This window comes from Atractosteus spatula, chromosome 17 (assembly GCF_055471065.1).
Source record: "Atractosteus spatula isolate fAtrSpa1 chromosome 17, fAtrSpa1.hap1, whole genome shotgun sequence".
In the NCBI taxonomy this organism is placed as follows: domain Eukaryota; kingdom Metazoa; phylum Chordata; class Actinopteri; order Semionotiformes; family Lepisosteidae; genus Atractosteus; species Atractosteus spatula.
In genome coordinates, this window is record NC_142722.1 from 17,942,048 (window position 1) to 18,083,784 (window position 141,737).

At 43.3% G+C, this 141,737-nt stretch overlaps 3 protein-coding genes across 11 annotated transcripts; 2 read left to right on the forward strand and 1 right to left on the reverse strand.

Annotated features, from left to right (window-relative positions):
• The first annotated feature begins 5,013 nt into the window (after positions 1-5,013).
• Positions 5,014-111,159, forward strand: emid1 (EMI domain containing 1). 6 transcript variants are annotated; one of them, XR_016094350.1, is made up of 17 exons: positions 5,407-6,019; positions 24,180-24,293; positions 26,994-27,097; positions 80,153-80,242; positions 81,094-81,155; positions 81,615-81,747; positions 85,543-85,587; positions 86,120-86,227; positions 89,847-89,996; positions 93,399-93,497; positions 93,611-93,672; positions 96,630-96,692; positions 97,632-97,676; positions 98,025-98,069; positions 107,095-107,179; positions 108,061-108,151; positions 109,663-111,159. XR_016094350.1 is itself a non-coding variant. In XM_088935837.1 (16 exons), exons 1-16 carry the CDS (start codon positions 5,829-5,831, stop codon positions 109,794-109,796), a joined length of 1,530 nt encoding a protein of 509 aa, XP_088791963.1. In that variant the 5' UTR covers positions 5,014-5,828; the 3' UTR covers positions 109,797-111,159. The 6 variants fall into 6 exon arrangements, 5 of the variants coding, with proteins under 5 accessions (XP_088791963.1, XP_088791966.1, XP_088791961.1 ...); XM_088935837.1 differs by lacking the exon at positions 108,061-108,151 and having other exon boundaries at positions 5,014-6,019; XM_088935840.1 differs by lacking the exon at positions 107,095-107,179 and having other exon boundaries at positions 109,663-111,153.
• Positions 111,160-112,284: 1,125 nt separating this feature from the next.
• Positions 112,285-116,857, reverse strand: rhbdd3 (rhomboid domain containing 3). Its single transcript, XM_088935797.1, has 5 exons — positions 116,349-116,857; positions 115,625-116,014; positions 115,093-115,216; positions 114,528-114,791; positions 112,285-112,905 (listed from the first exon to the last, which is right to left on the reverse strand). Exons 1-5 carry the CDS (start codon positions 116,509-116,511, stop codon positions 112,737-112,739), a joined length of 1,110 nt encoding a protein of 369 aa, XP_088791923.1. The 5' UTR covers positions 116,512-116,857; the 3' UTR covers positions 112,285-112,736.
• A 1,862-nt stretch (positions 116,858-118,719) lies between these two features.
• Positions 118,720-135,412, forward strand: LOC148819279 (RNA-binding protein EWS-like). Of its 4 annotated transcripts, none has more exons than XM_088935488.1 (17): positions 118,720-118,749; positions 121,964-122,000; positions 122,304-122,355; positions 122,752-122,878; positions 124,256-124,454; positions 126,035-126,202; positions 126,785-127,077; positions 127,438-127,630; positions 131,218-131,255; positions 131,956-131,991; positions 132,221-132,336; positions 132,586-132,715; positions 133,055-133,153; positions 133,323-133,449; positions 134,081-134,178; positions 134,385-134,622; positions 135,189-135,412. In XM_088935488.1, the coding sequence occupies exons 1-17, from the start codon at positions 118,734-118,736 to the stop codon at positions 135,226-135,228; spliced, it is 2,007 nt and encodes a 668-aa protein (XP_088791614.1). In that variant the 5' UTR covers positions 118,720-118,733; the 3' UTR covers positions 135,229-135,412. The 4 variants fall into 4 exon arrangements, with proteins under 4 accessions (XP_088791614.1, XP_088791615.1, XP_088791616.1 ...); XM_088935489.1 differs by having other exon boundaries at positions 131,959-131,991; XM_088935490.1 differs by having other exon boundaries at positions 124,259-124,454.
• The last annotated feature ends 6,325 nt before the right edge of the window (positions 135,413-141,737 follow it).

The following is a 141,737-nucleotide window of genomic DNA, read 5'->3' on the forward strand; positions in this document are numbered from 1 at the left end:
CTTACTCCCATGTAGACACTAGGTGGCACTCTAAGAGCCTCAGTTCCTGGCCAAGGGCACACAGGCCCACTTGTTCCTGCCTTTGCTGCGTTTTGGAGACTTGCCAGGACATCAGAGCGGCGCTCCAGCCTCAGCCCCTGCTATTTTTATCTGCCAAGACAGATCTCTTTATTAAGCCTCTTCTTTATTTTCCGTGGAGTTATGAAGCTCCCACATCTGTGCGCTCTCACCACAGAGAGGGAGCAAAATCCGCCAGGATTGAGAGTGCTTCCACCAAAGCTCTTACCTCATTAATCCGGGTGCCTTGTTGTTCTATGCTTCAGGTAATAAATCAGAACTGCCCTTATCAGACTCGCAAAACGGCAGCTTACCTTCTTTTATTCTGAGACCCGTCTTGCGAGTGTAAAGCTAAGCTAATACAGAAAATACACTTTACAAAGCTTGTTCTTTGGCCTTACTTTCAAAAAGAAAGAAATAAAAACAGCAAATGTACAGTATTTCATTGCTACTTGCGCAGACTGGCTTCATGACAGAAAGGCCTGTATAGCATGAAGTGCCGGAAGAGGTTGACCAGTTAAGTGCATTTTATCATCCTCTCACTGACAGACTCAGCAAAGTATTGTAGATATATGGATCATGGCATAACTTCTGGAGCTTAGTGTCTGAACTTGCATGCATCCATTTTCTAACTGCTTCTGGGAAAATTCAGGATGGCGGGGGAGCAGAAGCCTAACCCAGCAAGCAAGAGGCGCAAGGCAGGGTACACCCTGGACAGGACACGCACACAGACACACTCTCACTCTTACACACTCTCACGCCAGGCCCTGTTTTCCCAGAAGCCAATTATGCTCCTATACCAGTCTGTCTTTGGGCTGTGAAATGTGTGAGAGCACCCAGAGGAAACCCATGTGAACACAGGGGAAACGTATAAACTTCACACAGATAGCAACCCAGGTCCAGACTTGAGCCCAGAGCCCCAGTGCTGTGAGGCAGCATTGCTGACCACTGCAACACGGTGTCTTCCTCTGATAGTACAGTTATTTGCTTTTGTTGTAAGAGTAATTATTACCGTTTCAAGAACTTTGGTAACTGGTCAGTGATACCCCTTCATCACTTGCTGAACACTCATTAAAAGTGTCAGTAAAGATATTCTGGTGCATTATCTAATAAAGTACAAAGGACTTCCATAGTGTTTCAGCTACAAAGTAGTATCTCACACGAGCCAATTCACTACAGCATACCTGTAAGTACCTCTTGCTATAGATGAGTGTGTAACAAACTTTGAAAAAGTTATATTGACAAGTACAGTATGTATTGTTAGAAGATGTCTGTTACACTCAGTCCAATTTACTGAATTCCGACAGAAGGAGCAAATGTCTTCTGTTGCAATTTTGCCTATTGTCACCAAGCTCTTGACTTGGTGCCTTTTGTTATCTGTGGACCACTTAGCCATGCCAATTTGAAAATGACATACCAATGCCACTAGTCCAGCCCAGCGTGGTTAGCTTATCAGTGTTTCTCAAATTCTTCTAAAACAAGCCACAAAACACCCCAATTCCTAAACTGCAGTATGGGCTTTCAATTTCATGCTACACTACTCCCAGAACATCATAAAAGACACATTCCTTCTCCTGGGAGTAAAAAGAAAGCGTTTTATGTGGGTGCTATAAACGGGCCAAAACTCTATACTGGAGCTCAACACAGGAAAAGTCTTGGGTTTTTAACAATGATTGCTGAGCAAATTACTCTCGAGAGTGCGTGCTGCAGAGTTTCAGCAGGACAATAGAAAAAGGAGCTCTTTATATTTGATTACGCAGGGGGAAAAAAGGTATACGAATACAAGACTCCTCATTGCAGTCAATCCCCAGGAGACAGAGATTATTTTCAGCTGCGCAAGACTGAGAGATTTAAGTTAACCCTAAACTCTGAGTTCCTGCTTGGCACCAGATATGTAGAAGCCCTTAACACAAAGTGCCCCCCCAAAAAATATTGACACATAACTAATCCCCCTCGCTCTCTTAAACCATTTCCGTTCCGTGTGATTGGTAACATGTGCTCTGTCGTGTGTTCTGGGCTCCTACTGTTGCACCAAACCACAGACTGTACACAGAAGACAAACAAAAGGCTGGATGATGTTTAAACAGACTAGAATCCCTTGAAAACATCTTCAGCCTCTTTCTTCTTTGGACATTTAGAGGATACACACATACAGCGGAACTAACTCACAAAAGAGCTACATTTTCAAACTAGTTTTCTGAAGATTTTCAAGAAAACCCTTCTTTGATATAAGAAAACCTTACTGGTTTGTCCATTATTTGCTTCTGCAGACTTGTTTGAGTAAACCTACGCTAAATCAGTGCCCTTGATTCCACCAGTCCTTATAAATCATGTTGAGTACAGTACAGCGAGAGTGCAGTACAATTACAAGAAAGAAGACTGATATTAAGACACAAAAAACAATGGTAAAACAGCACATCATGTTACTAATTTACCATGTTAATCTAGTATAAGGGATAGTGTTTTTCTAGAGGTGTGTACAGATATAAGCTTTATTTTATAAGCACTTTTCATAACAATCTAAACACTGTACAAAACAAAACGTTGGGAAATATAAACATAGGAATAAGGCAACACACATCAATTAAAAACAGAAACATCCATAGGAATTCCATTTTAAACATGTATTTGTAAGGTAGAAATTGACAAAAGACAGAAACTCAGAAGGAAGCATACTATACCTCACAGGGTATAGGCTTATAGCAAAAGACTCTGGTCAGAAAGGGACAAACTAGACACAGGTTCCAGGGCACTGAAGAGCACTGATAGAGGCTGTAGTATATGAAAAATATACCAGGGAGAGATTCCTTTCATTGCCTCAAATGTCAAGAGCCATATCATGAGGCAAAATTCAGCAGGAACCTAGTGCAGGGATTTGAAGACAGAAGTGAAAAACTGCAAAGAAAAATATGTAAATAATTATGGGATTTACAATTTCTTTCACAATGATACGCTTTATTAACCAAAACTTTTTTTTAATAACCACGATGGTTTATATTTACCAGTTCCGAATTTTTTTGAGATGCAATAATGAAATAGAAAACGAAGAATAATTAAAAATACACAGTACAACCATTTTATAACCACTTTATCCAGTACAGGATAGCAGGAAACAGAGCCTAATCCAGCAAGCAACAGGTACATGACAGGAAATTAAAAATCAGTGTATATGAAATAATAAGAGAACCCTTAGTTTTCTTAGCACAATTAAGGGGATAGTTAGAATCAGGTGTTTGTGAGCGGTCCTGTTCTACATAATGGTCAGAAACCTTACAAGTTTGATCAGCACTTAGTGGAAATATGTCGTGCCACAAACAATTTTGAGAGGGTTACAAAACCATTTTGGGCTCCATCTATTCTGTCAGACGATCTAAAAATGGAAACTATAGTGATCATAGTGACTCTACCCAGGATCAGATGTCCTGCCTGACATATTATGGCAAGACCTGAAGAGGGCTATTCATGAAAGGAAACCCTCCAATGTCACGGGCTTCAAGAAGTTCTGTAAGGAAGAATGAGCCAAAAATGCGAGAGACTGATAAACAGTTACAGGAAGCGTCACTGAAAGTCATTGATGCTTAAGGAGGTGCCACCAGTTGCTGAGACTATGGGATCAAGGGATTATTCAAACAAGGGTATTTACTCATGGATCATTTTGTTAAATAGCTGAAATATATCTTTGTGTTATGTGTTTAATCGGGTTATCTTCATCTTTTATTAATACTTTAACTAATTGCATTTTAGGTCTCTAGAATATACCCGAATATAAAGCAGCAGATTGGGCTGACATACTTTTTCTCTGCACTGTATCATTGCCAAAATAAAACCTTGTTTGAACTCTAGCTACCAAGTTGTGAACATATTGGCATTTTTGTAGGGTGTTCTCTGACAACCTGGCACATAGAGCATTGCAATACTCCCAACGCAATGCAAGCAGACCTAGTTTTTCTGCAGCAAGCACTGACAAAACAACACAACTCAGGAACACTTCCCAAGAGAAAGACATTTTCTGCACCTGTGCCCAAAAATTTGACTAGGGTCAGAAATACTCCCCAAATTTTGCCTTTCTTTTTGGCTGCTCCAGACGTCGGCTACAGTTGAACACACTGTGCTGAGATGTGCTGATTTCAGAGATCTTGATCTGGGGGCCCCTGTGAGCTCGATGAGACACTGACCTCCTTGACCTTAACAACACACTCACCCCTTCTGGAGAGCTCAGGTCAGGCTCTGTGGGGTTTAGTTTGGCAACATTCCTAGATGAGGAAAAACCTGCTGGGAAAATCTGAGAAAAGGCTAGCCTAGACCCCTCTCTGACGAACGTCAATAACGAATGAAGCTCCTGTGGTCTAAACGAGAGATGAGTTTGTCTAATGTGCTTTATTTCCAGCATGCAGTACAACACGTTACAACAGTGTGTGAGCCGTCGTGACACTGGGGACTGAATAAACCTCACACGGATCACGAGTCCATCTGAGATGAGTTTTAGAACGAGAGACAGGGGCTCCAGCAAACACTGCCCGAGCTTTGGTCACAAGCATTGAGGTGGCCATTTCTCCTTGAGAAAGAAAATTTGACTGACTGAAATTAATAAAAAAAAAGAAAGGAGAAATTCACTCTGAAATGAAATGGCTAATACAAAAAATATGTATACTTTCTGTATGGCTCTTGCCCAGAACCTTCCAAGAGAACAGAGGTCGAGCAGGACCTCAAAGCTGGGTGCTTGATCAGGTCACACCACATGGCATTGAAGACTCCCTGAGCACCTGATCTGTTCATAACGACTTCTAGCTGTGCAGTTGTGTAAAGATTAACAGCACGAGGGGGCACGAGAGAGGGGGCAGGGTTGCGTGGTTAAGGCATTAACTTCACTCTGCAGTTGGGAATGCAATATTAAATGAGCAGTTTCACACAAGCGCTCAAGAGTTGATCAGCTCTCTGTCAATAGTCTATAATGGACTGTGCGCTTCTTCACAGGCAGACAAACCGCTGAGAACTGAAAGAGGGAACGGCCAGCTTGTGATCCCGATGATCTTTGGGCAAAACTTCTCCTCTTTTTAATGATTTACACTCTCGGCCCGTGCCTCGCCGAGGCTCTTCCAGCGGTCCGAACCGCTGAAACGGCGCGATAACTGACCACTGCCGGCGCGACCTCGGCTTGGGGGCAGTCCGGCGCTAAGCAGGAGCCAGCGATTAAGCCCTGGGCAGTTCGTGTCCCCGGTGAAAGGGCGACAGAGAGGAAGGAGCAGGAACAAAGGCGATTCGGCGGGCAGTTCTTAAAGAGACTATATAAGAGTGTCTTCTCCATTGTGGCCTCCGCCTGGAAGACGCTTTCAGAAGTGAGAGAGGACCAATCTACCGAGCTGCTGCTCAGGGAGTAGGGAGGGATAAGTAACTCCCAAGTAGAGTTCAGTGCTACTTTTCAGTAGTGCTGCAAGACGGCTGGTCCTTTTTTTTTCCTCTCCCCCTTTTGAGTTCCCAATGTTTCTGCACTTGGTACAGAAAGGGGCTAGCCTGTGAATGCGGTCAGGAAGCGGACACTGTTTAAAGCGGTCTGGCCAACGGTGAGACGCTGTTGATCTGTATTTTTAATAGCGACTGTTTATTTTTTCAACGGGATGCGCTTCCTCTAAATGAAAGCCAAATTTGGAAGCTAATTTTTTTTATTTACGTCCCCCACCACCTCCTCCTCTTCCCTCGGAACGGTTTTTTTTTCTTTCTCCGAAGAGAAACAAGCTAAAAGACACCGCCGGACTGCCGTTGCCGCCGCGGAAATGAGGGGGTTTCGGCGGCTCTCGGCCCCCGGGCTGTGCCGCGGGTGGTGGCAGTGGATCCTCACGGTGCTGTCGCTCTGCTCCTCGGGGGCGCTGGCCACTTGGGGGGCCGGACTTTACAAGTACCCTTCTGGGGCTCAGCACGGCAAGGAGCAGCTGGGAGCTTCGCACAGCGCTGGGTACCACAGGAGGTAAATGCAGACCTTACCCACATTTTCGTCGTTCGCTAAATTCCTGGTGTTGGAAGTTACTAAGGCACAAAACAACTTGATATAACTTTCTTTGCTTTTTCCTCTTTCTGAAACCTGGCCATGCATTCGTTTTGTTTTGTTTTTTTGCTTTTATTTACTATGCTGTTAGCCGTAGTAGTTTATCAACATTATGTCACGTTTGGCATGCTTCTTATTCAGTACAACGTATTCGGTATAACTATTACCCGGTAGATTCATCATTATTATTAACAGCAACAATAACGGGTGGGTATACAGGTTTGCGCTGTATTTATCTAACGTTGTTAACAGTACCATACAGTGTGAGTAAATCCGGACGGTGCACTGTTTGCGCTAAGCGTCAGTGGGAACTCGCGGAGCGGGAGCCACAGGACGCTGTTCAGGCGCCCCGCACAGTGTGGATCTCGGTAGTTTTCAGTAGGTAAGTCTTCCTTACCTTCGCACTTGAAATCTGACCCTGCTAAGGAGGAAACCAGCCCTTGTAAGTTACACACTCGCTGCGTCTGACCCTGCTCGATAAAGGGCAAGGCTTCGCTGCTCGGTAAGGAGACATTTTAATCTTGAAAAAGGCCGCTACAAATGTCGCCTGAGACCGATTTCGGGTGTCCTGTGGTTTTGTACCGGTTTTTTACTGTATATGACTGAGTCGCTGTGCCACAGTGCTGAAGCCCCCAAATGAAACGCGTTTTGGTATTGAAGTTATCATGAAGTGTAGCCAGCCGGTAATGATCAGTGGGATCTATGTCCTAATAGAGTGCTACAATATGTCCAGCATGTCTTTGACCACCACCTAGTTTAAATCAAGAAATTAGGCGCCGCGGAATCAGTGGGCACGGTCTAGGAAGCGTTTAACACACGCTGAATACCTTTTCAAAAGATAGAAAATAAGTGTATGCGTTTTATTGAATATATCCTCTTAATGATTAAATTATTGAGTGTTCGTTCAGCGAGCACAACAGACGGCGAGCCCCGAGTTCACGGTAGCGGTTTGGGTGCAGAGACAGAGAGATGTATGAAGTGGCTTTAATTAATAATTTAACTTAATTAAACTCCTGAACGCACTTGGCTCGGACTTGTAGGAAGCCACAGCCAACGGGGGATCAAGGGTGATCACAGTATAGTTAGGAACAGGAGAGGGAATTTCCTCAGGTGATCTTCACAATAGGCTAGTTTAGCCTAGGCTAAAACTTAAAATTAAGGAAAACTAGAATATGTAGTATTTCATTAAATTGTACGCGCAACCTCTCAGTAAGCTCATTTGCTGAATTTCTCAGGATTGGCTTCGAAAAATGTTGACGAGGATGACTTTAATTTCCCCTCAAACTAATTAATATTACTTAAAACAAAAAACCATCCACATAACATCATTGAGACTTTTTCTCTGTAATCCATTTTTTATTTTCCAGAGAAATATCCTTGTTTTCGTTTTCACCGATTTTTCTTTAAACTTTGAAAGCACACTTAGTGCGATAGTCTCGATCTTAATTTAAATTCTAACTTATTTTCTTTTCGGTTCCGAGGGTCTGACATTACAGCTCCGCTCCCATGTCAGGAACGCGGTTGGGGCTCTAGACGTGTAGCTGAAAGGAGGTGGGTTTGAACCCTGGGTCGGGCCGTGCGGTGCTGCTGTGCCCTTGAGCGCCGCTCTCGGGCTGCTCCTGCACCTGAAGACGTGTGAACTCGACAGGCACTCAGGATGAATGAGAATCTGCCCTCGTTTGATTTATCTTCGGTTAAATAAAGGTTATTATAATAAAATAGTAGCGATAACAATAAACCTTTATTTAACGATTTGTTAAATAAGTAAATCAATTGGGAATAAATGGTCATAAAGTCTGCTATTTGTCCTGCTGCTGCTACTACTACTACTACTTATTATTATTATTATTATTATTATTAATAATTGTCGCTTTTCATTACAAAGAATCCTAATGCCCAAAGCGGTTTGATACTTTTATACTATTTCTCAGAATACTAGAAATAAAATGTGGTTACTTATGAATTTTCGAAAATCACTTGCCTTACGATGAAAAAATAATTGTACATTTGTTCTAATTCAGCCATGTTGAAATGGGTTCCGTCCTATGCAGAAAACGAATTTAGCGTTTCCTTTGAACTAGTGAAGAAAATGTTTTCTGCGTTGGAAGCAGACTTCCTCCCAGGCCGATAGGGGGCGCGCTGTCTCGTAAGCTGGGACTACAGCAGTTCCACTTTTCGGCAAGAGCTTGATGAATTTCTCAGCAGGAGGCATTCACGATGACCTGGGCAGGCTCGCTTCCCGTATTCCTAGGTAACTTAAAACGTCCAGTACTGTATCATTATATTATTTTACTGGCTTTCCTGGACACAAAAGTAGGTGCATCAATTAAAAAAAATGAACGTCTCGGTTAAATGCATCTAGCTTAAGACCTGGCAGTGAGCAAAGATTTAAAAGTGGGACGGGACACATTTATCAGCTCTGAATTATTGCTCAAGGTTTAGAGAGCTTGTATCCTTTTATCTCTTGCAGTCTGAAGCTTTCATCTAGCGAGTGAGTGAGGACCTGGTCTGTATCTGTCGATTATTCCCCCTAGACATACATAGGAATATCACTTTCTTTCTTTATGGGACCTTTGCTTTATTAAGCCAGACTTGTTCATTCATCCATCAGGACCAAGAGGGTCTTGAGAGTGAGCCAGCGATGACTGAGCTTCCTCTCTATTTTTCAGCGCTCAACTTTGACTGTTGCTTCCTCACCAAACAAAAGGGAACAGTGATACCAGGACATCCCGTTCCTACAGATTGCTTCCTTAAGCATGTCATTTTCACTGGCCGGAAAGGTCTTGGAACATAAGAGGTATACAATAACAAGTGCTGTTGTGTCTCTGCAGCCATAACAGCTTTACACGTGTTTACGTATTGTAGTGCACAGCGGCGCGGTGCTTAGCGTTGCGCACTCGCAGTGTTGAGGCCCTGGATTCTATGCTGGACATTGAGTGCGGTCTGTGTGGAGTTTGCATGTTCTTCCCGTGTTCGCGTGGGTTTCCTCCAGGTGCTCCGGTTTCCTCCCACACTCCAAAGACAGACTGGCAGGGTAACTGGCTTCTGGGAACCCTTGTCCTAGTGTCAGTGTGACGGAACAAGTGAAGGTTTATTCCATGCTGAAAAGAGAAGAAAGGAAACACAGTGTTTCGGCTGTGGAGCCTTCTTCGAGTGTCACCCGGGAATAAACCTAGTACTTGTTCCTCTGCAGCCTACGCGTGCTGACGCAGCTCCCCACCTCTGATGGACTGGTGTCCCGTCCAGGGTGTACCAGCAGTTGGAACATGGATGGATGTTTAAATATCTCCATACTTCTTTTCCAAGAGAAAAACCTAGCAGTCTGAACTGCAGACTAAAAATTCCCCCCATATTTGTCTGTCTGTACTCCCCTTTATGTCAAGAGTGAATTAGGATTCTCTTGGATTCTCAGTGTTTTCTAGTTAGATGTATGAGGATGAAATACTACACCTTTCAGAGTCATGTCTATAAATCCTGAATCCCAATGTAAATTAATAAATCCATTCAATAAATACCATGGCAGGTGTTGTTTTCAATCCCTTCTTAGGGACTGTAGCTATGTGACTGGGGGATTTTCTGGGAAAGTGAAAATTAACTGAGAATGTGTGGTTCAGACAGATACCTCATAAACATGCCACGCAAACTATCGCAAGCAAACATGAGGTCTGGAGGCTGATTCTGCTGTTCTCCGATTATTGTTGTGAGATGCTTAGGTGGAAGAGAGTAGCTGCTAAAGTTGCTAAAGTCTTCAATTAACTTGTATTTGTAATATACTGCTTAGATTCTCTTTTATCTTATACCTGCATGTCTTTTTCCATGCAACGAAAGTTTTCGTTGCGAAAATTTTTTGCAGCATTTAAAAATAAGATTTGGAAAAACGATGCTACTGGGAAGAAAAAAAAATCATCTTACTCCTTCTCTTGCTGCCTAATTATTGTTTGATTAAAAAATGCAGCTGCATCTGAACATCATGGGAAATACAGTGTTCCCATTGCGCCTTTGAATTCAAGCCGCAGTGCCCCTTGGACGACATATTTGTAAGAAAGCGTCAGTCTTCTTTCATCTCTATTTGCAGTGAAATATCGTTCCCCCAAACTTCTGCCGTTTTGACTTGATCTTTGTGACATCTTCTTTGTCGAAGGGGTCGTCCTGAAAGCTTTGGGCCAAAACATGCGTCAGAGATACAGAGACACAGCCCAAGACATTAGCGATGACTGCGGTTCCTTGAACACAAATGTTTATTATTGCCTAAAAATGTCATCTCCGAGTGAAAAGCACCCTCACTTGGCATTTTTCAGAGTTCACAGGTGTTACTGCCACCCAGTCATCTGTCACTGTCTTGTCTTACGCACAGACCCCTGCCTGCATGGTTTTCTAGCATGTTTATTAAATATGGGCAGCAGCTCCCATTTTGACAAGTTGTTGCAGGACATGTTTAGCTTATTACTGCAGATATCTGTGACGTTTGAGGTACTTTGTGTCTCAACTGGGGTGCATGTTTGTGATTCATGCCATCAGACATTATCACCCATTCTTTCTTCCTCTTACAAACGTTCCATGATGTTTTGTACAAGGGAAGAAATGCACTGTATCCCATTTGTCTTTAGTGCACCATTCCTTATGGTGTGTCTTTGGAATAGCGTGGGCCCACTGTTTGAGAGCACTCAACATGGTCTTTTAGTAGCTGCAACAGCAATGTTTTCCAGTGTTCCCTTTCATTGTCCTTTTTAAAAAAAAGCATCACTGCAATGTGATCCAAATGGCTGAACACTCAAACCCATAAAAACATTCCATAATGGCAGCGGTTGAAAATTCCTATTCCACTTTTTTTCAGAATCTAATTAATTAGCACATTGGCTGACATCCACCATAATGCTGCACTGGCAAATTCATGTTATTAAGATTGTTTTAACCTCTGTCACATTTACTGTTACAAAACCAAAGCAAACCAAACCAAATGCAGAAGCAAAACATTTTTTTAATAATTATTTTACATTTTGAAAAAAAAGATAAATATAGTGAAATACCTCAACATTTGTCTTCAATATTACAACAGAAAGAGAATTCTTCAGTTGACTGTGAGATGATGAGCTCCTCTTGCGCTTTTGGAGAGCTGTGGGATTTGATGTTTGAATTCATGGCTGAGCCATGGCTGAGTTCTAAATAGCAGAATTGTGTAGAACAGGCTGTGGACATTTTGGAATGTCTTGCTTTTCTATTGTGTTTCACTTGTGTAAAGTAGTAAGAGGTCTTGAATGTGCTGGGCTACAGCAGTGTGCTGGGCTACAATGTTATATGACCCATTGTGATAGTGTGTTGGGCTGCAGTGTTCAGTAGTTCAATGTTACATCTGGGGAGTGAAGTATATTCACTAGTTTAGTGTTAAGAGTTCTGGGCAGCAGTAGCTCAGTGTTAAACCTTTGGATTGAGTAGGTGTACAGGCTGATTTATGTTTTCTGTGTTTTGTTTACTCATGTGTCATGTGCTAGACCATCATACAATATAACCAACACTTAATGAGGGCTGCTTTTAATGGAGACATGTTTGGGATTAGGACTGAAGTTGTTTCCTTTTCTGCCTGGCTCTTTAGCCCCATAGGATTCAGCCAAACCAGGCTGCAGAAGGTCAGGGCAGTGTCATTAACCTCTGGCACCTGCATCACACTGCTCATTAGCAAACAGCCAGGAGTCACAGCCTCTCTCCACATTTCCTCTCACCTTGCTTGTCAGTGTGTGTAATTGAAATAGGGACATTCACTAATGACTGGTGAGCTTAACTCTGCCAGCCTGAATGGAAAAATGAGCCTCCAGTGAATAGCAGTCTTCTCCCTTCACTTATCTGTCTTCTACAGTGGAATGGACACTTGGCACAATGGCTCTTTGCCTTAGTTAGATGACTGGCAGAATTTTATGATCTACTGTATATTTCAGGATTGCTCACATACTGTAGTTTCTAGACATAATACCTGTGCTTTTATCCTAAGATGTCTAAATATATTTGGCTGCCCAGCTTGCTATCATCCATCAATCCATGTATTTCCCAACTGCTTATTCCAATTCAGGGTTGCAGGGGAGCCGGAGCCATGAAACAAGACGGGGTACACCCTGGACGGGACCCCAGTCCACTGCACGACAGACACAGACACACACACTCACACCAGGGCTAAGTTTTCCACAATTCAGTTAACCTTTGGATCTTCGGCCTGTGGGAGGAAACCCCCTGCAAGCACAGAGAGCACATATAAACTCCACACAGACAGCCCCCCAGGTCTGGAATTGAACCCAGGGCCCCAGACCTGCAAGACGGAAATGCTCATCCCTGCTCCCGAATAGCCTACACCACCTTCCTAAATTCTGATAGGATTAATCCAGGTCCGGAGCGAAGTTTATTAAATCGTCTTTCTTCAGAAATTTTATAATTAAGGTTAGCTGTTTTCTTTCCTATTGTGGGATAAATTAATGCTGCATCTATTTCAAAAATGAAAACAATGATAATGATGCACAGCAGTAAGCTTAATACTTAAGCATACAAAAATTCCAAAACTTAAAACATGTTCATTTAAAAATGAAGGCTTGTTAAACTGTATCATATGAAGAGAGAAACAATGGGCTGTGATCATTTTCCCAGTGGTGGATTAAAAGAAGTTGAATTATGAGTGATGAATAGGCTTGTTTATTTTCAACATTTAGATTTTTGCCATGCACACGACAAAGATAATTATTAGTTTCAGATGACTTTGACACCAGCTAATTGCTGTCTTACACTGACCAGAAGCTGGGTAGCTTTTCTGTTTAAAGTGGTAACCTTGCACTTTATTAGAGGTTTGTTTTTTTCTGTGTTAAGACAGTGAACGATGTGCTCCTAGTCTCCATTCCACCACCTCAAGGGCCCCTTCATTCTCATATCGATCTCTGTCCTCACCATGCTGGAATTTTAATCAGAACAGCAAAGCCACAGATCACCACCTCTTCAGGATTCATATGTTTAGACAGTGCCTGTAATTTCTCTTACCCTCCCATACTGTTACCACACACCAGTCTGCACTCCTCTCCGTGACATTCCTTCCTTGCTGTATTCTATACCTGCTCTTTGTTTCCTGCTTGTGATGTAGTGAGCGATGGCTTTGTGAGAGAACCTTCATCTTGGCTCGAAACATAGGATCCAGTGGCGTGGCCTTGAGCCAAGATGGCAGTCTGTTAATTGGAAAAACCTTCTAAATGAGACACAGATGGTCTGAATGAGTAAATAGCACTTAGAGGTAGTGGAATTCAATGCAAGGTAAGGTAGTCATCGTGATGGAGTTTGCAGGGAATTAACTGCTCCTCCGGGCTAATTAAGAAACTTATAAGAGCAGTTGGGTAGAAAATGGTTTCAGTTTGCATTTAGGCTGCAGCCTGGAAGAAGGCAGAGTGAGAGCTCTAGTGGGGGTTTCTCACTAGTAACAGGCTGGGCTGACTTGTGAAGGCCTGTGACACTCCGTGAGCTAGGGAGGTGCTGAGGGATCTCCAGGTGCTTCACCAGAAGGCTGCGTGACAGTTTGTTTGCCAGGCTCAATGGGATTGAAATGCTTTGCTGAGGAGCGGCGTCAGCTAGCAGGGCCAGGGCTGACTGGAGGTGTTGTTATTTGGAGGAGCTGGGGCATCGCCTGGCAAAGTAGCAGTGTATCTCCTCCCCAGCTGAGAGAGAGAGAGAGAGAGAGGAGTCTAGATGGCACAGTTTAAATCCTGAGCACTTCCTGCACTCTCAACATCAGCAGACAGATGGCTGGTCTCAAAGAGTGTGACACGAGGGACCTCCAGGAGCTCCAGGCTGCTGCTGGGACAGGATGCAAGGCTTGTTTGTAGGAAAGTGTCCTTGACCACACAGGATCAGCTGTGAAGTCATTGCTGGTTAGTGAAGTTTTCATCCTCTGGTGAAGAATGAACGCACAGAGGATTTAAGTAATTGAATATTCCAGCGCCTTGTCGTGTTTAACTGATTTGTGTAGATTGTGAAGGGGTGACGGTTAATTGAGTTGACTGCTCCAGGGCCTGATTTATGAAGACTGGTGAGTGAAGAGTTCATGAAGATCTTGTGGCTTGTGTGAGTAGAGCCTAGTGAAGAGCCCACCTGGAGGAAGAGAAGCCTGCAGTCTTCCCCAAGAGGGGAGCTCTGTGGACTCCAGAAGGACTAGAAGAATAGACAAACCACGATGTTTGTGAAACATTAAGGTGACATGCTTGCGGTGTTGGAAATAGGGTGGTGTGTCAGCTGTTGTCACACTGCTCGATGGACATGGTTTTCATTCCATCCTGTACTGCACAGGAATTGCACCTCTAGTACAGTATGTGGCTGCCTCATGGCTTTGTTCCTCTCTGTTGTATTTTTATTTATTACTTTATTTATTATTTGCTTAAAAATAAAGAAATTAATCCTGCAATAAATTCTGGAATCACCTATTTTAGTCACAGTGGGAGCAACATGCATTTTCAGGGCTTGGTGGTGCTCTCGAAACACACAGACCTTTTTTGATAACATTTCATTTGCGGGTCTTGGTGCATTGCGACTGTGTGCACCACCTTATAGTTGAAGAGGTCACAGGAGTGATCTGAAAGGAGCTCTCAGCTGAATGCGCGTGTTTCATGAGAGGTAGGAGGGGAAGGAGCAAGCCTCGTTCTGTAAAATGAGATGGTTATGGTGACATCACACCATGCGCCTCTCAAGAACACCTGCCTGTGAAGTGCCTGTGGCAAGGTGCGGGCCTTTTGATGTAGTGGATTTAGCTCCTGTGTGCAGTTCCGTGGTGCTGTGATGTCTGTTTTGTTGCATCAGCAAGAATAAAAAGTAATGGACAGTAAAGAGGCATGTGTATTATGGAAAAATAAGCCATTTCTATTTTAATTTGGCTGTATTCAGTGCCATATGAGAATGATCTGCCAAAACTTTTTTTTCCCCACATATACCTACATTTGGTCTTGGTTAAAACTACATTATTTGGGATAGCAGTACTATTTTTGTATCTTAAGTGTGTTTTTTTTACAATAAAGAGTGGTTAAAAAGCCACAAAGTGGAGTCTTTATGTACATTCTCAGTACATTTCCTTATATCACAAACACACTGCTCTGACCTTTGTGTGCATTTGTTAAATATATAGCAAAGTTCTCTCTTACTGTTGCATTTTAAAGCACTTTGGAAGACGTACAGCTTCAGAGGAGGCCTTTGACAATGCTTCGGTGTCTTCTTTGAAAATCCCCCGGGCTTTCAATAGTCTTGTCAGGGGCTAAATTGAACCCAGCAGGAACCTTTCCTTTGGGTGAAAGGCTCATTGGCAGCCTCTGTTAAGGAGCGCCCCTCCCCTCACCCCATTACCACAATCCTTGACACGTCCTTTGAACCCCACTGAAAAGCCCCCTCACAATGGGCCACCCTTAATGTGTCCCATTAGCCTCCCCTTGAAAGGCAGTCCCTCTCCGTCAGCCTGTGAGAGGGTGTGCTGAGCACGGGGGCCCTTTTTAGAAATGGAAACAGGCGCTAGGCCCCTCCGTCCCCCTGCGGTGTCTCTCTCTTTCTCCTCGTCAGGTCAAAGCCCCCGGAGAAACCATCCTTTTATTTTCTGTTCCCTCCAACATCTTTTAACGATGCCCAGTTTGCCCTCTGAAGGTTTTGTACTTTTAGTTTTGTGCTACTAGCTGAGGGACTGTGATTTTCCTCTCTGTTTCTGCCCGTCCCTCCTACCTTAGGGAGGAAGTGAGCCTCACATTTGACTTCCAGAATGCCGAGCCAGACGTCCACCCAAGTCCTCCAATGTCGACCAGCTGCTTTAGAAAAAGACTCGGATATAGGAACTATCGAGCAGTGTCCCTCACAAAATTCTTTCGATTAACAGTTAAGCATAACAGTAAGCTGCAGCTGAAATCTTTATGCCTGCTGTTGCGGTAAATCTTGAGCTGTATAACTCTTTCAGAAGCAAAGGAATGGCATACAACAGCAGCAGCTTCAGATCTTTAATGTTTCAAATTCCTTCCACACAGTTAAGGACAGGTGGGTTCGTTGTTGGGCGGGAGGGGGCAGCGTGGAGGAATGGGTAAACCCAACTAGCCCTGTACCCACATCGCCTCTGTACTGGCCACGCGCCAGTCGTTTCTTTCTCTTTCGAGCCAACCTTTCCCACAGCTGAAGAATCTGGATTCGTTCCTGCACTGTAACTTTTCTTAATCAACTTTTTAATTCCTCCTACGTACAAGCAAGAGGAATGTAAAAACCCGCCTTGGGCAGAGTATTAATGAAAACAGGCTCAGTTGTACAGAAAACAGGCACTGAGAGCACCTGGGCTCCAGCTATTACTCAGTCTCTTTGCCCCGAGCTTGGAGAGCGCAGTATCTCAGGTTCTCTGCGGTCTATCACTCGTTCTTCAATTCACAGTCAATTGACTTTCTGGTAGTTGCGCCATGCTGGAGTGCAGATACTATACCATGCCATGCTTGTACTGCGGTTTGGTCTTTTGATTTCCTGAGTCCTGGTTTGTTTTAGAGTCAAAGCCAATTATTTTCCATATTTTCTCAGTGCTCTCTATTGATCACTTTTTATGTCTGCTGGCATTGCTCCGTGCCACTCAGCTCGCTGAGAGTGGAAGTGAAAACATGAAGATCTGTAGCTATTTTTACATCCCATTACAAACAATGGTTACCAATCACTCCCTGTGCTGCTGTGCTGTTGTGCAGTGAAAGTCATTTATTAATGGAGACGGTTTCACATCACATACAGTATCGGTCACTGAGCATCGTTCCTTTGTGTGTTAAGGGTATACAACACGCCTATATTGCCAAAATACTGTCTTAGGTTTAGTGTTCATTATGTACTTGCCAAATGTGTGATCACCAATCATGCTTTGATTTGTAATGCTGGCACTGAATTCACAACTTTCTTACAATCCTGGCAAAATGTTTTACAACTTTTCTATAAAGCATTTAGGGAGGAACTATACAGATGCTGGGGGAGAAGCTGGGTGCCAATTAAACTAATTTATGCTGCTAACGCGCAAAATGGCCACACAGCCTTTCCAAAATGGTATAGGAGACAGAAAATACAGACGTTATGTTATGGGAAAGAGCTTTGAATATTTTTAGATTTGACCGTTTGTCCTAAAAGTGATAATTAATTAATAACCTGATTTACCAGTCTGTGTTATTTTAGAACTTGAACGTTTCTGTTTCTGTTGGCTGTGTGTGGGTATTTACAATAGCACAAGCGCCAATTCACAGATCTGAAGACTGCTAAAAACATTGTTTTGCAAAATAAGCCTGTTATAACATATTACTGAACATATATTACGTGTGTGGTGTTGATCTGCAGTTGTGGTTCTGGAGAGTCTGTGTAGAGGGGCTGACATGATCCTAGTGCACACAATGCAGAAGGGTCTTGGTTAAAGACTATAGGTAGTCGTTTTGCACTTGGCTTTGCTCTCTTGAGTTGGCAGTAAGAGTTCATCGCCTTTCTGCCGCTGTATTCTCTCACTGCCCAAAGACATTAGGAACCCCACGTCAAGCAAGCAGTCTCATCTCCCAGCGACAGGGAGTGTGTGGCTCTCTTGCGGAGCGTGAGACTTACTTCCATCACTTTACCTGTCCAGACCGATCCCCAGATCTCCTGTTGACAAGCTGAGGAAGTTCAGTCTCCCGCAGTGTTATTTATCTGTGTTACAAGGCCACACTGCTGGAAGAAATGGGAAGGAACTGGACTGCAAATATTTCAGACCCTTGTGTGGCTCTGTACACAAAATTGGAGCTGCTCTTGATGTTCACAGGCCAAGCACCTTTTACAGTGGGGGTTCTGAATATTTGGGAGCATACTGTAGCAGGTAGGCCTTCCACAAGCAAACACTGACCCTTATATGCTCTGTTACACAGTCCAGATGACATGTTATTTGCAACAATCGGGAATTTTGAGCGTGTGTTTAAGATTTGGTGCCTATGCAAGTTTTATTATCGCATTCATTCTAACTTCCTTTAGTGTGGGTTTTTGAAACCCAGTGAATATTGACAAATATGTTTTTGATCAGTGCATTCCTATATTATTCCTATACAAAGAAACAATGAGTGAACAATAGGATATGCTCTTAATTCCGAGTCAAGCAAGCTAATTGAGAGGCTTTTCGAGGTGTATAGTCTCAAACTCTGTGCCTGGCATCACAGGTTCACTGACATGGCCCCGTGTAATGGCATGTTTGTCGCATGGCTTAGAGACGTTACTTTTAGCTGCTGAAATGACACCTGCCATTTGTATCCAGCATCTCAGGCCATCCTTCTCTGCCATCTGATTAGCCCATTTTCTACTGAAACAGAAGTCATAGGTATTAAAGTGCTGCACCCTCCAGATACAATCCCATAACCATTCCCTTAAAATGCAATGCCCCATTACAGCAAATAGACACTTCTGGGCCTTGTGAATACTGGTTTTGGTAGGGCTGAGGGCTCGTTTATCTAACTAAACTAATGATTCACATACCTGGAGCAATTATATTTCAAGAGTTCTCCAAACTAGTTGAGTATTCCACTCACAAATTTTCCACTCTTCCCTGTGGAAAAAATGTCTGAACATCTTTAAAACTTCAAATAAAAGAGTAAAATGTTATAAAGTGTACCCTGTGGCTGGACTCTAAATTTGAACCATGGACTGTGCAACCTAAATGAGTGTCAAATCTACTGCACCACAAGTGCCAGCTCTACGGAGGGCATTTCTGCAATTTCCCTCACGGGATCAATAAAGTATGTATCTATCTATCTCTGTTTTAAGTTTTCCCCTAACAGAATGCACACAGCTCAGCAACATCTGCAACCAATCACTGAGCGAGGAGTGTCAGCTCTCTGAACGGCAAACTCAATGCAATTCAAAAGACATGTGAAGACAATGCCAAGATCATGCCTCGTTTTTAAATGAATTTACATTCTACCTCTTTAATTTGAGCAACTCAAGCCTCTAACTGGACTAAGTTCTCAAATCTAAACATGTCTTTATTTCAAAGAAGGCTGTGTACTCAAAAGGAATAGTTTACAGGAAATTGGTTTGCAAAAGTACCGGCATTTCTGCCAATATGTCTGAGCCTTCAGTGATTTCCTTTAATTTCATTTTTTGACAGTAGGCAATGCCAGGGTGGGTCTCTGCAGCTTTAGGTGAAGCACCACTCCTTTGGTCCAAGTAAATGTTGGGGCCATGCTCCTCTTAACATTTAACACAAAAACTTTGGGAACCCTTGATTTATCTGTACAAGTCCAACAGTAATCCACACACTCCCACCTACACAAGACACTGCCAAACTTTTCCAGATGTGCTTGGGAGCGAATCATTCCATTATGTGTTCAAGCATAACAAATCATAATGGGGTCAGACACTGCCCTAAAGTAGTGGGATGCATTGTATCCAATTCTTCCAAGCACAAAGGCTGCAGGTTCTGTTTCCTTCTGTGATCACATGCGCACAGCTGATTTAGGGCTGTCCCGTTGCACCGCTCACCGGTGGACTTCCTCCCTTCGTGCAAAGAGACAGAGTGAATGACTGCAAAACTCATGTTTAAAAAGCCCTTGTGGAGCTCCCCGGCCGGCTCTATTGACCGACACCGAAGCCCGAATGGAGATTAGCACACGCTGGATTTGCAAGATCTTTATCTCTACATTCTGATGTGGGCAAAACACTCCCACCCTGTTCCCAGATTCCAGCCTGCCCACCGATCCCACAGGACGAGAGGACAAGCGAGGGATTGTTTACAGAGAGGAATAAATTAGCCAGGATCAGGGAGCCTGGCAAAAGAGGCTGTTTGTTGGGGCAATTAGACAACATGGGACCCACAGCCTGTGCCAAGCAGGGCCTTTATACTCACCAGCAAAGGCCGGGAAGAGATTGAAAGGATAATTGGCCAGGAATTCAGCCCTTTTTATGTCAGAGCCAACAGAGCAATGACACTGCTGCTCACTGCATGACACTGCTGCTCTGGGACACAGTATCACATAGGACTCGGGACCCCTCTAACCCTGTCCCAACCCCAGCTCGGGATTGCTGGGAAAACGGGCAGGAACAGTTTCCAAACAGAACCAAATCTCTGGGAAAAACTGATGCACATCATTTTTTGGCAAGTGAGTTAGTATGTCATTGCACTTTTGCCTGTGAATGACCGGAAATTGTTTTAAAGAAGATTTGTTGTAAATGTAGGTTGATCTTCTTTTCAATTCAACAGGCATGTTCAGTAAAAAGTCTGATGCCAATCAGTCCATGTCTGTATTAGGACATCTCAGTCCAGGATGTCCTTGTGTTCATGTTTTCATTGAAACTAAACTCTTAATTAATTTGTTGGACCCTTTCTGAACCAATAATTTCATTCATAAGTGCAGTTCTATTGTTTTCTTCTTATATTGCAAAAGATGTCCACAATTGGATTTTATAGGTAACATAAAACCTGCAGCTTTTATCAGATGAAAATATTGAGAAACATGTAATTAATCAAATTATTGGCAAAGTTAAGGTTTCATTTATATCACCAAGAGCTCAGCTGGTGGATTATAAAATGAAACAGCTGGCATTGCAGTTAAGAGGACCAGGTTTGTGGAGATCTGGTGTGTACACAATAAGAGACAATTAGATCTTTAATGGGAATCAGTTGCTGAGTAGAAGATGTGACTTCTTTTCATCTAAGGCACTGATGAAATCCTTTCACTGGACTGGGGCTCTCGTGGGCCAGGGTTAGAGACCCCAGATCAAAGGGCACATTAAGACAAAGTCTGCATGAACTGTGAAAGCAGACATGAAGGTGTAAGTGGCTTATTACTGTACGTTGTTACCCACTTTGTCTCCTTCCAGAAGTAAGGAGCCTGTTTATGAATAAGAAATAATCTCCTACTCGGAAATGGCTTGCATTTTTTGACCTCGCTGTAGCAGTTTAACCACACATCTCGGATTTATCCAGTCTTATTTCATGTGTGTTACAGACATATGGTAGTCATTAGCGGGGCAAGAAATCCAGCTCGGAGCATGTGCCAGGTCTGAAATGTCACCCACCCATCTACCCCAGACCCCCAACTGCAATGGCATCTTCAATGAAAGGGAAACTCGCAGACTTCTTTATTTTTCTTTTTTATAGGCCCTAAAATAAATGTTATTAATCCCAAACAAAACAGAGCATTTTTTACCCTCTTGTCACTGATAAGATGACACAGCGCCAGTATGTGTACATAATTATTATATACATACAGTTTGGTATTACACAAACTGCTAACACACGTGTGTTGCAATCATACCCTTACGTGCCCCAGACATTACACCTCTTTAATTAAGCCCCCTGTTTCCATTATTTATTTTTACAGACATGAGCATTAACATGCAGCAAAAATAATAACATTAAACTCCATAATATGAAGTGGAATGTGACTTCTTATATGACACATCTTAGGGGATTTGAAATAAATCTCATCTGTAATATCTGAAAAATGTGGTTTGGCCTTCTGAGCAGCTCAGTATGCTCATCAGAACTCTTTGTTGTTGTTTTTCCTCTTTCATGAACATCACCTCGGTTTAAATGAAATGCGTGCTGAACACAATATGGGACAAGTTAGAGAATTAAGAAGTTGATCGCTGCAAATAATTTTTGGTGTATCGTTTTGCAGTCCACACACACACACAAAGAAACACACAGAAACAATTTAAAGGCACGAATTAACCCAGACAGCATGTTTTTGAAAGGTGGTAAAAAAACCAAGAACACCTGGATAAAAACTACAGGAATTTGTCAAGAACATGCAAGCTCCACGCAGAAGGAGCCATCAGCCATTACAGCCTAAGACTTAAGAGCTGTGAGTCACCAGCATTATCCTCCAACCCCTCTGCTGTAATTTCTACAATCATTTGGAAAATAATTTTCTACTCTTTACTGTCCAAATTATGAAATGTGTTACTGGTATTTTCCAGAAATCTTCTTTCTGATACTTGAGAGGTAAAATTAGTTACCTATATGAGTTATTCTAACTTATCTTCAGTGGGAAGTGTTGATCTTAACAGTATACACTTAACAGCACATTATCAGTATCCTATACTTGTTTCTGAGTTTTCCTGTAGTCTCCTTTGTTCAGGACTGAGAAGGTTCAGTTCATTTAGTCTGTCTGCAAATACAAAACACCAGCCCTGCGCTTTGTTAAAATATAGTTTAGTGAAGAAACAGCAGGGGTCTTGGAACAGGCAGTTTTAAGGAGAATAGACATACTTTTATTAGTTAACTAAAGATTTTTTTCTACAGGAACATCCAGCAGGTCTATGACCAGAGCTGGCCCCTCCTTGCTTAATTGAACAAATTACTGATAATTGGCCAAAATTTAGCATGTTCTGAGTCATTACAGAAATTAATGGATTCAAGTTTGTCAAGAATTCTATTAAACTGTGAACCTCTAAGATCAGAGGTGCTCACACTAAACAAATCTGGAACCACACTGGAGTTTTACAGCACTTTCAGCTGAGTCCTGATGGACTCTCTCCACATTTAACCATATTTGGTCTCCTGCTTGTTTTTAACAAACAGAATTGAGGACCCATTTATTCCCATTTATACTGTCTCCCTGCAGGACCCTGGGTATTATATCTTGCTGAAGAGGATGGCAAGGTTGGGATTTGAATCCAGCTCTGACCACAACTCAAGACTACACCCCTGATTCTAGACTCAGATAGCATCTTCTGATCAGATTTCACTGGCTTGAAAGTCCCTTTGGCCAGGGAAATGTATAAAATATAGTGATCAAAAGTGATATACAGTTATCACAGCTGTATCCCACATAACATTACACATATACATTCATACATTTCACATGGGTTGCACTTCTTGGGATAAATCTAAAACAGATAATTTGATTGTAAGTTTGTGAGTTAGATCTAGGTTTTCTGAAAGGGTTTAACAAGGACAGTTCAGAGCTTACAGGTTTGTGAGTTTGATCACATAGGTTTTCAGGGTTCTAGGATGCTGAAAGAGTTTAACTCTGTATTACTCCTAACCAAAATACAGAGAACAGGACCAGACACAACACTATCTGCATCTTGCTCTGGGACTGTAAGACTCTTGTTACGCTAAGGGTTCTGGGTATGTGGAGCAAAAAAAACTGCTGAATGAGTTGTGGATGTTGAGTCATGTTGAGAGGTATGTAAGTAGACTTGCTGGGCTTTTGACAAGTTGTGGAACCAGACTGGAAAAAACCTTCTCAAATCTGATTCTTTTTATGTTCTTGTGAATTTTATTTTTCCCCAGCTCTTCTGGATTGCATTAAGTTAGATTTCTCAATTTAACCCTGAGATACAGTAGGTGTGTGCCCAGTCCTGCAGGGCTAATGTGTCTGCTGGTTTTCAAGATCTCTGTAAAACACTCAACGACCTGGGAGACGCTGTTAAAACGTCTGTCACGTTCAGTTCAGTAAACAACAGGCTGATATTCAGAAATTAGAGCTGATCTGGAAAGGTGACCACCCACAGACATGTCAGTACTCACCAGTGCCAGTGACAGGACATCCCTATTCTCAGAGGAAGCTGTCCACTGGGAATTTAGATCCATTTTCATTTCAGGCTGAACTACTCGCACAGTTCCTCACCCTCTGCTGTTTTGAGCGCTGTCAGGAATGCCATTGAACCCTGTGGGAGAGTGGGGCCTGACGCAAAACTAACACACGTCTGTATCGAGAAAACATGCAACGGGCGGATGTTTATTGATGGAAAACCCACAACATAAACATTTTGTAATGGGTCTCACGGCCGACTGAACCGACCGAGCTTGTCTATAATAGAAGGAAGTATAACCACAACAAGCCCAGAGCTGTCCAGATGAAGGAAGGGTAGGGATTAAAACCAAGTTCAAACACACTCAGGTATCATCATTCATTGCCTCGTCTTCATTGCAGGTGCAGTTTTTCTTTCATTTTTTTTTGGCAGAGACCAATTCCAGCTGCCTTATCACTAGGCTGAACTGTGACTCTCCTTCCCATTGGCTGCTAAGAGGCCTGCTCTGCTGCAGCACTCATGCTTTGCAGGGTTTTTAACAAGGGCTGGACCTTGTAGCACTCACTGTGTCCTTCTGTTTCTCTTCCAGGAACTGGTGCCCATACTCCGTGACCAGGACAGTCACGTGCCAGGTGCAGAATGGCACTGTTTTCCAGCGGGTCTACCAGAGCTGCCGCTGGCCACAAGGCTGCAGTGGGGGCAGGTGGGTAATGGTGGCCCTCTGGCATAGCCCTGTTTGTACTGGCAGGGTGGGAAATAGTTACCCTGTTGCTCACTACATCTGACATCCCCGTACAGGGTACTGCCACCCTCCACTGTGTGTGAGAACTGTAGAACATGACGTTTTGAGCCTCAGAACAACTGATAAAAAATGAAGTTTATGTTTTTTAGGGATTACTTGTTGTATTTTATACACGTTTAATGTTACTTGGAGATGGGTGGCACAGTTGCGCAGTGGTATGCATTGCTGTCTCACAACGCTGGGGTCCTGGGTTCAATTCCAGACGTAGGGCGCTATCTGCGTGGAGTTTGTATGTTCTCTCCGTGTTCGTGTGGTATTTCTCAGGGTGTTCCAGTTTCCTCCCATAGTCGTAAGACATGCTGGTAGGTTATTTGGCGCCCTGTTGCGTGCGCGTGCGCGTGCGTGTGTGTGCCCTGCGATGGACAGGTTTCCTGGTCAGGTAGCGCCCCTTGCTGGGATAGGCTCCAGCTCCCCCATGGCCCTGAACTGGTTAAAGCCCTCAGAAAACAGTCTGGTCGTCGGGTGGTTGTTTAATAATAATGAGAACAAGACGACACAAGGGCTTTAAGGAGATGCGTGTCTGATAAGGGAAGAGATCCAGACAATTCAAAGATTTATGTGGTTGCATGGGAGATAAGCTCCAAAAACAATGACTCTAGCTAACCATTGTGATTTGCAGACCTTAAAATAATAGCTGCTGATGTGCCCGTATTAACATGGTGCCTGCAATGTAGCATAATACTGTACCCCAGGGTGACACAATATACAATGAAGACTCTCAGCACTGTTGTGCATGCACTAAACTCAGCTGAAGGCATTCGTTTCTTGCCAGGGTGTCATTAAAGTTGTGATCAGTTATCATTAAATCAGCAGGTCTCATGTAATACTGTTGTCTGTTAATAGTGCAAGGAAATTAACTCTATTTATGGCACATCTGATCGTGATTTGTTTTAGCATGATATGTTTAGCGCCTCTGTGGCAAAAATTCAAAGCCGTGAACTGAACTGATTGAATAAAGCAAATAAACTACTTGCTGTTATGGGAAGTCAACTTTTTAACAGATGACCTGGCCATTGTTTCGAAGCTATGGAGCAAAAACAGTTATTCATTCTTGTCACAACTTCTTTGATTTCTCAGGTATTTGCACATTACCACATCATGATTATAACATTTTAACAGTCCAGAAAGATACATCGAATTAGTGCTTCAATTGTCCTTTGACTCTGGAAATCCAGTGTCATTTCCAGTGTGTGCAAACACATTCTGAAACATGCCAGCTGAAACTGAGTAACCAGTTCACTGCCATGCACTTCAGAAAAACTCTTTGAAACACATGTAGTACTATGTATCTTGCAGAAGTTGCCGGAATTTAGAAGTCTCGCAACTCTTTCCAAAAGCTACTTTTCAAGGTTTTTGAAAATAATCCTTGGTCCCATTCACAGTGAACACTTGCTTTCTCCACACTTGCCTTGACAAAGAGTTAACAAAAGCTAACTTAACAAAAGCTGCTTTGAGTATTAGGATACTGATACTGATGTTTTAAGATAAAATTTGTCATCTCTTCTTAAGATATTTTTATCAAAACTGTGCTTCTAACTTGACGTACTGTAAAAGGATGCTTGTGATACTTGGTTAAGTGAAAAGTCACCATGTGATTTGCCTCAGACTTTTAGATCAAGTAAAATAACTGAAATGCAGATTTCAGCTGCAGAACACAATAACAATATTGTATGTCTGCTCTGGAGATATGTCCACTGAGCAGCTCAAGGAGTTTGGAGGGTATCGGTTCTCATCTGGGATTTGTTCCTGTTGCGCTCGACATCAAGCTGCGTGCTTCTCAGTGTTCCATATCTTACTTGTGTACGAACATGTACACTGTGCTTACTTCTCCTTTCTTACTGTTCCTCAGGTTTTTGTTTTATTAAAGCCACTAACCACAAATATTAGAAATACAGAAGACAACCAGCTATTCAGCTGTTCATCCGAGGTGGCCCTGTCCTGCCCACCTATTGGTTTGACCACAGCATCCATCTGAATCTGGAAAGATCTCTCAGCACTTGGTTCAGCAAAACATCTTGACAAATGATTCCATCCATTTAAGCCCCACTGCATGAGTAAACACACACTGGTGTCTGTAGAATCTCCATTGTATGTTTCCACATGTCCTCAGATTTTGCTTTTCTGAAGTTCATTTGAAAAAAAACAACAACTGGAGTCAATTTTTAATTCACTTAATTAGAAATTAAACAAAACATCAATCAAACATGAAGGAGAACACATTTCTCCTATGTGGTGATTTTGCTCTCCCAAACTGACCTCACAACCCTAATCCCAGGAAAGCTGCATGAATGATCTGAATGCTTTTGAAATTTCTGAATGTTGTGAAAGTAAGTCAGCATTGCACAAGGCTCTCAGCCCCACGGATCAAAGCATGCTGCAGTGAAGTCGTGTATTCCTGGTATTCCAATCTGGTTTCCTCTTGCCGAGTCATTTGTGCTGTGAAAATGAACGAACCTGGCCATACAAGCTGGCTCGGCAGCAGGAGCCCACGTACGACCGACAGAGCAGTGCGTGGCGCAGGTTAGGAATGAAAGCTGGGGGCGGGAGCTTGTGTATGTGGTCAAGGCTGTGTATCTGACGGAACCCGTGTTGGTGTTGCAGTTACCGCACAGTGGTCAGACCCTCTTACAAGCTGGCGTACCGGACGGTGACGGCGCTGGAGTGGAGGTGCTGCCCGGGCTTCCAGGGCCCCCACTGCGAGGAAGGTAGGAACACGTGGAGCTGAGGAGCTGAGAATTTAATGAGGAAATACGAGAAATTAGAATATAATGGTGTCACTGTGGCACACTGGTTAGCATTGCTGTCTCTCAGAGTTGGGGCCCTGAGGTTCATTTTCTGGGAACTGTCTGTGTGGAGTTTCCATGTTCTCCCTGTGTTCATGTGGGCTTTCTGCAGGTGCTCCAGTTTCCTCCCACAGTCCAAAGACATGCCGGGAGGTTGATGGTCTTCTGGGAAAATTGGCCCTAGTGTGAGTGTGTGTGTTTGTGTCTGTCTGCCCTGCAGTCCTGTCCGGGGTGTACCCTGCCTTGCACCCGCTGCTTGCTGGGATAGGCTCCAGCTCCCCGGTGACCCCGAACTGGGAGAAGCTCTTGGAACGTGGATGCATGGGTGGACTTGGGTGGAGTTTGTTTCCATTCCCCTGACTGGCAGAATATTGAGGCGCCCCCTGCACCTAAAGAACGGCAGTGTCGTGATTCTCCTCTTGTGAATAGAGGGTTGTGGGAGCGAATCTCACACGAGGGCTTCGCTCTTCTTCTTGGGAGCTAGATGTCTTATCATGACATGCCGATCTAATTGTACACATGGGTTTCAAGCTTGGTATTTAAAAAACAGGGAAAGTGGAAGTCACTTTGGATATAAGTGTCAGCCAGATATCCCTAATGAAATACGGATGGGAGGTTAATGAGAGATCTGGTGCTCTTAGGTTACAGCACATTTGTGGTTAACCATCAGTTGTGATAAAAGCTGTATTATGTTCTTGATTAATTGCCTTTAAATTCTTGAGTATTTATTTAATACTAGTAGTAGGACACGTCTCTACTGGCTGCACTCAGTGCAAATAGGGTATGTTCTCATTTCATAACCACTTAACATACCTTTCATCTTTACATAGATAATGGATGGATGCAGTGATGTTTCACTGAAGTGAAAAATATGGGTTTTTGTTCTTTCTGGCCTTTAGGTGAATTGTTCCCACAATTATTTGGATGTTGCACTTTAAATGCTTAACAGCAGTAAGTTGAAGTATTTATGACAGGAATGACCTTTATGTGTATGAAATAAAAAAAAAACTCTGTCTCTTGAAGCAAATAGAAACTGAAGAAAGGATATTTGATGTCTCAGTCCAAGGTTTTAAACCGAGGGCCTAATGTTTTGCAGGTGTTCCAGGACATTTTGACCTTGCCTTGTCAGATCTCAAAATTATCTTTAAAAAAGTGCAAATCCGTGCTAACATCTTTGATTCCTTCTCTTTATCCTATTCTGTCTGTCCCGTTTTTTTGCCTTATACAGAGGTCAGTGCTTTTCCGTGAGCAGACTGAACTGGCGCTCAAAATATTTAGTCTTTCCTCAGGCTGTGTTTAGGTTAGTTTAGTCTTCTACAGATAAGCTTAAAGAGATTGTGTGTTTGTCATCCATACTAAACAATTGCGATGTGATTGTAATTCTTTTCCTTTAGCTTACTTGAGATTTTTTTTCTTCTAAGAGTAATCAGCTGAAGACAAACAGAGGCACAATAACAATGAATCTGACAGAGGAGTACAAAGGGCTCAGTGTATGTTTTGCTGCCTGTAAATTTTTACCTTTCACTGAGGCCTGGATTGGCAGCACCATAAAACGAGCACAGCGGTGCCAAAGTTATTGCGTTTAATGTTTCCCTTTGCGCACTGTGGGAAGGACAACGGATCTGTAGCAAAAACCACGCACTTTCAAGTCTCTCAAGGACAACGAGGAAAAATAAAGTGGTCCAAAACCAATGTCGTAAATTCAAAGCTCTTTTTTTCTTTCTTTCCACTGAAGCGGGAGCCCCTGCCAGGCCGGCTGTCAGCTGGAAAGAGTTATGCACGCCGTGTCGGGGCTGTGCAGGGGCGCTGCGGCGTGGCACCAGGGGCTCTCTGCTGTCTGGGGGTGGCGTGTGCTTTCTGTCTGGCCTGGGCACGTGCACTGAATGCCAGCTCCTTTTGTGGAATACAGGAGCTGGTTACAGTCTGTGCCCTTTCACCTCCAAGCCCTACCTGTGCTGGTGTTGGCCGTCTCCGATCCTCTGTGCCATTCCGAGTCTTCATTCCAGTTAACTGATCGGGGTCACGGGTGAAGTGCCGGATGGATCAAAGTCTGGCAAGGACATGAAATTATGGACACGGACAGCGACTGCTGCTTCCTGCTTCCTAAAACAGCCGTTTGAGCCAGCATTAGCACAACCAAGGTGTGCACTTCCTTGATTGTGAGGCAGGTTTGTGCAGTGCCTGTGTTCAGCAGGTTTTCTGGTTCAGAGGAAACAGAGTAGAAAGAAATGGTCCAGTTAAGCCAGTGTTTGGTACAGATTGGCAGTTCAGAGCTCTGCGGGAATGAAAATCAAAGGATCATGCAGTCTTTATTTGAGCTTTATTTTAACCTTTATTTTTAACATATCGGAGATTAACTGATGCAGCATATTATCTGAGTGATGCCACAGTAGCCTGTGATTGTAACCACTGCACTACTTTAAACAGGTTTTGATAGGAGCATTACAGCTAATTTCTTACTGAAGCATGTGACTTGGATCAATTATATAGTCATCTTTTGACATAAAAACACCCACTCCTAGCAGGTCTCTAGGACACATGGCCATTCCATTGGCCAGTTGTAATTGAACTGATCAGTTTGCTAAATTGATCAAAACGTACATGTTCCAAGTCTTATTGATGATTAAAGCTGACTTAGAAGCCCTGCTGGACTTTGGTTCCTTAGGACCGGAGTTGACCTCCACTGTTCTTACCTGACCTCATCAAATTTCAGAAGCTAAGCAAGACTGGGATGAGTCAGTAATGTTATAGTAGTGGTTTAGTTTTAAGTTGGTTTAGGAAGGAAAAAACTGTCCATAACTTTTTAACTTTTTTTTTCCGGCGATCAAAAATCCACTTTCACAAAAATTGAATAAATATTGTAGCATAAGTACATTTAAAGAAAGTATGAAAGTGTTATTTCTGGAAACTCCTAAATTCATAGTACCGCATTCTGGGTGTCATTTCTGAAGCCTCAGCTTTTATTTCATTGCTGACGTAATGCTGCCTCACTTGGCAAAAGTATGGCCTTTTCCCGATGGAGAGTTTAAAACTGAGAGATTATTCAGTTACGCTCCGGCTGGCAGTGTGATCCAGGAACACCTCACGATTTGGGGAGCCAGTCCTGGTGGGGGTGAAATCACAAACCACCAAGAGCGGAACCGACAGGGGTGGATCAGGGAGGGATGTGTGCCGCACGGGGCACGGTCGTCCTCCAGTTTTGAAGTTGAACTCTTTCTCTTGATATCGTTTTGTATTCTAAAAATAAAAGCCTGCCAAGAAAGAGCTGCCATCCCTCAGAGCAGAATACAGACGGGGACGGACTTTGTCCTTTCTCAAGTGGAAAGCATAAAACCTGCTTTTCTCATTCAAAGTCCTCCCAACCTTCTTGCTGGACAAGTACCTCTGAGAGGGGAAGCTTTAATCCATTGCTTTTGTGCAGCAGACCAGCACTGGGATACTTATAAACCCGTGTGTAACCCTACCACCACCACCTCCATTCGACCCCTTCTTGTCTGCCTCAGATAATGGTATCTGTGTATTGAGGGTAGGCTGGGGGTTTAGCAGTATGGCTTACACAGCCCTGCAGAGCAATGTCCCCAAGAATCTAAAGGGTGAAAATGTAGATCTCATACAGTCATTGTCATCTGATATGCATGTGCTGCAGTAGCTGCCTTCGGTGAGCTACAGTAGAACAAAGGCAGTAACATAATCATTGGGTATTAAGTAGCAGAGCAACACTTTAGCCTGTGAAGGTAATCGGTAAGCCTCCAGGTATGTCATGGTGCCAATTGTGTGACAGACTGGCGTTTTTGGAAGGTTTGTCATTTTTAATGATTTTTCTCCACATTTGGATATTATACATGTTCTTGCAGTGCACCTTATTTTTATAACCCAGCAGAAGACGGTAACATTGTAACAGGTACATGTTACAGTATGAGTACTGTTACAAACATCATGTGTTCGTAAAAGTCCTGTGTCTTGGAAAAGTCCTGAATTCTGCTTGTTCCAGCTCTGACTTGAGACTGCAAAATGTGACTTACAAATTGATGAAAATGTACGCATTCCAAGTTGTACAAGGATTGTTTTAACAATGTTATGAATGTATTACATTCATGAAGGTAAGCGTTCTTACGAGGCCATAAGAAATGTTACATCGGGCCATTTGGCCCAACTTTGGCTTGTTTGGTTGCTGGAATTTTAATGACTCAACAACTCCAGACAGCTATTTCTTCAAGCATCTTGCAGATTCAGAACTTTAGGTAGGGGTTGTGATTCAGTTTTCCCCTAGAAACAAGAAGTGCTTCCTGTTTTTCATCCTGTCGTTTGACAGTTGTTTGTATACACCAGTGCAGATAATGCAATGACGTCTTTGTAAAAGGAAATAGATTTGAGTTCTTTTCCTCTCTTCATAGCAACATTTTTAAGTGCTTAATCTCGTTTGTTACCTGCAAGGATTTTAAATTCAGTAGAAATCACATATAGAACTACAGAGCACAGGGTTGTCATTAAGCACAGTATATTAAATCTACAACAAATACAAAAGATTAGACACACAACAAAGGTTTTGCAGTTCAACACTCCCCAACAATGACAAATCTAAGGCATATTGAGATGAGCAGTCTGATGACTTGTGACATAAAACAGAGATGGTAAAAGTCTCACATGAAATTCTCCCAGCCTCGTGTCTCACGAGAAAAGACGTACAGTAAACCATTCTGCAGTCAAAAACAAACGATACTGGATTTGACTGACAGTGATCTCTAGAGCACCTCCAGTGAAAACTGGCCTGATATATAAAAGCATGCGTGTTTTTTTGTCCGAGTGAACGCATGCAAAGGGAAGTAACATCCTGCAGTATTTAAAATGCCATCTAATGACAAAACAGCTATCAGCTCAGATGTCCATAGACAACCTTGTTAGACCATGAAGCGATTAAAAAATGACAATGGTTTTATGCGATCTTTAAAGTTATCAAACGGTCGGCCAGGCATCATTAAATATGTACTTGACTCAAGGAGCCCCAATTAATTTTGCACGCATTGTGCTCTTTCGTGAACGGACATCGGGGACACATTCTCAAGTTGTGCATGTTCATTTGAAGAACACAACCGTGTGACAGAATATACAGCTGCAGAAAGATGTGCATCATCCATTTAAAATAAAAAAGATCAGAATAAAGATTTGCATAGCAAATTTCCTTGAGTGGTAATGATATGTACAGAAGACTAGCTATCTAGAACGGAACAGATAAAAAAACAACTACCAGTAGAATACAACAATAGATATTTAAATTGCTGGATGAGATCATCAAGTAGCTACTAATATCAGAATTAGCTAGATGGGCCAAGTATCTTCATTCGTAAGCGTTCTTCTGTTCTAATTTCTGTGTGTAGTATGCTCATTGCCTTCCAAAGAAAGGAAGAGCTCTGTGGCTTGTACGTCCAGTGATTCCCCAGGCTGCAATGCACAGCTGGCAGAGCTACACTGAGCTCAGGGCTAAGATCAGTCCGACACGGGTCTCTCGGCTCTCTGCCTCGTGGAAGCGATGTCTCCCGACACTTCTCCTGCGCCCGCAGTGAGAGATGCGCCACTGCCCGTGGTGCTAGCTCTCCCGTCAGGTGCTGTGGAGCACATCAGAGGATGAGCAACTCTGTGAGCCCCCGGCTCTTTTTCCAACTTTAGCCTCCCGGTGCTGAATTGGACCCACTGTTGGGAGCCAAGACATGTTGTAAAGAAACAGTTAGCCAAATCGGTTGTGTATTAAATTAAAACCAAAAAACTTTTTCGAAAAAGAGAAGCTTTTGGTGTCCTGTTTCTGTTATTGTTTTTTTTTTGCAGCAGCAGTCTTTGCTCGAACAGAAATTTTCCAGTTGGCGCCTTTATTATCAAATAGAAAAATGAGTTCGTCACCGCCTTCCTGATTTGCAGTGGTGGTAGCCAAGTCTGATCCCGGAGGCCAGGGGTGTAGTCCTGCAGGTTTTCTGAATCGTTCAAACTCTTGACTTTTTACAGTCAAACAGTTTTAAAGTTAAAAAAAAATCACAGAACCGTTTCAGCAAAGAAACTGTGAGATGAAAACCAGACACCACAGTGGCTCTTGAGGGCCGAGCAATCAGGACTCACTGAAGCTAATCTCATGCTGATCAGTTAGACCACCGATACTCTACAGCTGAAGATTGTTTCATCCTTTAAATGATTTAATGTGGTCTCTATTTTTAAATATTTGATCAACTTGCTGTTCCTCTTTGCAGGGTTGTAACAACAGAGGAGTTAAGGAGAACTAGGAAAGCTTGACTAATTTGAAGCAATTTAAAGTGAAAAATGATACAGAAATATTCTACGAGTTACTGTGTCTATATCCTACAGTGATAGATTGGCGATGTACAGAAACCTCATTTTCAGAGCTAGATGGCAGGCAGGTCTATTAAGGATTAAACGGGGGGATCTACTGTACAGTTTTGCTAAACCCCAGGGGGAGTGGGAAAAGCTCGAGTCTTTCAGTAGGCGAGGTCTAGGGGTAACAACATTCCAAATGTCCAGTTCTGTCAGCGCCTGCAGTTGTGACGCTGCCTTAAAAGAGATCTACTTGGGAAAAAAGAATGAACAAGGATACGCTTTTCCTCACTCATTCTTTTGAAGATTTGAGAAAAGTAATCACCTCCCCCAAAACAGAGCTCATTCGGATGTTACAGGTGGGTTGTCACACAGGAAATAGGAAATTGGCGGAGGAAATTGAACAGTTCTTTTATTTTCTCTTGTGGCACCTGGGCCTCGCTTCGCTGTTGAGCGGGAAATGGTTCCTAGATCAGAACATGATATTGGGGGTTCTGGAATACCTGAACAGACACATCTGTCTCTTCACTGTAATGTGACCTGGGCTCTGCCCTGGTTATCGACAGCTTATTCGTAATAGAATGCACCTACTGTAAGAAACAATACCAGAAAATTGTTTGCAATTGTCTGTAATAATCAACAAAATACAAGTAAGATCATAAGGACTGTTACAGAGGAGGTACCTACTGTAAGGTGATTTTGTTGCTGGTAGCTAATTGATGTGAGGACCTTAAACAGCTGTTTATTAAAACCATCTTCAAAAACATGGCTGGGTAGCTTGTTACATATTCCCACAAGCATGTACTGTATGTCAAATGTGGTTCCTCTTCTGCTTTTAAAATGCTCTTTCCTAGTTTCCATTTTCATGCTCTGGATTGTATTTCACTGTTAATGAAATCCCTGCTCTTAAAGACTAAAAAGATCTGAGCTCTTTTAGCCTGTAAGCGAAAGACATTCCTTTAAGCACGAGAACACATTTGTTTCATTTCTCCCGACTGATTCCAGAGCAGCAGTGTCTCTTTGTCATTTTTGATAGCAGTTTGTAAATTGAACGTAGGTATAAGAATCGTACCCCTTTCTATCAGATTTTTGGATTTTGAGATTTTATTTTCAGATTTTCACTGTTCTACATTTTGTCAAAATCTTTCTGAATTTCATTTCTGCTTCTACAGTGTGCATTTAGCACTTCTGAATCTGTAAAGAAATCCGTCAGTCCCTCCTAACGGAGGCATCCGAGGTATGAGAGCCGGGTCCAGTGAAAAATGTGCATAACTCTACTTGTGATCTAGAATGTTACTGTGTGTGAAACACAGTACATTTAACTTTAGAAAGCTTCTCATATTCCCTTGATTTTCCATAAAATAAAATCATTCAGCATTTTATTTAATTACAGACACATTATCTTTGCCACAATGTATCTGATTGTCTGCCTGGCTGCCTGCCTTACTGCTCGAACCCCTCTGAGCAGCACTCTCCCTCAGATTACCGCAGGACCTCATTTCCAGATGCACAGCTTCCAGATTCCCTCTCCATTGGCTCCACTCTAGAGACTCTTGGTTCCTTGATGTCTTGTGTTGATTTGCAGTGGCCTGAGGAACATGTCTGAAACAGGGTCTCTAGTTTCTGGAAATGGAATAATCCACACCCAGATCTCTGCCACAGATCAGGGGACCCCACGATCTTGAAAAGATGTCTTAATTTTATTTAGCCCATCAATGCAAAATCTGCAGGGAGTTTGGTAGTGCTTATGCACATCTGGGGGTTTTGCCGAGTCCTTTCATGAGGGTTTCATGAGCTGCGGGCTGTTGTGCGAATTGTAATGATCAAGCAGGAAAGCAGATCTTTCCAATAGCATTCTACCATTGCATGTCTCTCTGTAGAAATGCTCTCTAAACAAAGCCGCAAGTATGAAATATCCATATGAGTTGCATGGTGCTGGCTTATATACTAGATTTCACAGCTGGTTAGACTAAAATATAACAGGCTAGCCAGGTAATAGGAGGTTTATTTTTCACCCTGTGGAGTAGCCTGAAGGACAGCGGTTCTCTATCAGACTGAGGGCTGTGTGTCACAGCTGTACAAGGTGCCCACAGCTCCCCAAGAAGAGCATAACGTGTGCTCTGCAATGATGTTTTGTGTTTCTGTTTAAATTCATCATGGTCGCACAAATTCCATTGAAAAATAATTCTCATTGCTGAAAAGCGAGGGTGAAACCCAAGGAATTATGCCCACCGTGGTACCACAGTGCTCTATGATGATCCCTACCCTGCAGCAGGGTTCTTAGTGAAAGGCCAGAAATGGTTAGAAAAATTTGTTTCAAGACTCAGGGTTAATAGATATGAGCACACATGCTGTATGAGCACTTTTTAGCGGCAGCTGGGGTCTTTAAGAAGAAAGAGTGATGTTGAGATGGTATCACTTAGCTTGGTGAAAAAAGGCTGACAGCCTGAATGATCACAATCAGTGTAAGCACAAACAAAGCACATTTCCTGTGTTCTTATGAGGCTAGGGTTGTGTATTTTTCTGTTGTGGTTTGATTTGTTGGGTCAAGCCTATCAATCGCCTGGATCAAAACATTATCTCAGCCTGATGTGATAGCGGGACAACACTGTGTAGACTGTACCTTTTCTGTCAGACTCCCGTCCTGTCCAGGTACTGAAACAGGAGCTCCATCCCCCTCCAATTCCATTGCTGTTCTGTAATTACTGTTTCTAATCGTTTTCGATCACGTTTAGGATTGTCACGCCCAAACTCAGACGAGCTTTGCTCAACCACCTGGAACACAAAGAGCTTTATCTGTGATTGAGGTTACTTAAAAACATAAGCATTTGCAGATGTAGTGCTTTTATAGACTGCCAGAATAAAAAGACTCCACATACGCCTGGATTGATCTGTGTTCCGGCTAAGAACCCTTTTATGTGGACTGTTGTAGGTGGGCTGTTATTTTCATGCTCATTGAAAACGCACAGCCTAAAACTATGGCCTGCAAGTCATCCCAGTTTCTCATTGCAATACTTTGTTTTTTTTGTTCTAACATTCCCTATTGTTTGTTTTAGTGTACTGATAGTTTTCTATGAGGTAGTAATGTGAGACAGATGAAAGACTCAGTCCTCGGGGAACCTATTCTAAAGCATTTCCTATGATTTAATCTGAAGTATAAAGCCGTCTTTTCGAGTGCATATATTAGGATTTAAAACAGGGTTGTGTTGTCATAGCTTCCTTTAAAACTGAATGCGGAATGGGCAGCTCCTGTACTCCAGAGACGCCAGACTCGCAGGTTTTCATTTCAGCTTTGACCGGAATTACCTAATTCTAATTATTTGGACTAATTATTTGGATAAGAAGTCATATAATCTGTTTTTTAAGGAAAACAGCCTGTAAAATCTACAGGACTCTAGCATTTCAGAGTTTCAATCTCCTGTCCTAATTGTGAATATTTGTATTTGAGTTTTCCCCAAACAAGTTGACAGGTTTGAACCTTCAAAAAACTTTCCAGCTGCAGGATGGGATTTCTTGGCCTTTCTTATATTTTGGTCGGTTTGGTTATAATGAGAATGTGCTCTCTGATGGTCTGAATTAGGTCACTCCTTTACATCTTTGACTCTGAGTACTTTTATCTGCTGATAACAGCTCAAATTTATATTTTAGGATTCTTAGGAATACGGGCTTGAGGCATGGGTCAGGTTGTGTGCTTATTTCTCATGATCATAGCTGAACTAATATTTGTAGGTAGCTGCATCAGCATGCGTAGGCAAGTGAACAAGGAAATAAGAAGGAACAGTTGTCAGATGACACCCAAAGAAGGATCCACAGCCAAAACATTGTGTTACCTTTCTTCTCTTTTCAGCATGGAATAAACATGTACTTAATATTTATATTATATATATATTTGCCCCTTTACTCACATGAACTAGTAACCCCATGCACAGATTGACATCAAAACAGGGCTTCCCTTAGAACGCTAATTATATAAAATGTTCCGTTTTGAATCACTGTGCATGGGCTCATTGTAGAGACCTTTTCAAAATCATAAAATAAAAATCAAGGAATGGATGATGCAAAAAAGCCTTTGGCACTTTTCTTAGTCTTTTTAATCTAGGTTTCCCGGCATAAGCCAGAGATGTTCTCTTATCTGAAAAAAACACTGGAGGAAACCCGGAGCTAGTAATGTTTTATGAGAGGGTTTGTAAATTACCACAGCTGACTAGATAGCATCCCAGGCAGGTCTGATGGGGCCATTTAGCTCTTAAATGTAGGCTGTGGTTAGGCAGTAATTACTGTAAGGCTGTAAGGCACAGTCAGCATCATGAGCAAGCCACAGAAATGTAATCTGTGTTTTCACAGCTCAATACAGCTTATCAGTAGCCTACAAGTAAGCCCTTCAGTACTTTCCTCTATCCTCCCATTAGTAGTGAGAGAAGAGGAGTGTGTGTGTGGGAGGTGATCTGTGGGGGCAGGACTTGTAGGATTTACATAGAAAAGGATACAGCTGCTTTGTTTGATTAGGAATTTAAGACAGATGCCTTCACAGCAGCCTACAGACTCAGTGGGATCTAGCTTTCGCTTCTCAAGCCGTTTAAGCTTTGTTAAAGAACTGTACAGCTCGCGCTCAGTTAATTCAGACTTCCTGAGCTCTTCAGATGGAGATCTTTGTTTTCCAAAGTACTGCACATTTCTGTACAAACGAACCGATTACATTATCATCATCTCCAAATCAAGTATGCACTAGTGTAAGTTTTTATTCTGTGGTGTATGGTATTGCGGTGAGGTTTTTTTTACATTACTGGAAAAATGTTTGAAATATGATAACTAAGCTTCCGTTGTCATAATGTACATGACACGGTTTTTGCCTACGTTTGCATGTTGGAGTTACCGAATTCCCACTTCCGAATTGGAGGGAACAAATTAATCTTAGAATCTTTTATTATGGATAATCATGTGCACAGAGAATGACTGTTGATAGACTTTTTAAACCCAAAATTGATTCAATTCCAGAAACCCACTTTTGAAATGAGAAATAGGTAATGACCATTGTCAGAATTAAAAGGGAGTGGCCAGGTACTGAAATGAAAGCTGAATTTTATTTCAGCTGTTTTATAAGTCATTTGTCAAACAGACTGTCTGATACTTTCAAAGATGACATATCAAATTTAAAAGTCAGAACTGAAAATCCTTGTCTTATTCTCTTTATTAGCTTCACTTGTTGTTTTTGGTTCTGTTGAGTTGTGTGGCACAAGACTGTAAAGGGAATTTGCAGCCTTCCAACACCACAAGTTTCCACTGTGTGTCTGTACCAGCAGCTGGAACATTAACCAAATCGACTTTCTCTCCCTCCTTTCTTTCTGAAGCTGGGACATACTGCACAGGTCTTTGTGTAAAAGCAGACTTGCATATTTCTTACTTTTGCACCCCTTGGTTCTCTGTGTTTTAGCTGCAGTTATTTCCCTCTTGTCTTTAATGAACAACAAATTAAACAAAGGCATAGAATCCATTCCCGGCCCTACTGGTTCAGCTGAAAAGCCCAGCTGAATTGGAGGTTTCCTTTCTGCGCTCTCCAGGCTGCCTTCCTCTATAAACCTCCGGCATTTCCCTTGCCCAGGTTTTTAATGAGGTTGGTCTGAGTTTGAGCCTGGAGCCTTATAAAACTTTACTAAAATAAGGTTAATAAAGAGTAATAAAGCATGGTAAAAACAGTAATGGACAGCTATAGCAAGGGGAATCGGATAATGAACCATAAAGGAATATGGGCAAAGGTTTCAGGTGCAGTTAAAATAAAAAAAATAACTTCTGTTTTTCTTGCTTGAGTTCGTACTTCAGTTATTCTTCAAACTTCAAAGTTTGGGTTTGTTCTGCTGGGGCCAGCAGGGTCTGTAATGAAACAATTCAAAGTGAAAGGGAGTAAACATCAGGGCAGCGGTCTGGTAAAGAGAGAATACTTACCTGCTTGTCTACATTTCTCCCTTCTTTATCGATAATCAGAAGGAACTGACTGGCCGCTGCAAAGAAAAGCTGAGACGACTTACACTTCCGAAAAGCCTTCTAAGTAAAACAATTCTGTGTTTTGTTCAAGAAAACAGTTGGTTCTCAAATATCTGAAGTTTCTGGATGGTGTTTCGGGGCCTGATTTCTGGACATTTCTACATTAAGTTCTCTGCAGCGAAAACTGCACTTCACTAATTCCAAATAACGTGTGGTTACCTAGACAACCACGTCCAGCATGGCTGATGTGGCTGATAAGTTAGTTATGTGGTTCCTGGCTGCAGCTGGCTATCCACAACGAAGCCAGCAATGGCTTACGCTAGATATCAAAGTCTTACATCTCTGTGTACAAGACAAAACGTATACCTTTCACTGATTAGCCTTTAGAATTTTTTTTTCCATTTGGTAGCTGGTGAGATTGAGTCATAATTGTTTGGCAGTGGAGAATTTTATTTTTACATTTGAAATCACCAGGCAGTTCTCTTTATAATCCCTAGTATAGACTCACCAGGTGTCATTTAATGTGGCCCCCTGCTGGGAGCCTTGTGCCATCACAAAAATGATGGAGATGCTCGCCTTCCTCCAAAACATGCACTATCGGGCCATTCAGCTTTTCTCAAGCTGTGGATCCCACAGCGCTTACTGCAGCGAGAGCATGGTTGGAGGAGTGCTGCTGCGTCCTCTAATCGTGTGTCAAAGGTCACGGGTGTCAGATGTCACTGGTGCTTGGCACTCTGATACCCAAACCTGCTCAGCCCTGGAGATGCTCCACCAGTTTTGTGTGGAACCCCAGTCTCAGCTGGCTAACAGCATAAGCCCAGACGTGGAACAGCGAGCGATGCCTGGACTGTAAGGCTCTTTGTGCAACGTGAGGAAGTGCCTTTGCCATCTGAGTTTCCCAGGAGGCTTTTGTTGCCAAAATGTAAGTTCATTTATCTGCATTTTGTTGGTTTGTGAGTGGAAGCAAATGTATCCAAAACTTAGGGATTACCAAAGAAAGATTTCTTAAGCAGGCATTACACATTACTATCCATCTGACCTCTTTCTGAGGTGACCGTACTTTAGCCTTCAGCAAAAATTAAAAATATGAATCCTCTTTATGACTTCATTGTTTTTTACAGCACGTATCCCTCTGCTGTGTCCCTCTATTATAGCCCTAAGTAACAACCTCTCTGCACTTGCTTTATGGACCCCAGCAGGGAATTCTAATGAGCAGCTGTAGATGAACAGGCTGGTCTGAAATTCTATGTGCACAGGGTGAAGGATGGACTTCTGTAACATGCCCGGCTAGTTTTCCTTTCCCTCAGTGAGTGTTGAGCACAGTGAGTCAGCGCTGGCAGCTCGTCAAACCACAACACTGCGGGATTTTCCAGCTTATCCCTTTATTATTTTATTGGAGCCCCAGGCAGCTGCAGATATTAATCCCAGCAAAATCTAATTAAAACCTCACCCCGGGATGGCCAGATGGGGAAGGGAATACACTAATGAAAGCCAGGGCATGGCATCTATGTTAAAGTCAGCTGTGCACAGGCTCCTCACTGTTGGTGGGGGAGCTCAGAGTGTGGACCCAGCCAAGTTCTCCTGGAGGCATCATCACCATGTCCATGAAAATCCATCTGGATTAATCCTAAACAGGAATCAAATAACATGAAGCAAGCCTCTGGATTAACTTGTATGCCCTGCTACTACACCACTAGCAACCTGAGGGATTGTCCTTTGGCCTCTAAGTTTGTTATCTAATCAATCCCAGCAACCACGTTTGGTTACATGATTGTGCTGCGAAGAATGTGCTGTGGAGAATATGCCCAGCAAGGAGCTGGGATTTTATCACATGAGCAGCTCTGGAGACAGATGAGTTTCCAGAGAGTTTCTACAAAGGAGCTGTGAACTGTTGTGTGCTGATTCCAGATGAAAATGCTCTTTAGATTTCTTTTTGATGTAGGAGATGAGTCAATCGCTGATTTCACATTTTACTCATCTTCTGTAAAAACGTTAGAGCTGCCAAATGCTTTTCTTTTTCATCCTAAATGTAACTCATCTGGCTCCAGAGCTTTTGTAGCAGTGCCCATCCTCTAGAACAGAGGTCAGCATGCCCAGAGATAACTCGTAGTAATAACAAATGAATATTAAAATGTCTAAAATTAATACATTAATATGTACCATTTAGTGTGATCCTAGCTGAAAAATCCATGTCTCGGGTATCTAACCTGTCTGGTTTAGTAGGAAAAGAAATCCGGAGATCTGACGGACGTCTCATGACAGTTCTCACACGTGCGCTCCCAACACAGCAAGAGGGATTGCGCAGTGTTGTGAAAGTTCGTTGATATGTTGGAAAAAGAGGAAAGTTGAGGTGTGAATATACGGAGAAAAATGGTAGGTTTCACAAGAAATGTCTTCCAGGTTTTGAAAAGACTCGTTACAGTTTGATCTGCACCCTGCAGATGGAGGCTGAGCTCATCCGCATGCATGGTAATATCTGCTAGAAACATCAGTTTTTCAACCCATTTTTTGCTTTGCAGTTTGGAGCACAAACAGCACAGTCCTTATGTTGAACAAACCTACTGTATATCCATCTCTCCAAAAGGGCTGGAATGAGTGAACATCTGACTTTGCTTTCTTGGCAACTGCGATTTTTTTTCCAAAATGTTTGTCTTTGCTCTTAAGTATGAAAAATGTTATCAGCAGCACGAATTGCGTGCTTTCCTGTGAACACAATAGGCTAGCCCTGCTATAATGGATGCAGTGAATAAACCAAGTCAGTAGTGATGTGTGTGCTGCAGGTTGCCAACCCCTGGTCTAGAATATGAACGGTCAGCATTTGCTGTTTTCAAACCAGCAAAAAGTGTGGTGCTCCCCCCGGGCTCTGCAAGCACTCAAGCTCACAAGTTGTAGACCAGCCACAGGGGTTCCTAATGTGCAGCAGACCACAGTGACCTGGGCCGAATCTGAATCTGCCCCACCCTGGTCTCCACCAGCCTTGGCCCACCACAGAGGAAATCCCAGTCTTGTCTGATGAATGACATTATTTAGAAAGAAAAGAGCTATTAAACACAGAAAATAGTGAAGCTGATGAAATCATCATAGCAAATCATAGTTATTATCATGCTTAAATCAGCTGGCTGATCACCAATATTCAGGCAGTCCTCTCAGAGCTTCTTGATTCCTTTACACCTCGAGATCTATTTCCACTTCCCTGGAAAACACCCGATGTGTTTTTTCACATCCCGGCTCCGGAGGTTCATTCCAGTCCTGTCATGGCAGCAGCTCCCGAGCGGAGTGGAGTTTGATCTCACCGACAGTCCTGGGCCTCCTTGTAGGCATTCTGACAGATGCCTGAGCCTGAGGGCTGAGCCTTTTGTGCAAAGACAACCAATTTCTCCTACCTTTACACTTGCACTCCTTCACATACCATTCAGCGCAATGACAATTTCTGTTATTCATAATGTTGCTCCTATGCTGTGCATTAAAAATCCTTAACATATTAATTAATACATTTGTTGAAATTAGAGTTCAACAGGAGCTATCATATTCACACATTTCTCCAGACGAGACAGACAACAGCTCATCTCGGCAATGTCTCAGAAACTTTGTATCACAGTTTGTGCTCTTTCTTACAAAACAAAATAGCTGTATTTTTTGTCCAGCAAACGTTTACTTGGGTCTTATTAGATTGTGCATAAGCCGCCTTCAGACATTCTGTTAGGTATATTTGGAGGCTGTTAAAGTGCGAGGTGATTGATGGACTGTGACAGTGTGTTGGCAGTGCTGTCCTGGCTGTCAGACAGCGTGACAAAGCAGCTGAAAAGCTTTTCACAATTCCTTAAGGTGTCATAACTCTCACTACATTATTCAATACCATGAGCATTTGTTGTTCTGCAGTTCTGTGTCATCTGGATAGTTTCTTGTTTCTATTGCTCCCTGAGGATCCGGCTTAATTAAAGCTTTGTATCTGTCCCCTCATTCTGTATGAAATTAATAATTCTGCAGTTTTCATGGCCCCGGAACGAGGTGCATCAGCCCCAGGATTCCTAGATGGCCTTGGCAAACACTTGAGTGCATGCGCCTTTGGAAATGTCAGCCACAATCAAATCTGGGCCAAACCTAAAGCAATTAATTCCCAAATGTTTTTGTATGGATTAAGGACTTGCTTTCCCAGTTAAGGCTGTTCTGAATAAAAAGGATTGTATCAATGAGAATCACCCAGCCCCCCCAGTTAGTACTGTAACTATTACTCAGAAAAGAGCAGGCTGCGCTGACGTTGTATCTGTCATAGAAAATTATCAACATCATGATGATTATGAGGTGGAAGGTGGAATTTGCAGAAATCATGGAAACTTCACCAGCACCTGCAATGTAAGAAGACTCCAAGTCACATTTTAACAGCAATGTTTTAACAGCATTGGGATTTGAGAAGTTATTGGAAAGTTATTGGAAAGTTATGGTCTGAAAGTCCAACTTTGTAAAAGCTATTGCACACAAGATAAAAACACGGGGAGAGTACAGATAACACTGCAGATCTGCAATTAAACCCAGGACCCTTTTGCCACTGTGCTGCTAGAGCTGTCTGTAAATAACATAATTCGGATTTCTTACAGTTTAGGTAGTGATCATGACATTTTTATTAATTTAAAATTACTACAACTCTAGATGATCTCTTGAGCAAAATTGTATAGATGTTCAGTGGAGCTGTGATCAATGTTAATGTAGTTTGTTTTCTAACAGACGTATAGGTGTTACTTTACACACAGATTGTGTGGTCCGTGGTTCGTACTTTTGATGAAGCAGAATAATAAATAAATTTAGTTTGAGTCCAGCCTTTGATGGCCAGAATTGCATTGACTCAACATCACCAAACAGTCATGGTTCAGCACTGTTCCATACATAGCTTCCTGACCCCTGCATTCCTCAGGAATGCAAAACACATGTCATTGTGGGTCCCTGTTCATGGCCATGGAAGAAGAGAGTCTTTATTAGAGTTCAGGGCTTTGTAGGCTAAGGCATTCTGCTAGAGTCAGGGGTCCTCAGGGAGAAGCAGTGGCTTTCTGTCACAAGCTGCCCTGGCGACAGCTCTCTCGCCATATTGATTTAGTTTAGTAGCATCGTACCAGGCAGCCAGATCCAGAGATTTGTGCATTTGTTTCAGTCTCCTTGAGCCTAGTGCCTGAATGATACTGATGTCATATTGCAAAACATCTGAAGCCAAAACTCACACACAGATGCTGAAACTACAACTAAAGTGAGTTCTTTTTCTTTGGGAGATCGAGTGACTTACAGTGCAGATGCATCGCTGTGCTGTAGAAAGGAGGCTGGTCCAGTGGGCTTTCAATTAATGCAATAGGCAGTATTCATTACACTATAGGTGGAATTAGATAGAGGTTTACGTTTTGTTTATACAAATACAAAAGATTGGAAGTACAACCTTGCAGAAAATCGTAATTGTGTGGATTGATTTTGGTCTCCAAAAGGGTCTTAGCAGTAAACAGAACAGATTGGAGCTCTGCAACGTCAGATTTAGTTTGTCTTCACCAATGAAGTGTCCTTCAGAATTTCTCCATTGGCGTGGTGGAATGGCAGCTGGCACTGCCGCCTCTCTGCTCTGGGGTTCTGGACCTGGTTCCAGTCGGAAGCGCTTTCCGTGTGCGTGTTTTCCTCGTGTCTCCATGGGATTCCTGCAGGCGTTTTCGTTTCCTGCCACCTTCCACACGTAAGGTGGCTGACTGTTCACATTCAAGTACCAAACAGAACCAAGACAAGGCAGATTTCTGATCAGGAGTGAATGACCTCTGTCCCAATCATGGCAGTGCTTGCAATAGTGTAGTTCACAGGGGGTTTAACAGGTTTGACCAGTGCTATACTTACAAAGTGTTACCCATGAGTCACGTTTTAACAAAGACCTGTTAATTGGCAAGCTATTGATGGTCATGTATGGTGTATAGTATACACCTTTTTAGAAACATTGCATTATTGTAACTTTTAAAACATGACTTTGTTGCAGCAAACAATGTTCTACTGTGTGTTCAAAACAAAGTCTTATTAAGGCATTGCTGTAAGCAAAAGCACTAGAAACTAGTAAGAAATTAGTCCTGGTTTTCCTGTGTCTGTGCCAGAATGTGTATTAATTAACAAGCGTCAGTAGTTACATGTCAAGGCTCCTGGTACAGTCATTGTGGGTTTAGATGTTGGTAAGTCTAAGAATAATTTAGTACTTTAAATGATATCAGCAACCTGAAGTCATGAAGAATCATAACGGAATTCTTCATATTAGAGATGTCTTCAGAGGTTCTGTGTGATAAGGGTCTTCTTTTTCCGAAACAGTTTACACTGGAAGGAAAGGAAAGGAAACAAAATGGAATGACGATCTACATAAAACGGAAACTGTTGGGTTCTGAACTTCTCAAGGCTGACCTTGAGTTCAGACTTTCACACACTGTTAAAGCACTGAAGAACTTCACTGAAGACCAAGACACTGCTTACCAAAAACATTCCTCTCATCATCCTGTATTAATGTGTGGTTCTCAGGAGTTTTTCAAAACTGTACACTGTTATTTTCTTATTTTCTGTACACTTATTAACAGCTTGAGCTGTTAGGAAAAAAGCATAATATCAAAATGCTTTGCGTAACATTTTAAATACTGTCAAAAACTACTTTGTCTCTTTTCTATGTTAACACTGTTGTTTAATACAGTAATACAATATATGATGCATATTGTTGAGGCACTATACTGTATGTTGTCTTTGAGAAAAATGCATCTGTAAAGTTAAATTGACATTGATACACACACAGCACATGTGATATAGGACATGGCTATTTTAATAATAATAAGTATTATTATTATAATAATTCCTTACACTCATACAGCACTTTTATGGACACTCCACTCAAAGCGCTTTACAGGAAATGGGGATCCCCTCCACCTCCACCAGTATTTATTTTTTCTTACTCCACAACAGAATAGGCATCAAAAACATGACAGAAGCTACTCTCAAGAGGTGCTCAGACACCCTCAGTGGTCAATGTTGTTTGGCGACCCATTGATACCCTGGTCCATTCAAGCCCATTCATTCCCATGGGGAACACAGTTACTTAGCCTTCCCAATAACAAACGGATTCATGACTCAGATTCCAATGAGCCATATCTGACCCATCGGGTTCAACCTGTGTCCTTCCAGAGTGCCTTTACTGGAGGTGTTTTATTGCTCAATTACCTGTGCGTCACGGCTGTGTTTTCATATTCAGATTGGCCAAAAGCACAAAATGAGACCATGGCAAAAGGCAATCTTTAAATTGAATGAGATAACTATTTTGATTGGTATAGCGCTAAGAATCATTTTCGGACTAGCAACCATATTGCTTTTTTATTGTTGGATTTCTGAATGGAAGAAAAAAAGACGTCTCTATAGTTTAATAAAAACTATGATCTAATAAAAGAGCCTCAATATTTTGTACCCCCCTTAAGGTGTTTGCCTATTAGACAAAAAACTGATGACTGTTGAGAAAAAGATCGGGCAGTGAGCTGAGCGTCTTGGTATTACTACCCAGAGACGTTTATTTGACAAGTCTGTGAGCTACAGGACACGCTAGACTGGGGTTTTCAGCAATTCCTGTTCTGCCAGTTGATACACTGTTATTACAATGAATTCCCAGAAAGGATGTGCAGTCAATTACTTTTATGGGAGATGAGCCCAGAGTGAGCAAACAGAAATTGTCTTAGACAGAGAATGCTGCTTATTTGCCAAAGTACAAGAAGGTGCAAGCGGACGGGGTTTGTTTAGACTCCTGTGATTTTATTACAACTGGAAATAGTCTTGTCAGTGACACCTCTAGAATTTTAATTCTTTCCTTAAGGGAGATTGAAACTCTAATGCAAATGACAAAATCCTTTAGTTAAAATCTAAATTAATCAAGAATCAAGAACCAACCAAAGTGATATGTCTTTACTTCTTCCTTTTAAATAATACAAAGGCACCCATGTGAAGAATGTTCTTTGCCTGGTCACATGAGAAAAGAGATTTTATTGGTCTTTGTTGGTCTCAGGGTTGATGAAGATAATCTGGTATGTATGGTATAATAAATGTGTAAAAATGTACCACAGATTAAATATATAAATATGCACATTAGTCTAGTCTGAAAACTGAACCTAACAAATCTTGTTAAAGTCCATGAATACACATACACTTGAATTTTAATTTTTATTAATAGGCAACAAAAAGATAACATCCCTGTTAAAGTTGAGTTTTGTGACGACTTCAGATTGTTTATGCTGTATTTTACTGCTCAGAGTATATTTGTCAGCTAAACCTTAGCTAACCCCAGTGTGTCTGTCACAGTATATACTGTAGATACTGTATAAAATATAGCAAGTAGATAGAACCCATTCTGCAGATACAAAAAGCGGGCGATTTACAAGAATAATAGTTAAATATCACGTTTTCAATACTGAACATTTTTGCTTTTGAAAGAATGAGCAAGGGAACAGTGAGGGCTGACTATACCGTTCCTGAAATCAATTTATGGTAGCCTGTTTAACGTTTTGTAGAACTCTAAATATACCACTGTATTAGGTTGAGAATGCAAAAAGAAAAAAAAAACATCGATACCCCTTTAACTACCTTTCATACTAGAAACATTTCTTTGCTGCGGAACTCATCTACAAATTCCTTAAAAGTCGACGTTACACCATTATTTCTAACACTTTCACTAGGGTGGAAGGAGGAAATGTGATTTGGGGTATTATTAATCTGAGGTGCTGAGTGTTGCTGCTGTCTGATGTGGCTCTGTGCAACATCTACACTCTACATACACGGCCTGTAGTGCCGACTTATTATCATTGGGGATTAAGGTAGATCTCAGCTTAATGGTGAGAGCTTGAAGCTCCAGGCATTTTTAGGTATTTATTCTTCTTAAAAAGTGATCATGAAATAAGAGATGCGTAAAAGGCTGGCTCTTTTCCAGGCTGACACGTTTCTTTAAGTACTGCCAGGTAGCACAGCAGAAAGGAGGTCTTTTAGTGGGCTTTTCTTTGCATTGTCAACGTTGACATTGTCTCTCTCTTGGCAGGAGACCTGCTGAGGTCTTATATTGCCACATCTTTTTCAGCTTTGGCTCAAAAGGCTGTTGTAAAGGTAAAAAAGACAGCTTTGTTTCTGAGAAAAAAACATTTTGAAAGGATGGGCGCAGACTTGATTCATATCACACTAACCTCCACTGTCTATGGACTGAGCAGTGCTGCTCTGTTACACATATACCCAACAGAAGTCATCTCAATTGTGTCAACTTTGTCTATATTGTTGGTATATAGACAACCTATATCTATATGTAGTTCAGGAGGGTAGCTGCGTCAGCATGCGTAGGCTGCAAAGGAACAAGTAATAGGTTTATTCCCTGCTGAAAAAAAGAAGAAAGAGAACACAACGTTTCAGCCGTGGAGCCTTTGACACCTGAAACGTTCTCTCTTCTCTTTTCAGCATGGAATAAACCTATTGCTTCTATCTATATGGTGGCTTGGAAATACACTGAATGTGTTACGTAGACCACATGCCCCTCGTGATTTACTAATCAAGCACTGCTTGTAAGAGATGTAGTGACAAGTCGAGTTGATTGACAGTTTGGTGATTCCAAATTACAGTTGGAGATTGTAAAGAAAATAATGACTTGAAATGCGTTCGCAGTCTTTATCGTTCACCCCAGACTATGTCTGTCTACACACTGGCATTTGTCTTTCCAGTCTGACCATTCCCATATCTCCCAAAACGGAAGTTGTTTCTGTGTGATAGCACCCAACTGGACACGTCCAACAGTTTTCTTCAACACGGACCAAAAACAAAGTCAAGCTTGATAAGTCCTTCCCGATCTACTCAGATGTGGATTTTTCAAATGATATGCTCTTATCACTGTTTCCAGAATACCATGTCTCCAAGACGAAGGAGTGTCGACTGGGATGCTCTAGGATGTGAAAATCCCGTCTGCAGGAAAGTGACAAGGAAGAGATATTTTTATTTTCTAACCTGCTAACCTATTCGAAAGGCATCTTTAGTTCAGTGAGAGCAGAGTCCAGCACCATTAGAAATGCAGAAGATGACAAAAACGACAGGACAGCCCTGCTGGGTGGTGTGGAGGACTTTATTGTGCAGAAGAATGGGCGTCAAAGAGCCGGGAGAAGAGGGAGACGTGGTTTGAATGCTGCCTCCCTTGATCACAAGTTTCCTTCTGCCCGCTGGCACGCACCCTTGGCTCCTCCATAATGCAGTCTTTAACGATAAAATGCATGTCGTTTGGCCAGCTTACCGATTGCAGGGCTTGATTTGGAAGCGTTGAGATCTGCTGCAGCCCCCAGCACTCCAGTTTCTCCGGAGGATTAAGCCCGACAATGGCCATATTGATGGAGCTGTGCGGGAAGGTGAGAGGCCATGGAGGCCGGAGAATGGCAGGCCTTGTATCCGGATCCCTATTGTTGCAGCAGCGCTCAGATAATTGGGGGATTTTCTCTCTGAGTGCAGCCCCCTTCACACACACACACACCCACATGCACAGATTCTCATATCCACTCTACCGCCTGTCCACTGGCATGAATTCCTCTCATTTTATCATTCTTGCTGACAGAGAATCTTAGCAAAAGTAATATCCCACAATTTAAGTGGCTGAAAATGAATTTTAAAACCCTGTTAACATGTCACGTCAATACCATGCAAAGCGGCTTTGGAAATCTTGGTTTCCTATTGTCGGACAGGTATCACAAAGTGTGTGTTGGGGCCATTATGAGGCTAAATCTCCTCATCGGGGGACTTGAAAGTGCTAATCTTAATGCCAAGAGATACTCAGTTCTCTTGAAATGGAGTATTCTGGGGTGGCACTGTGGCACAGTGGTTAGCATTGCTGCTTCACAGCGCTGGGGCCCTGGGTGTGTGTTCTCCCTGTGTTCGCATGGGTTTCCTCCCCCAGTCCAAGAACACACTGGTACGGTGTGAGCATGCGCATGTTTCTGTCTGTGTGTGTCCTGCGATGGACTGGGGTCCTGTCCAGGGTGTATCCTGCTTTGCTTGCCGAAACTAAGTTGCACGCATACCCATTAGACAAAGTTATCTTTGACAACAAAACTACACTGACATTCTAGTTAGTCTCCTCTAACTACTATTATAGGACACCTACAGTCCACTAGAGGATGCAAAAAAGTGGAATGTCTCTATTCAAGGGATCACGCTCTCCAAGCTCCCTTTTATATTGCTCAGCATTGTGAAGCGTTCTTGACACTCGTGTGAATGCGTCAGCTCAGTACTCTCAGGCTGGGCTTCAGTGATTGGGAGCCAGTGGATGACTCTGTGCTCCCCGCTGGGGATTCTGGGACAGGAGCCTCTCTGTGTTTTTCGCTGCAGGTAGATTGTGAGCATTGTCACAGGAAGCTTGTTGTAAAGTTTGTTTGTCATCTGTCTGAGGCAGCAGCTGTTTGCATTCAGGCTCTCCATGCAACAGCTAGTGGAAGCTTCAAGGTGACTTTTTTTAAAGAACATCTACCAGTGTTTAGCTGTACTGTATGTCTGATTGAAGAATAACAGTTGGTTCTTCCATACTATTCCATACTATATGAAATGGATTCTGAATTGGAAAAAAAATGGTAAATGGTTATATTAGTCTGCCAATATTAATTAACAATCACTTTTTTAATTGATTTAGATTCAGTTCCAAGCTCCAAGTAGAGGACAAAAGTGTAATTTGGAGAGTAAAAGAGTCTAGGGGAGATTTTGATTCTGTTTTGATTCCATCTGCATTCAGATTTTTAGCTGTTTCAGCATGTGGCCACACTCAAACTTGAATGTTTTTTTTCCCTTTTTGATCCCACAAGGCAACTGACATGAAAATGTAGCCAGCACTGATCAGCCTGCGCTGCTTCCTTGCAGGAAATGAATGTACATGAAATGAATCATCTCGATTACTCTCGGGGAGACATTTCTAATAAAATGTAATTTGAAGAGGAGAAAAATAGTGGTGCTTGATAAATTAGAAACATAAACGCTACAAGGTGGCTTAGGCGTCTGTGAGTGAGCTGGAGCATTTTTCAAACTCTGGTGTGGTCCCACACTTGTTTCACCCTGTCATTTTCTGGTTGAAATTGCCTAACATGCCCCCATCCCAGCCCACATACACTCCACAACCACCTTTAACCACCAGCAGTTGTTCAGTTTCTGGCAAGATCTTTTTTTTGTGTTGGATCGATCTGCAGGTTTCCTCTGGGATCTATGGAATGCATGTTTAATCCCACTCCTGCTTCAGTCTGTTTGTAGAGAATTAATTTCCCCTTTCCTCGCTGGTTGCCCAATAAAAAGTGTTCCTTCTGTCATTTACACACAGAACAGGACTGAGAGACACGCCTCTCTCAGGCTTTGCCAATAGACAGACCAGAATCCTCCACTCTGTAAAACACTGCGCGTGTGAGAGACTGTTGATGAGTGATTTTCTGGTGCACAGTCAGATTTAGACCTTGCTACATGTAAGTGTTTTTTTCCTTGGTAGTTAAATGAAACCATAAACCTTCTGTTCTGTCTTTCAGAGTGACATGATCTTCTCATTTTCATCATTTTTTTCATCAAATTCTAATTCAAAGCCTGATGGGACTTAATCAAGCTACTTACTGTACTTGCCTAATCTGATAATGCCCAGTAGATTATTTAGGGGTGCACTTCATCCAAAGTGCAGCACTCAAGCTGTCTCCATTTCATGGAATGGGTGTCTGAGCTGTGTAGCCCTGCAGCTTTAGTGAAAGCCAGGGTCTCCTAGTTATGGAATTTGTGATCCTGATCAAGAAATGATCTGGCTTGCTTACCGTACATTTTGTTTTTCTTGAATTTTCTTTGGTTTTGGTTGTCGAAGCAGGAAAGTTAAGAGCAGAGGAAGTACAAATTTTAAGATTAAATCAAGCTTCCCTTTTAAGGAAGATAACACAGATTCCACTGAAATCCTCCGCCTACCCTTCTCACCTTGGGGACTTTACAGCCACCCTAAGCGTGAGTGCTACAGCCAGCCTGAGATAAGCCCTGCATAAAAGGTAGGACATTTAATGGACGGTCATAAATCAGAGGGGCTGAAACTTTAACAGCTCCTGGGAGACTGCTGGGGCAGTGTTCAGGGAGTTAATCAGGTTAAGAGGTCAAGGACGTCCTACTGAGGTCTGAACACAAAGGTCACAGGTCACATAGGTGTGAGTGACAAAAAGTAAATTATGGCCCCACTCCAACATTTTTCTCCATGAATGCAGCACTAAGTCCCAGGATTTCAGAGTTTAAAGGAACCGAAGAATTCCAAAAAATATTAAGGGACTGAAGAGCATAAAAGTACAAGGATATGTATTAAGTATTCTGAGACTATGACAGAAGGAAACATCAGAACCTATCGATTTCTAGTTGCTAATGTCTCTTAAATCCTAGATTGCTTCTGTATGTTGCACATGTATTTGTTGCAATTAAAAATGATACTAAAAGCACTTGACCAATGTGGATTTGTTTTTTCCTTTCTTTGTTGGACTGATAAAAACCTGACTCACCATCCTGCCACTCTGTTGATTGGGGAGGGGGATATGTGTGTGTGGGTGTAGAGTGTGTTTTCTGAAGAGGACAAAACGGACATTTCAAAAGAAATCTAGTCATAAAACATTATGAGTTGGAAGTTTCCAAAAGTCTCACAAAAAATCGTAGCTTTAGGTGCACTCAGAAATGTGTTTGACAGTGTGTTTCAGCACAATATTCCCATCAAAAGGAGTTCTTTCACTTAAACCCCTGTTGTCATCACATCCAGATGTCCTTGGTTTTTATAAAATAGATATTCCAGGAAGCTGGGAGAAGGCAGGCAGCGTGATTTTTATCAAAAGAAAACAAAAATAGCATTTTGTGTTTGTAATTGCCTGTATGAAATTGAACACACGGAGTGAAACTCTGTCTGAAATTCCCGAGAAGACATGTTGAAAGGGAAAGGTCAGAAGAAGAATAGAAAAAATGTGCTTATTTTTAATAACAAGAATCTGGAGCCATGAGGAGGCTGATCAGAGCACAATTAAATGATACATTCATTTGCTTTTGCTCTGTGTCAAGCATTATCCTGTTTGAGACTCCAATATATTCTGTATTACCTTACATATTAATGTACCTGGATTAAATAAACCTTTAACAACTAAAAAATATAGTATTTACTGTGCAGCGTATCACAGAGTTTGAAAAACTGCCTGTAGAAAGTACTCTCTTGTGTACTTTATATAGTGTGATAAATAGTCTATGTACAGTAGGTTACTACTAACATCATGTGGGTTATGATGCATAAAATGTTCCTTTATGTCAGTTTTTTAGAAAATAAAATGTTTTCAAATTCAGACAAGTTCTTTATTGTAAATTTGCACTTTTGGTAGTTACATGCCCAACACCTTAACAAAAGGTATTTTGTACTACACATGTGGAAAGTTTAAATCAGCTCGCAGTATTCTCTAGGACAGTCCAAAAATGCAGAAAAAGATTTGGTTTGAAATTTATGTTTTCTTCTTTTATTGGTGTATTGCAAGAGCCAGAAAAAATATTATTCTGTATGTAATGTATTGGCCTAATCATATCACCTGCTTTTTTTGTGTATGTGCTACTAATTACAATTTTTCTTTTTCCTATAAATTTAGTTCCTATCCTAATTCTATTTTCAGTATTTAATCTTTGTGAAAGTAAAAACTTCAGTTGGCCAGCATTACTAATTGCAAACAGTAATTCCATCTCTGTGTGACAGTTTTCAGTTACTGTCACTGTTGCTGGGTCCATTATATTCCAATATCGAGTATAACTTTGGCTTCTAAGCAATACTGAAGCAATGAATGATCATATGCAAGAATATAAGTGTTTATCCTTTTGCATCAACTCCATAGATTCGTTTTTAGCATATTTGTCTTTTGAATTGCAAAGGTGAAAAGTAGATTGTGTCAAACAGAAGTTTTGGTTGAATACTTTGGTTCAAGCTAGGAGTCCTTTATCTGGAAGGCCATCTAAAGAAGTATCGGATGTCCTGTTTTATCTGAAAATGGCAGTTCAACTGCATTGATAGCATTCCACAAGGCCGTGTGTATAAAAATGTGGAGGCTGTGGAGAGGGTGAGAATGATGGGGACAGAGGCTGTGGACCCTGTAATGTGAAGAGGAGCTACAAAACTTTGCGATGATTGATGTGCACACCGTGGGAGTGCTTTACTGAGGTCCAAGTTAAACATACAGTTCAGGACCAAGTAATCACACAACTCGCTGCCTTTGAAATGAAGTGTCAGCTAAAGTTTGGGGCGATAAGTTCCATACTTGGTGTTCTCCCTGTGTCTTCACTGTACAGTAGGTACTGTATATGGTGAGCGGAGCCTGCTCCTGAAGGAGTCTGCAGGACGAGGTCACTGAAGTTTGATTTCAGAGAGCAAGGATGAGCTTAGCTTCATGGAGTTGCTCCTTGAGAGAAATACAACATGACACAATCCATTACCTGCGGCTCTGTCGAGGTTTATAGCCTCGGTAACCCACAATTGAGTCATAACCTGCAGCTATAAAACCACAAGGAGGAAAAATAACAACTGAGATGTCAGAAAGGTGTGGTAGTGTGTGGTGCCCCTGGGTAACCTAAGACAACACCGGCCGGCTCTTTGATTTCTTTTTTTCAGATCGGGGACTTACAGGCAGCCCAAAGCACAATTCTCCATCCATCGCTGTGGAACTCTGGTGCTCTTGCTTTTGTGGTAGAAAAACCTACACTGGGATTTTAAACATCACTTAAAGGGAACTCCCAAATCTGTTGCCATTTTTGCAAATTATTCAAGCTGTTATGCCACACTAAGTTGATTGCAGTTCGTAGAACAGAGGGGAAACGAAGACTTGCTGCAACTCAAAATAGCATTTAAACTACATCTTAAATTAGCATCTTGAAAGATTTATGTGGCACAATACAATTTCATTGTATCATTGTCTTCTTATGAGAAACAAAAACAGGTGAAAACTGCCCTTGGTGGTAAGGATGTGATGAATGTATGGCTCGCTGCCTCACAGCTACACTGCTCTCTGAAAGACTCCAGGAGAGAGTTTTTTCATCTCACTCAAGTAATTGCTGGACCCACGACAGTGCCATTTTTTAGTTTCTTAGTACTCTTGTCTCAGCCTGCTTCTGGCTCTGCATTGCCAAACTCTTCCTGGGTCTCTTCCAGACAGGAAGTTTTCTTCCAGAGTAAAGACTGGTATTCAAGACAGGAGGAATGTTGGGAGTTTTTTATGCAGTTGTATCACATTCCCTGCCTGTGTATTTGTAAACTATTAGTGATTATTTCTCTTTGAAGATAAGGCTGGGATTTCACAGCTATTGTTGCAGTGCAACATTACAGCTTCTGCATTACAGAGTTCTTAGCTGATTCTTTTAAACTCTTGTTTAAAACAGCTAATGGATAACAGTGTCTAGCTGGAGTGGTTAATATCTTAAATCTGTTTAGTGAGAACAATATCTCAATACCACATGATGAATAAACTTCAGATAGGTACCATTGAAAAATGTGTTTATTGTGCAGTAGCAAGTAATATTTATTTAACTTGGTAAACCAAATACAGCAGAGTGATACTGTACGTGCGTCCAAAACATCAAAGCTTCCAAATCAAATACTTGGATTTTTTCTTGTGCTACATCAGTTACTACTTTCTAAATTGTGCCAGGCATTTATTTTTAGAAGCCTGTTAAAATAATTTCATTTGGTTAATGTATTCTGCTGGAAGTAATGTTTTTTTTTGCTATGTTAATATTCTTTTTGTGTCTCTTGTATCTAGGGACGGAAATAAACTTTTGGACTTACGCAGTCTTTGGGGCTAAATAGCCCTTAAGACAAATGTCAAAGTAGACAAAATTCTATTAAATATTTGGTGCAGTGTGCTTAGAAAGGCACTTGAAATTGCTTAGGGAATGTTGTCCAAATGTCACTAACTATAGAGCAGAAGCATCAATGCAGCATTGGAGTTTGAATTGATCCAGCAGTTAAAATAAGATGGCTGAGCTTTCTAAAACATAACAAACCATTAGAGCTGTGTGAAAAGACATTCAGCTGCTCTAATTGGGTTTATTACATGAGACTGTTATTAATGTTATTACTATTATGCAATCAAATAATACAATTACTAAAAAATTACTACTAATAATAATAAAATTACTATTTCAACAAAACCATGTCTGAAGTTTATTAGGTTCTTGGTAAATACAACCTGAAAAGTTGCAAATTCTTCTTGCTCCTCTTCAGACTAAAGGGGTCAGCAGCCTCTGTCACCGATTCATAAGCAACAAACACCAATTGGGTAATTTTATAAAACAATTGTTTGTCAGTCCTTGACAGTCAGTGCTGGATTCTAATAATGGTGAACCACACCATAAGTCTAGATATAGGGTTTGCTGTCGTACATAAATCAAGATTCAGGGTTTTGCAGCTTCTGCCTGAGTATAACCAGCTGCCACTTGTACCAAGTCACTATGGCAACATTCCTTATTACGGTTTATGCCAGTGAGTGGTTTTTCACAGTGTCTGCAGGATAAAGCCATGTACAGACGTGCTGTTGTAATACACTTTGTACTACTTTGATTTCATCATGGTATACAGCAGTAAACTTTTTAGTAAGGAAGGTGCTTACTTGTTATTCAAAAACATCACCAGGAGATGGAGCGACACTTTTTAACTGGGTGATCTGTTGCAGTTTTCCCCAAGTCAAATACGTTTTTCGCACGTTGACTTGCAAAGAGAAAATATTATACGTACTGTATGGTACTGACCTAATCATATCACCTGCGACAAAACAAGAATGGCTGAGAATCACGGATGTGCTTCCCAGTCTCTGTAGGCTCTCCTGTGGGCAACCTTGAGGAGGACTAATCTCCCTTAACTGCGCCCTGTGATTAAATTTCAGAGTTTATTTGTGAACAAATTAAAATGACAGATGGTTTGTTTTTGCAGGAGGCCTGCAGTATTTCCTGCATTTTCCCCTTTCCCGTTTTTTTGAAAATCCCCAAATCAATCAGCACACTCACTGCTTGCGTTTCCCACCTCCCACCTCTTTTTTAAGAGAATCCGGGGACTTGCCCTGCATACCTGGATTTCATTCCTGGTGCCTGTCAGAGTGACGCGTCCCAGGACATTGATGATGCTGCCCAGACCCTTGTTCGGAAATCATTAAAAGAGAAAGTTTTGTATATAATATATCACACCACTCTGTGAGGAGTCTGTTGACCTGGAAAGTTTCAAGATTTAGAGCACTTTATCATCAGGGCCTGATCACCAAAAATACGCAGCGAAAACTTCTGCAGGGTGTAACTCAAAGCCATAGGAAGAAAAAAAAACCTGAAATATAATTCACAGGCTGCAACAGAGTAGCCAAGCTCTGTGGAAACTGAGACCCACTGAACTGTTCCCAGAAGGGGCTGTTAATTGCTCAATGAGCTCCAGTTAAGAAAAGAAAATCTTGCTATTTTGAGGTCTCCTGAAAATATGAGAGATGTATCAACTAGTAGAGTTCAGATGAAGTTTATGTATGATGAGTGAATGTCAAGGAGCGTTTGAATTGTTTTTGTTTATCTATGTCTAATAATTCCATAAAGCTCGTGGCTTCAGAACACTTTACCAAAACCCAAAACTGTTTTTTCCCCTCAGCTACTGAACACAGTAGCTCTTCACCAGTGCTCTTCGCACTGAGCTACTGAACCTGCTGCAGCCCATAACTCTTAATACTGAGCTATTGAAAACACAGTAGCCCATGCCTCTAACACTGAACACACTACAGCCTGTGATGCCTAACACTGAACTACGTGATACACACTGTATCTGAGCACACTACATCCAAGCAATGTAAAAATGAAGTATGGAAGAATTCTACCACTGAGATACTAAAGCCACTGTAATCTGGCTGTTTATCAGAAGTGTTCTTGCTCTGTGTACCTAAGAGTTATCCCTTATCTATACCGACCTGCAGCAAACACCCTTAGCCAAACAGTGAGGTGCTATTTACAAGATTAAAAGCTGCAGACAAAAAGAACAGTTTCAGCTTTTCCAACTTTCCCACCTTTGAGGTCAGATCCGGACAAGCAGGGCTGAGCTCAGAGGCAATTACACCTGGACAAACCACATAAAAAACAAGGGATCGGTCAATGGTGTTCACCTGCAAGTAGTGACACTGAGGAGGGCAGATCTCTCACTGTGATAAGACCAACAAGCTCATCTCTATCCTTTGAATGCCTGCCTGTCAAGGACATTTGTATAGAATTGTTGTCTTTATTTCAAGGAGAGAATTATGGGAAGTCAGACTCTACCACAGCTACCTATTGTATTCAGATCTTTGCTGGCAAACTTCCACATTCAGAGCTTGATTGCTTTTCCCATCCAGTAAAGAACTGTGAGCGCTGAATATTGTGCAATATGATTCTTCCCAATACACAAGTATAGAGAAGGTATTAAACACTATCAACAGAGAGGTTGGTGGAAAAGGAAAGTTTTATGTTACTGTTCTTAAAACAGTGTTGATCCCGAAATAAGGCTTTAAATATCCGTTACTGCACATATGGTCTTGTTTTAAATGAAAAGTGAAAAAACTGCAACGATGAAGTTAACAACAGTTCAGAACTGCACGAGAAATGTATTTAAACAATGAAAGCATTGCAGATTAAGTTCCAGTGTCAAAAGTTGATTACATAGTGCAGAGTTGTGATATACAGTATGAGTGCTGGGACATCACTCATTAATGAACATAATCAGCATCATTTAAATCTTATGAACACATGTTCCATTTTTTACTGTAAGTCTCAGGAGGTCATCAGTAAGTCTGATTAATGAAAGTCAATGGGTGGTATGTGTGAGGCAGCGACACAGATATGTGTAGAAGCAGATCAACAGTTGTGATAAACAAGATATACCTGTTATAACTATTAACTATTAAAACCATGATACAGATGTTTCACTTGATATGATTCAGGGATTTTGTAAACTCAGGCACTGCAAAGGACAGCAGTGTGCTAGTGTGAGAGCCTGTAATATGCTGGAGATGAATGCAGAACAGTAGAGTCTACACACAAGGTAAGCACAGAGTTCCCATCAAGACTAATGAAGCCCTGTGCCTTTGATTTAGAGCCGAGACGCTCCATTTGTTCAGTTGCTGATGGATACGGCAACTGCCTTTGAGAATGAATTGCCGGAGAGCTGGAGCTGTCCTGCGGCTGGAGCCCAGCGAAGCCTGCGTGTGAGGCCTCTCCCCTATCGCTTTCACACTGACAGTTTGTTTGAGTTACTGTCACGGACAGACAAGTCTCTTACAGAGGATGGGAGAAGCAGTGCAGCGTCCCAGCGGTGCAGCCCACACCTGCAGAGCCTGCCTGGCTTCAACACCCCGCTCACCTTCCGCGGGAGGGAGGGGGGCTATTGTCTGAATCGCTGCCGGGTTGTGAGCTCACAACAGGAGCCGCCTTGTGAGGGCGTGTGGCGATCAGAAGTCATCTGTCAGTGAGATCAATGCAGACCTTTCTAAAAGGTGAAGATCGATCCTTTGAGGGTCAAATGGCTGCCCTGTGTAAAAAAGTTTAAAAAATTAATACGTGCATGTCACTTTCAGTATGGTGCTCCGGGTCGTAGGATTTTTAAGTAGGTGAATAAATCCATCTTGAAAAAATTTAATTAGGGCAATTCTGGTGCTATATAACAATTAAAATGTATTGATTGAAATCGGTGACTCCTGAGAAAAGCCAGTAGACTGCTTGGGCCTGCTTTGAGTGCCACTTTCCATATAGATATATATTTATAAATCTTTTTTTTATTTAGCTTGGCGTTAGACCTAATGCACTCATATCAGCATCTGGGGATTGAACACTGGCCATGTGTCCATCCCAAAATAGGCCATTTCAAGACACCCTTTCCTGCACCTGCCCCGTGGTGCTCTAGGGAAGTTAGCCTCATTCGGAGCCTTGACTCCACTTCCTCTGACGTCACGGCCATCTCACAGGTGCAGGCGCAGGCGCAGGCGCAGGCCAGGTTTTATGGGAGGCTGTTACCTGGGAAACAAAGTGGCCTATTCAGTCCCAGATCTCTGTGGCTCTGAGCCCACTGTCTGCTGCTGTTCGAGGAATCTTGATTACCAGCAGCTTGGTGATTGAATTTTGTAGCTTTTCCCCCATGTGTTACTAGTTAAGTTTTCATCCATTTATAGGGTGTTTTAATTAATGAGGGCAAACAGATTTCACCCACTCACAATCCGGTACAGCTGCCTTTCTACAGCAGTTAAAATTATTCCAATGTCCAGCACCATGTCTGGCTTTTGGGCACCACAGAGTTTTTCTGCCTTTCATCCTACCGGACTTCCCAGTCTCTTATTATTCATTAAAATACCCCAAAACTTTATTTCATGTGGAATCGATCTCAATGCACCATGCAAAAATAAAAAAAAACTTAGAGAGAAACAGATTTCTTTCATAACACAAGTTTGTTTTCAAGTCGTTAAACTTTCTTAGGTCCTATATTCAGCAGAGAGCTGTAAGACTGTGGTCGACACCTGGCTCACATTTGGCTTCACTTTGAGCCTAGTGCCTGTTCACAAATGATAGATGCATTGTTGAAACTCCAACGTGTAGTATTACAAAATGTGCCCAGAATGCACATTAACTACATTTATTCTGTACACTCTCATAGTAGAAGGTTCTGTAAAGACGATCAAAAGTTTTCTCAGGAATGAGGACACTTGTGGTTTTGTTAAATTCCAGCATATTATCTTGTTTTAAAGATATTTTTAGATAACCTCTGCAAATCTTAAATAACTGATGTCAAGGAGTACAAGGTTTCTAGTGACAGAAACGTGATGGAGGAGGAATATACAATCACAGCTGTATTTAGTCTTAGCTGATAGCAGTGAGAGGTGAACTTTTTTGGTTTTAGTGGAACACGCCCTTTTGACTGCTGAACTCTGCAAGGGCTGATAACGCATGATGTATGAGTAATTAATCCATCAGTGACAAATTAGATGAAAAGGAATGCTTAACCTTTTACTGGCCAGGTCAGCTGTGCTTTAAATCAGAACTAAGCATCACACACAGAGAAACAGCCAAAGAATAAACAGAAGATCAGAAAAAATAGCAAAATGTCAGTCAAAATAGCCCGATTTGTGAATGAGGTCAACACTTTAAAATGTTATATATCATGACATGGCTGGGGGGATTGCCTGAACTGGTCTCCCGGTCTGAGAGGGGGGACGGAGTCACGTGTTCTCCAGAGCTGACAGGAGTGTGCGGACTCCACAGTCCAGGGGACGGTCTCTTTTGTGTGGTGTAGCACTGCTGCTGAAGGGTGTTCTGTTCAGATAAATCGGTCCCTTTATTTAACTATTTCTACAATTGGGCCTTTTGAACCTGTTTCTGCATTCAGTCTTTGGTTTCTATGTGGAGCTTTCTCTAGCTTATTTAGTGGTTGTTGCTTTATTTCTGTCTCAATTGCTGTTATTACATGACCATTTAAAGATAAGCAGTCAGGCTGAGAATGACTGTATCAAACACTCCCACAATAAGGCACTAAATTGCATTAATTCTGCACACTTGAGTGAGGAGAGTTCTGAAACCCAGAAGGCTGTGCATCTTTGATGCCAATTTCTAATTCCACCTTTTCCAGAGCTGAACACTGAGAGTATAACTAGTTACAATTCGTTGAAAGTGCCGCCAGAGGAGTCACTGACATCACTACAAGCCTGCAGGTCCCAGGTAGGATACATGAATCACTGTTTGGCCAAAAGCTGAGAGAGCCTTGACTGACTCATCCCAGCTATCCTGTGGCAGCACTCTGCCAGCTGGGACACTTGGAGAATCTGGCTCACAGTTTGGGAATGATGTGACCGAGGCTCCAAGCTCAGAAGAACCGAATTTCATCCATTTCAGGGTCGCGGTTGCGCTTGAGCCTATCCCAGCAAGCAATGGGCACTAGGTAGGTAGGATACACCAGTCCTACACACACAGACACTCTTTCACCCCCCGAACCAGTATTCCCAGAAGCCAGTTAACCTCCCAGTATTTCAAATCCTTGAAGTCTGGGAGGAAACCAGAGCACCCAGAGGAAACCCATGTGAGCACAGTACCCCAGGAACTGAACTCAGGGCCCATCACTGCACGGCAGCAATTCTAACCACTGCACTACCATGCCGGTAGCAGCTATACTGTATATACTGTGCTCCCCACAGAAGAACATCCTTCATACCTTTTTACCTAAAGTTCCCCAAGGCAGGGATTGATCCAGACCGTGAGAGAGCATGTCAGGTAAGAAGCTCATGCTTGGCGTTCCTCAGACAAGGCCGGGGCAGGTACCCGCACCGTCAAAAGCCCTTTAAAGAACGAGAGAGGAAAAATCTGCTTTCACCTCGGCCTCTGTAAGTGGTCTCTAATCCTTAAAAAGCCAAACCGAGGAATGTGTAGCACACAAGAAGGCATTCAGACAGGGATTAGACCTGCCTCTGGAGCCCCACAGAAAACTCGCTCTGATCGGGGCCGCGCACCCGGGCTCGGGCTTAATTCCCCAGGAAAAGCTGCAGAGCTCCCCCTCCTCCCATCCCCAGTTCAGAGGTTCAATGTCAGTTCATCTCCTCAGACCTTTGGTGTGGCGCAGTGTCCATGTGCGCCTGACTGCGGCTGTGCAGCCATGCTGCTTTACTAACAAGGTTTCCTGCCTCACCGCTGAAAGGAACAGCGCAGTGCCTGCCTAGTGGTGGGGTCCTGCTTACTGTATTATTCCACGGATTTAGTAGCTGCGTTGGTTGTAAAATCCTCCGAATTCAGTTAAAGCCACAGTCAGTGTGGTCTTTGGCTACTGCACGCCTGGCAGGTGCAGTGCTAAATATGGATTTTGTTTGGTTATATGAAAGTATGGACAGATAATTGTAGATTTTTTGTCCGCACAATTTTGTGAAACAAAAGTGTTAAACAAACAGGGTGGTTTGAGTGACATAAAGCATTTTAATATGCTGTACTGTATGTGGTTTTCTCACAGGTGTGGCAAACTTGCATTTTGTTATGTGGTAAAGGGTTGGGATAAGGTGTATTTTTAGACAGCTGGGTATCGAATTGGGTTAACAAGTACAATAGCAGGACCTCTTTCCATTAACCTTTACTCTTTTAAAGAAGGATAATGTCTACACGCTAGCTAGATGACATCACTTGTTAAATCTGCAAGTCTATTCCTTGGTCACCAGGCAACCTGTGCTAAGAACTGCACAGCTAAAATATCAGCCTTGTTTTTTTTTTCCTGTAGGATTTGGTTTTAACAACAATAGAACAGAAATAAAACACTGTCATGCATTGCTGTCTTAACAGTCGTCTGTCTTCTCACAACAAAAATAATTTATGGAAATTAAACTCCTAAACATTTTAGAAATAAATCTCCTCGAATGAGGATTGTTTACACTGACTCTTGGAAGTGTCCTAGTCTTTTGTACAAAGCTTCACATTGGAAACTTTTCAGTGAGGAGTGGAATGAATGTTCTAAATACTACGAAGACAAAGAGATATTGTTCTGAAAATAAAGCTCTTATTTCCCTGTGGCAGATCCTATTTCTTTTTCTTCCTCTTGTTGCGATACTCATTCCATATTAATGTTTGCTTTTTTTTAGTTTCCCTTTTTTCCATTTTTTTGCCTTTAGCATACTCATATTCTTTAAGCATGTGCTGTTAAGGACTTATATCCTTCACAAGGGCCAGATAGCCTCCCTTAAAACATTTTCTTTAGCTCACTTTCAGATATAAATCTTGAATTTTTGTGCTTACAGTCTTGTTAATAAAAGTGTGATAAATTGAAACCTTTATATTGATTAAATATTCACACAAAACTCCTTTATGGTTGTGGCTTGAACCATATTGGTTTCTGTGTACCTCATGCCTCAGTATCTTTCTAAGAGTTCTAATTACTGATAATATTCATTCTAGACATAAGTAGACTGTCAACCCAGCAATCTTATCCAATGATTTTAAAATATGCTAATCAGCTGATATAGGTTCTGGGAGATCATTCTGTAGTTTCAAAAACCTGCAAACCACATTAAAACAAATTATTATGACATATGTGATCATCAGTAGGCATAACAGAGTCTACTGACTTACAGACACTTAGATCTTTTAAAGCTTGATGGCAAAATACAATTGTATGAGCAAGTGCGATGGACTGAGGGGCGCCTCGGTGAGGAAGCCACCATCTTGGCTCAGAACCCAGGTCCAGTGGTGTGGCCTTGAGCCCACATGGCCACCCAGTTAAAAAAAAAGCACAGCAGTATTAGACGCTGGGCTGATGGAGGCAGGACTTCACTCCTCCATCAGTGCTTCTGCCTTGCCGGGCTCTGCATCACACCTGTCGGTGCTCATGTCTCCCATCGGACCTGGTCCAGGAAGTCTTTCCTGTTCCTTGGCCACACACTTCTTCTCCATTGGCCTGACGAGTGAGCCCACACACCACTGTCCAGGATCTTCTACTAACTACCACCTCATGCGCTGGATCCCTCAGGCCTGTTAACCAACTCTTTCCTCTTCCCCCACCTCCTTCCCAGCTGGAGACTAAATATTTTTCTTCCCAGCTGTATAAGCCTCCTAATTACACTCAGACGCATGGATAATTCCATGGAGACCCTATCCTGCCAGCTCTTTCTCCCTCCTGTGGAATTCCCTTCACTCTGAGCTGCGTCTGGAGTCTACTGCTCTTTTCAATTTTTAGGCCTCCGTCTTTAGTATGGGCCTTGGTTCTGAGTCAGGAGGGCGGTCTCCTCAGGGCTACACCTCTCACTGCATTGCCATGCTTTCTGCGCCTAACTGTTACAGCTCACTGTTACGGTTAATAGGCATTATTCAATTCATTGTCATGTGTATAACCGGTTCCTTCTTTTTAGTTTCTTGTTACTGCTGTTAAATTAGACCTGAGTGAAATGCACACATTGCGTTCAAAATGACTGCCAGTTAGTGGGTCCCGTGAGGATGCGTCCTGGGCTCCCTGTCTGGCTCACAGAGCAGGGGGTCCCGTGACTCGCTGGGCCCCTGCAGGCTCCATCGAGAGTGATGTGTTGCTGCTCCACTTTTCCGGCGGAGTGGAGCGGGCAGCGTGTCAAACGCCAAGTGGCTCCACTAGGGGGCGTTTCAGAGGCGCACCCCCACCACTCTCAGTCTCTTCCCCCAGCAGGCTCTGGAGTTGAGACAGTGAGGCACAGTCTGAAAACATCTGGGCGGTACAAAGCAGTTGATAATTACAAATTGTAGGAGGGGAGGGAGGTATACTGTGGTAAAAGCAGGTTAAAGTGCAGTAAATCAGAGTGAAACCATGGTAAAGCACTGAAGAAAGAGCATCCAGGATAATGCAATGAACAATGTTGTAAACTCTGTAAGTCACCCAGGATAAGGATGTCTGCTAAGCAAATGATAATAATCAAGTGTGATACAAGACATAGACCACCATAGTAAAACAAGCTAAACCACTAAGTATATGGTTGTAACTTGGGAAACCAGTGTGAGTCCTGTGTGAGTTTACTGTGATGAAGTTTCACATGGTTATAGTGGTCTACGTTCACTAACTCAAATCTTAAGAAGGCCCTGTAATTCAGAGCTCAACAGGGGATCTAGAAGACCTGGAGATAAACATTAATTAAATTAAAACTGCTATTTTGAATGTTTGTGGTTAGTTTTGATTACAAGAGTAAGATCCCAGACTTAAACTACTGTCAATTTTGTTTTAATTGCCCTTTACATTGTGCTGTTTTACTTGTGTTTTTCTCAGTATGGTTTTCCTGAAGAGACAGCTGGTGTTTCTCACATCATTAGTCTGCTTTAAGCTGCTTTTGTGCTCATAAACATTCATTGCAATTGAAATGTTCTCCTTCTTCAGATCGTGAGTCAGTCCCTTAATGGTGTGTGGGACTGAATCGGGGATTCTAACAGTTTTCGGTAGACTTGGATTTGAGGGTTATTCTCTCCAGTGTTGGCAGGAGCATGAGAAATGTTGAAAGAAAGAGTGGAGCCCATCCAGCTTGTTCGGTCGTTGGAGAGTTAAGTGAATCTACAGTTCCTTCTACCCGCATGCTGAAGCGTCTCTTCCACCTGGATGGGGACCCAGTTCCTGTCCCCGGCCCTGAGCAGACGGGTTTTTCTTTCCAGTTGTGTTTTTCTTTTGCTGCTGGGTCTGCTGTAATCCCCTGAATTTACTCTTGTCTGTTCCCCTTAGGAATGTAGGTAATTGAATCAAATCTCCTGTCATCTGTTCCACACCAAAGAGATTTAGTTAATTTCATCTAAGATTAGAAACCATTCTTTTCGATCTTATTTAAACTTCTTATTTGCTTGATATTAATTTAGCACATTTATCATTTTTAATCTTCTAGTATTAATCCCACTTTATTTAATAAACGAATGAATTCAGCTGCTACAGTTCTGTTAGTGTTACAGTATGTTTGTAGTTTGTCACTGGCAGTGTTCTGTTCTAGCAATTCCGGTATATTCTTCAAATTGGATCTGTAGCATAGTGTACATGTTCTCTATTCTTGTTCCCTTTTATGGAAGCTCTCTGTTCTGTATTTTATCTTACTTTCTTCAGTAAATGCTCCAGGCCACATTGTTCTGGAAAGGAATTACTAGTTTTCAGGAATAGAATTATCCATAATCCTATTATCTGTAATAGAAAGTATCCTTTTCCATTCTCTCTGCCTCATTTCTGCTTAGTCTCTGCTTTGTTAACATCGTAAACCCTGATTTCGATTCAACATTTCGAGATTTAAAGTATACTTCAAAGACTACTATATTATGGTCACAGTTCCCCAAGGATTTATCACATCATATACTGTATGTTTATTCTGTCCTGGTTATGTGAAAGGACTAAGTCCTAAAGGACACCTCTCCTTGAAGGTGCCTTTGCAAACTGTTGGGTGAAGGAAGCCTGTCGCACATTGTACAAGCACACTGCCGACTGCTGAGTCTATTCATTTGATTGGGAGTTGCTAAAGTTTGGACCTGTGAATGTATTACGTGAACTTAGTACAAGCGTAATAAATGCAAGTTCTTGACTGAAGTTCAGGAGAGATAACACCAACTAAGCCAATCTCTTTGATTTGGTAATCAAGTCAGTGATTAACAAAATTAGCCATATGTCTCATACGTGCACCTAATATATAACGCCTTTTTTCGCATTTTACCTCATACATACTGTACATTTGAACCAAACTGGTTGAGTTGTGCTGAACCAAGCAAGCCCACAGCTTTCGTATAACCACTGTACTCTCGTGGCGTCTGCACGTTCCTCCAGTCTTTGTGTTTTTACAGCGGTAGTTTCAGGTTGTGCTTGTCTCCTTTCGGGGTTTCAAGCCTCCTGGTCCTATGGCCAGTGGGGAGCCACCTAACAAAGTGGGTGAAGCCAAAACTATCCTACCTAACACACTCCATAATCATTCACCAGGCGTGTGATTCTTGGAAATCGTTATTCCTTGTGATCAGCGATCTGGAAAACAGGTGTCAAATCCAGAACTGGTGTGTTTTATGATAGTTAGGGTATATTGAGGATAGGTACATGGCTAATTTGAGAAACTGAAAGGTCGACACTGAGAGGCAGCCGGTGAGGAGAGTTCTGCCCTTTTCACTCCAGCTTCACACTGACAGTAGTAGTTCTGTAGTTCTGGTCTGAGGGGGGGCAGTCTGCTGAGCTTTCAGGGTGATGCTGCATTCCCGCAGGGCGAGAGACTGTTAGTTGGGTTCCTCACAGAGCCGATGTGAAAAATGGACTCTGGCCGGGTGCTGGATACGCATGGGGAGGGTGCAGGGTGGAGGCTGGGGAGGGTTCTGGCCGAATCGTGCGATGGGCTCCCTCCAAGGTAAACCTGCCAGCGAGAGCTGGCCTCTCACTCCCTTTTTGACTGCTCCTTTGACTAAACAAGAAATCTTTTCAAACTCTTATCCGCTGCTCTTCAGTATAAAAACTCAAAGGCAGCCCCCTATCAGTGAGGAACAAATTATTTCAGATTTTTCTACGTCCTGCTACAACAAAGAGATTTACAGCACTTACACCCTCTTACACATACACTTGTAAATTAAAATACAAAACAAAATGTTGGTCTTTAGTATTTCTGTGGCCCTCCTGCAGCCTGTCGTTTTTTTAACATAGTTTTAAATATTTCAGAAAAGCATGACCATTAAAGGAGAAGTTTCTTATCAAGATGTGCAGCAAGTCTTTTATACACAGCTGACATTCTGTAACCTTTCCCAGTCAATTTTATTTACTGGGTTTAATGAAAATGTATTTTTACTGGAAGGCATTTCCAAGGGGTGACACGGCAGGTTCGAAGTGTTGCACCACTTTCTGCCAGGTTTGATGTTGAAGGTTCAGAAAGAGGTGGAACCCAGAGCATCCAGCTGTGCTGAAATGCAGACCTCAGCTGATTTGCCATGCTGATGGTAGTCTATGAGACATTATTTCTGGGCAGTGGACTCACCCAGCATGGTTCCAGACACGCTGGAAACTGAAAAATCTGCTCTGTAGCTACACGTTTATTGAGCATAGACATTTTCTCCAGACCCAGAACATGAGACAACCCGTGTCTCCTAGCTTTTGTTGCAGCTCAGCTATTAATTACCAGGACTAATCAACTACCTAATTTAAATATTTTCTTTATTAGATCTGTTTTTTTAACTTTTTTTTACATTTAGTCCAGGGTCTCACAAGTACCTTGGTGTAGGTGTATTACTGCCAAGACATTTTAAGACATGACGTTCAGTCTTTCCTAAGTGTGATTAATAAACTCTTCCCCCAGTCCAGCTGTCTAAACTCTTCATGGGTTACTACTTGATGATTTACAGACACAGTTGGGAATTACAATGAATTAAACCCTCATTTTAAAAGGAGAACATTTGTGGTTTTTCATTAACCCATTTGCTTAAATTGGGGGAGGAATATGGTCATTAAAACCTAATACCTAAATGAGGGAAGTTCTGAAACAGATCCAAGTTATTGCAGACTAAATACATTTACAAAAAAGGTCTAATCAAGCAGAAGGTTCTGTTACCCTTAATAATTAAGAGGTCACTGGAACAAAGACAGTCCATTCCCAGACCAGTGCTGGACAGTATGGATCTAGACAATGATAAAAGCGGCAATTCAATTTATCTCCTTAACTGATTCAAGGAACTCCCCCCACTCCCCCCCCCACCACCAGCCTTTGTGTAAAGACATACTTTGTAGACATTCTTAGTCCTGAATGTAATTCCTCTTTAATTTCTTCTTGTGCCCACTGGATCCTTGTTTTACTATCCTGCACCAATTCATGGGTGTGACTTTGCCTTTCAGGATCTTGAACACATCTATCAAGTCCAGTTTGCAGTGTATATTCAAGGCCAAAGGCATTCAGTTCTTTTAAAGGGTTGAGCTACTCAAACCCCCTTGTTTGCGTTGTAGCTGTCCGTGATCCCACTGGGCACATGTCAATTTAAATTTCCACAACTGATCTGCAGTTTGACATTCTTTTTTCATTATCCTAATGCACTGCTGAACGTATCCAGTGGAATACTGCCATTTCTCTGCTCCGGATTAAATAATTTACTCCAGCAGCCAGTTGACATTACAGTCACTCTGAATGTTCACAGGCAAACACTTCCCCGTTCCTAGACTCACAGCTCCCAGCGCTAATCGTGCAAAGGAGACGGCTGTGCCTCACAGGCCCTGCTTTCCAGCATGTGGTGTTAATGCCTTCCTTATTTACCTAACAGGAAGTTTGGATCTCCTGCAACGCTGTTGTGCCTTTACACACTGCCCCCTGTTTCTCCATTAACTGTGTGACATCTTCCATACTTTGGAATGGGACTCAAACAGGGGAAGATTTTACTGGTAATATTAAGTTTAATGAAAATCTTTGTGCTAGTCATGGTGTTTTAACCTTTGTTTAACTGTTCACTTAATATCTGTTTCTCAGTCAGCTGCCCCACACCTCATCACTGATGACATGACAGAACGTACCAGTGTACAATCATAGCAAAGAGTAAGAAAACTGTATGAAAGCACAAATACTTTTTCCACAGACTAAGTCAAAAAAAAGGTATGGTAAAAGATGGTAAATAGCTTTAAAATGTGATTGACTGTGTTGCAGCACGTAACTGTAGTTACCATGCCCTTGGTGTGTATTTTGTGTACCTCATAATTATGTTGATTTATTTGAACTTCGTGTCAGTAAAGGATTTGTATTATACTGCACACTGGTATTATGTGAAAAAAGTAGGAACTGTGCAAACAGGAGCATCTGAGCTAAAGTCAAGAAATGCACTATACTGTTTTTACATGAATAAAATATAAATTTCTTATGGGTTATGATTTGCAACATAAGAAAAATTAGAAAACAATTTCCAGCATTATCACCATCATTTTCATGGTGATAACTGTGTCAAAACTTCACTGGTAAAACCGGAGTAAGCAGCCAGTTTAATTATCTATTTTGTTAAACCTGTGGATGTTCTGAAAAGCAGTTGCTTTCCATGGTCATCATGTAGGAATGTATTTACACACTATAAATATATCTACAAAGTTCAGCTAGTAGTGCATTGTAAAATTTCAAATTTTGTGATGATGCATAGTTTTCATATACACACCGATACTCATGGAAATAAATTTTAGATCCACACACCAAAGGACTGTGCTGTAAATCCGACAATACTGAAGAACAGACAAAGACAAATTGCAGTTCCTATGAACAGGAGTTGTTGCCTCTCTGTTGAGGTGCTTGCCTACAGTATGCTGAGATCCAGTCGGGACAGACATGACCACCCTACACAACAGATGTGCACAGTGATGTACTGTACTGGAGGGATCAGTAACCTGTAATTATATGAGTCAAGGGGGTCTGTGGTCCAGTGGCTTGCCTGGAGCTGTCTGGAGTCCTGACCCAGAGCACCTTGAGCCTGTGAAGACTCTGGAGGGGATGGCTGGACTCTCTGTGGTGGGGTCTGGAGAAGGAAAAAAAAAAACTTCCTTTCCAGATTATAGACCTGCTGGAGTTGCACATCTGTTACATTAAAAAACCTAATACAAGAGCCATTCAGTTCTTTCAGAAGAATGCAGGTCTGGTTGCCCATAAAAGCGACTGAGTTGCTGAGTGTACCGGAATAGACCCGAGTCTGTATTTTGCGGACCTGCGACGTGTTGCCTAATTGTAGTGTATTATGGTAAATGTGCCGGGCGGGTGTTTAGCGGTGCCTCCAGCAGCTTTTGTGACCTCCGAGCACCGTTTTCTTTTTCAAATACTTCACCTTTGAAGAAAAGAAACATGTGGGGTTGCGTCATGAATTTTGAAAAGTTTGGGATTGCCCTTTCTTTTGCTGCTGAATAAAACCCCCCTGATCTCTAGCACTGTCTAGATTAGAAGATGTAAATGATGCCTCAGCATAAAAACACCAAATTTTCCTAATTTTGTTTCATGAAACCCTCCAAGGTCAGTGTTTCCTAATCGTTTTCTACTGTATACGTTTCTGATACTTGCATGTAATACTCTGCACTTATCTACATTAAATACCATTTGACACGTGTTTGGCAGATCCCAGTTCTAACTTTTTTTAAATTTTATTTGCATCTTCTTCAGTGTTTTTTTTAACAGTCCTATTTTGAAACAACAAGAAAATAACCTTTTGCAGAAATGCTGTAATCCTTCTACTGATATGAATGAGGAGGATCGAAACAAAATACTCATAACTTGCATCATATTTGTAAAAATATGCAGAAAACTGGAAAGCTCTCTTGAGGTTACGTGCAGTAGTTAGACATTTTAAGCTCAGGATGAGATAAAGGTTTAAAAGATTAATGCTGTCGTATTTCTAGATAGGAGTTCTGCTCCGCTTTCTGTCATCTTGCTGACAGAGACCATAAAACTGCAAATACAAAAATAAAAAAGCCAGAAAAAAGCTCTTTTCCTGACATAACAGAGCACTGATTCAAGGAAGATGTTTCTGGGACTGTTGCAATAGAGCAAACTTGTAATTTTGCTTCACCAGTCAGTTATCTTCTCAGTGACCGTGGCCTTGTTGGCTTAGGCCTAGTCTAACACTTCTATGGGTCTCCTTCAAGACAGTCTGGTGAAACAACAAACAAACTGCGTCTTTCTTGTAGTGTAGGCTTAGCTCATTTTTCAGTCACTGTTCCTAGCTGGGCTTTCAGTTTGTGGTTCTGGAAGTCTTCCCATCAATCCATAATTGACATTTTTAATTAAACCGCCTTTCAGTCTGGTTCAGGTCTGGAGAGCAAATGTAAGAGCTCCACTTCTGTTCACCCAGGCTAAACGATGTAGAAGGAAATGTTTACATACTGTATGATCAACAGAACAGAAAAAGAAGCGAGGGAAAACACACACCATAACTGCTTCCAGGTAAACCGCTTTGCGCTGGATCTGTGAAATGAGTACACTGCCGCCGTTGTGTTGAGATCAGAGCTCTGCACGTGTTTATCTAGGTTTCCCCTAATGGAATTGCTTCAACTGCAAGCAGTTCATTTAGCCCTGCAAGGCGCCAGTCAAAAACTGAGCAAAACGACATAAATTTTCATTAAAAAGCACTTTGGCACCTAATGGATCACACATGTCAACTATCGGTAGCTAACATGTTCTAATGAAGTGTTACCTAATGTCCTTGAAGCATTGTGGGACAGAGATTAATGAGCGCAGGTTGTGTGTCCATTCTCACTCTCCTCTCTCTGTCGCCAGTCGTTTGTCTGATATCTGCCGTCTGCTTGAGAAATGCTGACAATTTGATGTGAGAAGACGAAAACAGATCATTGAGAGCATTATTGTGGTTTCACACCACGATGGAAGGCAACAGAAATGACCTCTTTCTCCGACCCCTTTCATTTTAAACATTTCTGGCAAATAATGTTTTAATCATGTGAATTTTATTAGGTAAATTGCTTTCTTCATTATTTTAATTACTGCTGTTACAGATACAATTATTATGGTTTGTTCTATGATCATTAAAAATAAGAAGAAATAATACTTCTTCTAAGGAATATAATAAAGTTTACAAATGGAAGACCCATGTGGTCCATCCAGCTCATTTGATTTTTCTGTTGGATCTGGAGTTCTCTTCAGAAAAAAGCCAGAGTATACGCTTCAGCAGCACGGATGGATAGCTTGTTCCACACTTCTACAAACCTCTGTGTACGAAAGTGCTTTCAGTTCTCAGATTTAACTAATGACAGGACCACCCTGTCATGTCCTCCTGCTTCCTTTGGCTTGTGTTTCCCTGTTGGTTCTGAGACAGTCCGCTGTGTTAACTCTGAGGATTGTGAACGCCTGGATCAGGTCCCCTCCTTGGAATGTCTGTTCAAGACTTGAAGGGCTCTGTCTGTGCCAGTCAGTGTCATATCTGTCTTCAACACGTCATACTAGTATTACTCAAAATGGTATTTTTCATTATCTTCCTCAAAAAACTCTGCAAAAATATCCATGCAATCAACCATATGACTAAATAATTTAGTGATTGCATTTCTGATTCACACAAAGTATGTTTGCTCAACTTGACAATAGGGATACTCTCTCCCTGTTCATTTTAATTTCAGCTATAGAACTTTTCTCTGCAGCGAATCTGTGTAAGGACTTTCTGGAGCCCCTCTCCAGAGGTGAATTTAAAAAAAGATTAAAACTAAAATGACATTATGTAACTTGTAAGAATACTCTTAACGGCCTTAAAAGCTCACCACAGTGCAAAACACAATGAATATTTGATTGACTAAAATCGGTTTTCAATATTATTTCTTAAGTTTGTTGCCTGCTTGTGTGAGCTGTAGATATCAGCACAATGTTGAGCTCACTGTATTTAATTGCAAAAAAAAGAATCTCTGAATTTTATCCTTTCAGTCTCAGTCTCACGCTGCAGTGCGGTGATCTGCGTTCTTCCTGAAGGCCTGTTTTTGCAGTCAAGAGTGCGAAGGCTGAGTGTGATGTTTCCCAGCCTCCCTGGAATGGTTAACTTTGTGAACCTCCGCTGGGGCGACCCTCAGTGAGCCCCTGACCATGATGTTTGGTTTCCTGGGGAGGGCTTGTTTGGGTAACCCTAACCACAGTGGGGGGAAGTTGTTTAGCTTTCGGGCCGGCTGTCAGTGTGGCTGCCAGATAGCCTCTTCAGCCCTGGGCCTCAGCCAGTAACCGGGCCCGAGATGTCAGGCTGTGTGGGACAGAGCGCGAGGCCAGGGCCGCTGGGACACGAGGAGTCGGCCTCTTCAACATGTGTTCCGAGACCCTTGCAAGATATTCAAAACTATTAATACACCTGTACTTACTTGCCACAAAATGAGACTTGTGTGGTTTTCCCCACTCTCTCCATTGTTAATGCAATACCTTGTTTGATTCAGGCTTTATTTTGTGTGGAATACATGTAGAAGTCAAAGACTCCATTGTTAGTACGCCTAGTGAACATTTCACCTGCAAATGCTTGAGCTAGTATGAATAACATCCCAGTTAGAAGCTGATTCATAGTAAATATAACTCAGTAACCACTCTCATGGGAACATTATATCCCTTTTAGTGGTGCAGAGTAGTTTTAGTTTGCCAAATGCACAGAAACAGACTTCTGTAGAATTAACAAAGTGTCCATCCAGTGATCTAGTCCCTCTCATTCAGGGAAAGACGTTAATGTACCACTGTGAACCTTGAGTGACCTCCAAGGGCATGACGTCTGTCACTGAAAAAATTCAAATATAACTTCTGTATTTGATATTTCTGTATCAAAACCTTAACTTCTGTAACAGTTCTGACGTTATGTAGATCACTTTATAACTATAAGTTATGGCACAATTTATCCTAATTGTGTACATGGCGAATTTGTTCATTTGAAAGATATTATTTTCCACATATTAAGAGGGCTTTAAGGCTCAGACAATTCAGACATTAATAAGACATCCCTCAGACAGGATAAACATTTTGGGATTTTGCACATATGCTATGTATTCAGAAACACATTATTTTTTCTGTTCCTGCAAAGCAAGAGGACAGCGATTGCAAGAGGTCATAGCAAAATATAAGGAAAAAAGAGGCCCACTTTAGTGGCTGTATAATGGACACTAGAGAACTTCCTAAATCTTTTAAAAGCACACCAAGAGCCTCTCCAGCGATAGAGCTTGATGTATTGCACTTTCTGCAGAACGGCTCCAACTTGGCTTTTTTAACAGTACATCCGCCTGGAAAACTAGCCAGTCCTGTTTTTGGTGCCCTCTCTTTCTAGTCTGAGTAAAGGACACTGATGTATCATTGCTCCAGTCCTTTACAGAAGAGAGCACAGGACAAGAGCACTTAAACGTCCCTGTAACTACTTACAAGACTCTGACATTGGACAGGATGTGATGCAGATCGTCAAGGCTAATTTAGTAAGAAGGAGATTAAGCTTATTAAGCCTAGTCCATCCTTGGGAATTCAGTGCATCACTGCTATGCTGCTGCTGCCTGATTTAAACTGTGAACTCTGTAACCTAACCCACACATTTCAAGCTTTCTAAGACCTGAACTTTCTCTACTTAAGCTGGGGGTGCAGTTCCTGTGAGAAGGGGTACGTTCCTGTGTGAGGGGGAGAGAAAAGGGAGAGAGTGAAAGAGGCTGGGAGAAAAAGAGTGCAGAAAAGAGAAGCATAGTACTGCCAAAATCTGCAGAGTATAAAATGGAATTTTGTATGTTTTTGCTGGGGTTCCTGGCATTTATGAGCTGTGATCTAGAGAAGATAGATGAGGTGGGGGGTTAATTGTGGGCTCAGAGGGGGAATATTTTTAATCCTTAGCCTGTGTGAAATCAGACCTGGCTATCGATTCAGTGCTCAGCGAGGAACCTCCATTCAGTATTTTATTAACGGCGACAGGCAGATGTACAGTTCAGAGGCTCACATCATTTTACTGCCAGAGTCCTGTGCCAGTGCACACCTTGGATTTCCGCACCTATTCTAAAGGCAGTTGTGCCTGAAATAGATACCTGTGGTATGGAAACAACGCCCTGCTTTTATCAGAGCTAACAGAAAGCTGAAGGCATCGTCATGGACCAGGATTTGCACCCATTTTTGGAAAAAAAAATTAATAACTGTGACAAACGATAGGTCAGTGTAATTGTATTGCTTGAGACATGGCGAGTTCCAGTGTCTCGGCCGGAAACCTAAACTTTATTAGGTGTCTTGCCAACTGGATCTTTTGCTATTGAGTTTGTCATCTGAACCTTGACTCCAGTACTTTGAGCGGGGCACTTTCACCTGTACCCTTCACAGAGGGATATCTTATTCAGATGAAATAGCACTAAAGCAACAAGAAAATGTTCACAGTTTGAGACAGCTTATACTATGCTTATACGTTTCCAGGTGATCTACAGTAATGATCACAGTCAGCCAGAGTGTTGAAATGGCTTTAAAAGATGAACAGAGTGGCAGATGTGCTCTAGCCAAACATGAGGCAGGGGCACCTGAGGCGGGTGAGGTTTTATAACCTGTTCTTGAATTTACCCATGACATTGGGATTTAACAGCCTTGTGAAATGTCTCTTGAGATCACTGACTTCCACAGTCTAGACAGGGCCTGTTTTTAACTTCCTATTAGAAAAACAGCACCTCCTTCGAAATTGTGTTGCTCGTCACTGTACTGGGGGACTGGAATTTATGGACTAGAGAAACGCTTTAACACTCAGCCCCTGGAGGGCCACAGTGCCTCCTGGCTTGCATTCCAATTCCCCAGTTTTCATCTACGTACACACGCTGGTAAAAATATTAAGAAATATTATCACTCAAATTAGGATAATGTCAGTGGCAGGCAAGACACGTCTGGCTCCAGGAGTGTGAAACAGACTTCACCTTTCCAGGCTAGAATCATCTCCAGATCTGTGCAGAAGCTGGACTTGCCACTGGAATGTGCTGTTCAATTCCACACAGTGTTATTTTCATCACAACCTCAACTGAATGTGAAAAATGAGGTTCCATTCACCTGCCATTCCATCCATACATACAGTTTTTAACCACTTCTTCCAGCTCAGGGTTGCAGGGGAGCCGGAGCCTATCCCAGCAGGCATTGTGCACAAGGCAGTCTGCACTCTGGTCAAGACACCAGGCCATCACAGGAAAGACACACAATCACACCAGGGCCCATTCTCCCAGAAGTCAGTTAACCCGTGGGTGTGTTTTTGGACTGTGGGAAGAAGCCGGAGCCCCCGGAGGAAACCCACACAAAGACGAGGAGAACATACAGACTCCACACAGACAGCACCCCAGGTGTGGAATTGAACCCAGCAATGCTAATCACTACTCCCCCTTGCCACACATTGACCTGCAGTTCTTTTCCAAAATCATGGAACACACAGAAGATACAATATGTTTTAGTCACAGAGTAATATCTCAATTAGAGAAACATAAGTTTAGCTACGTATGTTAATGCTTCATCCCCACCTCCCACCCCAAGCTTAGTGCTTCAAATGTGCAGGCACTGTACCTTTAAGCATTTATGCAATTAATCAATTAAACCAACTAAGTAGCTGAGATACTAGATCCACCAAGATCCAGATAACACTGTGGCTCTCCTAGAGCTGAGTTAAAGACACCAAGTCTAGACTAGACTAGAGGGGCCTTCTGCTGGTCACGCCACACCAAAATCAACAGAAACCTGGATTTCTTCGATGTCTCCTATGTAAGCACTGAACAGGCCTTACCTAGCTTCTCAGGTGCGATGGAATCAGGCTTAAGGGCTAGTTCTACACCAGGAGTGTCCAACCCTTGTCCTACAGAGCCACAGTGCCTTCTGCCTTGCATCCCATTTAAAGCAATTAGGAATGACTCCTTTGGCACCAGTGGTTATTTAATTAACCTGTGCTCATTAACGATTAAATCAGTCTTTAAAACATATAGGACTGTGTCTTTCTAGGACTGGGCTTAGGGACCTCTGCTCTAGACTATACAGTGTGCTGTTTCTGTGAAGAACAAACAAGCCTTGTGTTCCGTATTTAAGGTGGTGTTTAAGCCTTTGTTCAACTTGATGAATAGAAACACAACACATTGTAGAACAATCAAAGCTAGTCTTATGAATGTTTGCCATGGGAAATTTGCAACAGCATTCTTTTAGGATGCTCTAAGTTTTGAACACTGTATTACATCAAAGTTTCTGTGTGCTTTCACCAAGCTCAGATCATGTATTTTCATCGCCACATCTGTCCAACATTTGTATCTTGCTTAAATATATTATTGCTCTGCTCTTTACTATTCTTTAACCATGGTTTTCTTTAGTATATAAGACTCTGTTTTTACAACAGAAAGCATTACTAACAATACTGTAGAAACTGTTGATTTTGATATTAGCTACCAACATGACTACACCTGAAAAAATGAAAATTAGTCTGCCATTTCATCATTTGTGTTTTGTAGATGAGAATTTGCTGTCTGCACAGAATATCAGTACTATTGTGATTATCTTCTAATGGTTTAATTCCAAATGATTTGCATTCATAAATTCTGCATGACCTGTACTTATTCCACAAAACCTCCACTCGTGAGCACAGTTTCACAGGCTCTTTCATGACGAAGAAGATGGGATCTCATTTCAGTGTTTCATACAAAGGACAGCACAGGGTCAGCAAAACCTGGATGTCTGACACAGGCAGGGTACCAAGACTGTGAAAGAGAATAATTTCAGCATACCTTACAACATGAAACCCAAAGTCCTTCTGCTTTGAAATATTCTCAGGGGCTCCCAGGTAGCACTGTAAGATGCAAACCATCAGGCCTCATGCAACTTCAACATCAGAGGAAACCATAAACCTTAAAAAAACAGGATATGCCTGGTTAAAAAGCACGAAGGTTTTTTTAGGAAGAATTAAGCAAATTGTCCCTCGGTTACCTGACGGGACACCCTGGCCAGCTGCCCTGCTCACAGCAGGCAGGGCTCCTCTGATCCATCGGACCTGTCCAGAGCAGAACCACCCAGCAGTCAGAGCCAGAAGAACCTGCCTTTGGTTGTCAGCCTTGTAAAGCAAAATCCTGGCACCGCTCTGCTGTGCAGCAATAAGTGAACTGCACCCTTTCTGCAGCCATTTGTGCTAGAACACTCCCAGAGAGGACACCTCTACTGGTCTGGCATGACCCCTGTTGCCCTTGCCCTCCTCCTCCCCAGAGCCCCGAGCACCTCTGCCCCCTGTTTTGGGTTTTCAGTCTTTACCACGAAAGACTGGCTGGGATACACAGGCTTCGGAGGAGAAGACGGCTCTTGGCCCATCTCATTCATTCGGTTGAAAGTAGCCAAAGGAATGTCATCTGTCGAGACATTCCTTCTAGGAATTCGGGAAATCTGTTTGATTTGACCCATATCTCTGTGTCAAGGTGTGCCACCTGTTTTTAACCCTGACTGCACTATTTGAATGAGTTTATTAATATACAATTAAGACACAAAGGTTAAGGAAACTGAAAACAGAAAAAAATGTGAATTACATATGGTAACCCTTTGGCTCGTCATACCCAGTATTACTTCTGCTGATTGCAAACATCTGTGTTGATGTCACTGTGAGTGTGAGAAGATTTCAGACACATTTCTGATCGCCATATTTAGAAAATCAATTTGGTATCGTATTGATAAACAGTGACAAAACCTTTGTTATAGTACTGTAGATAACAATGTCAAAATGTTCTCTGTGGCTGGCCGGGCTGGGATCAAAGACTCGTTTCATTTCCTTCCGCAGAACCAGGGAACAATCTGGAAGCCCAGGAGGCCATAAGGAAGCAGGCCGCCCTGCGCCAGCCCCCGGCACGAAGCAGAGACCCCCCCTCTGGTGAGTCGCCCCACTGCCCGCCTCACTCTGACCAACGTCCCCTTGCTCTGTCAGATCACACCTGCTGCCTCCAGAGCTCTCCTCTGTCTTGGCCGTTTCCTTTGAGTCTGTGCCAGTGAGCACCAGAGTCCAGGCAAGTCCACCTGGGAAAGTGCAGCCGTCACAGCAGGGTGTATTCTAGGGTACGTGGCCTACAGAAGTCCCCTTTTCCACTTGCCTACATAGATCTCGCACCCAGAACTTTCTTTCTTGTATCTCTCTCCCACCCCCCGGCTCCCTAGCTCACTCCCGCCAATAGCGAGGGGTGCCATTCCTTTAGTCTCTCTCTTACATTCAGCAGGATTTAACCGAACTGCCCTTCTAGGATACGGGGCCATGGTAGCTCAGACGACAAGGGCGTCTAGCTCCTGACTGGAAGCTCCCGGGTTCAATCCCAGGGAGGGGACAGCGATGGAGCTTGCTCTAATTCCTTCCAGACGGCTCCCAGGTCCACTCGGCCTGCTTTCCAGATGAGCACCGGGGGTTAATCCTTCCGGGGGTAATAGGCTGGCCGGAGCATGATGCTGACCACATCGCCTCCACCTCCAGTGTCCAATGGTCAAGAAAAATGCTGGCCCTTGCCCCCCATTCCCCCATGGGCCTTGATGGCCTGAAAAGGGACCGACCTACCTTCTAGGATACGCTGAAAAAGCCTCATAGACAAGTGCGCCAACTTTCTATGAGCCAAATGATCGATCAATGCCAGTGTGTTCCTGAATCTAGAGCGATTCATTTATCTGTGATCTTCTTAAATTGTGCAAGCGTTTACAACTTTATAAAAACGTTTCATTTGTGTGCTTCTGCGTCCGCAGGTTGTCTGAACTGTAGTCGGATCGCCACCCTGACTAACAGGCTGAACTCTTTGGAAGCCAAGGTAAGGCTGGAGCTTTCTCCTCAGTTGTCTCCGATGATAATATTTCTACAATAACTTCATAAGAGAAAACAAATCATTCAGTGTATTCAGCACAGAGTTTTTTACTTTCTGCCCCAATTTGCCAATTTGGTCTACATTTGTTCTTGAATGATTACGGCAAATTAGTCTAGTTTTAGAATCAGATGAACATGTTTTTATGTATTTGATCCTTTCGAAAAGATACATTCTGTAATTCTCACTGAACACGCAAAGATTTATATCCCACCCATTCCCAGGGGGTCTCTTTTATATTCTGAATCTAGTTCAGTTTTCCTGATAGATCTGTAAGATGTCACATTCTTCTGAATAATCATTCTATACAACATTCAGATCATGAGGTTAGGATTTAGTTCAGTGTGGGAGGCACATAATGGTAAGAGGTCATACTCATTAAGACAATTTGACTGCTGTGTCTTTCAGGTCCTGCTCCTGACTAATCCCTCCACCCCTCCACATAGTCACCTGCAGGCCAAGGGGGCGCCTGCAGCAGAGTCTTCTGGCCTCTGGGGGGCGTCACCTGCGAAGGGCATTCCCGGAGAACAGGGTCCAACAGGTGAGGGAAGTTTTGTCATTCATTGAAAGTCTAAAGACTCCTAAGTGACAGTAAGAGTATAGGAATGTGATTTTACCCTATTGTATCCTCACTGGATTTGCAGCTTCCACCTGCTTCTTCATGTCTGACCGCTCAGAGTAATGACCCCTGTCCCCACATGGGGATGAGAAAGAGGCCTCTCTGGCCGACCCTTCCTCTTCTGTCGAGTTGCAAACTCCTACTAGTCACAGGGGGCTGAGCGCCGACTGGAGGAAAGGCGCGTCCCTCACTGACAGCTGCATGGGTCTGCAGGTGCTCGCGGGCAGCCAGGAGAGTCTCGGCTATCTCATCCCGACGCCACCCCTGGCGGTGCTGAGTCAGCTGGGCACTGCCTCCTGGGAAAGCCCCCTTGCGCTCGCTCTGGAGAAATAGAACCAGATACTACAGGGTTTGGTTTCCTAGTCAAACTTCTCAGGGAGCAAAGTCTGTGACTGAAGCCAATCACCGTGGAGCACAAGAGGAGCACCGCACGACAGTAAACAGACAACATGGGTACAAGCAAGCGAACATCTTGAGAAACGTAACACAAGCATTGTTCTCCACAAATAAACATCTTCAAAAATATAATTCTTCTTTATAAATATATATTTAAAAATATATATTTTGGACTGTGGGAGGAAACCCTCATGAATACAGTGAGAATGCACAAACCCTTGGTGTATCGCTACTGAGCTGCCCATGGTTATTAATATTAAGTGACAGTTTTCACATATATAAATGCTTTATTTGTTGATATAACACTGTTAATATTTTTAATTTGCATTTATGAAGTGTAATTTGCAGCCCCTGGACTAAAGTGTTTTGAAGCAAGAACTTGAGAACTTTCTTTTTAGCTTTCCAAAGAACTAGGACTAGAAAAGACTATGTGTGATCTACCTACAGCATCTGATATCCCTGCCCCAGCTTTCCTGTGTCCACCCCTATCTGCACTGCAGTACCAGCCTCCCCTGTCTCTCCAGCCACCTCTGTCCGTATAGCGCCCACCGACAGCCCTGCTCCCCACAGTGTGTGTGGGTTTCTGTGTGGTGCCCCTTTCCTAAAATAAAAATCTTCTTGCACTGGAGCTCAGCCACGAGTGGTTTTAACTAAAATTAGAGTTCTTCTTAATTCTCTTTCAAAAAAAATAAAAGCAGAATGATCATTTTTTTAGCATGCAAACCCATGCAAGTAAATTGTTTTTTTTTTACCTGAATTTCAGCATAGTTTCCTTTTGTCAATTTCAAACTGCAGCTGGCAGAGCTAAACAGAATATTGTGAAGGCTTTTGTTGTTGTGGTTACAAAGGAAAAAACAGATGAAGACAGAATGACCGAGTGACAAACTCCAGATACCAGATCTTTTGGATCACCAACATTCTCGTGCTCTAAGTCTCTCATTGCCTTACTTGTCGGGTGAAACATTTTCCGTGCAGAATCTACAAATCTCACAGGCAGATACACTGCATTTCATCACATCTCTGGAGCACAGACATCACAGGGAAGCTGATTTTATGATGTGTCAGAATTAGTTCACATTTAAATCTCTTAAACTCACCATCTGGGGATGAAATTGTATTTTACATTTCTGTAAAAGGCACAGTACCAATATCAAAGCATCAATATCATTACTCCCATATTCTGATGTATGTCCAGTATAAGATTATTTAAACTTTTTCCGTTTTCTTGGAGACCCGATCCAGTGTGTAACAACTGTGTACTGTACAATATGGACCTGGACTTTACTGTGCTCTAGGTTTAAGGATAATGTCTTGTAACACTGAGTCTGGGAAAAATCACTTTACCTTGGTGACAGTGTATAACACAAATCTATTTCACTGACAGAGTACAATGGAAGGACTTTTGTTTCCAAGATTCTGTAACTGTATCCCCTTTTGACACAGAGACATCTGCTTAGAGATAAAGCTTTTTTTCTGATGGTTTGCCCTTCACAAACCTTGTGAGGATTCCTTTTAAAAAATGCCTGTTTGTCAAAAGACTGCAGAGAGCATGCAAGGGTCTGGGATCAAGAGTATCACTGATATTCCCCTTTCAGGTGCCACAGATGATTGTTGTGCAATGCGTTTCACTTCATTTCTGTATTTGTAAAAGTGATGGAATATGTTTAGCAAGGTCTGAAAGTGCTACTGTTTTAAGGTACAGTATTGCCTGTTAAATTGCTATGCTGCTGTAATTAAAATTACAGTTTTGGTGAGTTTTATTGACAATCCCAGAAAAGCTGGTGGTTGATTACTCAGCAGAAAGTAGATACCATGGAAACCGGTTGCCTTAGCACAAGGGAATCTCCTTTTGTCTTTGAGGAGATAAACTGCCTTTTCCTCTCTACCTTCAGAGAGGAAATCGGTCATGTACAGTTCAAGCTCTTGGGAGCTAGAGACACCTTACAGTATGTCAGTGGTTCATTGGAGGTCCATGTGAAAACATGTTTGCACTATTCTGAGTGTGCAGAGCTGGCGTAAAGCAATCCTGGTGGCTGCCAGAGCCAAGCAGCTTACAGTGGTGCCAATTGGCGCACTTCTTGTAAAAATGTGGAACATATTTCTGAGAAACAGAAGTAATTGTACGTTTGAGCGGAGGTGATTTGACAGCTAATTAATCGATGCTCAACCGGTGTTGTTTTTTCTTCTTACTTCGCACTTTTCCCTGGCTCAGTGCCTCACGAGTGTCTTACGAAGGAGAGGTGGAATTGGAGACGTCTGTGGTAGAAAGAATGCTGCACAACGGTCAAACAGAACATCAGGTTCTGAGAAAAACATGAATCGTTACAAATTTGCTAATGCTATAAAACAAAAAATGTGATGTAACAACCTTGAATCATTATTTATGTGACCATTAAATTGTGTAATTTAGACCACTTTAAATTACATAATGCAAGTAATCGGACCTAAAACATTTTAAAAGGTCATTAATTATAGCCACCTATTTGTACTCCAGGGTACCTCTGTATTGAAAAATGAAATCGTTATAGAGGCAGCTGTTTGAAAATATGAGTAAATAGCTTTTGTTACCTGCATTTCTGTCTTGTGTAGAACACAAGAACATGGAATGAAACTTGTTTTGAAAAAAAAACATTTCAACTTGGAGCCCAACCATAGATTAGTATAATAAATGACTCAGGCAATTCTACCCCAGGCAGATAAAGATACATTTATTAAATAATTATTTTCACAGCATAAAGCAATAGTATCATGCTGGTCAACTGTCCAAAACACCAGTTATGGCAAGTGAATCCATTATTTTTATCTTTTTTATCTCTTTTTCTTTCACCACTGTTATGATAACAAGAGATAAGAACCAGATGCTTTTGGCAACAGAAAGTTTTGTGGTACTCCTTTTACAAAATGTTTCGGGCCTCTTGGAATTGATACAATCAATTTATATCACAAGCAGTAACGTTTTTTTGTTTGCTAAATGTGTCAATGAAACATTACCAGTTGCCTTTGAAAGCAAAAAGGTTGCTTTGACATTTCCTCCCCCAGACAGTTAGATCATAGATTTTGTGTGGAAAAAAATGTGCTTCCCTGAAAGTTGTTTCCTGCTTCCTGGACTTAATTAACAGAGATACAAATCTTTCAGCTCTTGTGCTTCTTGCATTTGCTGAAATGCTGGTATTTGTATGGGATATTCAGAGTAGATTAGTGACTGGCTTCTTCATAATGGTGCTTTAGTATCTGAGATGAAGCTTCAAAGCCTTGTATTTAATTCTGGTGTTATTGTACTCAGGTTCTGGACATTCTTAAACCATTGTATTTCTCTTGAAGGTCCTCGTGGAGAGAGAGGAGAAGATGGCACTCCTGGAAGAAATGGTATGAATTGACTTCTTCCTTGAGTTTCTCAGATTGTGGGCAGGTACTTGAGCACTGTAGACTGTCTGTTGCCCAAGCTACAAAGGCATCTGTAGCTGGAGAAAATCCCCTGAAGCACCAGGTCCCTCCCTCCCAGAACACTGGGATTGAAGGGTGCAGCCTGGCTGAGACTTGAGCCCCCCTTCTGTGGCCCAAGAGGAGTTCGCTTTTCCTATTCCAAAGCAGAGAATGTACTGTTAGTGCTTTGACCACTCCATTGCTGTCGCAAAGGTCGAAAACTGTTTCAGAACCTAAGCAGCAATAAATAAAACACAACTGATTTTTAAACTTAAGTTTTAATTATCTCCCTTAGCCTTGCAGTCTCCCATGCATATCTTTATGCTCCTACACATATCTGTATTTACAGAAACCATGTGCTTTAATCTGGAGATCACTGTATTCCAATGACCTTTGAAACAGTGTAGTGAGATGGAGGGTCCGGGGTGCTCAGGTTTGCAGTCTAAATCCTCCCTTTCTCCTCCCTACTGCTCAGGGCTGCCGGGGTCCAGAGGACTGCCTGGCCCCAGTGGGCCAAGGGGCGAGGCAGGGGTGAGGGGCCCCGCAGGAGCCCCAGGATCGAGAGGCATCCCCGGGCCTCCAGGTGAGTGCAGCCCTTTCCTTCCCATGGTTCATATATTTCAGTGCCCCTCTGCGCTTACACCAGGGGCTCTCAAGTGGAGGAATAAGCTCCCCTTGAGGGTTGCATGTTCAAATCCTTGGCGTGATACTGCTGTTGTACCTTCAAGCAAGGTTCTCAGACTGCTCCTTGGCTTCTGTATAAATCAGTCTCAAATCTGTCTCTATAAATTAGAATTAATATTTGATTTTCCTATCTTGTTATATAAAGAAATTAATACAATAATTTGATCACAGAACTTTGCACCTCTTTCAATTTATATACAAGTTGAAATACAAATACAATTGAAATGAGCTCCCACAACATGTACAAAACCCAAACCCAAATGGTTAATTCAAGTAACGTTTGGAATCAGTTAGTACCTGTGATATCTCAAGGGTAACAACAGAGTGTTACAGACAGATCATGACCAGTCCAGTGTCTTTCCTGAAAGATGGTGTAATGGGCATCTGTTTCCTGAATGAGGAAATCAGCTATCTGCCCCAGTCAACCCTGTGGCCACCAATCACTGCATCAGGACCCCTTGTCCTGCAACAACCGCAGGAGAATATACCATGAGAAACATCATAGATAAAAATTCATTTCCTCTTTCCTCACTGCCCAGGTGTGTCAGTTCCAGTGTGTGTATGTGAATCAGGAATAGAGGGTGGGGTGTTCAGAGCAATAACCCTTATCCCTTCTTTTCTGTTCATTATGAAACTCCTGGTGCCATAGTCAGGGCTAGCTGAGGACTAACTGTTCTTGGACATAACTAAGACAGGTATGTCAGTGATTGGACAGGGTATTGTTACCAAGGACAGTTATAAATTACCATTTTTGTTTTTTTTAATTACCTTCCCAGGATCAAATCCTAGTTTCTGATGGGCTGTGACAGTGAGCACAGAACAAAAGGAAAGGCAGTCTGACCTGCCACCATAGCCCAAAATAGAAACTCCCTCCTGCATGGCATTGCTGTTTTCCCATAACAATGAAGAAAACAGCACATTCCTGGAACACCTGTTTCTTTTGTGTTTTTTGTTAGTCCTTAAAGGAGTGCCTTGTGCTCTTTCTCTGAGGTTGTACAAGATCACTTGTACAAACTGCAGCCTTTTCTCTAATTATAATCTAACTATGTAATTACTTTAAGGCCCTGCATTTCCTTTTTAATAATGAATGCATGTGTTATATATTATTCCCAAAGGACCGCTAGATAAAATAAGTAAAAGGAGTAAAACACTTTTGTTTTTGCTTCCTTACTAATGAAATTGTTTAAACCTAGTGTACACCACAAAATTGTTCTTATATAAACAAATAAGAAGAATAAATAACAGATTGATTCTCAGATAATTATAATACCAGGCAAGCGCAATGTGAGCAGGCAAAGCAGACAGGCCGGAACAGGGAAAGCAAAGCACAAAGGAAATCCGAAGGCAATGTCCAGTGAAGCAGGGTTAAAACCAGGAAGACAGGGTAGCGTGTCACAGGGAGAATCCAAAATACATAGTTGAGAGCATAGCAAGGTCGAGAATCCAATGCAAGCACGAAAGCTAGGAACTTGAGAATTAGAGAGGTTATGATAGAACTCTATGACAGAGCCCAGAGCAGTGTCAGAACAGCCCTTAAATATCCTGAGCCACCTGAAGTGGGCGTGAGCGTAAAAGTGCCTCCAGGTGGTCCAGGTCTCCTGTCAGATGTCACTGGTGAGTGGAGGTGTGGCCATCTGCAGTGTTAGTAAGAACTCGTCCCACAGCGCACCAGCAGCGACGAGCATGACAGATATACTTTCTTAAAACACTTTAAACAAGCTGACACATTATACAAGTTCAGAAGTTTAGGAAGAGTGATGTAGGAGTTGGAGTTTCACCTTAGGCCAGTTTGTTTTATCCTGTTGGTAAAACAAATCATTCTCACCACATTCTTGATTATTTCATTCTTTTCAGTCTTAATTGAAGGTAGCAGTTAAAGAGGGAAATGTGAGATTCTTGCCAGCCCCAGGCAGTGTTGGCACAACTCTGTGTAAATTATTGCTTCCTCAGGTTACTGAAAGGAGCTACATTTCATTTATTGCACACAAGCGCTGCTAATATCATCCTGTATTATAGAGTGTTAAGTTGAGCTTTTCCAGTTCTCCTCAGAGCTCTTTAAATGGATTGCCTTTACACAATCTTCCTTTTAATATGGACCAACAGTAGACTGTGACTGGGCTGTCTCTGCTGTTGATATTAGTGATTCCAGGCAACCCCCTTTAAAAAAAAATATACAACATACTGTTTTCTCCAGTAATGTTATGTTAAAGAGCTGTATTATTTGCCTCCTTCCTGTGTTTTTCATCCTACTCATTAAATCTTGGCATCAGGAGAATCTGAAACTCTATACTTTATTGCATCTGTTTAGACTCCAGATCACTATTAATAAAAAAAAATCTAATTTACAGTCATTGAAGTCCACTAAGCAATTGAAAAAATTCTGTGGTAATGGTGATGATGATTTTGTGTACTATTCAATTAAGCCTACATTTGCTCTCCATTTGCATTTTGACAAGTGAAGGAAAACTGTTTTGTCTCAACTGTCAGCTGTCCTGTCCTGTTGAAGAGTGATCCAAAAGCAAAGGTAAAATCAGAAATCGGGGGGAACAATCAAGCCTTGTCTGAATGAGCAACAGCATCCCAGAAGTGACCATTTCCAGCTAGTATCTTTTAGCCACAGAATGTCGTCAACCACTGCTCAGTTCAGAGCATGGGTATCCAGTCCTGATCCTAGAGGGCCAATATGTTTACAACTTTACAGTTCTTCCAGCTCAGCTATGTCTAACCTAAATCCGTTCATTGTTGGAGCAATTAACAACTTCTCCTAACTCTTCAGATAACGGTGATTTTTAAAGGCTTAGTAATCTCCAAAACCAGGAATAGAAACTAGTGGTTTCCTGCATAAGAAAACAAGAAAAACTATAAATGAGATGTCTGTCACAAATATTACTTATTTTGCATGTACTCAATGCTCAATATTTCTAACTGGTAGTATACTGTGGAAAGCCTTAATTTTCTACTGTATTTCTGTTCCTGTGGTGTGAACAGTAGATCAGCATCAGATCCTGCTTGCTGAAGACATACTGAAGCTATGCTTGTGTCAGCCTTATTCTGTACTTTGTATATTCCTGAGGCTCTGTTATCCTTTCATTAAGCCCGCTTTTGTGGTGATGAGACAAGGATTGAACGACGGTAACAGACGAGAACAGGCCATGATCTGGAAGTTGTCGTTTCCACGTGTGTCCTCTGCAGGAATTAGGCTTTGTGGGAATGAAATGTGTAGTAGTCCCTTTTTCTCAGAACCTTGTGAGTTCGCGTTGACTTCTTGATCCAAAAACCAGATGTTGCATTTCTCAATGGAAAGCCCTGACGTGGTTTTCTTTCGGTTTTTAACTATCACTCATTATCAGGTGTGAGACAGTGTGTTTATTGGATGTAGAAGGTGGCTGGGGGTTCTGTCCACTATGCTGCTGCTCTTCCAGGAGGACCACCAGAAGCTCGAAGCGGCATTGGTTTGTCACCTGGTGTCCAGCCCCGCTGTCCGTCCCGGCCTGTCTCACTCTCTGTCTCTGTCCCAGGAATCCAGGGACCCCAGGGCCCGCCAGGCCTTCCAGGGGAGAGGGGCTTTCGTGGTTCCCCAGGGCCGCCTGGGCCTCCCGGCCCCCCCGGACCCCCTGGGCCTCCAGCTCATCCCAGGATATCTGACCCCGGGTACCTTGGAGACCACAGTAAGCCATCCTCCCCGCTGGCGCGCTCCCTTTCGCCTGGGCACTTCCAGCGGTGACTGTTTCAGCTGCAGGAGGCGGTGTGGGCCAGCTCACCGGGCCTTCTCCATGGGACACTGCCTCAGCACACAGCAGATGTTCTCAGCCTAACCCACAAACAGGAATCACCTCTCGTCACAAAGGCGCTTTGTCACAACCGGGCACCTTTCTAACAGGCTGCCAGGGATTGATGAGAAAGGAAGACTGCGCTGTCCTGTCTGCTCCCGGAGATGGGTGGTCCGTCTCCGGCAGTGCTTTCTAGGGGAAATGTGGCCTTCCTACTGTAGCTCTCCTCAGAATGGAGAGGAGACTCTGACATCCCGTCTCCCATCTGCCTTTAAAAACAGTAAAGACTAAGTTCACTTCAGTTTTGTTTTCGTACAGTGCCGCTCACATCAAGCTGCCACAGAGCACTTGCACAGTTATTTACACAGCCTATACAAACGGGCTTGTGCAGTACAACAAGTCAGAAGGAAATTCCTGAATATGAATATGTTTATCGTGTGATAGAGTAACTGTATAACCACAGGGCACGGAGGAGTATGATGTATGATGTATTGGTAAAAAATAAACATCTTATTTTGCAAACACATAAATACACAGAGTAGGAAAAAACAAGGGCTCTCATTTTGTTTGTAAATCAAATGGCTTGACAGATATCACGCACAGTGTAGCAGACCATCTATGGATAAAACATTTTTTAATTTACACATCTTCCATTTCTCAATGACTTCCAGATGTTCGGAAGTCAACAGCTGTACAAGGCTAAAAGGGCATCAAGAGCCCAGGATGGTTTTTCTGTGGTCACAATCAGTGCGCCAGGGACCATTACTGACCGGTTCTGAGATTTATCTTCACGTGAAAGAGATTTCAGATGCTGAGGTTTCCAGTTGTTATCATTCCTGGGAAGCTGCTAGCTTGAACTATGAAACTGAGAATGGAGTTTGTAGTGGGCTTCCTTAAGAAAACATCGACCATCCTGGGCTAAGATAGAGTTTCCCTTTTATTTTAGTGTTGGATCTCTTTCCACCTGCTGCTAGGAGTGACTCGAGTGCAATTTTGAATCATCTGGGAATATGTTTCTGAGAATCTCACAGCTGAAGTACTTTTGTAGTCAGTGGGAGTCTGAGAAAGGCAGTGGCACTATGAACACTACATTGTTTTGGATTGCATTAGTGCTGTCAGATGGGGTGTCTTTGAACTGTGGGCGGACTCAGAATACTTTTTTATTATGATTAAATTTCACTGCAGTACATACCAAAGCACTGTGCTGCATTTTTCTCCTGAATATGGTCCAAGCCAAACTGTTCAGTGTTGCAAAGTGTTGTGAACAGTACTTATGAGGCAATATTGTCCTACGGTTAGTGGTTTAGATCTGGGCTTTGTCATTAGATGACTGTTTCCAGAACTGCCCAAACACCAGAGCGCAATTTGAGTGCCAGTGGGATCGGGTGAGCTCAGCCCACCAGCCCGTCATGCGGCAGTGACCCCTGTAGCTTTACCTATGACCCGCTGAGACGTCAGTGTCGTCTGTGTCTGCTCCGCGACGTTCTTCCTGATTGTTTGAGCTGCAGCCTTCCTGCAGCTTCCCAGCCTGCCAAGACTAAGACACGACCAGTGTCCTGGGTTTCCAGACGTGTTGTGACCCCAGCCTTCCACATCCCCGTGCAGTGAGTGCTTCATCAGGAGACAGATTGCTTGTGGTTGCAGTGGTCCGTCGCACAGCTAAGAGACTCAGGCTCCGCCCTGCCTGAAATGCTATATTAATTCCAGGACTATTGATAGCAGTCAGGAAATGTGAACTAGTTTCTCCTTAAAGGAGAGGGAGTTCAAGGGTAGTTGACTTGCTGACAGGGATTATCTATGAGGCCCATCCCCGAGAGACGTTGTACAACTGCGGTGTTTTATTTTTAACACAGGGCTCTCGCTGGCGAAAACTGCAAAACTGGTCTTTCTCTGTCTCTCTCTCCCCCTCCATCTCTGCTTCCTTCACTCCTCGTCTGTCTCTTTCACACCCTCCTCCTCTTCCCACATTGCTCTAATACCGAAATTTGTACTCGCTTCGTAGCTGTCGTTTTCTTCCCTTCTTCTCTGAACATTGAGGTCGTGTTGACTTCTTGAGCCAAAAACCAGATGGTGCATTTCTTAGTGGAAAATCCTGACATTATATTCTTTGGGTTTTTAACCTTCACTCATTATGTACCACACTGTACCACACTGAGACACCACAAAACGATCCCTTTCATATTGGAAAAAATAACACTTCAGTTCTGTATTTAGTACTTTTAAGTCATTTTAGTTAGTGCTGCTATGTAGTTACTGAAAGCACATGAGTGCTGTCCTGCTGAATGGGACAGTCCATCACAGGACAGCACAGCAGACCAAACTATTTAGAGACGCCAATTAAACCTCAGCAGCATGTCTATGTGAGGTGGGAAGACCCCACAGTAGCCAGCAAAAACCCTCTCAAACATGGGGAGGAGAGATGAATGCTAGACAGACACCTGACGCCAAAGTCAAACCCAGGAGCTACAAGGCAGGAACTGTAAGAACCTCAATTATGTACTGTACATGTATTACATTCACTGTATGTGTAGCAACCTGCATAATGCCATAATAACTGTGGTGTACATAAAGTTTTATTGTAAAGGAACAAGTAAGAGGTTTATTCCCTGCTGAAAAAAAGAAGAAAGAGAACACAACGTTTCGGCCGTGGAGCCTTCTCTTTCGGCCTACTCCATCTGAAACGTTGTGTTCTCTTTCTTCTTTTTTTCAGCAGGGAATAAACCTTTTACTTGTTCCTTTGCAGCCTACGCATGCTGACGCAGCTACCCACCTAAGTTTTATTGTAGTCCATATGCTGTTGTGGCGATGTAAAATCATAATTGAATAATATGTAATAATATAAATAATTTTTGTCACTTCCACACTGCAGTTACCCTGCAGTAATAATAGTAATAGCAGAGCAGGCTGTTAGTGAACACTGCCATCTAGTGGTGGCACAAGGAGTTGCGTTCGCTTTCTGTTAGTACTGTATGTTTTACATTGACAAAGTTTGGCCTGAAGACTGCACAAGCAGGGGGCCACTCTTCACCTCTTCTGTCTTTATCTGCTCATATGCTCTGCTGATATACGTGTAGGGGTTTTTTACATCAACTTCCTTAATTCATCAGCGACGTCAGTGCGAAACGTCCTATAGCGTACGACTTAGAACATGGGCCGCCTGTAAAAGAGTTTTAAAGCTTTGCTGTGGAGTAAAAAGCAGCTGGATCAAGTCCACCCCCCGCAGCAGCCCAGGTGCCCTGTTGTCAGAGCTGGAACAGGGGGCACCTGTCTCACTGCTGCCCCGTGTTTTTGACTCCCCAGGCGACACCAGTGACCCCCTGCTCTCAAACTCCTTTCTGGACTCCCGGGGCACCCCCGTGCGAGGCCCAGAGGGGTCACCAGGACCACCAGGACCCGCAGGTCAGTCAGCCTGTGGGGGGCGCCCCGTTTGCAGTCTGTTGTCCTTCCTGATAACATCTTGACATCCTGGGACCTGGATGTTTTCCTAACCTCTTTCTTCCCTTGTGTTGCAGGACCCCCAGGTCCCCAGGGCCCGGCGGGACCACCCGGGCCTCCTGGGCTTCCGGGGCAGAACGTAAGTGCTGGCTGAGGGGCTCACGGTTTTGGGGGCAGCGCTGGAGAAGGGAGGCAGTTGGGACTGCTGTCTGTAGTGTAGCGGAGCGAGTTCGGACACGGTGACGTCAGTGCCCTCCCTGCGTGCGGCAGGGACCTCAGCCGCCTGGGCAGGGGGAGGTCAGCTCACTCGGCTGGTTCCCTGTGGCGTTACGCCAGAGACCCGGGTTCGCGCCCCAGGTGTTGCAGGACGAACCGGCGGGGCGGAGCAGCGAGGGCACGAGCCCGCACGGAACCGCGATGGTCACATGCGCAGAGGCTGAGGAAATCGACAGGGAACAATCGGTGGGAGACATCAGCAGGGATATTGGACCGATTTTGATTACGGAAACAGTAGCCCCTTCACAAGGAAGTGAAGTTTCTTGCTGGTGTGATAACAATTATTTGACCCTCTCCGTGGCTTAAAGCTTGAAATCATCTCCAACTTTTACTGGCCCCCGACACTGAGAGAGAATGAAGGACACGAGAGCGGCCGGTATGTCACTGCTGCAGTGGAGAGAGGCTCTGGAGGTTTTATCAGGAACAGTGGACTCCTCGGGCCTTGTGCTAGAGCTCACTGACTCGAGGTCCCTGGCTTTTTCCATCTTCTACATCAGTGGTTCTCAAACTTTTTGGACCAAGTACCACCCCTGATCAAACCAAAGCATCCGAGTACCGCCTACAAGTCATCTTCTCATAGGAACCCCAGAAAATCTCAGTGACCAACATGAGTGTGCGCACACACATATAATAAAAATAGCACTGAGCGCTTAATTCATTTGGATCGTACCGCCTTGTAACCGTTTCCAACGCTTGCTAGCACTAGCAGTGCTGTCTGTGTCAGGTTCAGCAGCAGAGCTAGTGTCGGTGGCCGATAGGGTTACCACACATCCGGATTTTCCCGGACATGTCCTCTATTTTGATCCTTATATCTCCGTCTGGGGGAAATTTTCAAATATCCAGAAATGTGCGGGATTTCGACTCCATTATTTTCACCATGAAGAAAAATTAACAAATGTTATAAAGAGTTAGAAAGAGAGAGAATTTCTTTACTTTTCTAGTTTGCTTTGCGACCTATGTTGTCATTCAGTTTTCATCCTGTACATGTGTGATTATGTCATGAGAGAGTGAAATCGGGCGTCAGTATCAGTGTCTTTCCTCAGTCTGTGCAGTGCAGAAGCATTCCCTCGAAAGGCTCCCTATTTCGTTTCTCCTTTCCCTACCCTCAAACGCAATGCCAAAGCCAAAGTGTAAATTCACAGCCGAACTAAAAAATAAATGTCCGTGTTTTCGTAGTGGCAGGGAAGACTGGGAAGCTGAGTGTTTGGTGTGTAAGCCTGGTGCTTCTGTCTCCATGGCAAATAAAGGTGTACTTGACTTGCAAGCCCATGTTGACTCAGACAAACACAAAAGGCAACCCGAGGAGAGAGTACATCAACCAAATTCACAGATTCTTTTGTAAAATCTGGCAGCAAAACAGAGGTTAGTGTTATTGCAGCAGAGGGGACTTATGCATTGCACACAGTTAAACAATCTTCAGTTACTTTACCAATGAACATAAAACGTGGGATATTTTTGTAAAGCCTCTCTATCCCGACCCCCTTCCCAGACAAGGCAATAGAAAGTTTCTCAGGGTGTCCTCTTTTTTTGATGTTCAAATATGGTAAAACCCTAGTGAGCGATGTATAATCCTCCTCGTTCTCACCAGGTGTGCATGATCTGTCGGAGCTCGTGTCAGTACTCTTGGCGTCTATTCCTTTCAGCCATGACATAATACTTCATTTTTGCGAGGTATTAATTTTCGATCACTTGTTCTGCCGGCGAATGTTGCACTAAGCTGTGTCTCCGAAAGCTCGAGAGGAGTTTGAACACTCAAGTATTAGCGCGCACTGTATCCACGTAGTATGTAGGCTGCGTATTTGGCACATAAACTAAGTTTATTAAAATAGAAAATATGAAAACCCTTCTCAAGCTTTCTGAAACGGATTAAGTAAATTACAGATGAAAAATGTACATTTTTTTAATATTCAATTTTTAATTCCCAGTTTTTCAGTGCACACAACACACCTGGGGGCGGTACGCGTACCACAGTTTGAGAACCACTGTTCTAGATCAATTCCTGGTTTAAATTATACCGTTTACAGTGCCAGGGAATGTTAAAAAACGTTTATTTTCAAAAGTACTCGATGTCAACAAAAATCGCATCTGGCTTAAAGCAGGTTTGTGATTATGTCAGGATACATTTTATCATCTTTTTAATAAAACGGTAAGGACAGTTGCCATGGTGAGAGCCAGTTTAAACACGCCGTTTGCGAACCTGAGGTGACTATAAATTTGATTCTGCCTATTGTATTGTGCTCCACAAACCTTCTAAATAGCAGTTATTAGAAGTCTGCCCAATCACGTTGCTTCTCCCTCAAAGATCTGCTCTGCAACTGCACTTTTCTGCAAAACAGTAATACTCTTAAATTAGTGCTTTCTGTTCAGAAGGGACTGGCAGCTTTTTTTAATTGGCTGACTGGACAATTATCCGGTTGAATTTTCTCTCTCTTTGTTAAGGTAAACCCCAGAATCATCGTGTCTAACATATCATACTGTGTTTGGGTTGTAAGCATAAGAATGGGAATAAGAGGGATTTGTGTGAATTCTCAAAACCCCTGCTGAAAAAGTAACAATGTTGCTTTGGTTTCGTGTTTGTAACGTACTTACTTCCAAAAAAGAAGGTACAGCTCCTCCATCTTGAGGACAGATGAAAAGCTGACATTTCTCTGTAAGATTGAGATCACCCTGCAGTTTACAGTTAGCAGACCCTAATTTTTTTAGATTTAAGAGTTTAACCCCATTCAGCAGCAATGTTGTTCAGCACACCCCCTGAAGCCATGGTGTCTCCCCCTGACCCTGAGAAGCTCTTCCCTCTTCCTTATCTTTGTGTCTCCTTAGGGCCAACCAGGGACTCCTGGACTCCAGGGGCCAGCAGGCCCTAAAGGCGACAAAGGGGACAGAGTAAGTAGTACAGGGGCGTCTGAACTCCGTTTCATTGCGGGACTTTGAACGTTCCTGCAGGCTAAGTACTTCACTGGCCCCTAATTGGTAAATTAATGAAGGTGCTGCAGACATCTTCAATAATAAGTTATTTCTGCAGCTTACAATGGTATGTAATCCATGAGCCAGGGATGACCACCACCAGCCTAGTCACAATGCCCTTGGCTTGTAGAGATGGCGAAGGTTGATGAGGCCCTCTACCTTGAACTGGGCTGCTTCTTTATAGTACCAACACTTTTCTCTGGCCACAAGGTGCAATATTACTGTTCCAAGACTGTGTTGTAAGGTAATGTGTGCATTCTCACTTGCACCTGTATATGTTTATATGTGGCAGGACATCCATGATGCATGTAAACTTACAAGTAATAAATAAGGAACATGTCTTATTTCAAGGGCTAAAGAACCCAGAAGAGATCAGGATCGGTGACGTCACCAGCCATAGTCAATCTGTTGTGTGAGACAACGGTGTTCGGACTCAAGGGCCTGACAGCTGTTCTGAGCTCTGGAAGCTCACAGTGTGGAAAACTACCACAGGGTGCATGTTTTATCTTAATTTCTGTCATGGCTGCTTGTGGTCTCTGACTGACCACACACATCCAAACAAGACATTCAGTGCAGTAAACAAAATGACCTGCTACCTTTCAATGGTGACCTTTCAGGCTGAAACAGATAGCAATTGTTTTAGGTTGCTGTAATCTTAAGTATAATCATCATTCAGAACCAGGGGGTGACATCCAATCAAACGCTCTGGCTCAGTGTACTGTAATTCAGACATAAACACTAGTAGAACACCACGTATCAGCAGTAACAATGGAGCATGACAGACAATCTTTTGTGGTTCTGTTACAAATTCTGGACTTTATGATATATCTCTTGAAATTATTTTACTCAAATTTCCAGGGACCACTTGGGTATCCAGGAGACAGAGGCTTCAGAGGGGAGCCGGTAAGATTCCGCTTGCACTCTTTCATCTGTGAGGTGACAATTTTGACTCCTTAACTGTACCAGAGTAGCCAGAGTGAGTGACAGGAGGAGGCACCGGTTTCCACTTCCTTTACAACATGGGTACCCTTTAATCACTGGAACACTTGAGATGCTAGTCTTTAAGCATTGCACCTCTGTAAGCATCAGAGATTCAGAATTCCCACCGCTGATCAGGCTGACAGTTGATCAATATACAATATACAGATGCCTACATCTCTCCTCCTGTGCTGGTCCCAGTATGATTACACTGGACGTGTTGTGAAGTCGACATGAACAGAACAGAAATGTGGTTTCCCTCCATTCCTACAGGGGGACCCAGGACCTAGAGGGGAGCCAGGAGAAAAAGGCCTGCCGGTAAGACTCACCGTATAGCCTCTGACACCACCACACTCTTCCTCCACCACTGTGACACTGCGGTCTCTCACACTGCCACACTCTTCCTCCACCACTGTGACACTGCGGTCTCTCACACTGCCACACTCTTCCTCCACCACTGTGACACTGCGGACTCTCACACTGCCACACTCTTCCTCCACCACTGTGACACTGCGGCCTCTCACACTGCCACACTCTTCCTCCACCACTGTGACACTGCGGCCTCTCACACTGCCACACTCTTCCTCCACCACTGTGACACTGCGGCCTCTCACACTGCCACACTCTTCCTCCACCACTGTGACACTGCTGCCTCTCACACTGCCACACTCTTCCTCCACCACTGTGACACTGCGGCCTCTCACACTGCCACACTCTTCCTCCACCACTGTGACACTGCGGCCTCTCACACTGCCACACTCTTCCTCCACCACTGTGACACTGCGGTCTCTCACACTGCCACACTCTTCCTCCACCACTGTGACACTGCGGCCTCTCACACTGCCACACTCTTCCTCCACCACTGTGACACTGCGGCCTCTCACACTGCCACACTCTTCCTCCACCACTGTGACACTGCGGTCTCTCACACTGCCACACTCTTCCTCCACCACTGCGGTCTCTCACACTGCCACACTCTTCCTCCACCACTGTGACACTGCGGCCACTCACACTGCCACACTCTTCCTCCACCACTGTGACACTGCGGCCTCTCACACTGCCACACTCTTCCTCCACCACTGTGACACTGCGGTCTCTCACACTGCCACACTCTTCCTCCACCACTGTGACACTGCGGCCTCTCACACTGCCACACTCTTCCTCCACCACTGCGGCCTCTCACACTGCCACACTCTTCCTCCACCACTGTGACACTGCGGTCTCTCACACTGCCACACTCTTCCTCCACCACTGTGACACTGCGGCCTCTCACACTGCCACACTCTTCCTCCACCACTGTGACACTGCGGCCTCTCACACTGCCACACTCTTCCTCCACCACTGCGGTCTCTCACACTGCCACACTCTTCCTCCACCACTGTGACACTGCGGCCTCTCACACTGCCACACTCTTCCTCCACCACTGTGACACTGCGGCCTCTCACACTGCCACACTCTTCCTCCACCACTGCAGTCTCTCACACTGCCACACTCTTCCTCCACCACTGTGACACTGCGGCCTCTCACACTGCCACACTCTTCCTCCACCACTGCGGTCTCTCACACTGCCACACTCTTCCTCCACCACTGTGACACTGCGGCCTCTCACACTGCCACACTCTTCCTCCACCACTGCGGCCTCTCACACTGCCACACTCTTCCTCCACCACTGTGACACTGCGGCCTCTCACACTGCCACACTCTTCCTCCACCACTGTGACACTGCGGCCTCTCACACTGCCACACTCTTCCTCCACCACTGTGACACTGCGGTCTCTCACACTGCCACACTCTTCCTCCACCACTGTGACACTGCGGTCTCTCACACTGCCACACTCTTCCTCCACCACTGTGACACTGCGGCCTCTCACACTGCCACACTCTTCCTCCACCACTGTGACACTGCGGCCTCTCACACTGCCACACTCTTCCTCCACCACTGCGGTCTCTCACACTGCCACACTCTTCCTCCACCACTGTGACACTGCGGCCTCTCACACTGCCACACTCTTCCTCCACCACTGCGGTCTCTCACACTGCCACACTCTTCCTCCACCACTGTGACACTGCGGCCTCTCACACTGCCACACTCTTCCTCCACCACTGCGGCCTCTCACACTGCCACACTCTTCCTCCACCACTGTGACACTGCGGCCTCTCACACTGCCACACTCTTCCTCCACCACTGTGACACTGCGGCCTCTCACACTGCCACACTCTTCCTCCACCACTGTGACACTGCGGTCTCTCACACTGCCACACTCTTCCTCCACCACTGTGACACTGCGGTCTCTCACACTGCCACACTCTTCCTCCACCACTGTGACACTGCGGCCTCTCACACTGCCACACTCTTCCTCCACCACTGTGACACTGCGGCCTCTCACACTGCCACACTCTTCCTCCACCACTGCGGTCTCTCACACTGCCACACTCTTCCTCCACCACTGTGACACTGCGGCCTCTCACACTGCCACACTCTTCCTCCACCACTGTGACACTGCGGCCTCTCACACTGCCACACTCTTCCTCCACCACTGTGACACTGCTGCCTCTCACACTGCCACACTCTTCCTCCACCACTGTGACACTGCGGCCTCTCACACTGCCACACTCTTCCTCCACCACTGTGACACTGCGGCCTCTCACACTGCCACACTCTTCCTCCACCACTGTGACACTGCGGCCTCTCACACTGCCACACTCTTCCTCCACCACTGCGGTCTCTCACACTGCCACACTCTTCCTCCACCACTGTGACACTGCGGCCTCTCACACTGCCACACTCTTCCTCCACCACTGTGACACTGCGGCCTCTCACACTGCCACACTCTTCCTCCACCACTGTGACACTGCGGTCTCTCACACTGCCACACTCTTCCTCCACCACTGTGACACTGCGGCCTCTCACACTGCCACACTCTTCCTCCACCACTGTGACACTGCGGCCTCTCACACTGCCACACTCTTCCTCCACCACTGTGACACTGCGGTCTCTCACACTGCCACACTCTTCCTCCACCACTGTGACACTGCGGCCTCTCACACTGCCACACTCTTCCTCCACCACTGCAGTCTCTCACACCGCCACACTCTTCCTCCACCACTGTGACACTGCGGCCTCTCACACTGCCACACTCTTCCTCCACCACTGTGACACTGCGGCCTCTCACACTGCCACACTCTTCCTCCACCACTGTGACACTGCGGTCTCTAACACTGCCACACTCTTCCTCCACCACTGTGACACTGCGGCCTCTCACACTGCCACACTCTTCCTCCACCACTGTGACACTGCGGCCTCTCACACTGGCACACTCTTCCTCCACCACTGTGACACTGCGGCCTCTGACACTGCCACACTCTTCCTCCACCACTGCGGCCTCTCACACTGCCACACTCTTCCTCCACCACTGTGAAACAGTGATACTGAGCTGAGCCCTTGAGGTCAAGAGATGTCTAGCCAGTTTAGAGGCAGACCCTATTACATAAAATAGAACATATTGTCTTAAGAAATTCAGATTACAGCAAATTAAAGCAGAAACAGTCAACAAAACATTTACAGATAGTGATATACTGTTCCACTTTGCTTTCACAATCCCTCTTGATCTGCGTACCTATGTCACACAGTTGCGCCATCTTGCGTCTTAGTCCCTACAGTACAAGCACCCTGTATCCCAGGATCTCACCTGTCACTTCACCACAGGTAGATCACCTTCACACAGCGAGGTTCTGCACATATTCCAGATCGTCACATGGGAATATTGCATGTGTGGCATGCAGTCTGGGAAATTCATTGTATTTATCTATAAGGCTGTATAGACTGCTCGTAAGAATGACCAAGTGCCAACGGAGTGTTGTGGATCTCCTTAAAATAATACTACTGTGTATTTTCAGATCTCAGATTTACAGGCAATACAATTGCAGACTTTTGTCGTTCTGGTACCCTCATGGATACTTTGACTTCACATTCTGGTTGTGCTGCATTTCAGACCTAAGGCTCAGTTTTAATTTGATTTTTTTTTACTAATTGTAACTGGTTTACTTTTGATATATGAAAATCTATATATTCAATAAATTAGAAATTCAAAGTTGTTTCCAAATTAACTTGCTCTCTTTCTTCTTCTCTTTCTTTCTCACAACACTTCTTGCAAATTGGGAACAAATGTGCTCTCTTGCTCTCATTACTTTTCAATGCAAAATGCTTTGACTCCCACCAATATCATTGCCACCTGTAGTTTTCAACGATGCTGTTATATAACACGTCTGAGTTTAAAGTTATGAATCAAAACAGTGTGAAAGAAAACCTTTTCTCATTCCTTACAGTTGACTTTTCCATTTTTTAAACGAAAGCCTTAGTTTCAAATGTAAAATTAAGTAGCTCAAATATTTTTGATATTTGCATTTCTCTTCATCATGTCAAACACAAAGCACTGCCAGTGTGTTATAACAGTTAATTCTCTCAAAATCTTCAGCATGTACTCAAATGAATGTGTGTTCAATAAGCTCACTGTGAAATGAGTATTCTTTAATAAACAGCAGTGATTACAGTTAATTACTGATTAATACTATGGAAATAAAGGGAGCCAGCAAGTACAGTATGTCAGTGACTGTGTGGTACAATGATATCAGTGTGAATTAAAGGATTTTGTATCAGCTAGGGCAGTGTAAGTGAAGCCATTTGAACAACATTACATTGAGCTGTGCTGCTGAGGAATAACACAGTTCAATGATTCAGTGAAGCTTTTCGAGAGAAGAAAATGACTTCACTCTGCCAATAAATCCAAATGACACAAATAAGACTTCAATTACATGCTATACCACATCAAATGGTCACATAGAATTACGTCTCCTATGTGTAGCTGTGGTTACACAAGTTTGAATGCTGCAGTTGTGATAGCTGAATGTCACAGTGTGTCATTAGGAATTTTTTGGACGCCTGGGCTGTTGTTGGTTGCTGCCCTTCAGTAATGTTCTGTTTGACCCTCAATCCCATCCGTCTCACTCTGCAAGAAACTGTTTCCATGGCTACCATTCACAGTCACTTTCTGGGCCTCAGCATCTGGCATATACATCTGCATACAGAAAGGAAAGATGAAGTGATACCCTCCAGTTTCACAGATGTGTTCCTGGTGCAAATTTCCAGAGGGTTTAGAAGATTACCCGGCAGAGGTTAGGGGCCAAGGGAACCTCTACTCTGTCTTCATCCACACTCATTAGAACTATCACAGCCACTGCAAAAGCATATCGAGCTGTTGTTTTTATCACTGCTTGCTTGATTCTTCTATGAGCAATCTGATGAAGACCTGGGTCAGTTCTGACACTGCATGTTCCCAAGGAATAGCAGTGATATACCACCAATAGATGATATACCACCATCTAGTGGAAGGTAACGACCCTCACCACGGTCAAAGCAGGGAAAGAATTTACCATTTCGTACAAATGTCACGTAGCACACCGCTATTTCAGAGGCGTATTAAAACTGGCAACACCGTCTCCGCAGAAGATTTTCCAATCTGTGCTCAGCGTTTGCTTGGCCTGCATTATAAATATCAGCCGTTCTGCATGACAGCCAGCATCAGGCCTTGAATATATCACCAGCTCCAGCTGCCATGTGTTTGTGCCTGTTCCAAACGATGCCTTGTTTTTTGTCACAGATGCATCACCTTCATGTCAAAGCTGCTTATTTTAATGTCAGCAGACTTGGTCTAAGGAAGAATCAGGCAGTCACCTAGATATCTGCATCATAAAATTAATGGATAACAGCTTTTGAAGCACACACCCCAAAAGTTAGGTCCCACACTCTTGTTATTCAAAACTTCAATACTCAAAATTAAATTTTATTTGGCGTCAATGATCTCATTAACTCATTTTAATCTGTAGTTGAACTGTCACTTGCGACAACTGATACAAAATCTAAATAAGCCAAAATTGCTAAGAATGTTGCTGACCTCTGTTCTGCTGAGCAGTATTTAAAAAAATGATCAGAAGTTAATGTGGTTCATTGAAAGAGTTTTACAAATCACCAGCTGAGAATGTGCTTCTGAAACTGGTCTGCTGGTACAGCACGGGAAAGATTGTGCATGATACTCTGTAGTATTTAGCTCGTATTAAATAGTCAACTAAAAAATAAAACAAACCCGTCATATATATCGAAAGTATTTTACTTTTTGTTTCATGCATTGCCAAAAGTTACGCTTTTGTTTGTTTTAAGTTACGCTTCGAAGGTTTTTTTCACTCAGCTGACAAGTCCCTGACAGTCCTTAAGGGAGCACTATGACTGTATATGCCACGTGCGCCATGTGTGTGGAGATGGCGTTGGTTGGTCTTGGGTGGGGTGGGCTGCAGGTGAATGGATACAGCTATCCTCCAGAGTCCCCGATGAATGCGTGCATGCTCCAGTACTAACCCACCCTGGGAGAAACTGCCCTGCTCCGGAAGCAGAAGTGACCTGGTGTGGAACAAGAGCCTGTCCCTGTCAAGCTAACCAGAAAGCATGGGCTCTGTTTTGATCTTCTGTGTCCAAGACCACAGAAAGGGAAAATGGATAAAGACCTTTCACCATAAGTAGCACCTCTTACTATAGGAATTCATATTTTTATCTCAGTAGTCCGTCATAAATAAAGGTTAGTGGACACAACTGTAGCACTCTGCCACAGAGGAAGCATGTGATCAGTGTAATCTGTAATTCATGAAACACACCCTGTGACTGAGCTGCAGCTGAATAGATGGCAACAGTTATAAGCCTACATGGATTCTTAAATCAAAGCATCGTTTTTCCAATTAATTCATATTGCAGAACATACTGATAAGCATGATTCCATACTGTACATTTTGCTTTAAATGAAACATGATTAAGGTCTTCATCCCATTGTCTTCTCTGCTCATAGGTCTGAGCCTTGAACACCTCTCTCTTTCAGCTCTGTATTTGATTGCCTAACTCAGCATAGTGAAAGGCCACCCCTGACATGACCTATTAATACCAAATACATCGACATCCACAGGAGATACACCAGTCTGCCACCCTGTTTTCACAGTGGTGGTCACGTTGTTACTATACTTTTTACTGCACTTTCAGTGCCAAGCGCCAACACAGCTCTCAGACTGTGGAGCAGACCAGTCTTTCTCAGTGCAGTATACAAGCTTCTGCTGTGTCAGTCTGAGTGGAGAGCACATTCTAGAGCTCATGAAAATGCAGCGTTTGAATGCAGGATCTCTGTCACATTAGCGCATCAGACTCCCAGTTGCAAGAGGAAGCGAGGAATGGAATGGCTGGAAAACTCCACCAAGGCTTGCCTGCTTCATAAATCTGCCTGTCCAAATCTTGAGTTGTCCAACAGGCATGATCAAATAATTAAACCACAGGCATGCTTACTGACCACGGGGTCTGTCAATAACAGATTTTAAAGGAGTAACTTCAATTACAAGAATGGACTAAAGCACTTTAAGAGAGCTTAGCTTGAATTCCTTTTTTCCCCAAATAAGGGGTGGCCTTTGACTTAAAATCCCCCGCCCCAGAAAAACCAATCACTGTGGCCTGTGTAATTCACTCTTAACGCTACTGGTTTGCGTCATCTGATATGAAGGAAAGTAAATGGATGCGTTTCTGACTTGTTACTGTATGTTTGTTTGTTTTGTTTGTTTTAAAGGAATGCTTAACAAAAAAAGCCCTTAGGGGAAGAGATGATACAGCAGCTCCTTTCACTGGAGTTTAGTCCACACAGGAAAGGAGAAGCCTAGTGAATGGCAGCCCTACATGGCGCCCAGAGTGACAGCTGCTGTAGGATGGTTTGTCACTTTAGTAGAACCTACAATAGCTAGGATACACTTGCTGGTATTCAGAAAATTATCTGGAAGGGGCATCTGCAACATACATGTATTTTACCAAGACTATCCATCCAAACACCTTCTAACCCACGCGAACACGGGAAGAACATACAAGCTCCACACAGACAGCACCCCTGGAACTGAACCCAGGGCCCCAGCACTGCGAGGCAGCAATGCTGACCACTGCGCCACCATGTCTCTCTTTCCCATAAACACCAGATCAATAACCTGATTAATAACAATCCAAACACCAGGTCAATAAATATACTAATAACAAAGCCATTACAGCCAAACTACTGCTCTGTTCTTTAAAACAGAGTGGAAAAACTATGAAAGGTATTTGTCACCAAATGTGTTTGGTTTCTTAAAACACACTAAAACCTTAGTTTAACAGAATAATAGGGTAGAGGGGTGTCTGTTATTACTGAATACGTTAAAAAATGCAGTATTTATACAAGAAAAGATATACATTCAGTATATACATTATATGCTGCATTTTTTTATTTTTTAACATTTTCAATTACCATAGTCAATGTAAATTGTTCCTGTGTCTTTTTATCGTAAATATACCATCTCTTTATTTCATGACCCATAAATATACTGTATAAAATTCATCAAAGCATTCAAAACACAACACCCATGGTAAGCCATTCACCTACCGTTAATTCAGGGAAAGGCCAGTATTTCTGATTTGACAAAATTCCCCTTTAGCAGGTTTTGTCTGTTAAATCCAATGTCTATGAAAGCACAGTCTGTTAAACAGAGAGTTTATTGCATTAATCGAGAGTGGTGGTTAGGAAATCAAGTGAGAAAACACAATAGACCCGTTCAGATGTTTAGGAAATAGGATGAAGTAAGATTTCTTTCTGGTGTAAGGTAGGTAATGATGGTGTTGCACCCAAACTCCTGTGTTTACTGGGGAGGAGACTGTATTATCTCTTGATCAAAAGGGCTTTGTTGTGTGTGCATTCCCTAAGAATGCAAGTCAAACGGTACCATGAGCAAGGCATTCTTTAAAATCTGTATCACTTCCCACATCCCACGCGTTATGGGGAGACAGATCACCTGCTGTCACCAGCTCTGCATACAGCAAAATTTTGTAGTGAGCGAAACGCTCCCCACATCCGCTTGGATACCACCCCGCCACAGACTCTTGCACCAGACCGCCTGCACCCCGAGGAGCTGGGGAGACTCGTTCTGCAGAGTGATGTCGCAGCTCAGCGCGACACGCGGCCCACAGGCTGGGAGCACGGTGCCGGGCTCGGAATGCCTTGCCTTGGTCTGCCGCTTGGCGCCAGGTTCGAGCTGCAGGGGGGAATGCACAGGGGCGTTTTGTTTTAGGGGCTGGAGACTGACGTCAGGAGCATGCTGCAACCCTGCCTTTGCTGGGCGCATGGCCGGTCTCGGGGAGGGGCGGGCTGGTATGGCGAGTTAACCCTCTAACTGCCGAAGCCCAAGCACTGCGGCGAGCTCTGGCTGTGCCCTACACCTTGACAGCTGTATCTATTTTCCACAGGGGGACGGGATACACCAAATCCGGGAGGCGCTGAAGATTTTAGCCGAGAGGGTTTTAATCCTTGAGACTATGATTGGTATCCATGGTGAGTAGGGGCAGCAGTCAGGCATCAGCTGTGGTCAGGTGGGACCTTTTCTCTTTCCTGCAGGGTGCTAGCTGCTGCGTCCTTCCGCCCCTGTGGAAATCCACCTGGTCAAAGCCTTCGCCGAGGGCACCAGGCTCCTCCGTGCCGAAGGACAGGGCTCACACTGGGCCTCACACCGGGCCAGCTCCGGCTGGGACTGCCAGTTCTGCCCAGCGGCCACCCCTGAGGCCGGGCAGAGGGTGGGCGAGTGCCCCCTTTACATTAAAATCGGGTCCTATGCCTTTCTCCCGGATTGATCCCACCCGCTTCCGGGAGAGGATTCAATATTCCAAGAAAGACCGTAAGAGCTGGCAATCCTGGCTCCAGCATGAAAAGCAAATGTGCCGTGAAGCACCTGTTCCTCTTCCTGGTCCCTCCTCGCTCTCCGAGCAGCAGCGTGTTCGGGGATCAAGCACAGCAGCTGGGTTCCACAGCAAACTTCTTTCAGTTCCTTAGCCGTCTTTGGGACGGGCAAATTACAGGACCCGGCCAGTCTTGCCTCATAACATGTGCAAACGCAGCCCTAAGACTCAGGTTTATCGGTCTCCCTTTGGTACTTTTCAAAAGCGTTTAACACGCATCGTAAAAACACAACAACAACGTCAACGAGTGTGTGCAGCAGCACACTGCCACAGCAGCACTTGTGCGCTGCCTTTCCAAGGAGGGGTCTGGTGTGACGGCTGAGGGCTTTGGCAGAGGTGGATTTTCACACTGGTTTCATGTGGGAGAAGGTCTGTCCTCATTCTTGCCTTCACTGGCTGGGCACCCCAGGTCTCAGGTAAGGGCTTGCGGTCCACTTGCCTTCGCCTCCCATCCCTGTCACTGTTTTCGATCTCCAATAGGCCTTTAGCTTGCAGATGTTCCAAGACATGCAAGCTGATCTTGAGCTTCTGGCTCGGAGGGTGACATTACTGGAAGCCATCATCTGGCCAGGTAACCTTACTTACTCCCTTTGGTTTTTTTTTCCTCAAATTTAGAATTTACAATTCTTTTCAATTTTATACTTTTCCCTCAATTTGGCATCGTCAGTCATCTTTCATTTCGGCACCAGCGTCAGCCTGTGGGGGGTGTCGAGGACTGCATGCGCCTTGTTCAAGACTCCCGCTACCAGGCTGCTGCCCATTGTGATGTGCTCTGAGCTCCACAGGAGCAGACAGGAGAGATTCAGCATCGACTGGAGGAGAGATGCATCTCTCACTGCAAACACTGCAAGCTCGCAGACACTCAAAGGTCTAGGGTTGCTGCCACCTTGACCGTCTCAAGCAAGCCCACCCCCACCACTGCCTGGGGGTTTCCAGAAGTCAGCTGATGACATAGGCCAGGCTTGAACCAGAAATGACTGCACTCTAGGGTTCAGCCTGCACTCTGAAAAGACAACCAAGTGGTTTTAAAGTCCTTTTTATATGGGGGTAGGGCGCTTGCACTACTTCCATTTCCTAAATTATATATATATAATATATATATCCAAGACATACTCAGTTCTTAGTCAATTGACCTTCATCAGCTGGGTTAATCAAAAAAGGGGCAGTTACAGTTTGTCTTGCCCCGCTTCAGAAATGTATTTCGGATTGGCAATGTGGAGTTGTACTTCCGAGTTGCACCCTACGAGGGGATAGCCATCCTCTAAGATCATCATCTGGCCAGATGTTTTTGGTACCCGATCCAAGTGACCAACTGCTGTGAACTGAGCTTCTGGGGAATGTGGGGCTGTGCTGTCTGCCTTCTCCATGGTCTTCTGCTGTGGTGGGGTAAGGGAAGAAAGTATTGAATCCCTCTGGTATACCACACGCTGGCCCTTCAGGGATCCACACCCAATCGTTCAACAACGTTTCATCTTCTAATCTTTTCAAACACATGAGCATGTGAAGCTTAATTATTGTTGGCATTTCCAAAGCATTCTGGCCATGCAGTAATGCAGCAAGGTTTGTAGCTAGCCTTCGCTTCACCTGCTGTCTGTGTGACACAGCAGCCATTTCCATAAAGACGTCGTCAGCTTCATTATTCACCACCTAATGTTTACTGAACCGAATGCTATTTCTCAAAGCAAACTCGTGCATCTGTGTTTGGTTTAGTTGCTTTGTTGTGTTCATCCACCCTGAAACTGTGTTGGAGAAAAATTAAAAACACAGTTGGAAATGACACTGCTGGAAACCTTTTTTGGCATTCATATCGTATATATGAATATAATTATGGTTACATACAATTGGTGGTTTCACAATGAAAGTCAGGATGATCAACATATTAGTAATCAACTAATCATTGTTCATGTAATGCATCGTCAACTTTAATTTGAGCTCACTTAGATTAGGTAAGGCTTGGCTGGAGATCTAAGATACTGTAGAAGCTTATGGCCACAAGCCCTTCTTTCCTGTAATTCAGAGTACTGGTGGCTGCCTTTCTTGGCACCACATTACAGCACAGTCAAGGTCTTGTTTCTTCAACAGAACCAGACGTTGGGTCGGGTGAGGGCCAATATGGTACCCCGCTTCCTGGCTTCTACCGGGATAAACGTTCCAAGATCTCTGCCTACCAGGCCCTGTCTTCAACATTATCCCGGGAGGCCGAAGAGGAAAAATGATCCCTGGTGCCAAACGTCCTGGACAGTATACCACCTGAAAGATCATCCGGACCCCACTGGCACACATCACTGCCAAGTTCCTCTCCAAGCTCATGGGCAATGGGATTCACTCAGCTTGCTGCCTAGTGCTGCTGGCAGGCTTAGGGCACCTTGGGGAAAGCTTTCTGGTGCTCGCTGATAATACAATGAGTTCACTTGCACCTCTTTCTACCCCTACAGACAAGCATGGCTCTTTACGACATGAAAGCAGCTTAAACATTTTATAAATGCCAGGCAAACTGCAGATGCTGTGCTGTGGATGACCTGAAACAATTCAATTGGCACGATCTGCAGATAAAAAAAACAACTCCCTGTTCAACTTTACTTTCGAACCATAATCCAAGAACAACAAGTGACCGACTCAAAAATACTATAGGAAGTTCAGTGCAAATTCCTGACTGGAGCGAATACCTTATCGGGATATAGCTGTGAAAGAGAAAACATTTGTCGTTGATTCTGAAACATGGGGGCACTGCAAGAAAAAATGGAACTAGAAAATATGTAAGCATGTTTTTTTTCTCCCGACTGCTCTACAAAAGAAACCCTGTTGCTGCGAGTTGAACTACATAGAGTCAAGGTGCTGCTCTCCAAAACGCTTTATTCCCTTTATTCCAACCCTTAATCCCATGCTCTTAACCCGTAACTTTATCCCGGGCAGCTGGAGAGATACACAGGGATGTGGTTTTTGCTCAGCAGCCGGTTGCTTCAGTCACAGAAATCAGATCTCCTCTGGAACATCTGCTGGTACAGGATGCAATAAGCATTCAATCCTGAGCAGTAACCAGCCCTCCTGAAGGCTCCCCAGTCTAAAAGGACTCTTGCCTCTCCACACAGTAAACAGTCTAGACAAGCTGTAACCTGCTTTTATACAGAGACTCCAATGTGTCCCCTGGTTGTCCCCTGGTTGGATGTTTATAAAGATGGGGGCATTATTTTCTTGCTGGGGAAGATTGTGTTCTTCACATAGAACTTGAAGTTCCTTCATTTGATACCTTATGATGGGAAGAGAACATGATTTTGCTACGTGAATATCTTTGTAATTAGTACCACTAGTAAAGTTTTTTTTTTTAGTTTGATTATTTGCAAGTCACTAAACCTCTTTGATTTTTTTATTGAAATAAAACTGTTTTGTGTATTATTTAAAAATAATCCTTAGCATTTTTTAACTTGTCACCTCGATTCCCCTTAACATTTTACTACCATGTGTATTTTTTAGTTTTTTGTTTTTTCAAAATCATTCACAACGTTCTGTACCCATGTAATCCAAAACCCACTTCTGGAAATGGAATGATTGTTGGAAATTAAAGATGTTATTTTTGCCCCATGAGCCTAAACTCCTCTTTTGCATGTGTACCATGAAAACAAATATTATTATTATTAATAATAATAATAATAATTGCTTACACTTATATGTAGCGCTTTTCTGGACACTCCACTTAAAGTGCTTTACAGGTAATGGGGATCCCCTCCACCCCCACCAGTGTGCAGCCCCACCTGGATGATGCGACGGCACCAGAACGCTCCCCACACACCAGCTATCAGTGGGGAGGAGAGCAGAGTGATGAAGCCAAATATTGCATCCAGAAAGACCAGGAATGTGTGACCTTTGTTGACTAAAGAGGGACAATCATCACTTGATTAGAATTGGGGCCACAGCAAAAATAAAAGTAAACTGAATCCCTCCAGTAGATGAATCTCCGATTGTCCAGCCAGTCCTTAATCAAAATCACTCGCCCACTTGGTGTTTGCAGGGGTTTCTTTTGCATCTCTGCTGCTCGAAACTAAAGAAATGTAGCTGGTGACTAAAATCTTGTAAATGTTGGACATCTGTGGGAGGACTTCTCACTACATTAAAACTGACCAGGTAACTTCTAAACCATGGCAGTGAAAATGAAGCGTGACATGTGGTTAAAAGTCACCTGAAACGTTCCAGGTGCAAATGAAATGGTGGCTGATTTAGCAAGGAGTTTTGCAAGGAACCAAATCCTGTAAGTTCATACCACAAAAAGCCAAGTTCTACATTGTACAGGTGGCACAGCGGCATGGTGCTTGGCAATACTGCCTCTTTAAGGCTCTGTCTGTGTGGAGTTTGCATGTTCTCCCCATGTTCACATGGGTTGCCTCCCAGTGCTCCAGTTTTCTCCCACAGTCCATAGACTAATTGGCCCTGGTGGGAGTGTGTGTGCCCTGCGATGGACCGGTGTCCCATCCGGGGTGTACCCTGCCATGCACCCGTTGCTTGCTGGGATAGGCTCCAGCTCCCCTGCAACTCCCATTTTCATCTGCGCTTTGATGTTACGCTGCTTTGGAAGGATATGAACCAGAACAAAAGAACAAAAATGGTCCAACAAGGCGGAATGATTTTAGCTTCAATCCCTCATAAATTAAGCAAAAATGCGTAATTTTTTTTTTAGCTGCTTAACTGTAAAAAGGTGGAATACAGTCTAAAGACATTATAATCAAGCCTTCTTTTAATGGACTGACAAGAAGTATCATCAATCTGCTGTTGCTTGTGTTGACTGAAAAACTACTAAAATCTCAAACAAAACTCTTAGCCACAGATGACAATTTTTTTGGACAATGTTTTCCCTAAACCAGTACTGGACAGCAGAACCCGTTTACTTAGAATCTTGCCATAACATTAATTTAGTATTAATTTATTCTGTACAGGAATCACTTGCAAAACAATAGATCTGTATGCCGAAAGTCACTTCAACATAAAAATGCATTTAACTCTATAAAACAGGTTCGAAATCAGCACAAATCCAGAGTGAATCACACTGCTATCTTAGAGCACAGCTCAGTCCAATGTTGACCTTTAATCTTCATGAGCACAATAAAAGTCACCTGAAAGGGGTGTACAGGTGGCCAAGATCAGAGGGGGCCCCCGACTCCGAGAGGTCAGCCAGTCCGCTGTGCCGAAGGCGTCCTCCCTTTGGAAGTGACCACAGCTTCCTCTCCCACCCCGTCGTCGATCAGGAGGGAAATAGCACCATCTAGCTTCCCGGAGGCTGCCAGAGCCACCACAGCTTTCTCTGTGGGGAAGCCCATTCTCTCCAGCTGCTGCAACCTGCAAGACAAGCGGCAGGCGTGAGCTTCCCAGAGCCTGCGTCAGCTGAAGCGGCTCTGAAGGATCTTCCACGGATCAGCCGGGCCACGACCGCGGCGAGAGCTTTGGGATTTGGTATTTGGGTGCCTCGTTGTGCTAAACACAAGACCTAGGAGATATCTTTTGTCTGAGAAAGAACAAAGCTCAGAACTCCGAAGTGAGAGGTGAAAAAGTTTTCATCCATCCATTTTCTAACTGCTTCATCAAATTCAGGGTCACAGGGGAGCCAGAGCCCGTCTCAGCAAGCAACTAGACACCTGTCGGGGTACACCCTGGACAGGACTCCAGTCCATCGCAGGGCAGCTTGTGCCCTGACACCAACACACACTCTTACCTGTACCAATTACCCCACCAGCATGTCTTGGGACTGTGGGAGGAAACCTGAGCTCCCGAAGAAAACCCATGGGAACACAGTGGGAACATACAGACTCCACGCAGACAGCACCCCAGAAACCGACCCCAGGGCCCCAGCACTGCGAGGCAGCAATGCTAAAGACTGCACCACCATGCCTCGCTCACAAACATGTCTTTTAAGAAAGTATTTAGGTATAACACACAGCTTGTTTCTGAGACAATAGACAAGAAATGTCATTTTTACAGTCGGACTCAAAGGAAAAACACAAACATGTCTACATACCAACACCAAGAGAATATCTCTTTTAGGCCCTATATCAAAGAGAACTCATCTAAATCCCTAATGGAAGCACAAAGCCTCCAAACATGACTCAGATATAACAGGAAACAAAAGTCATTTCTTTCACAGACTGCTAATTCCAAGGCATGATTCACAAAACCTACAACACTGGTTTCAATCCTCTAAAGGCTCACAGTAGCTTCTGGTTTTTATTCCTTTTCCTTCGAGTTTTTAAATGCTACGCTGACCTACTTAGAACTTAGCGTAGAACAGGTGACACCTGAAGAAGGCTCCACGGCCGAAACGTTGTGTTCTCTTTCTTCTTTTTTTCAGCAGGGAATAAACCTATTACTTGTTCCTTTGCAGCCTACGCATGCTGACGCAGCTACCCACCTGAACTACTTAGAACTTTCTCACTCTTGAGAATTACCATTAACTTGGCTGCCACCTAAAGCACTGCACTTCACAACCATAGCAGGGGTACTCCACTGTTCTCGAGAACCCAAGACATATGTTAATTCCACATGCATGAATATCATGACATGACCTGTGAAGGACAGGACTGCAGTCTCTAAATATTCCTTTGTTTGGCGTGTTGACAAGTGTGACCTGTTTCATGCACACTAACAACCCTGGACGAAGGGTATTTTTTTTTTGTGCAAACTAACACGTTCAAGTTCAGACTTCTTTCCACACAAACTCATCTGTTTTAGTTCTACTTTTTTTACATACTTGACCTTATTTAATTTGATTGGTGAATTACCGAGTCAAACTCTTTCAGTAAAAACGACCACTACACACTTCTAAACCAGTACTCTGGGGTTGAGGATTACCTACGCAGATTAGACCAGAATGTAAAAAACTGGGGTAGTTTTCCTTTAGCATTAGCCCTGCGTGTCAGAAGGACACTGACCTCCGCGTTCCCAGAACACAGGTTTAGGCGACTCACCGTAGAGATGACACTGAAGATTTGGGCAGCTCCAGTTTCTCGACGCCTGAGCCCTCAGGAGCGTCCTGCAGAGAGGCCAGGATCCCTGCTCTCAGCAGCTGCTCTTCCAAGAGCTGGACCTCGGAGACAGCCGGCACCCCTCCTGCCGCCCAGTGGGGCTCCTGGGATTTCCAGGGCTCAGGCCGTGCGTCATACTCCTCCCACTGGGGCCTCCGCATGGGCTCCAGCTGCCTGGCCGAGGACGGCTCTGGCCACGGATCAGGTCTGTAACACGTGCATCACGACACAGTTGGAATAAGGGCTGGATTCCATGACACATCCCAACCCTTACCGTCTCCCCAGGTCATAGAAACACAGGGAGAAGGAAGAATGAAGTAACGTCAGTATTCAACCGGATTATCTGAGCTCTCTACGTTCTAATGTATTAAACAGATGTCTCAGATTCACCTTGTCATGCTCAGCAGAGTCCAACCTCCAAACGACAGACCAGTTGCTCAGAGGAGATGCAGACACATGCAGGGCTCCTTATAGACTGTTTCGCACCCTGGGCTTCAGTCGTTCCTACCTTTGACCCGTGCCGCTCACGGGAAGACTGTCTCTAGAAGAGGAAAGCACAAAGGCCCCGCGTGGGAGAAGACGACAGAGATGGTCTTCTCCTTTCTGCAGCCACTTGAGAAGGGCCGAGCTATCTGAGGGTCCACAGTGAAGGAAATCAAGTATCACAGACTTTCATTTGTTAATGACCTTTCCTCACAGGTTACAGGGTTTTCGGGCCAGCCAGTCAGATTCAGTTCTGTGGTACAAAGTGTCAGGCAGTAGGGAGCAACCGTCTGCCGTCCCGCTGCTTGCCGGGATCGGCCCCGGCTCCCCCGTGGCCCTGAACTGGATAAAGAGCTTGGAAAATGGAGAGGTGGGTGAAATCCGGGATCTGTAACATTCGCAGTGAAAAAGAGTCTTAAGCAAAGATCACGGCTCTTTAAAATCTGGAGAGCAGCAATAATGGTGCGAAAAAAGCACTGCGGAAATAAAGCCTTAAAGAAAGGCCGTGTACAAGCCTGCTCCACGAGGGACAGAGCAGCAGATTCCGACAAGGATACAACTGATTCCCACGCAGACCGCGCACAGGTGGAGCAGGGCGAGGGAGGCCGGCACCAGCAAGCAGCTGCCGGCCAGGAGAGCCCAGGGCAGGGCCCAGGCCGGGAGCCAGCGCCAGGCCCATCCCTGCTGGCCCGGGCGGCACTGGGCAGCCAGCATGGCGAAGTGGGCCGGCGAATAGCCGCTCACCTGCCCCGCCCCGCCGGCCCCCAGCCGCGCCAGGACACAGTACAGCAGGGCCGGCAGGCAGCAGGAGAGCAGGGACAGGGCCAGGAAGCACGCGCTGCCCCAGCGCCGCTCCTGCCACGGCCCCAGCGCCAGCAGGGCGGCGCTGCTGAGGAGCAGAGCCGCAGGGTCCTGGTGGCAGAAGGCGTAGGTCCACAGGCGGTGAACTCCAAGACAAAGCAAAGGACAAAGGGAGTTAACACCAGGTTACTAATATATATTGTTTCCTACACTTGCTGTGTGTTATCAAAACCCATCTATTGCTACATGCAGTTACATCTAAAAACCTAAAACAACCCTTCCATTATTTAGATTTTTATAGAAATGCATGCTGTAATGATAGATCTAGTATTTTATATATTAATTCTATTTAATTTCCTCAGCAGCTGCTAGGCAGTAAACACCCTCGTGTTCCTGTGAAAGAGAACGATGCAGGTGCTCCTGTACCTACCGCCTGCGCACCTTGTTGAGCTGCACGAATGCCCCCCTGGGCGGACTCACCTTGCAATCCAGGTAACACCTTTTCCGAGTCGAGGTGCAGAGTGTCGTACGCTCCGCTGAGCCAAGTAACCAGTACGGCACCGAGCAACCCGGCGGTGACGGCTGGAAACCCGGAACGGCTCGACCCAAGCCGGGACCAGAACGAGGGTAACCGGCTAAGCATCGCAAGTCATCTGTCCGCCCATTCTGTCAAGCCCCAGGTGCCTCTTCCCCCGCCTAACTTTCAGTATGAAATCAACACCTGAAGGCTTTTACCGGCTAAGAGTCCCCCCAGCACCAATTTCATCGAAACTGAAACAGCCGAGTTCAATAAATGGTTCGTGCAATACCGTGTCTGCAATATTCAGGACTCTCTCTGAAGGTTTATTGAACCACCGCATTGTCAACCCATAATTTACAAATAAAACCCTATTTCATTTCAGCCACGACGAAGCATATTAGGAAAAAGTACTAAACTTCCCCGAACCGCACATCCTAGAGTTAGGGACCATCACAAAACTGAACACTAGAACTGACGAGCTTGTTATCCGATGAACACAAGTAAAAGCCAAAAGTAGTTCAGGTGGGTAGCTGCATCAGAGAGGAGGAGCGAGGGGCAGAAGCAGGGGACAGAAAGACAGGCCAAAGAGAGTCAGGATAGGTGTAGAGAGGTGTGAAATGAAACCAACAATGAATAGAGAGAATTAAGAGGAAAAGTAGTCTGTCGTTAAGAGAAGGGGGAAGGTGTGATCCTATCTGCAGGATAAATTTGGTTTCTGTAGTCTTTCTGATGTATGAGTTCCGAAAACCGTCTTTGAGAACACAGACGGAGAGATTAGAGTGGCCGTGGCCGTCAGAGGTGAAATGAGAAACAATGGGCTTGGAGAGATCTTTAATCTTCACAGCCCTGACGTGTCCTCTGAAGCGGTCTCCGAGTCTCCTTCCTGTTTCGCCAATGTAGATGGCTGGGCATTTACTGCAAGAGATACAGTAAATAAGGTTGCTGGAGGTACAAGATGCTGTCTGGGTGATGCGGAATTGTCCTGAGGGGCCTTGCATGAGTGTGGTGGTGGCTGTGTATTTGCAGGTGATACAGCGAGCTCTGTTGCAAGGGAAAGTGCCTGGTGTGGATGGTTGTTGAGGGCGGTCAAGGGATCTGTGAACAAGAAGGTTGCGCAGATTAGGTGGTCGGCGATATGAGATGATAGGGCGATCAGAAAAGAGGGCCCCAATGGAGGGATCATCTTGTAGGATGGAAAAGTTGTGGTTAATGGTCCTGGGGATAGGAAGTGTGTTGGGGTGGTAAGGAAGCACCAAAGGAATGCGGTTGTTACGGCGGGAGTTCCTGATTGGGTTGATGGTCCGAGGGGTGGTTTTGGCTCGGGCAAGGGCCCTGTCAATCACACTGCTGGGGTATCCTCTGTTGATGAAAAAGGAGCACATTTTGAGGGCTTGGTTCTCGAAGTCGTTGTCGTCGCTGCATAATCATCATAGCTGAAGGAACTGTGAAAAAGGGAGAGAGTTTTCAGTGTGTTTGGGGTGAAATGAGCTGTACAGAGGTAGCTGTGTTTGTAATAGGCTGAAGTGGACAGTCGGGGGTAGTTGATGGAGAAGTTGATGTCTAGAAACGGAAGAGCAGTGGAAGATATGTTAACCGTATATTTGAGGGACGGGTGGAAGTTGGTGAAATGGTGCAGGAAGAACTCAAGCTGGTCATTGGAGCATATGGCGGCACCGACGCAGTCATCAATGTATCGCTTGTAGAGGTCAAGGACATAGCCAGTGTAGGAAGCGAAGAAGCGTTCTTCTACCCAGCCGACAAAAATATTGGCATAGCTGGGTCCCATTCTGGTGCCCATGGCAACTCCACTCACCTGTTGGTAAAATAGGTTATTGAATGAGAATTCTGTGTGAGAACCAATTCTGCAAGGCGTTCCAGTCAAAAATATATGACTAACCTTGTCCTCCATCTACAATATGTGCAAAAAAAGCACCATGAGTCTCAGATTAAAAGAATTACTCGCAGGGGAGGATTGCTCTGTGTTGAATTGTCACCTGTTTGTGTTTCATCGTATTGAATTTTTTTTCCGCATTGAAAAATTTTGAGACGGTCCCTAGCATGCTTTTTACGTCATGGAGGGGGGGGGGGGTGTCCAACTAGAATATACCATTTTCGAAGTGAGTTCAAATGCCCTAAAACCCGGCGTATAGAAAAAAAATCACTGACCATAAATAAATAATTTACTCACAAGAACCAAATCGCGTTATTATGTGAATTAATCCTAAACTTTCCAAATGGATCGGATTTTTTTGCTTCTTCTCCTCCTCCTACGACGGTGAGAGTTGGTAGAGGCTAAGTCCCTCTTCGCGCATGCGCGCCAGGCCTGCTCACAGAGGACACACGAAATGGCGTCAGCAGCTGGTGAGGGCGGCGGGGAAGCCGTTTCGATTTATTGCTCGGTTTTCTATATATTTTGTTGAAAATGGCAAACAGATCTGACCGCTGTTACTAGATGGCACGCACTGCAGCATGCTCCCCCTCCCCTTATAGCGGTGTTTAGGCTGCGAAAGCGAGATAATTGCAGTATTGGGGGATGGGGTGGACGTACATCCCCATGTAGTTGGAATACTTTTGAATTTCAGGGTTCTGCGCCGGTTGCATCGGCCTCTGCAGAAACGCCTTTTCCTCGGTGCCATAAGACGATCGTTTTTTTCCTCGAATTCTGTCCGCGAAGGGGCTGGATTTGCAGACTACGGGAGGACAACTGTTGCCTTGTGCCCGGTGTTCAAAACTAATCAATTAAACCAAGCGCATCTCTTCACTCGAGCGGCGTAACCCCCCCAAAAAATGAGTGCGTTTTATTTTTTTAAATGTATTTTTGCCTCCGTGTTTTCGTGCGCGGTGTGCACGGTCGCTTGACCGCGTCCGGAAACGGCGGTGCTCGCCGGTACGAGGTGAAGCGGGCCGGCCGGCTGCGCCCTGGGGTCGCGGCCTTCTGAGAGCTGAGACACCCTGGCCGTGAAGGAGGAGGGGACACCCCGCCACCCTGACGGATAGCGGGCAAGCCGAGATGAGGCGTGCATTTCGGGCACTTACACAGCAGCAGAGCGGGCGGTACAGCGTTATAAGCGCTCGTATTGCGTGTTCGTGGGGATCTAGCCGAGCTGTTCGTGGGGGGCGCCTCGTTCTTCAAAACTTCGCGAGTCCGAGGGCCAGGTCTTGTTCTTGTTGTTGTTGTTTTTTCTCCCACCACCCCAAAAACAAAATTCGCCGTAATCGGGGTGCACGCAGCCCCCCGGTCGTGTGTGGGGTGTTTCAGCCTGCTGGATCGCGGGTGTTTTCCCGAGCGGCACGCCGGCGGCTCCTGCGCCATGCGGGGCTGCCGGGGCTGTCAGACGCCGTCGGCTTGTTGTAAAAACGCTGCTATGGCGACCTCCTCCTCCTCTTCCTCCTCCTCCTCCGCGCTGCACCGCTAGCTGCATGCCCAGGCCCTGCCGGGGTCACACGGCTGCCCACACTCCTGTTGTTGCCACGTTTGAGGGGCGCAGTTGTAGGTGTTGTTGTGGGGATGGCCGTTCAAAACCCCCCAGGTGCTTGGTAAACGCTTATTATTATTATTATTATTAATATCGCGATGGACCCACTTTTTTTGCAGTGGAGAAGTGCGTCAGATATCAAACTTCTTTGTTAAAAAAAGAAAAATTGGATTTTGAGCAAGGTATTCGAGCTGTGTCGACGAGACTCCGCGACTTCGGTGTGTTTTTTTAACGTGACGGTGTTCCCTCAGCGCGCTGTACGTGTGAAGTGATGGGGAATACGAAGGACAAAACTGCACGCAGTTACTTTGTCTGAGAAAGGCTTGGTTTTGAACCTGTGATATTCGGGCTTCTACTGCTGTTAAGGCCTTAATGTATCTTTTTTTTTTAAATTTTACTCAATTGTAACCAGTGATATCTTGCTGCATTTGTGTTCAGCTGCTGCATACCTGAGTTGTCCTTGTACCTGGGTTGCACTTTCACACCATCTTCTATCTGTACTATACTCTCTATACCTTTAAGTATAATTCCTCCTTACACAGGCTTGGGATGCTTAGTCCTGTGCTGCCTTCAAGTGTCTGTGGGCTGTGTGTGAACTTTGTCCCCTGTTGTCCAACTGGAAGACTAGCCCTGTGTTATTTTACTGGACGTTGCACTCTGGGGTCCCTATCTCTCCACAGAGCTGAAGTGATCATTGAGGCTGTTGTTTCAGTGTTTACAAAGGATGTGCTGTTTCATGGTTTTGATGCAGTTGAGTTTGTTCTTGCCCAACAATGTCTGTAGCTTCTAGCTAATCGTGTAGCCATTGTTTGTAAGATCACAATGCTCCTAGCTTTCCTATTCAAACATGCCATAACTGCTACATGAGTGAATACAGTCGTTTGTATATGTAAAATGCCCTTGGAATTTGACTATAACTAAACATGATGAGATTATTTTAAAAAGTCTGCAGAACTTAATGCTGATGATGTTTAAGCCTTACTTTCCCCTTCAGTTTTTTGTCTTTACAGTGCTTGACACTGTTAGGCATTTGCATCTTGGTTAGACTTGTATTAATTTGCTCTTCAAATTCCAATACAGACAGCAGACTCTCTTTTGTAATTCTCTTCTGTCTTTCTAGGTTTTCTTACGGAATATACAAGTGTTTTAAATTACATGGGTCTAATCCCACATATGTGTTTTTGTAAAGGCTTTATATTGGATTCTAAATGTGCTTTATTTAGAATTCATGATATTATCTAAAACTATTCCACAAACATGCAGTGACTGATAGTTTAACATGTATATGGCTGTTGCCACAACTGTAATGTACTGTGTACATGGCTTTCTATGCTCTGAAACCTGAGCAGGTAATTTTGTCAAATGTAGTCCAGTTTATGTATACTCATTATGGCCTACAACTGTGTAATGCTATTGACAGGCTTTAGCTGAGGGTCTTCCATTCCTAGTTCTGCAGAGGTCCAGCACAAGAGGTTTTGTAGTGTTCTCTTAAATCATTTTTGTAAAACTGTAGAATATTGTAATTGTGATAAGATTTTTAGCAGACTTTATAGCACAATTATAAATCACAGTTAGACATCAAGAGCCAAAGATCCTTGAATTAAAATTTGCCCAGTAATTGTTCCCAGTTTTTAGATGTAGGCCTAGGTGATTTAGGATGAACTGTGTTTAATTGACCTGATTAATCATGTAGTGTATTTTGAAGCTACAACATTTCATATATCAGAACAGTCTACATATCTTTATTGTAGCCAAGAGTTGAAGACTCTGCAAATATAGAGCCAAATGATAGTGTGCTGTCATTAAGACTATACAGGAAAGTGCATTTTAAGGTTCCTTGATTAAAGTGTTCCTACCATTTCATTATTGGAGAATAGAGCCGACAGCTTTAGCATTAATTTCCATCAATGCCATTTAGTCATCAAAGTGTTTCCAAAGACGTTGATAGCGGGTAGTATTATTTGTAAGCGTACCAAGGCTTTTTTGAACCTATTAGTAAAGCAACATATTTCATGTAGGAGGTGAATCTAGAGTCCTTGTGAGATTAGTGTACAAGGAAGAACTTTGTTACAAGTTCCAATTTGGTTTCTTTTTTCCAGATTATAGCACCTACAGCCAGACTGGAGCCCAGCAGGGGTAAGTGTTTAAATGTGGCTCAGTTATGGAATAGGTGGTTAAAAGCCTAGCCAGAAAACTGAACCAAGAGCTTATTTTGGCTGATGTCAGTCCTTTCAAGTTTAGGACGAGTAGGAGTATAATATTTGACTTTTAAACAGGTCTTTGATTTCTTTTACCGATAACAATATGACTGTGTAGACTAAAACACATTTGTGAGAGGGTCATTTCGACAATGTTTGCAGGTGGTGGTTTACTGAAGTGAGTTTTTTGCTGAAATGATAATAACTGATCAATGTCTGAATTGTATTTTTCAATCTTTAGGTATGGCTCCTATGCAGCCCAGCCAGCTCCAGTATATGGACAAAGTACACAGGTTGGTGACCGAAGTGCCTTTGTATGAGCTGAGGTGATATTGAGATCCATCTGTCTTGAATTTAATTTTGTCTAAAACTTTTACATTTATAGCTTGCAAGTAATAGAAATAATTTTCACGGTTGCAAGTAACTAGAGGGAGAAATATAGTATTTTGCCATTTGGCTTGTAGTGAAAATTAACAGTATTCTCCATCTGACTGTTAAACATAGTTTGTTGTGTACCGGACAGTATTCACTGGTTAATTATGCTGCATGTTTTTGTGGCCGGAATTTGGATTAAGATGTACTGTTTAAGTTGTCTAGGTGATTTTCAGAATGTTATTTTGTTTGATCTTGGAGGAGTTCTGGGATTAATGTGTCTTGCACACCTGGTCTGATAAATGTGTATTTTGCAGAGCTATGGTCAACAGGGGTATGGATCATATGGCCAGCCCAGTGATTCCTCCTACACGCAGACAGGGTCTTCTGCTGGGGCATATGGGCAGACTGCCTATGGCACATCCTATGGGCAGCCACCTCCTGGTAAGTCCTGAACATGGGTCTATTTTTCAGTTCAATTTAAAATACTTTATTGTTCTCTGGGGATTAATTATTTTTTAATATGTGCTTTTAAATGATAAAAGCATTACATTTCACTGTTATCTGGTCAGACTACTATTGGGGAAAAAAAGGCATCTTTGAGCATCACAAAATAATTGATGGTAATTTGCATTTTACAGAAACAAAGTTGATGATACAGTGATAGTTATTTAGCAAAGCATTACCTGTTGACCTAAAACAGAGTGGCTTAAATGTAGCACAGTTCTTGGTCTCATTTAAATTTACTGCACAATACCGAAGGAAAAAGATCTAGAGAGTACAAGATACGCAAATATATACTGGACAGGTCATGGTGTGCATCACCTGTTACTTTTAAGTGGAATGCTGTAGTATTTTAAATTAGTTTTAACTTTAAATACTACAGGATAATTTCAGACATTCTTATTGCGTAGTTCTTTGATAGTCTTAATTGTGTATGTAATCTTTCTTGTTATTATATTGAAATGTGTTCTGTGCTTTTTTTCTTACTAATTGATAGTTGGGAGTCCTTACATTTCACTGTTTGAGTATTCGAAAATATTTGGAGTGCTGTCTTTTTTTTACAAGCTGGAATTTTATTTCCAAGTTGTATTATAGTACATTTAAATTGCAAATAATTCTTCAAATGTCACATTCTAATTTACCCTCTGCTTCCTCTGTGATTGCTACCTCAAAGCAGAGGGGAATACTACAGGTTTGAGCAATGACATTTTTTTTTGCATGGATTTGTTTCCCCATTTCACTGCATCTGAAATTTGTGGGAGCCTTTTGAGGAATGGTTGACATTGAAGTCAGTCAGTGTGAACTTGAGATGGCTAGTTGTGTTTAAAGCTGTTAAATTACTGTTGCAGTTCAGAAATTACTTAAATGTAACTTTCTTTAACAAAGGATTTAGGATATCTCTTGTGATTTATTGTCTAAATGACACTGCTCCTCCAGAGTTGCAGTTTTCAAGCTGTGTAACCATGCTGCATCATATTTAACAGTCATGCAAATCTTAAAGGGCTTCCTACAGTTGGTTTGTTAGTCAGTTTAAACTGAATTGTTTGTGCATGATTCATACCACTCTTCAGAAATTGATTTAGAAAAGCAGCTGGAAACCTGGAGGTTCAAATTGTAGTATTGGAACTACTGTTTTGTCCAGCAAATAACCTCATGTGACTGGTCTAAACAATTCACTATCCCTATATGAAAGATGTTACCATGTCCGCCTTGTATCACCAGGTTCAAGTCTAGACGTGATGATTTTTATTTCACTCTTTGAGCTGTCCTGTGGACTTTGTTTTTGTGGACCCACTCTGTTAAACTTTCAATCTCTAGCAGGTTACAGTGCAGCCCCCACAGCTCCACAAGGCTACAGTCAGCCTGTTCAGGGATATGGGGCGAGTAGATACGACACCACTAGCGCCGCTGCCACTACGACCATGACTCCCACCTCTTATGCCACTCAGCCAGCCTATGGTGCACAGCCGACCTACCCTGGCTATGGTCAGCAGCCGGGCTCTGCTGCTCCTTCCAGGTAATTCGTGGTCTTTTCCCTGATCTGAAGATTTCTGTCCGTGTTACATTTATTACACTCATTTACACTCATACACCCTTTCCTTGCACATGATGCATTTCTTCACATTCTTTTATATAGTGACTTCTAAAATCTTTTTTTTCCTGAAGGTTGTATGATGTCTTGTTTTTCATTCCCTGGAAAATGTATATATTATTGCAGGAGCTGTAAGAAATTAGGGTATTTAGTAAATGCCATCTTCTCTGTTATATATGGGTTTCTCCAGATAAACCGTGACAAACTTTGGTTAACAGAGCGGATAAGTGTTTGTAGGTGGTGTAAATCTAAAATATGCGGTTATTGTTTTGCATTTTTAAATTTTGCATTTTCTAAATGTAATGGACTAGGTCTATGATCCTGGTTCAGCTGTTCTTCATGTTTAAGTGTTGGGGCTCAGCTGGTTCTGTAAACATTAAGAGGATTCTTTGTGTGTGAATGGCATCTCTCTGACTCATGGTATTTAACAGGTTTTCACTGCTAGAAAGATGTTTAATCAGTTGCATTCAGTTTGCAATATATATAACTTAGTTTCAGTTGTCGTTTATGCCATTCATGTCTTGTGTTTTTGGTTTCTTTTTGACAACTGGCTGATGTCGCAGTGCTTCTGGACTCTACATGAAGTGTTGAGAAAATGTTGTTCAGAGTAGATTTTAAACTTTGAAACGACTGCAGAGTGCTTTTAAGGACTTTAACCTGATCGGCAATTTTGACAGGCTTTCTTAGTTTGGCATCTGATTTCAAATAATGTGACTTTATTGCTTTTCAAGAACTCATGAAACATTAATCCAGCACGTTCATGTTCAATTTAATGAAACTTTGATTTAATTAAATGTTATGGATTTTAAAATGTTTTGGGAAAGTTGTTTTGATGTTCTTTATAACATAACATTATACCATTTAATCTTTTATTACGGGTAGCAACAGAACATTGCATTCAGTTTTCCATTGGTTATGAAGATGTTATAAGTACAGTAGTTTATGAAATACTGTGCTTTAATGGCACAAATGTGAACGTCTGCACTGCACACGTTAACAGCCAACAGTGCTGTAACCTGCTTTAGGGGACACTTGCTTTATTATATCAAAACCCTGCAGTTTTTTAACTAATAAGAAAGAGGTTATCTTTATTTTTCTCTTTGAATTTTTCTTTGCACTTGTCTGGATTCTTTGATATATCCATTTACTAAACGATTTTGTCAGACACTTTGTATGTAAATTAACATTTTACAGGATTAAACAGGCAGATTCCTATGCGGAGACATCTGCTTGAAATCCACATTTTTTTGTGTACTAAGGTAATGGGACAGTGGTTTCCCCAAAATAAGATCATGTTCTCCAAATTTATAAGTGGAGAATATAAAGTACCCATTGGTCTATCCTTAAAATGATAGATATTTAAAGGGATTCAAGTGAATTTCAACCTATTTCCAGTAAACTTAAAAACCTTTGTGAACTTTGTTTTGATGCAAGGTACATTCATGGTATATTTTTATTTCATGGTGAAAGGAGCTTATAACCTGACTGCTAAATTTAACTTTTAGAGCACAGGAGGTCAGCAAGCAACAGGAGAACCCCCCAGGCCAGTCTAACCCTCCCGGCTATAGCCAAGGCAATCTGGGGTACAGCCAGAATAATTACGGTTATCCCCAGGTGCCTGGCTCTTACCCTCTGCAGTCAGGCAGTGCCCAGGCTTCCTATGCTTCAACCAGGTAATTATCCCAGCAGGCAGCTCCTGGTGCTCCAGGTAAGGTAGACCAGTGGTGCTTGTCTCCATACTGGAGGTTGTTTATTTTAACAATCTCGTCTTGGCTTAGTTAGGGGAAGGCTCTACATTTTTGCATTCTTAAAACGGCAGCTTAACCTCTCAAGGAGTGTGATGGTGTTATTTCTGGCATGTACAGCGGTAAACTATAATGCAAAGCCTGTTATGGGGAATACAGTGCTTTCATTCCTAAACTATATTGGAAAGTGGACCAATTTTAAAGACCCTTTTTTTGTATTTGATTTATAAACCATTTTCACTTTTTAGAAATGCTATAGCTTGGTCATTAAAGTGTGAAAGTGTATTTCATCTTACAGGAGATGCATTAATGCAGAGCCCCTGCCTTGCTTTTTGTTCCAGGCAGACTTTCATAGTATAAGATTTTCCTTAACAGGATTATGCAGAACTCTGGAGTGGACAGGCTGCATTTAACAGTCTCCCCACCCCCCCCACCCCATACTTCTTTTAGTGTCTGTACTTTATTGCTGTGCAGGCTTCCACTAACAGTTCATGTCTTTCATTGCTATAGCTACAGTGCCAGCACCCAACCCTCCAGCTATGACCAGAATACCTACTCCCAGCCTGGCAGTTACAGCCAGCAAGGGGGGTATGGACAGCAAGGAAACTACAGTCAGCAAGGCTCCTACAGCCAACAGGGGAGCTACCAGCCCCCGCCACAGCAGCAGCCACCACCACCGACAAGTTACCCTCCCCCGTCCAGCTCCTATGGGCAGCCGCCTCCTAATCAGTACAGCCAGCAGGGAGGAAGCACTTCTTACGGGCAGCAAAGTGGCTATAATCCCCCCAGCCAGTACAATAAAGGTATCGTACGCTTCTTATCCCTCCTTTTCCCGCTGCACCCAACGGTGTTCTGCACCTGCCTTTCAGGGCGGCTCCAGTGGGAAACCTGTTTGGTGTTTTGAGACATTCAGCCCGTGATCGGAACACAGTTTATACTAGGTGGTACCAGTACCTTTTCTTCAAACTTCGGAATATAAAAATCTGCTTTGCTCTCTTATTCTTATTCAAAAATAAAACGGTAACTTCAAACAACCAAACCGGAATGTATGGCACTGGGTCAGACTGCCCAGTTCTGTCAGGCCTAATGTTATGAAAATCTGTGAGTTGTTGGAAAGACCGTCCGTTAGCTGACTGTTCTGCTGGTTTCCCCCGGTCCCGCAGGGAGTTACCGGCAGGAGCACCCCAGCAGCATGAGCAGTGGCTTCTCTGGGCCGGAGCCCGGCGGTTTCCCAGGTCTAGGGGAGAGCCGCGGTATGGGCGGGGCAGATAGCCGTGGCCGTGGAAGAGGCGGGTTCGACAGGGGTGTCATGATCAGAGGAGGAGGGAGAGGGGGAATGGGCCGAGGAGGAATGGGGTAAGGAAACGCCTTCATTTTCTCACTCAGCCTTCTTTCACCCCACAGGGACCAATGAGACAGGGCTGAAAACTACACACGTTACTGGTATCTGAATTCACACACGTGGCAATAGATAGCAGAAATACAACTGGTTTTAATAAAGCTCACCTGAATATATGAGCAGCCATATCACCCTGCATCTCACAAGTGGCAGCTCACTGAAGCTAAGCAGGTGCGAGCCTGGTCAGTAGCTGGATGGGAGACTCCTGGGAAACACTAAGGTTGCTGCTGGAAGAGGTGTTAGTGGGGCCAGCAGGGGGCGCGCATCCTGCAGCCCATGTGGGTCCTAATGCCCCAGTATAGTGACGGGGACACTATACTGTAAAACAGGTGCCGTCCTTTGGATGAGACGTAAAACCGAGGTCCTGACTCTCTGTGGTCATTAAAAATCCCCGGGCGTTTCTCGAAAAGAGTAGGGGTGTAACCCCGGCGTCCTGGCCAAATTTCCCATTGGCCCTTACCAATCATGGCCTCCTAATAATCCCCATCTATGAATTGGCCTCATTACTCTGCTCTCCTCCCCACTAATAGCTGATGTGTGGTGAGCGTTCTGGTGCACTATGGCCGCCGTCACATCATCCAGGTGGGGCTGCACATTGGTGGTGGTGGTTTACAGGAATTACCTGTAAAGTGCTTTGACTGGAGTGTCCAGAAAAGCACTATATAAGTGTAAGCAATTATTATATTATTATTATTATTAATTGGAGCTATCTGGAAGTGGGCTTCCTAAAAAACACTATAGTTTTCATCTTTTGAATTTTCATTACTTTTAAAATTGCCATGTTAACTTCATCCATTCACATCTTCAAATTATGTGCCACACTCTTCTGGATGAAGAGTATTGTTTTGGCCAAACCTTGAAAAGGTAGAAATTCAGGACATTTTTCACATGCTGTGTTTTCAGCCCTGCAGTCAGTAAGGCCAAAGGTCAAAAGGTAATTCTAATTTGTTTGGTTGAGGAGCTGGAGCAAGCATGCTAAATGTGCTTTAGGCAAACTAAAGGCTTAGGCCTAAAGGCTGATTTTATAAGGTTGTCTAACTGCTGTTTTTTCAGCTTAAGAGATGTAATGGTCAGGTAGCTTCCAATAACCAAAACACTTTCTATACCCAGCTAAACTAATGGTAAGAAACAGAACGTTTGATGTTTGCACCAGCTCATTCTCAGAGTCTCATGCAGGATGCTATAACAAACTTTTTAACAACCGTTGATTAAAAATCGTGGTGGCAATATTTACAGCTTAGCCTTATTATAATAGGTTTTCAGGAATTGCGTTTCAGGTAAGTTGTGTACTGAGGATTCTGGAGCTGTATTTCCGGAAGATATTCTCAGCTTTGTGGTCAAAGATCACGTCTGGTTTCCTATAGCATCCTGCATGTTGTAAACGATTTCTGTATGTAATGCAGAACTGGGTAAATACCAGGTGAAACCGCTTCAGGAGTAAGAAGAGTGTATGTGCCCTGAAATACATTCTGTAGACAAGTGTTAACAAACCTGAATGAATAAGTATCTGTTGTGATAAAGTTAAACTAAATATTTGACGATAGTGATGGGGCTTCCTGAACGGTACACCTTTATCCTCAAATGCTTAGAAATTGTGGAAAATGCAGTTTTTGTGGTTAAACAGGTGAAAGCATTATGAAGGTACCCAATTGATGAACGTTTCGTCTTGCCCCTTGTCCAAAATGCCTGTTTGGTCTCTGCCTCTTCCTTATCATATCTGTGACCCTACACTCTGCACAAGCCTATTCTAATCTTGGTTCTGGAGGACTGGTGTGTCTGCAGCTCTATATAGCTGAAGAGCTCGGTGTAGTGGTTAAACTGGTCCAGTTGAGCCAGTCATGAAATGATTGATAGTAAGAGAAGAGCTTTAATGAAAAGCTGACTGATATGTTTGAGGACCGATTACAACTTCAACTACAATCTTATTCTTGGGAGTGCCAGACTCTACAGATCTTCTTAATTAAGTTCTTAATGATGTGAATAAAATTACCATATTAAAAATCTGAGGAAAAATTTGACATTTTATCCAATTAAGTGTAATTGGAACCAATTTATCCCCCTTCTCTACAAGTCTTGTGCTGCTGGTTTGAACACACCCTGACTCACGACAATTAAAGACCAGGTCTGGGAAACAAAATACTTCCTACTGTTTTTGTTTAGCAAAGCTTCTGCTTTTTTTAAGATTTTGATTTCTATCCAAAGTTTAAGTATCTTTCTGCTGGGCATCCAGACAGTGAACCAGATTTTGTTTTAAATAACACTCAAACTATGATATTGGTTACTTCCTGCTAGGCAAACCAAGCCAGTTGTAGTATAGGTGTTTCTAAGGATTAATTGTAGCCAAACAGGTTTGATTAGGTTAGTTTTGGAAAGGGTCAATGAAGGGGGGGAACTTTTCTGGGTTTCCTTTATTAGCTTTGAAATCAAATGCTTTCACCTTTTATCCTTGCACAGGTAGGAGAATAAGATTGTGGTTTTGACATTCATTTGGATTGCTTATGTTTTGTCTCGAATTATTCTTTAACATGAACACTTTTTAACATGCTTTGTTGCATTTATATGCTACAGGTTACAAAGTGAGAGCCATGTATACACATCAATACTTTAAAAGTACCTGTACTCAGTACTGAGCCGGCAGCATAATGAAAGTGGGACTTAGCGAATCAGTGTCTGCGTATAGCTGGAGAGATGTCTTTAAAAGTGTGAACTGTGAAACTGTATCTTCCAAAATGTATTTTTAAATGCCTTTATTGCTATTGTAATATGGTTCTATATGATGAAAGGTTTTTTGTATTTTAGAATTGTGTAACTTTAGTTGAACGTTTCTGTATAAAAGTGTATTTGGTGTGTATTTTCATTTTTAAAGCTGCATGTATGAGCTTACATTGTAATATGATCATTTCTGGTGCAGTTCTTTTGTGTTTACATGCTGGGCATCTCGGCATCCTCATAGATGGCACCATGCCCTAATAACACTTCCTGGTATGTGTTGGATGGGTTTACATTGAATTTTATTGGGTTTCGCAGCATACTTGCCGTCCTAAATTTGGTCTTACTCCGTCATTGATACTTTCCCACATGTTTTTTCTCTGGGTATTGTATGGGAATATGGTGGCTGAACCTCAGTTCCAAAACGATCCGCAGTACTTGATACTTTGTTAGCAGGTGGACTATGAAAGAGCTGCATCTGAAATAATACGTTCTTTTGTGCTGTATGAAATGCAGGGTTTTAAACCCAAATGGTAATAAAGACTATCCCCCATACCCCAGCACCCACCCAAACCTCAAACTGTCCAAGCACAGCCCCCAGCCCTTTTTTCGAAGAAGGGCCTGAATGGATCTTGGAAACCCAACAACCCCACTGCCCCTGTGTAAGATAAGCTCCACATGTAAATAGATAAGCCTGTGTAAACCTGTCAGTTGGGGGTTGTTGAGAGATCTAGCCAGAACTGTGTCATCCCCCCACAAGCGAGCTCCCTGGGCTCGAGGTATGGAACTGGCTCTGTAAGGGAAGTCGCCTTCATATCTTCGTTTATTTCCCCAGCATCGCTGGAGACAGAGGTGGCTTCATTAAGCCTGGTGGTAAGTTAATGAGTATTACACTGGCTAGTAAGACAAGCAAAAGCGTTAGAGTAAAACCTCTTTTAAGAGTAAGCACTTGCAGTGGTGTACAATATTTTTTAATTACAAAGTGTACTGCCGGCCATAAACGTTGGGTCTAATAAGGGGTTCAAGCTAGGCCCTCTGGGCAAGGTAAGAGTAATAAACGCAAGGGGTAATTCTCCTAGAGTAAATCGGTCACAACCAAGGAAACCATGCATTGCAAAGTACACTGTTTCACAATGAGAAATTAATCTCTGAAAAGGGCATTTGTGTTTTAGTTCTAAGAGGAATGTGTTTATAGTTAAAAGCCCCTCACTTTAGGATGGAGTCCAATTTGAACCCCAGGTTTTTAATTCAGAAATGGGTTTTCATGTGTTTTGGAACCACTTCTTAAAAATGGCACGCCTTTTATTAACTGGGTATTGAAAAATTGTAGAGTAATTTTATAGATTGTGTACTTTTAATGAAGGTATTTTGAACTCTATCTTAATCATTAAGTGTCTTGACAACAAAGAAGCAAAAATATTAAACCTTGAATGCCCAAAGGTTTCATTCTTATTTCAGCGAGAGCTCAGAAGAGCAAGTGTGCCTGGGTAAACGCATAGATAGTTTATTTAGGTAGTGGTGTTAACCAGCGCCCTCTTAACTTTTCTCTGTTTTCTTTCCCGTTTGTGACCAGTAGGACCCATGAATGATGGACCCAAGCCAGATATGGGTAATTTACATTTTCTCCTTGCATGTGTTTGACATGTAAAGCTTGGTGTTAACTGGTTTTATAAATGTAACTGTCAAGAATATAAATGAGAAAAATTGGAAGTGACCTTAATATGTCTTGTAATTTTAAGTTTCAGAACATAAATCGTTGCTAGACTAATGTGTGAAAATCTTTCTCCACTGTGGGGTGTGGAGTGCTAGTGTATTTAGGTCATATTTTTCTTTTCCAGCTGCTCCAGAAGAAATAGATGACTCTGAAAACAGTACCGTTTATATTATTGGGCTTTCTGAAACTGTAACTTTGGAGGAAGTTGCAGAGTTATTTAAACATTGTGGAGTCATTAGGGTTTGTATATTTTTTTGTTCTGTATTTTTAAAAATCTGCCTGTTGAACTAGTAATGGGTGCATATTGGTGGGTGACCATTTTATTGTCTGTGTTCCAGTGCATCTGCTAGAATAGATTTAAACGTTTTAGAGCCTCTACAGTTTTCTTTAGGTAAATGAACTTTTAACTCCTTGTAGGCTTGTTTACATGCTTGACCGTAATTGACAAGGGCTAAATTGTTCTGACTTAACCAGCACTTTGTTCAACAGATAAACAAAAGGACAGGCCAGCCTGCAGTTAACATTTATACCGATAAGGAAACGGGAAAGCCAAAGGGTGATGCTACACTCTCCTATGAAGATCCCCCTGCTGCCAAAGCTGCAGTTGAATGGTTCGATGGTAGGTTATCTTTATGGTATAAAGAGTTGCTGTGTTGATGTTTTCCTAGTGCAAGAGAACATGTTAACGGGGATGCTGTTCTGAGTTTGTCAGTGAGCTTCCCCTTGTATGCAGTGCATACTCTTTCAAGTGCAGATTGATTGCACTCAGCATGGATACTTTAGAATTGAGTATTAAGTGGCAAGGTGGGATGGGTTGTGCGGATGGGCAGTTTATTCCCGGTTATCTGTGGATATGTAGGGAGGAGGTTTACTGTGTTTTCTTGTACCAGTGGACTCCTGGTTGGAGCTGGTGCCTTGTACTGAGCCACTGATGACCTTGTTTACTTTGACTTCCAAGGCAAAGACTTCCAAGGGAAGAAGCTGAAGGTGTCCATGGCCCGGAGGAAGGCCGTGGTGGGAATGATGCGTGGAGGAATGCCCCCCCGAGATGGCAGAGGTGCGTTGGGGTGTGGAGGTGTATGGGGATGCAAGAGAATGGGCATGTGACCAAACTGTCAGTGTTAACATTCTGAGCACTCTGGACGTGGGGCTGCTAGTTGCCTTCAAGCGGGACTCGGAGGAGCTGTTTCTTGTGTGTCCTGTGCTGATGGCTGTGTTCCTGACAGGCATGATGGGCCGGGGCGCTGACAGGGGTGGCTTCATGCCCCGCGGGGGGCCTCGCGGAGGTGGGCGGGGTGGCCCCTTGGGAAGCAACATGCAGCAGAGAGCCGGAGACTGGCAGTGTCCCAACCCGTGAGTATCGCGCCGAATAAACCGGTCAAATGTTCTCGAGTGCCTTTGAAATGTGCGTCGCCGCCATCGGCCACTCATCACAGTCTAGTCGAACATAAAGATTGCACCATCTAGCTTGTTTGCTAGTAGTTTATTTATCCATCAGTGTGGCTGAAGTTTTCAAGAACATCTCCATTTGGTTTCCTCTTTACACCCATCTCTGATTTTAACACTATTGGTTCTAAGTCTGTTGAGTTGATCGTCAATTCGTATGCCTTTAACAATTCTTCAATGGTTTCCCTTTTTGTTGCTTCCCCACATTGTCGAGAAGATGTCTATACAAACATCTTTTTCATAAGTAGCACAGGTCGTGCCATTTCCATTTTATATCTGTAGTCTTAAACATCCACCAATTATTTATATAGCCTTGAATTTCCTTTGCAGCTTCTACTGTGCTTAATACATATTTTGTATCCTCAAGCTTCACCATGCGAGAATCTTGACTTGAGCGAATTAAAGGAGTTGTATCCCAACAGTGCTGCCTACCAGGGAAATGGGTGGCTTGGATCAGTCCCACTAAATACAAGAGCTGCTAACCCATGCGTTGATGTAACTGTGTGCTGGGTAAAGGGGTGTTATCCGACTTTTTCAGTGGCTGTGGCAACCAGAACTTTGCGTGGAGAATGGAATGTAATCAGTGCAAAGCTCCAAAACCTGAAGGCTTTATCCCACCTCCCTTTCCTCCACCAGGTAAAGATTCCTTATACTTGATTCACAGCAAATATTTAATACGACAGAGGTTAGCATTGCTAATAGCTTCGGCTCCCAGCTTTTACCCAGTCGTACTTCACATCCGTTTTAAAGCAGCGTGAAGAAGGTGGTGCATGAGCACCACTCCTCGGCCTGTTCTGGAAGTGGCCGGTGTAGGGGGCTTGAGAGTGCTTGGTCTTCCGCAGGAGCTGACCGAGGCAGGGGAGGCCCCGGCATGCGTGGTGGCAGGGGGATGGACCGCGGGGGCCCCGGCCTGTTCCGGGGTGGCCGGGGCGGGGATCGAGGCGGTGGATTTCGAGGGGGCCGCGGGATGGACAGGGGAGGCTTTGGAGGCGGCCGGCGAGGTGGTCCCCCCCCCATGGACCAGATGGGCAGCAGAGGTGCGAGGAGGGGCATCGGAACTCCTGGCAAAATGGAGATGAAGTAAGTTACCATGTGTCGCTGAAGGTGATGTATTCTCCAGAGCGCCTTTGCAAATGTTTTCTCTCTCTACTAATAACATCATATTTCATGAATGACCATGTATCCAAACTTTCAGATGAACTGAATTGAAAGACACAGCAGCAAAGGACAAGAGTGGATGTAACTGGATGTAACTTTTTTCCAAGTGCAATGTGTAACAGGCAAGCAACTGCAGAGCAGCTGACTGCAGAGTTCAGCATAGTGTGAGCAGCCATTTTCATCAAAATGTTTGCCAAGAAAGGCATAGAATGAGATACCATAGGTTGCAGAGCGCAAGCTGCTCATTGCATCTAGACATGCATGTTTGTCTACGGCCTATGATTTGACTTTACCTCGGCGTTCCTGACATTAGGAAATGCTTGTGAAGAAATTGCCTTCGGTATTGGTAAGGTTTGGATTGTAAAAATGTAGCTGGGGAAGGCCTGGCAAATTTTATGTGCAGTTTAACAGGCCTAAATACGGGCGAGTGTGGGGATTTTAAAGCCATTCTGGATCACTGACCACTCCTTTCATCCTTCTGTTTGCAGAGGAGACCACCGGCTGGAGCGCCGTGACAGACCATACTGAAGTAGTGTGCATTTGAAGAATTCCCATTGAATACAGGATTTATTTTTTAATAATAAAAAATGTGGAAGGTGTTGTGTAACCTTGTGACGAACTGTTTAATGTTTTTTCTATTTTAAACTGTATCAACCCTCCCCGCTTTATTCCAACCTTTATTTCCTTGATTAAAAATGTTGAAAAGTGCGAATTCTGTGTGGCCGGTGTCATTATGTCTTTCTAATTAGGTTAAATTGCAGTCAGTAAAATAGTCACTTCCCAATGGAGGTCCTTGGAAAGATTAAATCTGTGACATTTTTCCTGTTTAGAACTGTGGGATAATGTCTGTACTCAGTTTCCTGGTCAGGCATGAGGAATCGTCATCAGCTGTGAAGGTATTAATTATGCTGCTGCATTCTTGTCAGAATGAAAGTCCTAATTTTAACTGTGCTTTCCAGATGCATCATCTTTATTGTTAGGGGAGAATGAGAACATGGCAGTCTCTTCCTCCAACAGTTCTACATTTAGCTGGTGCCTTCCTCCACAGCAGTTTGTATTCAAAATTGCTCTATATGATAACTAGGTGCAAAGCAGTATAGACCAAAAAATAGTACAGTTCAATGACCAAAACAAGCTGATGAGTTCTGCGCTTTAAAAGCGGAGCGTGCACTGTATCGAACACGGGCAGGGTGTACGTCAGCTCTCCAATTAGAGAGCTGTCTCCCCATCTTCACTATAAGCCTGCAGGCACTTGGCTATGGGCCAAAGGTTGCTGGTCACCATGAAAGCCAGAGGACTCCTGACCAACGAAAGCTTTTGACCCCAGTGACATTCAACCCCTGGGGCACCACTGCATGGGAAATCCTACTCATGGTTGACCAATAACAGGACCTTACATGAACTGGAGATGTTGGTGTTACAGGCCTCAACCTGTTCTCTGAAGCGAGTGCCTATACATTTTAAGTGCACTACAGTTGTCCAGAGCTGCTTTTAGGTCTCTTTAAGATCAAGTGCTGAAGACCATTGAAAAGTGTTTATCTGCTTCAGTTAAGCTAATTGCTTCCGATTGCAAACTGAGCTTGGAAAGAGAACCTATTGATGCTTTACAGGCATTCAAGAGCATAGAGTTGCCACCATTTGAATTAGCTGTGTTAGGTCAGGTGCCATTTCACACCCAATGTCTTTAAACCACAATTTGACGTTTGAGTTGTTCTCCACTACTTAACCCAATTTTTTTCCAAAATCATATGCAGTGTAATGCATGGAGTAGCATGTTTTGGTGTGCCAAATAGAATATCTGCCTAATAGAATATAGAAATAAATCATGATGCCGATTTGTAAGACATGTAAGCTTTACCAGAGCAATGGGACGGAGTAGAAGACCACATTGGTGCAAAGCATACTGTACATCGCAGATGCGCAGCTTGTGATGCTGGCTTCATACTGTAGCACGTGACTGTCACAGGAGACCCTCTGTTAGTGACGAACGTTAATGGGCATGGTGAACCGACCCCACAGATCTGTTCATCGCAATGTCAGCGTACCTGCTACACAAATATGACCAATAACTTTGTAAATTTGTAGTAGTTGGAAGGTAAGTTAACCTGTTCTTATATTATAAACAATATCTACAAACATTGTATGCAAGATATGGATATTAGAAGTATGTGTGTCATGTCAATTTCAACAAAGTAAAAAAACCCACTCTATTCCACACCATGTGCACTCATTCAATCACAACACAAAATATAAAATGCTATCGACAGAAGTTAGAACCATAGAAGCTTTTTTATTGAAATTCGGTCGTCACAGACCACGTTCACCACTAGATGGCAATATTGAGCTTCTGGAGAGCATCTCGGCTCTGCCATGTGTTTAATCATTATATTACGGGACAAAGGTTTACAGCAGACAAAACACGTTTTTTTGTAAGTAGCAGTAAGATACACCCTAAGTGAATTGTCAAGATAGAATACTTACAATAAGCAATAAGTGTGACTGCACCTGCACATTAAGGCAGAGTGTGCTAGAGGCAACTCACTACAGATTTGCTCCAATTCATAGTTTCACTGAACAACTCAATACTGCTGTTTTGTCTACCTGAGGCATACCAGAATTGTGGGAATAGTGCAAAGGCACACAATTTCCTTTGTCCATAAATTCCTGCCTCATGATGTCGTACAAATATCCTTTGTAACGGAGTAGTCTGTGTGGTCTGGAACATTTACGGGATGTAAGTAGCTTACACATCAGTTCTCCCTTCAAAGACTGAATCAAACTAGGCTCACACGGGCTTAATGTTTCTACCAGTATTTGTGCAGCTGTGCAGTATTTCTGCAGTACTGTGATGTCCAAACGATCATGGTTCAACAACATCAAGATCTGATCAGAACATAAACTGCTGGTACTCTGTGATCTCCAAGGATGCAAGTATCATGAAATGAGAACAAGTACAGATTTCCCTTTGAGACAGACTGCTCATGCTGACCCAGCAAGCACAGGGTTTATTTTTCTGTGGGTGTTATCTGGCTTTCAGCAGTATTTTCCATTAAAGCTGGACAATGAAGCTCTGCTTTCTGCAGTAGCTCATTGTAAACCACGGGTATTAACTGGGCTGCAGTCTGGTCTTTAGCTAGTTGGAGCGCAATGCAGGCTTTTTGTAAATTATAAGGCCTTCACACACAGTTTGGGAGTGGCACTGTTTCATGTTTTGGTGACCATAAAACAGCCGTAATCTGGAACCACTGGTACTTCGGTTCTTTTTCTCCTTTTAGATGTAGCAGCAGATTATGATTTATTTCAGCTATCCTTAACACGTTTCTCTTAAAGCAGCTTTGCAAGAGCGGTTCAGAAAAGAGATGTTCATCTGTTATGTCACATACAAATAAATAATGACCTAACATTCTAAAGCTGAACAAAATACGGTACTTTATTTGTCAGTTTTCTCTCTCTCTTCACTGCAGGCTGGTAAATTGCATTTTTTAAATGTATTTTGGACCCCATTAAAGGACTTTTGGACTTGCACACATCAACATATTTCTCCAACTAAGCTCGCAAGTGTGCCAAACATCTCATTCCAACATTAACTTGTTTTTTTTTTAAAAAAAAAAAGCATCTGTGAAGCATATGGCCATGGATCCCAAAGATTGCTGATAAATATTCTTTCTCTGGTAAATTGAAATAAATTGAGAAGCCAAATCTATTTGTTTTGAGACATTGCAACAGTGCAGCTAAACCACTAATTAATCACAATTGGCAAAGACATGTTTTCTTAACTTGTTGTGCATGTCCCCTGTTGCTCTGTTTTGAATGACATATCCTTTTACGCAGCATGTCTTGATGCCAAGGCTGTTGAAATCCATGATCAGGATGAAATCATCTGGTTCATCCATCCATCCATCTTCTAACTGCATCATCCAATTCAGGGTCGCAGGGGAGCCGGAGCCTATCCCAGCAAGCAACAGGTGCAAAGCAGGATGCCCCCTGGACAGGACGCCAGGCCATCGCAGGACACACGCAGACATGCACAGACTCACCCCAGGGGCACTTTTCCTAGAAGCCAATGAACCCACCAGTATGGTCTTTGGACTGTGGGAGGAAACAGGAGAACCTGAAGGAAATCCGCGTCAACACAGGGAGAACATACAGACTCCCTGCAGACAGCACCCCAGGTCCAGAACTGTACCCAGGGCCCCAGCACTGCAAGAAAACAATGCTTAAACTGGCCCCACTGTGCACCCAGTCCACGGTAATAACATTATCCAAATGCTTACCAGAAAGAACAGAGGTGGAGTTTTTTCTATAAAAAGAATCTCTCTATTTTATTTTGTTCAATGATTTATTTTTGTATTATTATCATAGTGTCTGATAGGTTTTCCTTTGTCCTGGTAAAATTGTTCAAACTGTTTGGCTTCTTCGGGACCACAGATCTTGAGTTCTGGACCTGAGGACCTGGGAGAATGTACTGAGGTTAGGTGGGAAAGAGGATTCCTATGGACACTGGACCTTCCCAGAAAGGAATTGGAGACCCCAATTATTCTACATTCTAAGTTAAATCTACATGGAGTCAGTTGGAATAAGTAACATTTCTCTTCTGCCTTCTTTGTCAGTATATGTTTTGAATAAATTCTGGAAATTAAGCACCTCTGTCTGGAACATCCATCCATTTTCTAATCACTTTTTCCAATTCAGAGTCACAGGGGGAACTGGAGTCAGCATGGGACAGGCCCAAGGCAAGATACAGCCTGGACAGGACACCAGTCCATCGCAGGGCACACGCATCGACAAACACAAACACGTACTGTATACTCACACCTGGGCCAGCTTTCCCAGGAATTGAACCCAGGACGCCAGCACTGAAATGCAACAATGTTGACCTCTGCACCACTGTGCCATCCCTGTCTGGAATGAAGTTTTCTAATCCTTCAATATTTAAATTTGAACATGCAAAGGTATGCTGTCCTGCAGTGGGTTAACAGTGCCTGCCTTGCTGTTAGGTTTTCAACTGGGAATTACAGCCAGCTGTTCACTTTGGAGAGAGAAGATTTAACTACATGTGTGTTTCTCTGAAGCGAGATGAATCAGCCTTTCAGAAAGAGAATGACCTCATCCCCTCTCCGTCTTGGCCTCCCTCTCTCTCTCTCCTCCTTCGTCTCTCTTAAAGAAACAACTGGCGCATTTCGAATCAAAACAAGGCCCCTTGGCCAGCGTCTGAAATTCAAATAATCACAGTGTCTCCAAGAGCAGTTGTGTGGCTCCTGCTGAAGACGCTTGGAATGCAAGGCTGTCAAAGCTGAGGTGACTCCTCATCGCAACTGTTGGAAACTTGTTCAAAACACCAATGCAGACAGCAAATTACAGTAGGATTGCTGCCAAGGAGGATTTAGCACCCTATCACGTTTTCTATACCAGCTAGTATGGGCATAGGAGCTGCAACTCCAGATGTACAGTATGAAGGGAACCCTGTATCTGAAATAAACTACTGACACCTTCAAGAGTATCATCACAGAGACTTATTCTAACGTTAATAAACTCTCATGCATCCTAGCAAGTGGTTTTTCAAATGTTCAGGTCAACCCTGGTTTTAAGGAACTGCTACATTTTCAGATTATTTTTTTCATCCAGCCACATTCTTAAATTGCAGGTGAATTTATTTCAAATTTCTGTGTGAGGTGCGTTTTACATTTTTCTTTATACCTGCAAATGGTATTAACCCTTGTGCTGATTCCTGAGGTCCAGCGCTCTCCTCATTGGATGTAAGCAGACAGAAAAAAAGCAAAGTCATTGTGTGGAGGTTTGGTACACTAGCACTCCTCCCTGTGTCTGTGCATCATAACTGATCACCATCTGAGCCAGAGAGAAGGGGAAAATACCACTTATTTATTTGATTTTGTCTGTTATTAAAATAGAAAGGAAAATAATTGGAGGAGTCCATTTCATTCAATTCCATATTTTGAATACCTCAGCAAACTACCTCCTCCTTCATACTCTGATGAAGCTCACTTCTTTCATTTACCATTGCTAACTGGGTTTTCAGTCTAAAGATAAGCACAAATGTCCTGTTTCTGAACTCCACGAATCTTCAGATACTTGTGATTTTGTTCTCAATCACGCAGAACACCCAATAGCATGCTGCTGCTGTTTGGAATGAACTCCTCATTTCAAAATACACTAATACAGGAGTGTAGCATAATTCTGACAGCAAAGGGACTGAAACACACACTTCAAGAAGGGTGTATTGCTGTAAGGTCACAAAAATGCTGGGCTGGATCCCAAGTAATTAACGAATGGCTGGAGGGAAAATCTCCTGTAAAATGGCAGGGTTAAATCATCAGATTGCACAGGCGAACTAACTGGTCAAGGTTAACTCGATCTGGCATCCCTCTGAAGGATTGTGGGTAATCCTTTGAGCAGTGGACTGATAAAGACAGGGTGGAAGTGGAAAGTACTGGAGGAGCTTCTATACAGAAAGAGCTGTGGCTGTGTGAGGGAAGCTAACCAGCCATTCTGCTGAAGATGAAAGCCTGGCTTCTTTTCCAGTGACCTCCCGTGGCTCAAAACGCTCATCACAGACCCCCCACGGGTTTAACATCGGCTGTCCTGAAGGACACCTGCGAGGTGACACTTTCCACCTCTGACTCCACATAATCAGAGGTGTCTGAGCTCTTCTGTCAGTGCAATGGGTGAGGTCGTCTGTGGCCAGGATTAAGATCTCCCCGCGTCCGAGAGGCAAGAGAGTTAATGTACTCTGTTTCTGCCCCTCCTCTAAAACTCTAAAACACTCATCTCATCTCAGGGGATTTTCATAACTCCTTTTACAGCTGTGTGTGACTGGGATTCACACACTCAACAAATCCTCTTCTTACATCTCTACACCTCTAATCATGTCACAGGCATCACTGGCAGGATAGAAACACTTCAAAATACACAGATCTGGATGTCAAAGTTGCGAATAACAGTTCCATTTGGGCAACTACAGCGGCCTGAAGTCTCTCTTTTTATTTGGTTTTGGCTTTTTTCCCCCAAATCGTTTTAAA

Bases quoted from the DNA above. Each gene is read 5' to 3' on its own strand.
- rhbdd3 (XM_088935797.1), bottom strand. From the start codon at position 116,511: ATGCTTAGCCGGTTACCCTCGTTCTGGTCCCGGCTTGGGTCGAGCCGT. The intron at 116,015-116,348 runs GTGAGTCCGCCC...TTTGTCTTGGAG, and splicing joins GGTGTTACCTGGATTGCAAG to TTCACCGCCTGTGGACCTAC. The intron at 114,792-115,092 runs GTAGGAACGACT...CACGTGTTACAG, and splicing joins GTGAGCGGCACGGGTCAAAG to ACCTGATCCGTGGCCAGAGC.
- LOC148819279 (XM_088935488.1), top strand. The intron at 122,001-122,303 runs GTAAGTGTTTAA...TTCAATCTTTAG, and splicing joins CAGACTGGAGCCCAGCAGGG to GTATGGCTCCTATGCAGCCC. The intron at 134,623-135,188 runs GTAAGTTACCAT...TTCTGTTTGCAG, and splicing joins CCTGGCAAAATGGAGATGAA to AGGAGACCACCGGCTGGAGC.
- emid1 (XM_088935835.1), top strand. From the start codon at position 5,829: ATGAGGGGGTTTCGGCGGCTCTCGGCCCCCGGGCTGTGCCGCGGGTGG. The intron at 24,294-26,993 runs GTGGGTAATGGT...TTGGTGTTGCAG, and splicing joins CAAGGCTGCAGTGGGGGCAG to TTACCGCACAGTGGTCAGAC. The intron at 98,070-109,662 runs GTAAGACTCACC...TTTCTTCAACAG, and splicing joins CAGGAGAAAAAGGCCTGCCG to AACCAGACGTTGGGTCGGGT.